Source organism: Alnus glutinosa, chromosome 6 (assembly GCF_958979055.1).
Source record: "Alnus glutinosa chromosome 6, dhAlnGlut1.1, whole genome shotgun sequence".
Lineage (NCBI taxonomy): Eukaryota > Viridiplantae > Streptophyta > Magnoliopsida > Fagales > Betulaceae > Alnus > Alnus glutinosa.
In genome coordinates, this window is record NC_084891.1 from 24,178,800 (window position 1) to 24,309,866 (window position 131,067).

Here is a 131,067-nt window from a genome sequence, read left to right on the forward strand (position 1 = left end):
GCATGTCTGCTGCGGATTGTGATTGTTTGATCACCAAGGTCTCCTCCAGAATTGACCCCTGGTTGGTTAGAAAGCTTTCTTTTGCTGGAAGGTTACAGCTTCTTTCTTCGGTTTTGTTTAGCTTGCAGAATTTCTGGACTCGGGTGTTTATTCTTCCTAAAAGGATTATTTACCTTTTAGAGCAGAAATTTAACCCTTTGGAGTGGTAGTGATGTACAAGCCAAAGCAAAGGTTTCTTGGGAAAGGCTTTGTGTTCCTAAGAAGGAAGGTGGCTTAGGGATTAGGAGGCTTGATCTTTGGAATCAAGTCTCAATGTTAAATCACATTTGGAACCTGTTTGCCAAGGCTGGTTCTCTTTGGGTAGCTTGGATTGAATCTAATTGGCTGAAGGGTAGGAGTTTGTGGCAACTTCCTATCCCTAAAACTTGTTCTTGGAGCTGGAAAAAGCTTCTACAGCTTAGTGATGTTGCCAAGACTTTCATCCGGTTTCAAGTTGGTGATGGGAGAAAAATTTTCCTTTGACATGATCATTGGCACCCTGCTGGATATTTGTGTGATCAATTTGGCTTTAGGGTGATTTATGATTCGGGTTTCCATACTAATGTTAAGCTCTCCTCCATTATTCTTAATGGAGACTGGTTTTGGCAGGGGGTTAGATCAGAGGCTTTGGTGGAAATTCAAAGCAAGCTTCCAGGGATTCAGATTGGGGGTGAAGATACTCCTCTTTGGTTATCAAAGAAGGGAACTTTTTCTTGTACTGAAACCTGGGATAGGTTGAGGGTAAAGCTCCCCGGAAGTTTCTTGGTGGAAGTTGGTGTGGTTTTCCTTAGCCATTCCAAAGCATTCCTTTCTTTGTTGGCTGGCTTGCAGGGATGCTTTAGTCACTAAACAGAAGATGGTCTGCTGGGGGTATACGGGTGATGTTAATTGCTTATTCTGCCATGGTGGGATGGAGTCTCGGGATCACCTCTTTTTTAGTTGTAGTTTTAGCAGGAGGATATGGAGGTCAGTGATGGTTGACTGTCTCTTTGAGAATAGTCCTGTTTTTTGGGAGGATGTTGTTTATTGGGGCATTGTTATGCTAAAGGGAAAGAATCTTAAGGCTTGCTTGGGGAAGCTATGTTTTGGGGCTGTGATTTATCATCTTTGGAGACAGAAATGATCTCCAACATGGGAATACCCCAAAATCTGAAGAGATTATTGTGGCTAGTATTTTGTGGGAGGTTAGGTCTCGAATCTTGGCCAAAGGAAGGTTTAAAAATCTGTCCAACCACATACCTCTTGTGCATAGGTGGAATTTACATATGCTGTTGCCTTCAAGTGGGGTTGGAACCGGTTAGTTGCTGTCAATTGAGGCTGGGTTGCTGACTTTGGTGATACGGATCTGATCTAGTGTTGAGGAGTAGAGGAATGCTAGTCCAAGTCCCTTCGTGTTGTTTTTTCGCCAACAGTCTTTAGCTGAAATGCTTGTATGTTGAAGCATTAGTTTTTGTTGCTTGTTTTTCTGTTGAAAGTTCTGCTGGTTTGTAGCAGTTCTTGTGTTTTGGATGTGTTCCAGTTTTTACAGGAGGGATGTTTTCTTTTTGGTTTGGTTATAAAAGCTTTAATTCATCCAAAAAAAAAAAAAATCTTATAGTGTGATTTATGTTCAAAAAATATTTATGTTCAATTCTTTATAATTGTTTTACACATGGTCGAACAGATATACTTCAGACAAACAGTAATAGTTTCAGTTCATGATTTCCAAAAACTTCACACATTGCCACCTATGGAGACACAAAAGTGAAAATACAATATACATGTTTGTTATGACTATATATGCATTGAACATCCTTTTACGATACAGTCATACCATAAGAGAAAAATTGCACTATAATCAAGAAAATTCTTCCACACTTTACAGCTGAGATGGCAGAATTTAATAAAAGATCGACACTAGATTACTTCAAATTTTATATCCTGAATTCTAAGCACACATCAAGAAAACTTTCTTTCACAAAAAGTTCATAGCCATGGCAGGGAGAAGCAGAAAACTGACTAATTAAAGTTATTTTTTTATTGTCTACTGAGGTATAACATTCAGGTGAAAAAATAAATCAATAACTACTGTATTTTAGCAACAGAATTATCTGTTGATACAAAACCAAAAATATGCTATCAAGAAGTTCATAAATCTAAGTAACCAAACCAACCTGCTACATTGGTACTTGTTTTCACCATCCAAGATCTCAGTACGCGTAAATTGATGAAGGGCCTCTTCCAAGGTTCCTATATCTCCTTCTATCTCAACAGTAAGATCCATCATCCTTTCTTGCCGCTCAGACTTTCCAAGGCACTTTGTGCACTTAATCTGCAAGCAACAGTATCAAAATTATCTGCATTACTGACATTCCAGAAGAAATCTTATCACAGCTTGTCAGTAGGATTGGATTTGGGACAGTTATAATATTCTAGTTTTGAGACAGATCAATAGTGCATTTGTTGAATGTATAGCTTTTTGGATATCGTTAATCTCATAAAGAATGTATATTACCTTTGAACGGAGGTAGCCTCCAAATGTAAGGCCTATTAGAGTGGTTTCTTCTTCCAAAGAGCCAGATACGCCAGCTTCCTTAAGGCAAACAGATTGCATTGTATCAATGGCATACCTGTTATTTAAATTTTTTTAATTAGCTCATACAATTACTCTTTAAAAGTTGATCCATAGAGAAATATGTAAGGCATAAAATTACTTATGGTCCAGAAAATTAGAAAGCACACCTCAGGAACTCATGGGCATCCTCTTCTCTCCCATTACCAAGCTGACTGCCAACATTTTTTAGTTGTGAAAGTATCCCAATAGGAGAGAGCGGAGATTTCCCTTCCTTTGCCTTCAATATTAAACTTTCAAACTCACAGATGAAACACGCTTCTTTATTTACACCTGAAAATAGAAAATAATTAAATAAAGAATAAATAAACTTCATCTTGTACAAGAGTCACCATGGATATTATTTAAATAGCCAACATTTAATAAATCCACGAAGGAGACTGTGATCATAAACATACACGCTCTTGAATGAATCCCTTGAAGAAAATAAGCATTCAAAGGAGGAGTAAATGCCAAGCACTGGAGCACAGCATTAGCATAGCAGCTGCAGAGAAAAAAAAAGGGGGGAAAATATAAGTTCAAGCAGCATGAGAAAATTTCTTGTAGGAGAGGCAACTCAAGCAAAAGAAAAAGCAGAAGGCAAGATTTCAAAATCAGCAAAGTCCTTATTCGGCTATGGAAAATGGCAAAACTAAATACCTTACACATTTTTTTTTTTTGATAAGTAAAATTTATTGAAAAGGCGCAAAGGGGCGCAACCCAAAGTACACAGGATGTATACAAGGAACCCCTAAGGAACAGGGGAAAGAGAACAACTGTCTAAGAAATCAAAATAGGAACAATCATGTATTTAGATATATATATATATATATATAACTAAATACCTTACACATAATAGTAAGATCTCATCATAAGACATGGAGATAAATTCTCCATACATGGATGATATCTATTTAGACAAAAAGTAAACCATCAAGCAAGTTGCAATTCAATTAACAACTCACTAGCCAGCACATCAAATTTATAAGACGCTTACATACAGGCACATGCTTCAAGTGCTAACACGGGAAGATATAGGAATGCCCATGCATAGACAGTTACAAAAGCATACCCAGCAAAAAGTAGTTTATCTGTATGTGCACATGCAAAAATATTTATGCATAGAACCAGAGCAATTTAGCAAATAATATGATCATCCTTATACCCACGCATTAACTAAGAAAATGGCATAAAATAAAAAATGATCTGGATTCACCCTGTTTGGTGCAGAAAACCTATGGATGTTACTTGTTAAACAGGTATGCACATCTATATATACATCTGTGTGTGTAAAACAAATTAGAGCATACAAAATTGACAACAGTACAACTGATCATTGACCCATACAAGTTACAACTGAGTATTAAATCAATCAGCCAGTGCTGCTGCTATATCCTGCATCCTGCTATTAATGAAGTTGAAGCAGACAGCTACGAGATTACATGAAGAACATACAACCACTCATAACCAAGCACCAATTAACTTCAAGTACACAGTTCCCATAAACAACAACCATTCTACATTACCTGTTCCCACTATTAATAAGACCACAAGGGCGCAACTCCACCTTGTTCCAATTATAGAGCTTTACAAACACTTCATATGGAGGAAATAGCCCCTGCAAACACAAACACAGTCAACAATAATGTCCTATTGCATCCAAGAGTTAAATTTTATGGATGCAAAGAGCACAAGTTGAAGGAAAACCTTGTCAGTGTATCTTCCAGCAACCTCACACCCATCACCTAAAGGGTAGTGTTTTGTCAATTTAGATCCTCTGAACTGATAAACAACCTTCCGTACAGATGTTCTCAAGCCAGTCCTAGCATTTGGACAGCTAGCAGCCTGAGAAGATATAGCAGCAATAGCCTGAACACCATCAACCTTTCCAGATTTAACCACAGGAACCGAATGCTCTTCAGCACTTGAAGCTGTACGAGCATCAGAAGCATTAGATGATAAACATCTGACTTCTCTAGACTTCAGATGATGTGAAGTACTGCCAGGGTCACCAGCAACGTGCTTTGAACTTTCAAAGCTCAACGATGACAAGTTACTGACATTGGGAGCATCTGTACTTCTTGAATCCCGTGGAGTATTTGAAGATAGATGAACATATGAAGAGGAAGATGCCATTGATTTAACTTCTCTGGGTTTTAACATATGTGAATCACTAGTGTCACTATCAGCACAACTAGAGCCGTCATGGTTCAAGGATGCAGAGTTCTTGGCCTTTGGAGCACCAAAACTAATATTTTCTGATAAATCTGCTCCATCAACCGGCTTCGTGATCTTCGAAGAACCTAGAAGAGCATCATCTGATATTGTGCCTTTTACTTCAGCACCTTGCGCGTGCAAAGGAGAAGTACTTTCAGAAAGGTTGAATGAGAAACATAAGACAGATCTAGAATCAGAAAATTTTCTGTTCTTAGCTCCATTAGAATTGGACAGTGCAGAATTATTGGGGGCATCACTTGTGGACCCATTGGGGTCAAGAGCTGACCTCCTGAAATTAGATCCTTGTGCAATCGAATCCTCGTGCAAGCGACTAATGCCCAAACCTGAAGAACTAGTTGATGCACACTGACCCACTACATCACTACAATCAGGTTTAGTCGGATTATGTTTACTTGAATTAGCAAGATGATCTACAGAATCGACTAAACTAGCGAATTTTGGCAATAATGGCTTCCCTTGATTTATGTTCTTAACACTGAAACCGGTCTCAAGGATGTCAAGGGGATTATCAACAGACAGATGTACATCTGATCCCCCAGACTCATTTGAACTAATGCTCTCACAAACAGAAACGTCATCAGATACTTCACCCCTAGCAGTGGAAGCAGAAAACCCAGAGAATGACGTACCAGATGATTCATAAGCAGAATTAGTCCCTTCACTATCTTCAAGAAACTCATCTTTAATACCATCAGCCTTCTCACATGGAAACTCAGGACAATGGCCAGAATTGGACAATACAGGTTCTCCAGGCAATGTTTTTATTGGATATGCACGCTGCCTTCCTTCCGTCTCAGAACTGTCACCATTACTTTCATGGTTGTCTCGCTCTGTCACCTTGCTTCTCACATCACGAATCCGATGAGTGTCACTAGAAGGATGACAGTCCACCCTGTGACCTTGTCGCCAGTGGATTATCTGGCATTTTCCGGAACTGCAAAATTCAAATTCTTATGTCACAAACTTGAATTATATCCGTCTAACTATTTATTATTAAGTATGCATATAAACAGAAAATGCCCAGCAATTTAAACTTTCTCAGCCACCACTTAAAAAAAAAAAAAGGAGGCCATCAATGCATGATACTTAGTAGCAAAATTTTATTTTATTTTTTTAAAAAAATAATAATAATCTTTTTCTCTAACGAGTATCTCCAAGAATCACATTGTGCGATTAGAAAATAGAGTGTATTTTGTCTATCAGCAAAATAGCATCTATTAACGAAAAAGGTGGAAACCTTCAATTCCATATTTACTAATATAGGCACCGGGGTTCACAGTACCCAAGTCTTCCAATCGCAAAGTCTACATTCGATATCCGGTCAAAATTCAGAAACCCATAGTTGTGAAACACGGCATTGGTTCAAAAATACAACCGTGTCACTATCTCATACAGCTCATAGAAGATTATCTCCCTAGTTGTCCAATCATGTGCTATTCGTAATCCCCAAATGCAAGTTCGTGCCCAGTACGGAATTTCATCAGATACCCAACAATTCCTCTTAAATTTTATTTGCTTAAATTTCATGAAAATATGTAACACTACACAAAATATCCCAAATTAGACAATTAAATCAATTCTAAGACCAAATTAACATGCCAATAATATTAATAATAAATTTTAAAGAAAAATACCAGTATCGGACGGCCTTGCATTGGGAACAGCGGGTGGTGGTAGGGGAATAACACACGGCGCACTGATGATAAGCCGTTGAAATCGGAACCACAGAAGAGGCACTGGAGGCACCGGAGGCACCGTACCCAGCCGACGCCTCGAGCTCGGCTCTAGCGGCCTCCTCGGCAGCAAACGCCACGAGCCGCTTGATCTCCTCCTTCCTCGTCACGGAGAGCCGCCATTTACGCCGGATTAGGAGGCCGATCACCGGGGCGACCACGCACGCGAACAAAAGCACCAGGCTACGAAACCCTAAATAATACCCGGCGTCACGCATTTACCCTGCACCCAATTCACATCCAGAAAAGGAAATCACCGAAACCCCAAGATCGCCACCACTCATAGATTCTCTGGTGGCGGTGGTTTAGGGCCCTGTGGATCCGGTGGCCGCGCATGCAGAATCAGAACCGATCAGAGCCTGATCGACGGTGGGGATTGTGGAAATTAACGAATATGGGCAAGAGAATGAACGTTGGAAAGAAAGCACTTCGATTATTGGTGAGAATTTGGGAGAGAAGCGAGTGAGTGATAGTGAGCAGAGAAAGCCCGTATCGGATTCGGAAATCGGACACGGAAAATAGATCGAGAATATAGGGCGAGACGGGAAATAAAAGAAAGCGACTAAAATTGTGGTTTATATAATATTTTATTGTTTCTCTTCGTACGTTAGCGAAAATAAGAAATGTGATGGTCGGAGGAAAGGAATTTTGTTTTTAGGCCTGGGGGAAGCGTGAGTGCTTCGCTCACAAAATATTCGGTCCACAAGGCCCATATCCCGGTCTGAACCGGAATAAACCCGGTTCCGTTGATTTTAGTCCCTCCTTTCCTTTTTCTTTGGATTTTGGTGCGTGTTTCCAATTTAGTTTAATGGGAAAATTGGGATGAAAGTTAGGGGCTTTAAAAAAAAACCGCCTGATGTGAGCATATAAGATTGAGGGGACGGGTGATGGCGTTGGGATTGGAAGGACGCGAGATCGGACGGTGGAGATTGGTTGTAAGTGCTTGATTGGGTGGGGGGGGAACACTCGTGATTACGATGGGTCACTCACCATTTCATTTATTGGTAAAGTGGGGTTGCATGTGCATGGAATTTCCACAAGTCATTGCCTTCCTGGGCAAGTAGAACTAGAAGCCATATATAAAAAGTTTATAGCCGTTGACGCTAGTGAGAAGCCATGAGGTTTGTACCGTTAGCAAAACAAAAACATATATATAAATAATAAATATGGAAATAATTAATAGCTAATTTGATGGTTCTTTCTCGGTCGGTAATTACTAATTTTAATGACTGATTAATTACTTTATTAAGATTAGGTAGGATTTAACGAAGAATCATGCTAAATTTAGCTCTGATTCACTGTTGGGAGCAGCTTTTACGTGGGAAACGGCCAATCACGACATTGAATTTTTTACCTAAAAGTAAAAGGGTAAAGCGGGGGCCGGGGGCCGGGGGCGACCAATCCCTAATGAGTCACCCTTTGAATATGCTTTGCTTATTTTCTCCTATGGCTGGTTTTTCTTTTGACGTACAATGTGAGTTGGAAAAAAAAAAAAACGAGGAATAACTACAGGATCAAGCAAGTCTACGAGAAATTCAGTTGTTTTGAGAAATTGAGAGGTAAATCTAAGGAAGGTTCGTATCTTGTCGGTATATTAAGATAATTAAATAATATAAATAGATTTCAATTGCAATTAGGCGATAAATTTTAATTGTAACTATATTATAGTCTTCAACTGTGACTAACTGATAATCTTCAAATGTAGTTAGACTATAATCTTCAACTATAGGTAGGTAATAATCTTAAACTATAACATAAATTTTTGATCTCCTGACATAAACAAAGTCATGTGGTAAATATTGAATTCATGTCTAAGATTTACTTTAGGCCGATCCCAAAAGTTATTTGTAACGTATAATGTAATCGACTACAATACACATTTTTCTTTTATTAGGTCTATTTGTTTCGCACGTAAAATGTTTATGGAAAATACCTTCTTCTTTTCTTATTCTTTTTTATTATTATTATTTTAGTGTTTGGTGTTAAATAATATTTGTCAAACCTGAAAAATGTTATCAGTTAAATAAAAAAATATATATATATTTATGAGACGTAAAATGGCTTACGCTTCTCCTTTGTGTAAGCCATTTTTCGCCAATCTCTCACACTCTCCGGCATACAATTGCACTAGATTTCAATGACACTCTCGAATACCTTTTTATTATCACAAACCCCATTCAATTCATTCGCAACCCCTTTCATTGTCTTTTTTTTTCAACGTAACTCCTCATATTATGTCAAAATATAAAAAATATTTCAAATTACTTTCAGAGTTTCAAACAATTAGTGAAAAATAACTACTTGTTTTAGCCAAAAAAAAAAAAATGTATATGTATTTTACTCCAAAACAAAACGGGACCAAAAGTACATTTGAAAGGATCCGACTTAGGTGCTGTAGTTTAAAACTACAGCACCGTGCTATAAAAATATGAGTGGCTGAGATTTAATCTAAAGTATTGAAAAACATTTGCTTAACGTTTCTTTTTAACGTCGTTGAAGCAGTCTGGGCAAGAAAAACAAGGTTGTTGGGAAACAACATTTCATATGAAGTATCAATCAACGCGATTTTCTTTACACCCAAAATAATCACTCCAAAAGAAAACACCATGGCTATAGTCTAACTGTGACGTCCCACATCGCTTGGGAATGAGGATGTGCTTATATGTATAAATGCACCATTTATGACACAACGCGTTTGGAGCCCAAATGGTTGGGTGTAAGGAACAAAACCTTGAGGTTGAGGGTTCGAGTAGTCCCAAGATACCAAAGAGGACAATATTGTGGGTGGGGTCACCATGGCTGCGGCGTGCTCTGATATCACAACAACGCGTTTTAAAGCCGTAATGACAATGAACCTATCAGAACTCCACAGTTAAGCGAGCCGCTGCGAGAGCAATCCCAGGATGGGTGACCTCCCGGGAAGTCTGATATGGGGAGCCAAAAGCGGACAGTATTGTGTCATTGGAGATGGATCGTTACACTAACTCTCTCTTCAGCTCTCATTGGTTATAAAGCACAGTGGGTGCACCACTCCCCTCCGAACAAAAAGATCGCACCCTTGGCCCTACTTCCTCGGCCTCACACACACGCACAAAGACACCTCTCTCTTTCTGTGTGACTTAATTCAAAGTTCAAACCTCAATTTGGACTCAAATTATGACCCGGGCCGAGCCACGTTGGATGAGTTCGGGTCCGAGACAATGGATCCACCACTGATCAACGAGTCTTTGTTTTCGATGGCCAACCCGTCCGCGTACAACTTGGAGGAGATTTGACCGTTCGGTGCGAAGCCAGGTAACACAGGGCTGGGGTTGCAGATGGGTAGCTTGGGTCTAAACCTGGGCGAGGTCGGCGAGAGCTCCACGAATCGTGATGGGTCGGCCGAAGAATCAACGGTGACGGTGCAGAGTGGCGGTGATGGGAAGAAGAAGAAATAAGTGAGCTAAGAGGACGAGTCCACTTATGGTTTCCACAAGTAGTGCGAATGACTTGGTTGGTCTCTTGCTTTGAGTGTTCGGGTTGATTTTCTTGGTTCAGTTCTTTGTTTGGTTGCTAGAAAAATGGAGGAAAGTGAAAGTAATTAAGACAGAGAAACACTCAGTCAGGAAAATGGTCTCTTAAGACAGTGAAAGTAATTACGTTCACAGATAGGAAAATGGTCTCTTACATTTTATGTTGTTTTGGTTTGGATAAATGAAAAGCTTGATGGAAAGTTTAAGCTTAATTGAGCGAGTGGGTTATCTTTTTGTTTTTTGGGAACTAAAGTAATGAAACAAGAGTCCTCTGTTTGGTATCTGCTTCAACGACGTAAAAAATAAACATTAAGCAAACATTAAACAAATGTTTTTCAATACCTTAGATTAAATATCAGCCATTCATATTTGTACAGCACGGTGCTGTAGTTTTAAAATAAAGCACCGGTGCTATAGTTTTAAAATAAAGCACCTAAGCTGGATCCCATTTGAAATAGTCTCACCAGAAAGGATCTTAGATTTGCAAGTGTGACAATTAGCAATATTGTGATTAATGCAAATTGCAAGACGTGCTTTAAATTATTTGCAAAAATCAAGCATTTAGTACTTAATATGGTCATAAATGTATATATATTGTGGTGTAGTTACTGAGACTTTAGCTGCATATCAGCGAGTAGATCGAATTCCAAATGCCATGTAATCTAAAGCTTTTGAGAAATCTTTTCATTGCACACATCATCCCCGATAAACGATCGAGGAATTTAATTTTACAATTGTTAAAAGTTTTTTTTTCCTTTATTTCATAATAAATGAAACCTTACAAATTCACATGTATATTAACAAACCAAAATAACAATAATAATATTTTGAAATTTTCGGATGATACTTGTTCGGTATTATTTTGTTGGGAAAAGTACATATATACATGTATTGTTAATATCCCCTCCAAACTACTAATTATGTCAATGTCCCTCCTCAACTACTAAAAAATATTAATGTCTCTCTTAATACAAACAAAAATATAAAAATAACCCTAAATTTTGTTTAATAAGACAAAAATGTCTTACAAATTAAAATAAATAAAACGAAAAATTAAGAAAAAAAATGAAAAAATAACTTAAAATTATAAAAAACAGTTTATTTTTTTTTTTGTATAGATTTTTTGTTATTTTATATATATTTTTAATTTCTTTTAAATTTTAATAATTTTATGAAGAGTATTTTTATCATTAGGGGGCCGGGACATTGGCATTTGTTGGTAGTTTAAGGGATAAATATTAACACAATTAATAGTTTGGGAAACATTAACAATAAAGTGGTAGTTTAAAGGGGTTATATATGTATATTTTTCCCTATTTTGTTTCATTCGAAGTGTATTCTTTACAAATCCCAAATATTAAATCGTTTATCTCCCATTTCATCCCTTGGTTGGAATATATTGTTCTTGTAAATTTAATTTATAAAGAGATATAGGAAGTAATGTTTCAATATCGAATATCAAGACTTCTCATATTTCGGTTAAAAGTATTTCTATCATTTCACAACTGAGGATGTATTTGTCAATTTTGAAAATTTTCTTACTTTCACTCTCCACATTGTTCTTCCCTTTTTATTTAAATCATTAATTATCTAAAAAGTTTAAATTAATATTTTAACACCATTTTTATTATGTGAAGTCAGAAAACATGCTGATTATTTTAATTAAAATGAGGTTCCAACTAGTATCATATTTAATCATTGTTTATTTAAAAAACTTCTAAGAGCTCTGGCAATAAAGTTAATAAACTGGCATGCATCAAAAGATTCAAAATTGTGGGGGCATCAAAGACTAATCATGTTAAAAAAATAAAAAATCCTAATATCTCAAAATATTATCTATGAAAATATATGCTAATCTTTTCATACGGTATGTATGTGACCCATGATGATATTGTAAGTTAGGTAAAAGTACACATATTCCCCTCAAACTGAAACAATTTGACTTTAGAAGAAAATTGTATGAAATTTCACACTTGTGTTAGTGACGATACATAGGTATTTATACAGAGTTGCCTATACTATGACTAGCGAATACAGCTGCAGTAATACAGAAATGGAATTGCATGATTACAGGGAATTGCTTGATTACAGGGATTGAATATTTTCTATTTATGTTGCACGCAGATTTAGGATCATAGCAGCACTACTTTCCTTGTGCTGCTGTGATGCTTTCCTTTCTTGTAGGGTGTAGACAGCTGTGATGAGCGTGATGCAAGGTTGACATTTTTGCTGCTGTGATGGAATGATGTGCGGCTTCATGGGAGGCTGCACAGGTAAGACTTGCCTTGTTGGGAGGTGCTGCATGGGGAAGCCTTTCCATATGAAGCTCGGATGATGTGTGTACACTAACACAAACTACTACTTTATCATCAATGTCTTATTTATAACCAAAAAAAAAAAACCTTCATAAAATTTAAAGATTCTTAAAATTATATAAAAAAAAAAAACCTAAAAACTAACCTTTTTATTTAAAAAAAAAAAGAAAAAAAAAGAAAACCAAAAAGTTGACCGATCGAGCCACCCCTTTTGACCAAATAGGGGTGGCAGAACTACTCTTAATGGCCATGGGGGTAGTTCGACCACCCCATATATGGCCTTTGGCCATTTATTGGTGGTTTCGGCCAACCCATGACCATTTATACGTGGTTTCGGTTACTTCTATTTGACTACCTTTGCTAGTAATATTATTATTTTTAAAGTTATTTTTATCTTTTTACTATTTTGAAAGATACATTAACTAATTTTAATAATTTAAGAGATACATTAACTCAATCAACAATTTAACAGCATTAACAATGAAATGATGGTCCAAAGAAAAAGGAGACAGTTTGGTGCATTTCTTCAGCAAGTCTATTGGAGAATGCAAACAAATATCACCAACTCTTTTTTGTCTGTTTTCTACAAATGGTCACTTATGATCGCGATAATACCAAGTAGACAAATTCTAACACGTAACCAAACATTTGTCCTCACAGGGAAAAAATATGGTTTTCGTTGCATTCGAAATTATCATCCACCCAACCGCTAACAGTCAACCAAAATTCATTTCCCAAATCGTCCCGGACATCCAAATTCATTTCCAATTAGTGTTCAATTTCGTGTGAAACTGTGAATTGTAATCCTCTCCGCACATATATCGTTATCGGATCACAGATCACATCTACGCTTTCCCACCACGTCATTATCGTTGGGTCCCTTGCAGCGTATATATATATATATATATATTTTTCAGATATCAACAATTAAAAATTAATTTTACGACTATCGACAGATATAGTCGGTCCATTTTACAAAATAATGATTTAAAAATACAGTTCATAAAACCTTTTTTATTTAAAAAAAAAAATATAAAATTTTAAACACATTATTAAATAAATTTAAAAACACAGTTATGACCTCCCGCCCACGAGTTGCGTACGGGCACGGCACGCTCAAAGCGCGGGTGTCGATTGGCGTGCCTGAAAGGAGGTCACCTTCGGAGAGATCGAACAGCCCCTCCCACGTCATACACACACACACACACACAAACAGGGAGTAGTACACTCGCCAGCGAAGCTAGAGTCAACGATGTCCGGGAACTTGAGGTGTGTGATCGTGGCCGTCGATGGCAGTGAGGAGAGCATGAACGCCTTGACATGGGCGCTCGACAACCTCAAGCTCCGATCCCCTGTGGACGATTACACCCCCGGCGGCTCCTTCGTCGTACTCCACGTCCAATCCCCGCCGTCCATCGCCGCGGGCCTCAATCCCGGTTCCATTCCCTTCGGCGGGCCCAGTTAGGTATCCTTAACCCTACTGATTAAGCACGCACTTGCGCTGTTTTATGGTCAGAAGCTTGTATTAATAACAGTGAAATTGATAAGTAAAATTTTATTAAACGAATAATTAGGTGGTTTGGAGGTGCCTGCCTTCACTGCGGCTATTGAGGCGCACCAGGGGCGAATCACGGAGGCGATACTGGATCACTCTCTCCGGATTTGCTCTGAAAAGAATGTAGGGTTTATCTCGGGTTTTTTTTTTTCCCCTCTTCCTGTTCCACACACGCTATTATACATTGGTGTTTAAGTTTTGCCGATTCAATGAGCTCTGGCATCCATTCAAATATTGGCGTGTAAGCTCTGGAATAACATGTTCACGAATCGTCATCTCATATTGTTAAATCGATCAAACGTGGCTCGCTTAGATGTTTTAATCACGTCAATATGTCTTATCACTACCGAGTAATAGTTTCCTATTTGCAAAATGTTTTGTTTGGTGTAATGAATTCATGTAGATCTTGAATTTTACGCTTTTATGTTTGACTTGTAGGTAGGATAAGAGAGTTTACCATATAGGTGCATGGCATAGTTGTATTTTTATGCTAACATTATGTTGTCATGCAGTGTGCTATGCGCCTATGCCTAATTTAATTGGAGGAATTTTATTTTACGGGCAGGTGAAAGTTGAAACCAAAGTAATTCTTGGTGATCCAAAAGAGAAGATTTGTGAATTTGTTGAGAATTTGCAGGCCGATTTACTTGTGGTGGGGTCCCGTGCTTTCAGTCCTATTAAAAGGTATAGATTCAGAACTCGTTAATAATAGTCTACGGTGGCAGGCTAATGAATGAGTTATTTTAATTGGTAATCCAATTGGGAAGTTAGTAGCTGTTTCTGTACAATTTAGAGCAAACTGGTGGCACCTAATCAATTCTTTGCCATGAAATTTAGTTGTAATTGAGTGCATGGTGCGCACGTCGATGGTATATCATTAAAATGAAAATTGTTAGATATTAATCTTGCAAGTCATGATCAGACGTAATAATCCTGTCCTATAGTAATTGTAACAGAATGAGTTTAGTTTGAGGGCATTAGCTGGTTTATAGTGCTAGTATGGTACAGATTTCATGTTGTGTAAACTTTTTTGTTTTAGAGAGGGAGGGAGGGAGGGAGGGAGGGAGAGAGAGAGAGAGAGAGAGAGAGAGAGAGTTGGATTTCCATCTTTCGTCTGCAGTCTTATCGTGCCTTAAAAAATGTACATGCCACTAGTTCTCTGTTTTGTTCTTCAGTTTTCTCCTTTATAGATGCTATGTAATTGATATTAACGAATATCATGTGGGATCATTCTAAGATGCCACTGAATTGAATTGGGTATATGAATCTAAGAAATAGTGAGAATTCTTACGAGTTAAGGCTAATCAAGACGGCATGATTATGTAGGCAAAGTGTCTTGAGGGCTAAACAGTATTCCTTGGAAGCTTTTGCCCTCATCACCGCTGACATGCGCTGCACTTTGGCTGTGCTGGAAAAAAGGTCTCCAGTATTTTCCAGTATCATAGGCAATATGGGCCCAGTAGGGATGGCATAGTTCATAGGTGTCAGGTCTGAGTTTTTCTCTCTTGAAAAAGCTTGACACTTGTTTGGTTCGAAGGAAGTGTAGTGGATGATGAACTTTACACTTTTTTTGGGAGGAAGTGGGCGGGAAAGAAAGGGAAGGATGAGAACATAGGAAGAAACAGTACACCCTCATTCGGTTGGATGGAACTGGAAGGAGGAATGACCATGGAAGGTTTTCCTTTCCTTCCTTCCCCTCCTGGAAGGAAGTGGAAACAAAGGATTGTGAGAGAAATGTTTTTTCATATTTTATTATCTTTGGGACCACCATTTGTTTTCTCTTCTCTCTTTCATGTTTCACCTAAATACATGGGTTGAAGGTAGTTCTCATCCCTCCTCTTCTGCTTCTCTCCCACCATCTAAACTGGGTTAGATTGCATAGAGGGAGAACATAAAGGAAGTAGAAGGGAGGAAAGGGAAGGGAATGTAAGGAGAACTAGGCTTGGTAAAATTTTAAAAATTGTTTTTGCTTCTCAAAAACTGAAAACTCTTCTCAAATATCAGTTGTCTAAATGGATTTTCAGATGTGGCTCCTACCACTAAGACTTTCAGAGAAACCGCAAAACTCTATTTTTTTAAAAAAAAAAAACGTTTCTCAAAAAGTAAAACATAAAATACTTTTCAAAGTATTATTAAACACAGACTCATTTTTTCATGTGTAGATGTTGCTTGTTTCATATAAAAAAGTTAAAACAAATTAAAAAAAAGTGGCGACTGGTGTGGGCAGGCAGCCATCGTGGTGGCCATAGAACCGTTTTGCAGTCCTGCGGTGGTGGTCACTGTGGCTGCTGCCAGGCAGCTACCATTGGTGGACCAGCTCCAGCAGCCCTTTTTTCACTTTTTTTTTTTCTTTTATTTTTTAGAACACTTATTAGTTTTGTTTTTCCGAAAAGACTTCTCAAAACTTTACTAAACGAATTTTCTTTTATAGACCCCACATATAACACTTTCAAATGTGGCCCCCACCAAAACAATTCTCAAGTTTTGTCTTTTTCAAAACCCTGAATCCAAAACACTTCTCAAAACTTTACCAAACCAATCACTAGTTTCCCTCCAAGTATTTGGTTGCATGTGGGAAAACAATTATGGAAAGAAAGTCATATAGTGTGCTCATGCCAGTAACAAAAATTTTCAAATAAACTTCTCTTTCGCAAGTCCTTTCCCTCCCCTTTCCTACCATATTGGAAGGATATGGTATGATAGGCCTCAAGCATAAACATTGTAAAACCCCCACTCACATTCATTATCCTTATGAGAGTTGAATAATACATGGAAGTTCTCTAATGATTTTTATACTATATTATATGAAAGGCACATCACTGAAGGAAATTCAATATAAAAACCCAAAGCAAATTAATACCAATCTACCTGCTGCATTTTCTTTCCCACAAGAGTTGTATGTATTTCTCTCCTTTGCTAGCAAACATCAATTGAGGGATTGAGGGTTTTTCCGTTCTTTAGTGGTTTTGTGTTAACTCTTCCAGTTTCTACAGTTATTATGTAAGATGTTTTTTGGGCTATGAAACTTGTGAAAAAAAAAAAGTTTCATAGCGGAATAGAGGACAAGTTTTTGGCCAATAATTTGGTAATTTATATTGAAAAAGAACTTGCTAAAAGTTTTACCGAATTGATGATGATGGATGAGTTTTATGACTTAAACAACAATCATTGAGCATAACTTTGATGAAAGATGCTGAAGTTCCTTCTTCTTCTTCTTTTTTTCTTTTTCTAGATTTGTTCCTATATGACTGCATCAAACTAGATAATTTTTGTATATACATTAGAATTTCGACAAGAACGAATAGAATTCCTTTCATTCTCCCCATTTTCTCTTCACACTTGTCCTTTCCCTCTGTCTTCCTTCAACCAAATATGGCCTCCCTTAGTTCCTCCTCTGCAACCCATCAGAGTGTAGAACTTTTTGCACATATGTGCATGCACCTGACTGGTGAGACCCTTTGCCCTAGCAATCACAACAAGGCTTTGTTTACCCTTGCAGTTATACTTGTTCATTTATAATCTGGTTGTTGCTTTGGAGCATTGAGCTCCATTAGAACCTTATAGATTTATACTAATCCACGCTTAAGCACCTGGCATATTAGTAAAAAAAAAAACTAGGATGCTTGTGTGCTTTGTGCCGAGAATTGCTATGTGGGTGCACATGTATGAGGCATCAAATAGGCTAGAGGGAGGCATGTAGTATGTGGTGATGTATGAGAAACATTTCTCCTGTAATTGGCTTATTGCTGCCCTTTACTCAATGGATCTTCTTGGAAACATAAGGCCCATAGTGGTTGTTTTGGTAAGTAGCCACATGCAGTCTCTGAAGTAGCCATACTGCTGCGCTGATATTGTTTATGTAGATTTTTTTTTCTCCAACGTTGCCAAGATATTTATCTTGGACATTAAAAAATAATGTCCTCATTGTCAGCAGTTCCAGGTGCTTTTCCAGTTGGTCCGTCTTCTTCTGGGTTCTCTCTGGTTCGTCCTCCTCCTAGGGGTTTGGAGGCTGTTTTGTCGGGGAAGGGTATAGCAGTTCCAGGGGCGTCTTTTGCCTTTCTGGCGCCGTCTCTTCGGTCGGAGACCTCGTCACCGGCAGTTCCAGGGGCTTTTCCAGTTCGGTCTTCCTCTTCATGGGGAGGGTCTAGCAGCTTGAAGGTGGATCCTAGCCAGGTCATTGCCTCTAAGCCTTTCGGTGCTTCTCTGGCAGTCTCCCAACTCACGGCCTCTCCATCTGCTGGAGCGACTGAGTTGGGCGAGAAGCTGCGCTCTTCTCCTCCCGTAGTTTCTAAACCTTTTCAGAGTTATATTAGGAAGGCAAGGGTACGTAGGGAAGGGGTTTTGTTGAAGTGGAATGATGTGCTACTTTCAAATTCCCTGAAAGCCTCGGAGATGGTCGCCGACTTAGCTGCTAATAAGGCTTTGGTTGCAGAGCCTCTAGCGAAAAAGGTTGCTGAGCCTCCAGTGAAGAAGGACTTTCTTAGAAAGGGGTTTCTCAACCCTCGCCCGGTTTTGCCAACCACTTCCTCTTCGCCTCGAAAGGTCTTTGATGGGGGATAGCCGAGCCTTTCCTCCCCTCCTAGAGGCTGCTCCAGTTCTTCACCTGTTGAGGGTAATGGTTTCTCCCAATCTCGGAATTGGCAGATCGGTTTTGATCATAACGGGGAGATGTTTGGGAGGAGGACGTTGATTTTTGGGATGTTTTGCCTTTGGATTGGGCGATAGAGGGTGCTTTTGGGGAGGAGGCGTTGGCAATTCGGGATGCCATGAAAGAAGAATTTCAGCGTGATAAGATGATATCACGCCAAAAGTCCAAAGGCAAGAGGGAGCTTCTAAATCTGCATAACTCTATCAACTATGGCGACACTAAGCCTTCCGCTAGGAGTAGGAAAGGAAAGAACCTTATGTTGTAGAGTTGTATGCTTGGGTTGGTTTGTGGGTCGTTCCTCAGGCTTTTGGTTTTTGCTTGGGATCTTTTGAGGGTTGTTGTTCTTGGGTTTTTCCCTCTGTATTTTGGGTTTGGTTGTATTTCGGGTTTAAGGTTTTGGGGGTGTTTTCATGTATTTTGGGTGGGGTTTTTTTTGTAGTTTGGGCTTTATGCGAGTATCTTCTGGATTTTGGATTTTTGGGGGCTTTGGGTATTGTGTGTGCGTAGGTCCTTGTGGGTTTTCTTCTGTGGGCTAGTTGGGTTGTTCCTGTGTACTTAGGGGTGCTTTTCGCTTTTTTAATAAAGTTTTCTTACTTATCAAAATAAATAAATAAATAATGGTTCTCATGTTTATTATGTTTTCTCCCAAATTTGCTGTTAGATGTGCTAGACACAAGAAGTTGAAGCTTCCATTTGCTTATTAGTTCTCAATTCATTTTGTCTTCTAATATTATGTTTATTACAGGAGATTTGATCAAATACTGGATGCTTTAAATATAGATTTTTCATTGTGTCGTATGTCATGGGTTTGAGGGGTTTGGTAAGATGAAAAGATGGTTGACATCCTAATTTGTTCACTAGTACGCTAAATATGGTAATTGCAATTTATGTTCACAGGATGTTTTTGGGAAGTGTAAGTAACTATTGCACCAACCATGTGCAATGCCCAGTGATCGTAGTCAAGGGCAAGGGGACTGCCTGATTAGCTAAGATAGGTATGCATCTCAGTCCTATATTATGAGAAGCTGTGGTGGCATTTTGTATTGTCATTTCCTTATCTGTTATTGTATTAATTATTATTTTAATTTTTGTCTAAATTTACTATGATTTGTGGGTCAATTTTTTTTGTAAAATTGTCTTTGCCCTCACAATGCTTTTCTATATGTATCTTGTCTTACCAAATTTTACTTTGATCATAATATTTTGTTTCAGTTAGGTTGTGATCTCTTAAGTTTAAAGTTTAATTGTTGCTTTAAGATCCCACAAAAATCCTGGTTATTTTTCACTTTTGGCCAAAGTTTCATGCTACTAATTTGACAAGTGTTGTACTCAAATTGTCACTTTGTTTAGTTAACCAAGCTTAATTGTATTTCTGTATAACTTGATCCATTTTAGATATTAGTTTGTGTTAAGGAGATTGATATTGGGGAGTCTTTCTTAGTGAGACCATAATATAATATATTGAAACACGACTCAACCCAAAAGCTTGAAGTTATGAGTTTTAGCCCATTGATATTGTATTTACCATTCATGCTTATAACGTCTATCCAATGTAGGATTTAACATTTATATACTCATATATGTGTACTCAACAATCTCTCATTCACGTGTGATTCTATCACCACTCACTATGCTCTCCCTTGAATAGAAGCTTTATCAATCTTATGAGCATAGGATAACTTGTGTGGACTATGTGGGTTTTATCCATGCCATGCACCAATTACGAAATGGACCCATAATTGATGCATCCACTCCGTCCTTGCTCCAACTGCAAAATGAACACTATCATCCATCATTCTGCACACCACCATAGGCTTTATACCAATGTGGAACTTAACCTTTTCATACTTACATGTGTATAATTAACAGTTTGAATAATTTATTATTATCTGCTGGCTTACCAATCAAAATGAATTGTGTGTGCTAATATAGTACATGGTGGCTTACCTACCTGAGATTAGTTGCGACAGATAAGTTTCAGAGACCAATGTATTTCAGATGAAGAGGCTTTCGAAAGCTAGTGTTCTCATGTTAAGTAAATGTTTCCTTTGAAGCAAAAAGGTTAATGGGTTCATACAGTTTAGAACTTGTAAATTAAGATCTCAAAGGTGTTGACTTGGTCAGTCTGTTATATGTTAACTCATTAGATATAATTGGATCTCTGTTGCAGCTTAGCCTTTTGCACCTGTTGTCGTCTTGTGCTGATGCTAATAGGGCTCCAAGATCATGTTGTAATTTGGGTGTGCATTTCAGATTTGTGACCAAGTTTTAGGTGCCAAGTTGTTGTATTCAGGGCTGCTGCTTGACCAGCTATGCTGTTTTATCACTCTCCCGCATCCTTTTCAAGCTGTTTTGAAGTAGAAATTTGCGTATGGTGCATTATCTTATGTTTTATGTTGTTGTAAATCGATGTTGTACTTGTGTTCTTATTGTTCTTATTGTTTTCTGTGGTGGGTGTTGTAATGATATTTGTCCTAAAGATGAATTGATTTCTTTGGCTGTTATTTTCTCTTCTGACTCCTGCTTATGGTTTATTTATAATTGCGCCTTCTAAAACAAATGTTTGTTGGCATCAAATACTGATCGGACAGAAATTTCCTACGAACAAACTGGCCTCTAAAGCTAAATGTGCCCTTCAAGCTATTAAAAACATATAAGAAGCATATGCTATTAAAAAATGTGTATTTCTTACATGTTAAGGGACACGTCACTTTTAAAAGCTGGTTTGTTTGTAAGAAATTTTCTATAAACCAATTTTTGTTTGGACTAAAATGTTGAGTTGTAGCTCATTTTAGGAGTTCCTCCCTTTTTTTCTTCGAGCTTAAAGTCTACGTTTATTTGCTTGCTCCTTTTTGGTTTTCACATTTTGGTGAACCTATGTTGAAATTCTAAGGAGCTGTTTTATCTGGTTTTGCTTTGACCCGCTATGGTTTGAAGTGAAATTCTAGTTTGGTGGGCTGAAATGCAGACAACTAGAACTGCTCATCTTAATTAGATGTACCAAGGCATTTTCATATTATATTATTATACGTTAAAAATGTAATGTGTTGTATAGAAATTGTTGGTATTTGAGGTGGTTAAATCTTGCTGCTGTTGACAGCTGCATTGGTAAGGTATAACACCAAGCAATATCCTTGTAGATGAAATATCCATGGGAAATTCGCTTTATAATTAGAGTAAGAACAAAAATCAAATAGTTCTAATGTGCTTTTCTTAGAGCCTCTGGTCCATTGTTGGGTGGATTATATGGGTTTGGCCATTTTGTGCTTTTGGCAGACTAGCCGACAGCCCCCACCAGGTTCACGAGGTTTCACTGTTTTTTTTTTTTTTTTAATTACAAAAAAAAAAAGAAAAAAAAAAAGTTAAACCTCGTGAACCTGGTGGGGCTGCAATTTTAAATAATTGAGGAGTTGAGTGGTAGAGTTTGGCTTTCAGTTATGTCCATTGTCCATTAGTATCTTTTCATTTTACAAGGTTGTTGCCTTGAAGGATTTGGACTGTTTCTGGCGGATGAAACATAAAATGAAACAGAGGAGGAATCTTTTGTATCCTTTATGAATGCAGGAGTCTCCTAATCTGTTTTCAGATAATATAAGCTTATTCATTATAAAAAAAAAAAATAATGAAAAAAAAAAAGAGAGAAAAAAGGAAAAAGAAGAAGAAGAGTGTGATAGATCACATGCTATTATTCCCTGCAACACCCTAATAAAAAAAAGAGAAGAAAAGAAAGAGTGATAGATCACATTATGAACCATTGGAAGAGGAAATGGCACAAGCTGTGTACTTTTATAAACAAGGAGCTTAACATCTGGGTGTCCCATGCAAGTCGATAAACAGTAAGAAAGACAGCTGCGTCACACTCAGAAATGCAGATGGTGGACCAGGGCTGGAAGCCCAGTCTTTTTGTAAGCCCGTGACCGACCGCATCTTGCTTCCACGTACGGACAAGAATATTGCGCTGTCATTTTAAGGCCATAAAGATTAAAGACTAAAGAGAAGGCAGTCACGAGCTGGCTTCCTGTCCAACTCATCTTATCAGAATTAGAATCAGAATCGCCTTCAATTATATCCAATTATTACACCAATAACACTGCCCCTAAGTAACCCCACGCTGTGTCTAGGCGTTTTTGTGATTCACGGAGATCAAGAGGGCAAATATGAAATATTCTATGATCTATCTTTCGATCGAGATTCTGCCTTTGTAAGCATTACAGCTAGAGCTTCACAGTTTCAAAATTGGAACTCAGTTGTGTTGCCTCATCTGCATGCATCAAATAAGAGCGTAGGGGCGTAGGGCTTTGTCTTTTGCAACCGTTCCTTCCAACTTGGGGCCTTCCTTTATCACGAGCCACGACACATGGATCCCGTTTTGCGGCCTCTTTTTAGCATCTTAATTGGCCCACCATTTTGTCTGCATGCCTAATGTTGCATGATTGAACCTCCAATATAATTAGTCTGGATTAACATTACATGGGCATTTAGGTAATTACACCCCCTCCCTGAACTTCATATATATTTGTATGGTGCTCCCTCCCACCATGCACACTCACCACGATCTTTCTAGTCATGGAGGACTTGAGAACCACCACCACATTGTTCTTCTTCTTTGCCCTTCTTATCTCAGCAGCCAAAGCTGCTGATCCTTGTGCGTCCCAATCCGACGGCTCAGGCGTCTCCGTCATTCCCATCTACGGCAAATGCTCTCCCTTCGACAAGCCCAAGACCGGCTCGTTGGTGGACACCGTCGTGAACATGGCCTCAAAGGACTCGGAAAGGGTCAGATACTTGGCAAGCCTAGGGGCCCAGAAAAAGGTAACCTCGGCCCCAATTGCATCGGCCCAGCAACTCTTCAATATTGCCAACTATGTTGTCCGAGTCACACTCGGTACACCGGGTCAGCTCATGTTCATGGTCCTCGACACCAGCTACGACGCTGCGTGGGCCCCATGTTCCGGGTGCGCCGGGTGCTCCAACGCCACGTTCTCACCCAACACTTCCTCCACTTACGGGTCGCTGGATTGCTCGGTGTCCCAATGCTCTCAGGCCCGTGGACTCACGTGCCCGGCCACGGGGTCCAGTCCGTGCCTATTTAACCAATCCTACGGTGGAGATTCGTCTTTCTCAGGTACCCTTGTGCAAGATTCTCTAGGATTAGGCAATGATGTGGTTCCAAATTACGTTTTCGGGTGCGTCAGCGCCATAAGTGGCGGGTCAACACCGCCCCAAGGGTTATTGGGTCTGGGTCGTGGGCCCTTGTCACTGCTGTCACAATCCGGGTCACTCTACTCGGGCGTGTTCTCATACTGTCTACCCAGCTTCAAATCCTACTACTTCTCTGGGTCACTCAAGCTGGGCCCATCCGGCCAACCCAAGATCATCCGGACCACCCCACTTCTCCGCAACCCGCACCGCCCATCCTTGTACTACGTGAACCTCACAGGAGTCAGCATTGGCCGTGTTCTCGTCCCCATTGCTCCAGAGCTTCTAGCGTTCGATCCCAACACCGGAGCCGGAACCATCATAGACTCGGGCACGGTCGTGACCCGGTTCGTCCAACCCGTTTACACGGCCATACGGGACGAGTTCAGAAATCAAGTGAAAGGAACATTTTCGTCGCTGGGAGTGTTCGACACGTGCTTTGCTGCCAGCAGTGAAGCTGTGGCACCACCGGTGAAGTTGCATTTCACCGGCTTGGACTTGACGCTGCCAATGGAGAACAGCTTGATCCACAGCAGCTCAGGGCCTCTGGCGTGCTTGGCTATGGCTGCGGCGCCTAATAACGTGAACTCGGTGTTGAATATTATAGCCACGCTGCAGCAGCAGAACCATCGGATTTTGTTTGATGTTACCAACTCTCTCGTGGGAATTGCACGTGAGCTCTGTAACTAGCTTTAGCTGGCTTGTGTGATTATATATTTTCTGTCTTGATGCCATGCAAAATACGTACGCGGTGAGAAAAATAATTACGATAAGCCGTAATGTTTCATTGTTTTGGATAAGCTGATTGTCGCTTAGGGTAATTAACCTTAGTTGTGATCGGTGCTGATACGACACGTTAATATTAATTAGAGATTAACGGTTATTTCAAATTAATCAATTCCACGAATATCAAACCCTGGCCTAAAAAGTAAAATCAAGCACCAAACTCGATCAATCTAAAAATTAAATTAAAGAGTTAAAGCCAATGCTATAGGATTTTAAATACAAGCTAAGGAATGAAAAAACAGAAGCAAAAGCAGATATTAGAATTTAGCCAGGGGGATCCATATACGTACACATGCATCGGCAATTGGATCCCTTTACTTAAATGTAACGAAATGGGATAATATTTTAGGATTTTCAAGAATTCTAATTAAAGACTACTCCCAACCAAACGGCTTGTAATTTACATGTGACATATAGGCCACACTTTAATTTATTAAAACATTTATTGCATTTATCACTTGGCTCATATATATGATCGACACAGAATTTCCTCATTACTAAAAAAATCAGTGCTTGCTGGAATTTCTGTTCTCGACGTTAATTGTAAACGTAAAATTACATGTGGCGTACGTTAATAATTTAGATACGTCTAATTACGTACAGTGATCAGCATTTAACAACAACGTCAATCAATAATTAGATCACTTCAAATCCTTTAGATATATATGTACCTGAAAAACTCCATGATCAGTATGACATAAAGAATCAAAAGTCCAACAGAGGTGCACGAAAAAAAAATTCAAAACCCAAAAAGAATTGAATATGATAAAAATGATTTATTTTTCTATAGGAGTTAAAGTATTAGAATACATATGAGTACCAAATATATATATAAGGAAATATGAAAGGAAAGAAATAGGGAAGAAAGGAATGGATCAACCAAATTTTCTCTAATATATAACAAATTCTAACACCCCTCCCCTCCACCTCTTGGAACATCGATCCCTCCGTACGTAGTGTCAGCATCGATCTCTTCAATATTACCCAAACACTTCTTCATGACCAGCACACTCAATTAATAGATCAATCAAAAGCCCAAAACAAACAAATAATTCAAACACACAATATTGTATAAACAAACAAGGAAAAACTCTCTCTCTCTCTGAGAATTATTTGTTCTGTTAAGTATTAACCCCACCACTGGTGCACCGCAACACCTTCATCCCTCAGCCGTCCGTACAGTGCCAAGCACTCCCAGTAAGCCCTCCTTCCCCCATTGATCTCCTTTCTTCCATTGTGCCTCTGTGGCTTGCACTCCAAGAAAAGCTCGTCCACCAACCTTATCGCCTTGCTCTTCACCATCTCCTCCACCACCTCCGCCTCCGCCTTCATCACTACGTACTCCTCGTCTCTCACGTTATTCCTCAACCAATCTGACATGCCGATTTGTGGGACCTCCTTGCCCGAGGACCCTCCGGTCACGGTCTCAATCTTGTACATCTCGAAGTCCTTGTTCCTCGTCGGGTAATGCCTCGCGAACCAGCCAGTTCCGCTGCCGCCTTCCTTCTCTGGCAAGCCAACGTGTATGAACACCCGGCGAGGGTAGCTCTCGAGGGAGTCGCCCATCAAATCAGGAAGGTACTTGGTTCGTTTCAAATAGCGGCTTGATTTCCCTGAACCGGCCCTTGGCGGTTCAAGCAACACGTCTTCGAGGTTCTTAAGCGCCGCCTTCTTTGCTTCCGGAGCATACCCACATAGCCTTCTTTGTGTGGCCGAATTGAGTTTCTTCATGGCCATGACGGTCGAGCGGAACCTCTTGATGTACACGATTTTGTAGTTGGATGGCTTGTGGAATGCAACGGATGGGTTTTCATGACTGAGCTCAACTATGACAATGCCGCCAATCTTGAGAGTTCTGTCGATGAAATCCGCGGCAACAGGGAAGTTAGATGCCATGGCAAAGTCGAAAGTTTCATTTGGAATCAAGCTCTGTCGCTCCGAATCTGTGACGGAGATGACGTCCATTTCTATTGGACTGTGAATGGCTTCCTCGTTTCCATTGCTAAGGAAAACAGCTTTCTCTTTCTCCCCCACTTTCAGGATTCCTTCGTTCATCAAATCACGGAAGAGCAATGGCAAAAGTTCATTAGCACCAACTTTAGCCTGATCAGGAATAATGGGTGGTGAAGAGGTTGAGGATTCTCTAACGATGGACCCTATCCAAGGGAGCGAAACAATAAACAATGTCAAAAGCATGGAGCGAATGAGAAGCCTCAAAACCCTGGAGTTTGGGAGCCTAATTATCAAATATTGAGCATAAGGGTACAATCCAAGCATTTTGTTATCGTAGCGTTTGGTGTATGCGCGGACACCTTGAGCCATGTCAATGCCCACCATTTTCGCAAATTCTAGAATATGGTGGTGTTCTTGTTTTTATGAGAAGGGTACGTACTAAAAAAATGGGAACGATAACAAAAGTAGTGATCAGAAATTTTTTTTGTCGCTGGTGGAAGAGAGCTAGCTAGGTAGGAGAGGGAGCGGGAGAGAGCCAAAAGAAGTTAGCGAGTGCAAAACCTGGCGGCGGTGTGATTTCCACCCACGAGGGCCACACGTGTGCTTTGCACTGTAGACCACAACGACATCAATTGCCTCATCCGCTGCACCTCCATTTCTTGTTTTCCCGACCCTAGATCGATCGGTGATATATATCTCCAACGTTGCCCTTGTTAGCGACACATTTGAGATTAGGCGGGAGACATGCACCGATAGGAGACAGAGGTTTCGATTTTTTTTTTTTTTTTTTTTGTTTCTTTCTTTTTATGGTTGTGGCCGGAGGGACACAGAAATGGTTGGATGGTGGTCTTGGGAGAGATGAGATTGAGGAGATCGAGAGGAGTATATAGGAGGGAGAAGGCTTCAAAGGAAATGGCTAAATTTGGCAGGGAAAACGTATGCGGATGGTGCAACGACGAGAAATAAGTTTGGCCATTGCTGGATGTTTGTTATTAGGTACGTTCTATCTTTATCTCTCTTCTTCAATTCATGCATGCAGTGAGATTCTCCTATGAAAGCGCTGAGCATATTCTCGATCAGAAATGCTATAATTCTTTTTTAGTGTTTTTATTGTGTCCTTTTGAATAATATAGATTTAATAATAATAATAATAATAAAATATTATTTCAAAAGGTGACTAACAAAATGTAATTTTTTAAACAAAAAAATTAAATCTACGTCATTCAAAAGGACACCAAAAAGACACTAGAATAAAATCTAACATTTCTCATTCTCAATTGCCTCACCAGATTTTACTATCCAAAATAGTTAAAATTCAAAATTTTTTATTTTAACTATCTATTTTTTTAAAGCAACCAAGCAACCTCGTCATTTTAGTTATCCACTTTTACTATTCTATTTAAATATTCGTTATCAAATATTTCTTTATTATTTCTCTATCTAGCATATATTTATATCTTTGAATGTTTGTCTTTTCTTATCGGTCATGTTTCTGAATATATTTTATTTTAACGGACAAATTTTTTCTCCTAGTTCTCGTTCAATGCCTCAGAGAAATGAACATTTGCTTTTAGTGGGAAAAATAAATAAAAAATGAAAAGAGAAATTTTATTATTTTTTATTATTTTGGTAAGTGAACAATACTCAATAACCTTAGTGTTTTACCTTCACTTGCCGACAAGTGGGGCATTACATTACTCGACCTACTTAGCAAGTATGTATAGGGAACGATGAACCTCGTTCACTCACCAAATAAAAATTACCATTTTGTTAAGGTTTTTGTAGAGTTTATTTTTTTAATAGTAATTTAACTCTCCAAAATAGTTTCTTTTTTCAGATATTTTGGTGAATCTACACGCGAGTTTGGGGTGGCATTGCTTGACAAAAGAGATAAGGCTTGAATAGGGTTTAGATGATCCTTTTTTTTTTTTTTCTTTTTTTGGTCATGTGGATTATAAAGTTTGGTTTACTCACTAACAAAGACATGTGACTAATCATCAGTTCTGGTGGTTTAATGGCGTCAATTAGGAAAATTCTTCAAATGGCTGAATACGTATTAGGATGAGAGCATTACAAAAAAAAAAAAACTAAATTTAGTGCTGCTTTTTCAATGCTGTTTTAGGCTATATAAAGTTTGTGCAGCTTAATTAATGTCGCTTCTCAACTGGTATTAAAGTGGCGGTTTTAAATTATTTTTGTGCCGCGTAGGACGCAAACGGCGTTAGAGGAGAAGCTAGCGGCATAATTTTTTTTAATGCCGCTTATTGTTTAAAACGGCATTAAATACATATAAAAAAAAAAATTTTAAAAAAAAAACAAATTAAGACTGGTATAAAACCAAATTAAGAATATTTCCTTAAAACAATTCTTTTTTTGGCCAAACTCAAGAGACTTTTGAACTACGTAGGATTGTGGCTTTAATTATCTTAATTTGCTAGTCCGGGGAAGACATTAATGATCGACTACAGAAAATGCAAGGATCTTGTAACCAGGTAGAATCAAAATGGAGCTCTCCTTTTGTTGAAAGAGAAACACAAGAAGGAATAGGTAACATTTTTTTTCGTGCTAGACATGTAATAATTTTATTTTATTTTTTTAAACGGTAGGAAATGGTAGAAAGACCATTAAGTTCAGTATTACCTCTCTAACAGCATCATTGATTGTATAAGCACTAATTAACAGTTAATTATTAAAGCATTAGCACGCAAAAACAAATAATATTGAACACGTACATATCGGAGAAAAATATACCTGACTAGAAAATGTGATTTTAAAAGCAAATACTCGTAACTTAATTAATTGGATTCTATATATATGAAACTATAGCATTTGAATTTATTCAAGACCATGGCATGCATCAGACACAACCTGCTCACACTTTACAACCATTTCCTTGTCAACTGCATAATTCTGAAACACAAACATAATCAACAAGACATTATCATTTAGTAACCAGCACGAAGTTAGTTACCTGCAATTAAACCAGATACAACATATGTTTGCAAGAGAGAGAGAGAGAGAGAGAGAGAGCATCAAAACCCACACAGCTTAACACAAAATCCAACCATAATTTCAACAACTAAAATACAGCCATAAACACCTTTAAAAATTAAAATCAAACTTGAGAGGGCGCCTGCTTGAAATAAGAATCTTTAATTATAATAGTATTAGCCACCTTGAGTCCCATTGATGCGCTGATGGGGCTAGGTTAAGCTTTGGCTTAGCCAGACTTGAGAGAGCGCTTGCAGTTCCTACTGTCTAGGCCCTTCTATAGAGCTTCCAGTGGATAGGTGCTACTATGGTCACGCCTAACTAAAATAGTTAGAGTTGGTCTCCCATACCTACCTTCTTAATTAGATCAAAAAAATGACACCTGAATAAACAAACGGTCTATTTATGTAAATAAAAATACTAAGTGTAGTAACTTAATAATATTTCACCTTCTGTGTGTATTGGATTTGGCCTTGTGTAATCCCCTATGGGGTTAATTTGATTCTCTGCAATGAAGCTAAGGTTGAAGGTTTTTGTTCAAAAAAACCTATGGGATTATTTTGCTGCAGTTTTTTCTCTTTAACTCAGTGACGAAGTGGATTATTTAAAAGGCTTCTAAGGAGTTTTGACTGGTTCTAGTTTTTTTTTTTTTTTTTTTTTTTAGTTGTTTAAGTTTGATATTTAGGACTTTAATTATGGAATTTATCTCTAAAATCTTAGTGTTTCTCATTAATTTTCTCTAATTCTATTTTTATTCATTTAGTTTACCATCATTCCATTACTCCACTTTATTGCAGGAAAACAACTCAATTTGCTTGTTTACACTTGGTTTAAACTCCTTTTGACGTAACAATTTGAATACAATCAAATTTGATTATAATCTCGTGTAATCAAATGGGAAACTCCCGAAAAGATTGGTGCACTGGTCTCAACGTAAGAAATTCCTCCCTCGGTTCCCACTTCCCCTGCCAACTTTCTCCCCTACATCCCTGAAGCCGACGGGTCAAATTCGGAGCCTTAATAAATGTGCGAAAACTAAGATCATAAATAAATAGTACTTGAACAAATAAATAGTTTTTATGTTTCCAAAACAGTAAAATACATTTTTTTTTTCCTGTTTGTGTGTTTGGCAAACCGGTTTAAAAATCAAAACAACTGAAAACAAAAACACAAAAATAAAAAATTTGGAAACAATTTATACATCTGTCTGAAAACAGTTTTCAGTATTTTCATTTAGTTTTATTTCTTTTTCTTCCTTCGTCGAGAGAATTATTATACATATAATTATATATATTATATATTATATACTTATACACATATATAATATATTATATTTAATTATTTACATACTTAAATAAATATTAGTATACTTCTGACAAATAATAATATTATATAATATATCAATTGTCTAAACGGAATTAAACCAGTTTTTTGTTTTCAAAAACTGTTTTTAAAAACAGTTTACCAAACGTTTCTTTAGCCAAAAAAACAATAGAAAATTGATTTATATTTTTGTTCTAAAAAACAAAAACAAAAACCGATTTGCCAAAAAATAAATTACATTCGAACTTGTATAAGTTCTTATATATTGTATAATTTCATTTTATTATTTTTTTTTAGCATTTTTTTGAATTTAGTAACGAGAACATTTTAAATATTTAAAAGGATTAAAAAATAAATCTTCGTAAAGTAATAGACATAACTTATTTATTGTAATTGTGAATTTTAATATAAATATATATGTATGTGTATATATGAGTTGGTTTGTGGGTATTTATATGTGTGTGTAATGAATGTAAATACATACCATAAGACAAACATAGGGACTCAAAATTAGATTGTTTAAGATTCAAATGAATTTATCTAATTAATTTAAATAATAAAATCTTAATAATAATTAGTACAGATTTACAAAAAATATTAAACAATCACAACATTTATTTATACATACAATGAATAGGTTAATTAGTAGCTCATGAACACACTCGAATTCATTCTCTAGATGGAGGCAACAATAGCCTTGGTAGTCTAGTGGTATCTCCTTGTAGGGTCGAATCTCACAGATATGGGATTTGTGGGATAGAAGGTTCTTAATTCAATCGTTTGTCAAGAACAAAAAAAGGTCTAGATAGCAGGCACAGCAGACTTGCAAAATAGGGTGGCCCCTCAAACAATGTGGTTAATGACAACATGAGACAAAACATAACAAAAGATGCTATCTTTGTTGAGTTCTACACCCAATGTACAAAATACACCATCATTTTTGCAATTTGATAGTAAATAATTACCACAATGAAATAAAATATTACCTACAAGTAAAGAATGATAAGAAAAGGGACACAAAAATTTGGTAGGAAACCCCTGTCAATTAACTCCAAGGATCAAGAATCCAGAACGGCAACAAACAGCAAAATAGTAAAAATACAGATGGTCTGTTCACTTTGTTTGTAAAGCGATGCCAACAGAAGACTGAGGCCCCAACCATCAGTGCATGGCTCTAAAAGTCATACCAAAGCATATGGTAGCAGAAACAGAATGTAAGGGTAAAACTACCACAAGTATGATATAATTATTAAAGCATCCACCAATGCAGATAAATTGTACATGTTTGATGAGACTATGTACAAGCAAGCACTTGATGCGTCTCCTCCGTGCTCCAAACAACGTGAAGTAAAAGTTAATGATGAGAAAGCTTATAAGACAGAATAAAGATGATAGCAACAATAAGAACTCCGACTACTGAGCCGACGATCCATTTGTTCCTGGACATCCTACGTGACATGGCAGTTAAAACTTTTTTACTCTTGTCGATGGCATCATCTACTCCATAGAGCTGCGAAAGAAATATATTCATCAGCCAACAAATTTACTTGCTGCTGCTGCATCATGCACATGTTTTGGGGTACTTGGCACTCCAACAAGAATGATTACAAATAAACCCATGCTTTGGTCCTTTGGAGCAGGTGAATTGTATACAAGAGAGGCTTGCTAATCGAGTCCAATTGGTATACACGTAAACCAGGAGAAATCAAGTTTGAGACATAATGAACCACAATTAGAAACAAAACATCAAGAAAAACAACATACCTTTTTATGGGAATGTAGGAGAGTCTCACGCTGTTGTTGCAAATCTTGGAGGATTGAGACACCAAGCTCTTCAGTCTCTAGCACGGTTCTTCTACTCTCCATAATTTTGTCACTTGACTGATTCAATCTCTCCATTGACATTGCCATTCTCTCTCCTTGATCAGCAGAAGCCTATATATCATCCATAAATGACTAAAAAAATTTTTTTACCAAAGATACGGAATATAAACCATCTGCGTCACATCTGATGGGTAAATTATTTAATAATTGGGACAACAATAAAATCCAAATATTTGTAAGATATCCTATATTATTCTAGAAAATCAGGAGGGAGAGAGAGAGAGAGAGAAGGGGGGGGGGGGGGGGGGGGGGGGGAGAGAGATTAAACCTAAAAGAATTCAAATTGTAACATTAGAAATCTAGGGAAGACACTTTCACACTAGTAAAGCCATGTTATCTTCTGAGGTTCGATAAAGTAAGGGTGTACCTTCCACAGCCCTATTGGGGAATAGGACCAAGCATTGTAAACAAGGATTCAAAACGGAAATCTCTTCAAACCAATAGTATGAAAAACATAAACAAGCTCATAGTCATGGATCCAATAAAAGCATTCTGTTCTATCAAAACAAACATGTCTACTCCATTATCTAAAAAAAAAAAAGGAAAAGATTCCGCCCCAGAAATACTTCCATTAAAAACCTAAACTCAATTTTATCTTAAACATTTGTAAATGAAATAACTTTTTGGCACTGAAATAAATTACAATTATACAGCAAATTATTAAGAAAAGACACAACAGTACATAGAGTTCTACAAGGTTACATCAAGAGATCATCATCTTCGATGAGCTCCAATTAAAGTCATGACTCTCTAACAAAGAGAACACAATTTTCTTAAAATAAGAAATAGTTTGTGAAAATTTAGAACGGAGGAGTGAGAGAACTGTATGATCCAAACATACCGGATGCACATTTGCCATTCCAGACTCCAACAACTCTTCACGGGAAGCCTGATCAGCATTAGGTGATGATATTCTTTTAAATTCCCTTTTCAACTTATTTAGATCAGATTTATATTCCCTTAACTTTGCAAGCATCATAGCCTTTGCACTTGGCTGCAGACTTCTTGCCTCAAGGTCCATTTTTCGAATCTGACCCAAAGAAAAAAAAGAAGTTACATGCATAAATCTGGGAAATCCAGCAAAGGAAATAAAACAGATATTTTCTACACAGTACCAAAACATCAGCATCATCCAGTGCAGCTTTAATCTCAGAGACCTTCTGCTGCTTCTGCTCTGCACACATAGTAACACAAAAATGGCTCCAGGTCATAAAATCGTAAGCAACAGAAAATGGATAATTTACATTTCCCAAACCTAAAAATGCATACAAGCCCCATTCCACCACCTCAGCCTAAATGATTTTACTAAGAAGTAAGAGCATTCCTAGTGAACTAGCTCAAATAGCTTTTAGCCAAATTTCCACTAGTCCCCTTAAAATACCCTCTCTAATGAACTTGCTTATACCCTCTCTAAAATAGCTTTGTTTGTCATACTCACTACCTTTAGCGATGTAAAGTAGCTACACCAAATTCTTTGTTCCTCATTTTATATTCCTCTGTGCGCACTCTCACTCTCTCTCCCGCATCCATCTCGAACAGCCGCTGTCGCTGCATTTTGTTCCGCGACAGCCCCTGCGCTTCTGGTCGAAGGAGGTCATCAACCGCTACACTTCGCCGGGGATCGACAATGGTTTTCATGGATCTGAAGAAGGTGATCAGGACAAACGGTGAGACAAGGTAATGTCGATTTTGTGTCAATATTGTATCGATTTTGTGGATCTCATGTTGAAAGAGCACAGTTTCTGCAAGTCTCTCTCTCTCTTATGCCTTTCTGTCTTGGGCTCAATTCTATCATAATTTCTAATTAGAGGAATTTTCTTGGACATATCCAATCTACAAATTGCTTACAATCTCCAATTTGATTTCAATTAGGGCCCATGCTTGTGTCAAGGTTAACATTTGAGCACTGAGGTCTGAGGGTCAGTTATTTATGAGATGGCTTGAGGAAATTTTCATCTCCTTGGATGTGGTTTATGTCTCTTCTGTTTCTATGGTTACTTATATTTTTCTTTTTCCAAATGTTTCTATTAACCGATTGGAATCACAAACTATAACAGAAAACAACAAAAGCAGTTTGGAAACTGGGAGAGATGTGTAATTTATGAAGCTTAATCTCTCTCTCTCTCTCCCTCCTAATAGCTAACTAGAAATTAAGGTCTATTATTTCAACTTCCAGAATCCTTGATCAAGTACTGAACCAAACAAGATTTTTAGGACTGCCATTAGCTTGACATAATTGAAACTATTCCATGTTCTTGTTCTCTTATGTCCATATGAAATTCCACACAGTTTTGCATCTTATCTGGTTTCTGATTGAGCAGAATTGTTGCTTGTTTAACTACTGACTCAAATCATTCTTGTTTTGGCAGAGATCACGTGCATTGTCAACACTCAAGGATTACAGTGGTTATGGAGCTGAGCAGGGTGAAAAGGTATGTGTTATTCTTGATTCCTATTTGACTATTTCATGGAGTTGAGCTTTTCTGTTAATTGTAGATACTTCATTTGCAAATTGGGTTCTGATGTTTATGAGTTTGTCTCCAATCTCAACATATACTCACGTTATTGGTGATGAATAACTACTACTTATGTATCAAAATTATGTAATGAAGATGCAGAGTTGCCCTTGCATGTTCATATGGCAACATTCAGCCTGAAATGGGATCTCGAAACATGCATGGGCACTATGCATAATACAAGCAATTGATCTAGAATTCAAGTGTATAGTTGAAAACTTAAGTCGTTTCTTTAGAAAGTTATTGCGAATGGTCATACAACCATTTTCTTATGGTAAGGTCTTTTTTTTTTTGTTCTTACTGTTAATGTATACAATTTTATTTTATTTTTTATTTTTTGTTGTTGTTGCCATTCACCTCTCAAAATATCTGGATTCATGCTGATTAAGGTTTGGATGAAGTTTCTACGCTGGCTGTTGACCTTCCTCTAGGTTCATAACTGATTTGATCAAGCTTAGAATCGAAACACAACTAAGAGCAGATTAGCAAAGCCAAAGAATATAAGCCTCCCAGTTTTTATGGGCCCTTCTGATTTGAGATTTCCATTTCCTTTTGATGATAAACTTCATGATTGTTGAAGGCTAACATTGTTGCTGATCTGTACAGGCTTTGAGAGCTGCAATTGCTTCAACATTTATAGAAACCTTGGTATAGAGGAAGATGATATATTTGTTTCAGATGGTGCATAATGTGATTTATCCCACATTCAGGTTTATTCACTTTTTTTCACGTGGTTTTGAATTCCTTACTTTAGTCCTTTCCTTCAGAAACTTAAAGATAATATGGCTCATTATTAACAGTTTTTCAGTTTAATGCTATTTGAATTTGCTTTCTTTCTACTCTTGGCAGGTTGTTTTGCTATTAACCATTGGAAAAATATGTCCGTTGGAATAAAGAGTAAAGTAAGAATAAAGAAGAATATTTAAATGGAGTAGAGAAAGATTTAGAGAGTTTGATGTTGGGTGCTTTTGGAAAGTGGCTAGCTACTAAAAAAAAGTGAGATTTCTAGCCAAATTTTAGCTAAAGAGTAGCTAGTTCGAATCACTAGGAATGCTCTAAGCAAACTAGTAAAGCCTGATGACAAGCAAATTTTTCATCCTCAATCATCCAAATAAATACACTATCTGACATAGCTATACCAGATCAAATGATAATAGCACCTGCTAAATATTGTCTGGTGCGATTGCATCTCTATAACTCATTATTAGTCAGTGAAGCACCACTTTATTAGTTTAACACCGATTGAAATGCCATATATTAGTGAGGCTGATATTTAGGAGTAATGCAACATATTACCCTTGTGCTCTCTTTTGTCCTTCCAAAATTGATGTGGCTCTTAAAATCGTTAGTGAATTTTGAAGAGCCACATCAATTTTAGGGGGACACAAGGGTGGTATGTAGCATTACTCAATATTTAGAGCATTCACAGCAATTACCCTAAATTTGATTTTGTTCCCTATATGTAGGGAAAATGTCAAAAATAAAAAATAAAAATAAAGAAATAAAAATTATAAAAAGGGGCCTACATCAACTTCCCTACATGTTCCTTAAACACTAGGAATGCTACAGTTCTACTCGATGCATTGGGTAGAACTGTAGCATACCCAATGCATATTAAAATAATAAAAAAAGACACTATCTCTCCTATCACAACTCCCCATACATGTTTATCATCTTCTACACGCAACATTCCTCTCCTTTCTGCTCTTCTTCCAAAAATGACCAAGAATAAACGTTGCACATGGGATAGAATCTAGCAGTTTCGGGTGGTAGATTTATTCGCTTGCTGGTGGACGGGTGGTCGTTCTCAGAGTGCAGCTGTGTGGAAGATGGTCCCTTGTTGCCTTTTGTGGTGCTTGTGGAGGGAACGCAATGATAGGCAGTTTGAGGACAAAGAAAGATTTATTGAGGAACTCATTTCCTTTTTCTTTCATTCTTTGTACTCTTGGGCGGAGGCGTTCCTCGCACCTTTATCGTTTAGTTTTAATGATTTCCTTGTATTGTTTTCTTTTTCTTCCTAGATGCCTTTCTTGTATACTTCCTGTGTACTTGATTGCGCTTTGCGCTTTTTAATGATATTTCTCTTACTTATCAAAAAAAAAAAAGAATCTAGCAGTTGAAAAGTATTGATAAAATAATAAAGAAAAAAAAGTATAAAAAAAAAAAAAAAAAAAAAAGTAAAGAAATAATATTTAATTGATATAGGGAAAGGTAAAGTGAAGCTATTATGGGGTGTATTTTGATAGGGAAGCAAAAAGTAGTTTTGTTTCCTATATTTAGGGAAAATGGTTGGGGTAACTGCTGGGAATACTCTTAGGGACGGACTCATGTATAGACCCACGGCCCCCCTTGGTTTTTAAATTTTCTTTTAATTTTTTTTATTAAGTTAAATATATATGTATTTTTAGGCTTAAAAATTAGGTTTGGCCCCTACTAAAAATAATTTTGACCCCTCATTCATACTTTGGCCCCTCCATATGAAAAATCTTGGTTCCATCCCTGCTGATATTCATATACATAGGGGTTTATCAATTATCAAATCCCATGTTCTTGGTGTGAGTGCTTTATGCCAAAAATCAAGAATGATTAGGCATCTTATACTGGAAATGCTCAGTGGGTTCATTAGAAACCCACAATATAGTATCAACTATAACCATAGATAATAATACAAAAAAGTTTTGGAAAGCAAAAAATTTAAAAGAACAAAAATCATATAAATGGTTAAGTTAAAAGAGGTTGTTCTCCTTTCCCACAACATTTTAGCAATCAATTGGTCCATATAAGAGCCAAAAGTAGAGCAAACACAATGATTCACTCTAAAAGAACCTACTTCGGCAAACATTGAATTAGTAAATAACATGAAAATTGGCATAGTTGATTTAAAGAGGGAAGTTGGGTATTACCTCCAGCAGGAAGAGGACTAGCCGAGCTACATTTTCGGGAGAGATTCACAGAGAGCTCGCAGTACTGGCGCTCGTACCCTTCGAATACCTGACTCATCTCTTTCTCAAAGCCTCTTATGCAACCCCCTTCATATATAGAAGATCAAAACCCAAGTTCTACCTCAACCGAATAAATTTAGAAGAAAAATCGTCAAAATTGAAGATGTGGGAAAACAATAGATCTACCTTTGATTGAAGATCGATCGGTCCCTTGACCATATGAAGAGGAATCGTTCGTTTCACTGTAATTTAGTTGCAAGTATTGTTTGCTTTCATAGGAAGGGATCTGGACATAAAAAATTCATGAAAAGGATGAGAGTTGCATCTAATTGGGACAGCCCAGATTATCTCTCATTTGTTTTGCGGACTAAGAGCATTTCTAGTGAACTCCTCAAAGTTTAGTCAAATTTTGGTTAAAAAATATACTTTTGTTATTTTAACTATCCACTTTTTTAAAAGCATCAAATATTAAACTCTCTAAATATTCTCTACTTTAAATAAATACTATTTTTTATTGGTTTTAAAGCAACCACTTCCAACTGTCATGAAACCAAAATTGAATATCAAACATCAACCATTTATAACACGAAACATCTACAGCAATGATCCCCACCTCAAGTAGTTCGGCTTAAAGTTAACACATGTTTGTGTATATTATAAGTGTTCAAAGTTTAGAAGATGCTTCAGTTTACTGAGAAATACATAAAGAGGAAAAATACAGTAGCTGCTGGTCCAGCGTGAAATGACCGGGAGGAGAAGCTTGATTATTCCCAAAAAAATTATAAAAATAATAGGAAAGCCAATTAGAAAATCTACCCTAGTTGATGCATTCCCCAAGTCCAACTCCAGTCAAATGTTATCAAATAAAGTTTTCTTTTTATTTAAAAAAACAAAAAAAAAACAGATAATTACCTAAATCAGCGCGCACACAAAAAAAAAAAAAAAGAATAAAAGAAAAAGAAAAAAGAATAAAATCAGCCTGTCCGATCTGTTTAACTGATGAGTTCATTTTAGATATATTCTGCCAAAAGATACACAACCTGTACTACAAAAAGGAAGAATAAACAAACAATTTCTTTCACATTCCTTCCCAAAAGTGTGCAACAGTTCTTTCTTAGCAGATAACATTTTGCTAGTATGCATACCTAGGGTTGCGCCCCTCTGCGCTTTTTAATAAAATCTTACTTATCAAAAAAAATAAACAGACATAAAAAAACAAACAGATTTTATTATACTGTAAACTGTGTTTTTAGAAGATCTTTTATATATCATTATGGAAAGACATACATACAGCACACTGAACTATTTAATTTGGTCATAGTTAACAAAGCAACTTAACACAGAACTTCAAACTACCATTACTCTCCAAAGCAACTTATCAAAGCCTTAAAAAGTGTGGGTAGCCCAAACGAGTTATTTCATTTCCATTTCAATCTAAGCTACATATTTGTATTTCATTTTCAGAAAACATACTCTGAACCCATGTACTACCATATTTCATGGCTACCACAACTTTACACCCAAATCAAGACAACCGCTGTAGGCATATCCTTTATTAAATCACTGGACACCATGTCTTTATTCACCACATCGACCCCCAACTCCTTTGATTTAATATAAAGAGAACAGTCTACATAACCTCTCTCTCCACAAAAAAAAACAAAAACAAAACAAAAATATAAAGCCTCAAGCCAGCCCTTTAAAAACCAAATTTTGGGTGAGATATATACAAGCATGAATTGTGCAACCTTACAGTTCAAAATATAATAGAAATTAATCAAAGACAAACAATTATAAACAATGACAAAATCAATCACAAATTAAAAAATTAAAAATTAAAGAGAAACAAAGAAAAGATAAGCACTTATTCATGAAGCAAGAACATAAATCAAACCCCATATAAAATTTCACACCTAAGACAATAAATCATCTCCGAGCACCATACAAAGAAAGAGAACAATAGAGTTAGTCCAAACTCAGGCTTTAAACAATTCTCAAATCCACCCATCCCAAATTTCAAGCATCCAAATCCACAACCTAGAACAAATTTAACACAACCCAACAGAAAAAATACACCTAAACAACAACCAAAATCTCTAATCATTCACAATACAATAATTCAACACTGAAGCATAGTGAAACTGTAAGGTATCAGAGTAAAAAACTCACCCTAATGAATCACCTTAGATTGGGTACCAAAACAATCAACAAAACCCTAAGCTTTGGTCACAAAATGGGTTAAAAATAAGGGCTTCACTAGGCTTTGCACTATATATGGAAGCTATGAATGCAAATGACAACGATGCAGCACTGAGAAAAAATGAGGATGAAAATCGAAAATGGCGCACTTCAGACCCTTTATATACAGTTTCCACGACGTTAAATGTCGAGCAGGTTTATGTAACAAAAAAAAACAAATTGTCGAGCAGGTTTTCCCATAGAGGGTTCAGATTTTCTTGGAATGGATGTAATCTGGCGGTGATTTAATCCACAACCTCCATTAGATGGAATAACACGGGTCATGAACAGTTTGAAGAGGCAGATCGCTTTGCGGCTGCTGAACAGAGGGGATTCAAACCCACTACTCAAATTTCACACATTTCACACTACCCACCATCACAGTGCAAATATTGGCTTCGATGGAGACAAGACAAACAAAACAAACAAGCTCAACAATGAAAACGAATTGAAAGGAAAGCAACCCACCTTCAACCGAGCAAGCGAGAGGGAGGAATCGTGATTTCAATGGAGACCCCAAACACCACCTTCAATCAATCGAGCCAGAGAGAATAGGAAGAGAGTGTTTTGAGAGACAAAGAGGAATGAGCTTGCGACAAAACATGTGCATGATAACATCGCCTTAATAACCTTTAACCCTCAACTAAATATATTAAAATTAGGCAACACAGAGTTCACAGAAAACAATTAGCTCCTTTTTTTATTTTTCAAATAGATATCAGCAGGTAATTAATTAAGCAAAGGGGTGTCGAACCTTTTTTTTTTTGTTTGATAAGTAAGAGAAATATCATTAAAAAGTGCAAAGCGCAATCAAGTACACATAAAGTATACAAGAAAGGCATCTAAGAGGAATAGGAGTTGGGGGGGAGTTTTCTAGCATACTAGATATAAGGTCGGTGATGGCTCCAGAATTGATATCTGATGAGTGGCAACATATTAACATTTCATCATAGACCCAAGAAGGTTTCCTTCCCTGAGTGAGTTCTTCTGATTAGTTAATTTTATTAAGGATCTTTAGAGTAGATTAGGAATGGAGAGGTGGTGCTGTGTGGAATCCAAGACGTTTGTCTTCTCGGTGTTAGAAGGTGCCTCGGTGGTAAGAGTGGAGGAAAGGAGGAGGAGTTGTTCAGGGCTCGTTCTGCTTGGTGCCCAGAGCTGTGGATGGTTGCTCTCGACCCTGGAGAGTGTGCTGAGGTTTACAGGGAAGGATTTTGTAAGGTCTTTTAGGGAGGGGTCCAAGGTCTTCATTGTAAGGCGAGGAGGCAACAAAGCTGGAAGTTTTATTGAAGTAGCAGCCTATGCCGTGGGAGGTTTGAAAGGGATTATTTACATTCCTGAAGGACGGAATGGGTGGGGATGGAGCAGTTTCTTGGCTGAGCTGGGTAAGACCAGGGACTTCCTCTCAGACTCAGCAGGGAAAGTGCCGGCACGGACTGGACCTCAGCCTGCGATGGAGCGGGTTCACGATAATGGAGCCGGCACTGATGCTGCTACTGGTTCAACCACAGACAAAGCACCATCTTTCGCTGAAGTGCTATGCACAGGTCCTCGCCGACCGAAGGAGGAAGGGTTGAAGAAGGTTCAGCCGGAGCACCTCTTGGGTAAAGACCATCATGACCGTTATGCCTTCGACACTGTGCAGGGGGACAGGAGTTTTCCTATATCGGAAGCAAAGTCCCATGCTGTTTTCCAAGGCAAGTCAGACTACTCCTTTGGTGATAAAAGCGACGGATTTCAGAAGTTTGGAGGGAAAGACACGCTACCTTCTCTGCTGCTCTGGCAGAGCCAGCTGGAGAAGTTGAAAAATGAGGTGGACCGAGCATTGAGTAGTGTGCGTGATGGGCTGCTGTTGATTGGGCCGGGCTTCAAGCCCAATGGTGACAGGCGGAAGAGAAAAAAGAACAGAAAGAAGAAACAGCAGAGGACAGTTTGGGTTCCGAAATCTAAGCCCAACCCAAGTGTTTCAACGGCTGATCGGGCTACGCCTATAGTAGCGCCTACAGTAACAGAACCGATGGCAGTGTCGGGTTCCGATGGTCAAGAGGTTCTGGAAGGAGCGTCGACTTCTGGCGGGTTTTGTCTTCCTCCTACGACAATCACGTCTTTGGAGATCACATGCGTCGAGTCTGCCTCCAGGCCAGAGAGGGGGTCTCGTTCTGTTATCATAGATGCGGATACAAGGGAAGAAAAGGAAGAAAAGGGTATAGCCAGGAGTGCGGTTCAGTCTGAGGGATACACAGAGACTGACGATGGTGTTTCTGCTCCTCTCGATATCCAAACTCCAGCATGCTACTCCAAGCTGTTGGAGTTAGGTCCCGGGCCTCTCATCAACGTGGTGGACACCGGCATATGCCCACCACTGCTCTGTACCGGAGGGCTGACTGTTGTCCCTGCCTTGGAAAGTGTAACATCCCAGCTGGTTCTTAATAACGGGTCTGAGCTACCCGGTTCTAGGTTGGAGGTTGTACCTAAAATTCCGGAAGTCCCTGCCATAGCTCGGATGGGTTCAGACTCAGTGATGGTTGTCTGGGCTGGTCGGAGTTCGTTGGATCCTTTGATGCCTTCGGGCTTTTATCCCTCGGAGTTAGAAGTTGAAGATGCCTCTATTACTCTCTTCTCCCCTTCCGGTTTGGGGTCCTCGAATGGAATGAAGCTTATTGAGCCCCCGGAGGAAGAGCCGGCTCCTTTGTGCTGCTGTCCGGGTGATAATTTCAGGGGTTCCTCCGGTAAAAAATCTCCAATGGACTTCTTGAAGGCGATTCTGGAGTATAGCCAGTCGGTGGGGGTCACGTGTGATGGCTATGAAGGTCAGCTTTCAGCCGTGTTTGAGGCTATCCTTGCTGAAAATGACAAAAAGGAGACGGGTTCTTCTCTGAAAGCGGGCAACAAGTTCAATAGAGAACTTAATAGATTATCCTGTTCTATTAATTATGATGCGAGAAGCGGAAGCAGCTCTCAGAGTAGGTGTAAAGGGAGGGCGATTGGAGGTATTTTATGAAGCCAAAAATTCTATCGTGGAATGTCAGGGGCTTAAATGAGGGTAGCAAGCGGTTGAAAGTTAAAAACCTAATTAGACAATGGAAGGCAGACATTATTTGCTTGCAAGAAACCAAACTGGAGTTCATCTCCAACAGCTTAGTGAGGCGTCTTTGGGGATGTCACTTCGTTGATTGGTGTTACTTACCCTCATGCGGGGCCTCTGGTGGTATTCTTATCATGTGGGATAGAAGGGTTGTTGAGAAATTGGATGTGTATGTGGGGGAGTTTGTTGTTGCTTGTGCTTTTAGGAGCGTTGCCGATGACTTTACTTGGGCCTTCGCGGGGGTATACGGTCCTAACCTTGACTCTGTCAGAAGACTGCTCTGGGACGAGCTGGCTGGCCTTGCTTCTTGGTGGGAGATGCCTTGGTGTATTGGGGGTGATTTCAATGTCATTCGTTTTCCTGCTGAAAGGTCTAGGGAAGGTCGCCTTAACGCTGCTATGATGGAGTTCTCTGACTTTATTTTCGAGCAGGGCCTCATGGACTTTCCTCTCGCTGGAGGGACTTTCACGTGGTCCAATAATCAGGTGAACCCCTCCTGGTCTCGTATTGACAGATTTCTTGTCTCTCCAGGCTGGGAGGTCAAGTTTCCAGGGTCTATTCAGAAAAGGCTTCCTAGATTGTGTTCTGATCATTTCCCTATCCTACTGGATTGTAGTGGCATTCAATGGGGTTCCAGACCGTTCAAGTTTGAGAATATGTGGTTGAAGGCGGAAGGGTTTGTGGATAGGGTTCGGCTTTGGTGGGAGTCTTATCGCTTCCAGGGTTCTCCTAGCTTCATCTTCACTCAAAAGCTTAAGGCCTTAAAGGTTGATCTCAAGAGATGGAATGAACAGGAGTTTGGCAATGTGGAGCTTCGCAAAAAATTGCACATGGAAGAGTTATGTACTCTTGATAGGTTGGAGGAACAACAAGGTTTATCTTCTGAAGAAAAGGAGAGGAAATGTGCGGTCATCAGAGATCTGGAGAACTCTACCTTGCAGGAAGAGATTAGTTGGAGACAGAAGTCTAGGGTTCTGTGGCTGAAAGAGGGTGATAAATGTACTAAATTCTTCCACCGGATTGCTAACTCGAACAGGAGGTCTAATTCCATAGAGTCGCTCTCCATCAATGGCTCTGTTTCATCCGACCAGCAGGTTATCAGAGAACATGTGACTCAATTCTATGAGTCTCTCTTTACAGAACCCTTCCCATGGAGACCTAGAATGGATAATATTGCTTTCGACACCTTGGATGCAGCTGAGGCCTCTTCTTTAGAACTTCCTTTCGAGGAGGTGGAGGTCTTTGAGGTGGTGAAAAGCATGAATCGAGATAAGGCACCTGGTCCAGATGGGTTTTCTCTTGCGTTTTTCCAAGATTGCTGGGATGTGATCAAGACAGATCTTATGAGGGTTTTCTGGGACTTTCATTCTCAAAGCAAGTTTGTTAAAAGTGTTAACGCCACTTTTATTGCCTTAATTCCGAAGAAGTCTGGGGCTGTGGATCTTAAGGACTTTCGTCCTATCAGTCTTGTTAGTGGTGTGTACAAGATCATTGCAAAAGTCCTTGCAAATAGACTTAAAAAGGTGGTGGAGAAGATTATATCATCCCCTCAAAATGCTTTTGTGAAAGGCAGGCAAATTCTTGATTCAGTTCTTGTTGCCAATGAGTGCTTGGATAGTCGAATCAAATCCGGCGAACCAGGGTTACTTTGTAAGTTGGATGTTGAGAAGGCCTACGACCACGTTAACTGGGATTTTTTATTGTATATGTTGAGAAGATGTGGCTTTGGGGAGAGATGGTGCTCTTGGATAGCGCACTGTATATCTACGGTGCGATTCTCTGTGCTGGTGAATGGCTCCCCAACCGGCTTTTTCAGTAGCTCTCGTGGCCTTAGACAGGGTGATCCTCTGTCACCTCTATTGTTCGTTATTGTGATGGAGGCTCTTAGTAAGTTCTTCTTCGCTACTGTTCAAAAGGGCTACCTTTCAGGGTTCTCTGTGGGTTCTGGCAACAGCGAAGCTATTAACATTTCTCACCTATTGTTCGCAGACGATACTTTAGTCTTTTGTGGGGCTAATTCTGATCAACTCCATTATCTTCGTATGCTTCTTATTTCTTTTGAAGCTGTGTCAGGATTGAAGATTAATCTGGCCAAATCTGTGATGGTTCCTGTGGGTGAGGTGGATAATATGGACGGTCTGGCTAACATATTGGGTTGTGGAGTGTCCTCTCTTCCTATAAAGTATCTTGGTCTTCCGTTGGGAGCTCCTTTCAAGGCTAAGTCCTGTTGGGACGAAGTTGTTGGGAAGATTGAGAGGCGGTTGGCTAGCTGGAAGCGGTTGTATTTGTCGAAGGGGGGTAGGGTTACCCTTATAAAGAGTACTCTCTCCAACCTTCCTACATATTTTCTCTCTCTATTCCCTATTCCCTTCAGTGTTGCTAGTCGCATTGAGAAGCTGCATCGTGACTTTTTGTGGGGGGGCATAGGCGACGAATTCAAATACCACTTGGTCAGTTGGTCCAAGGTTTGTCTTCCTATTTCTGAAGGTGGTTTGGGCATTAGAAACTTGAGAATTTTCAACAAGGCGCTGTTAGGGAAGTGGTTGTGGCGTTATGCTTATGAGAGAGAAGCTCTGTGGAAATCCGTGGTGGATGCGAAGTATGGCTCTACTAGGGCTGGTTGGTGTTCCTTAATTCCCCTTGGGTCTCACGGTGTGGGGAGTTGGAAGAACATTAGGAAGGGGTGGAGCTTGTTTTGTAGATATACCAGACTTATCTTGGGCAATGGGTCGAGGATTCGTTTTTGGGATGATGTTTGGTGTGGAGAGATGTCCCTCAAGGAAGCCTTTCCAGTTCTATATGATATAGCTTGTGTCAAGGATTCTTTGGTAGAAGACCATTTGGTAGTGGTAAGTGGCACCTATCAGTGGGATGTCAGATTTTTCCGTGATGTTCACGATTGGGAGGTGGACGTTATGGCTTCCTTTTTCTCCTTACTGTATTCATCCAAGGTGGCTCAAGATAGGGGGGACAGGCTTTGGTGGACCCCCTCTCGCAAAGGGCTTTTTGATGTTAGATCATTCTATAAGGCTCTTGCCTGCAAAGAAGCTTCTTTTTTCCCCTGGAAAAGTATTTGGCGGACCAAGGCCCCATTGAAAGTGGCCTTCTTCGCTTGGACGGCAGCGTTAGGGAAAATCCTCACCTTGGACAACCTCAGGAAGAAGCGTGTCATTGTGATTGATAGATGCTGCATGTGTAAAATGACCGGGGAGACTGTGGATCATCTTCTTCTTCATTGCGAGGTTGCACGCGCTCTTTGGTATGTCATCCTTAGCCGGTTCGGTCTGTATTGGGTGATGCCTTCTCGGGTGTTAGACTTATTTGCATGTTGGTGGTCGGGGGGACGGTCCCGTAGTGCGGTCGTGTGGAAGATGGCTCCTTGTTGTCTTATGTGGTGCTTGTGGACGGAACGCAACGATAGACAGTTTGAGGACAGAGAAAGAACCATAGAGGAGCTCACTTCCTTTTTTCTTCATTCTTTGTACTCCTGGACGGCTGCGTATTTAGCACCTCTAGAGATTAGTTATAACGATTTCCTTGTATTGCTTTCTTCTTCTTCTTCTTAATTGTCTCTCTTGTATACCCCCTGTATACTTGATTGCGTTTTTCGCTTTTCTAATAAAATTTTCTTCTTACTTATCAAAAAAAAATTAATTAAGCAATTGTCACATTGTGCAGCATATAGACATAATAGACTAATCGAATGCCTTTTGCCATGAAAATCCAAAAGCCTATCAAAGTGCACAGGTAATGAAGTAACCAACAATAAACACTAGGACAAGTTCAGAATACTGTTTAATCAGACTAACACTAACAATGGTCAACAGAAAAATTGAGAGGGGGAAAGCTTGGAGCTCGAGAAATCAAGAAAGCCAGATTCAGTTGAGCTTTATACAACAACTTGGCTTGGTTAGGTTAGTTGAAATCTCATATTCCACAACAACAAAAAATAAACACGAAAGCTTAAAAGTTAATCTCCACCCAATCCCCATCTTGTACTCCTTTTCTAAGGACCCAAACATCAAAAAATTCAATGCTTTCCATGAATTGACATAGAACCACCTTAATTACTCGAACAAACACGAAAGTGGAGAGCAAAGAGTGGAAGAAGTACCTGAGATTCAACGAGGTCAGGCTCAGATCAATCGCGCTGAGCTTCCGAGTACGAGTGAAAGATTCAACAGTGAAGGTTTCAGAGGGACGTGACTCGTGAGGGTGAAAGCCTGAAAGGCGAGAGGGGAACGAAAATGAAGAAAGAAGTTTGGGTATTGAGGGATTAGGATCTTTACAATAATAATTATTTGCCTGAATTTGAAGAATTCGGGCAAATAATCCAAACCGTTTGTATCTTGAACGGTCTTAAATATGCCACGTGTACAAAATTGGAACCCAGCCCTTGTGAATTTCAGACCAAAAAATCCCCACCTGCTAGGTTTCTCTTATTACACGTGTCATGTTCGAGGGGCTCAATATCACGAACAGCTTGGATTATCAAATTGGGATCCGGCCGTGGATCTTGATCAGAGTGGCACAGGGAGGGAGGGACTCAGTAGTTTAGGATTTTTTTTTAGAAAAATGTTAGATTTACAACACTAATACAACAACTGTACAACAATCCCTCACATGAGGGTGGGTCTTACATACTGGGGCCCACTCTCATGTGAGGGATTGTTGTACAGTTGTTGTATTGATGTTGTACAAGAATCAAATCCCTTTTTTTTAAGAAGAATTTTGTAGGTATTATAGTTTTGGAAAATGATAGATTTACAACATTACCACAACAACTGCACAACACTCCCTCACATGGGGTGGGGCCTAGTGTGTGGGAGCCCACTCCTATGTGAGGGAGTATTGTGCAGTTGTTGTGGTGGTGTTGTGTAGGAATCAAATCCCGTTTTGTTTTAGACGAGGAGGAACAGGTATTCGGGATTTTAAAATGTTTACCCCTACGACCCGCCACGCTCCACAGGAGTAGTTCGATTTTGTACTCGAATCCATGATTTTAAATATGAAATCCGGTCTTTACGAAGTGGGGCGGAACGAACCGGATTAGATATCGTGGGTTTGGGCGAGTTTTTGCTCACTCCTACATTTACGGGTATGCAAAACTCGCAATCCCCACCCCGCCCCGTAGTACCTGTCCCATCCCATCCAGCAGAGGATTGGGTTTTTAGGTTTTTTTGCGGGTTAGGGTCTTAATTTGAGAAATTTATGCGGAGCGAGGCGGGTTGCGGGTTTAGCCTTTTAAAAAATGCGGGCCTCTGCCCGCCCCGCACAAAGAAGAAAAAAAAGAAAAAAGAAATAAAAAAAAAATCATGTTTTTTATAATTTTATTTTATAATTAATAGGGCTTTTAGTTTAGTTTACAAGGCTAATTCCATAAAAAAATGTTCTTGTATAGAAATAGGAACGATTGAAAGATATGTGTCAACATGTTGAATGACTAAATTTAAGGAGCTTTGAAATTATAATTTTTTTTTCTTTAATGAAACAGAGTGGATTCCCTAAAAATCTAACTTTGCATTCAAAAGATTCTGTGAAAAAATAATATGAATTTAATTTTTTTAGTAAGGGTGCGTTTGGGATTGCGATTTCGTAGACAATAAGTGCGATTTTAAACCAAATCGCAGAACATAAATTGTTTGAGAACTGCGTTTTTAAAAATTGCGATTTGAAAACGGAGAAAATCTGTTTTTTCAAATCGCAGATAAGATGATGCTTTTTTGAAAACGCAGAATTTTAAAGGCTAATTTGCGATTTTAAATGCTAAACTGCGATTTTGCCAAACGCTTAACTGCGTTTTTAAAAATCACTTTTTTCTAATCGCATATTTTAAAATCGTGATTTTAAATCGCACTTTTTGAAATCGCAAACCCAAACGAACCCTAAATGCCATTCAAAATACCCGCCCCGCACGGGTTGTCTTTATTAAATGTGGTTTACAGGTTGAAAAAAGGCGAAAAATCGCCCCGCCCCGCCTGCCCCGCACATGTACACCCTACATCTAACATTATGAGGTTGACCACAAACTATGAGATTCTTTTAATGCTCGACCGAGAAAAATAAAATAAAATTACATATCTCCGAATAATAATAAATTTTATTCAGAAAACAAAAATAACTTTGATAATTAGTGTGTAAGTGTGTATTTATTTTAATTACAAGTGGGAACAATTATGAAAAGCTAGAACATAAGATAAGCTTAAATTGGTCAAATTTCTGGGTTCTTTTCTTGATTTCCCACCTAATGGTGCGTGCTCTCTCCTACACAAATTCATGTGCCACTGGGATGGAAGATGCTCCAGCTCCACTCATTTTTCCTCCCCTGATTTCTAACATTGATTTCCCATTACAGGAACATCCCATTGCGTAGAGTTAAAACATCCCCCTAGCTCATTATTTGACGCTTGACTTCAATTGAGTAAATTGATACGACTTTAACAAGCTCTATTTGTTCCTATTATTAAATATTAATTTGAAAAAGTAGGCGGTGATCTCCATCCATCTTTACAATATTTCAAATATCCCTTTCCTTTTATAAATTATACTGAGTGGCGTGTGTGCTTGAAGGGTTAAATATTAATTTCTCATATTTTGGTTTTTTTTATTATTATTAAAAATGAAAATAAGCTTTATTGAATTTTTGTATTAGTTTATTTTGGGGCGCCGGTCTTTGTTCGTTTCTGTCAGACTAGCTCCTAGAGTATGGGAATGAATGAGTCCATGAGAGTCAAAGTCAGGCCACTTCGCAACAACTAGGGCATCAAACTCTGGGGGCCCACCACCAACCGCGTATGCTTCGCTTCCAAGAACCAGCTTGCGCCGCGCGCGTTCTCCCACAGTCCCACTGTCCCCAGGCTTTCTGGTCGCTAATCGCTATATATATACTCTCCAATTCTGAAGAGCCTCCCAGGCCAAAACCCTTTCTTCACTCACACTAGAAAACGCACGTTATATGGCTCACAGGCTTTCCGTCCCCCACTCCTCCTCCATAGCCTTCGACCTCCACTCTCATCTACTCGTTTCCAGATACTGGTCCTAACCTTCTCTCTTGCCCCCTTTTCGTCTTTCTTTCTCACCAAAAAGAAAATTTTGTGTGCAAGTCTTTTAAGGAAGAAAAAAGAAAAGATGGGTCTCAAGGGTTTCGTCGAAGGCGGCATTGCTTCCATCGTTGCGGGCTGTTCCACTCACCCTCTGGATCTCATCAAAGTCCGCATGCAACTCCAGGGCGAGAAAGTCCAAGCGCCCACCCCACAGCCCATCCACAATCTCCGCCCAGCTTTTGCCACCGTAGGGACTACCGCCACCACCCTCCACGTCCCGGCCCCACAGCTTCGTCTGGGGGGACCCATCTCCGTCGGCGCGCGCATCGTCCAGACCGATGGCGTAGCCGCATTGTTCTCCGGAGTCTCCGCCACCGTGCTCCGCCAGACGCTCTATTCCACCACACGCATGGGGCTCTACGACGTGCTCAAGCACAAGTGGACCGACCCGGACACGACCCACATTCCCCTCGCGAAGAAGATAGCCGCCGGCTTGATAGCCGGCGCGGTGGGGGCGGCCGTGGGAAACCCCGCCGACGTGGCCATGGTACGAATGCAAGCCGACGGGCGGCTCCCGGCGGCCCAGCGGCGCAACTACAAGAGCGTGGTCGATGCGATCACGCGCATGGCGAGGCAGGAGGGCGTGGCGAGCCTGTGGCGCGGCTCAGCTCTGACGGTGAACCGAGCCATGATCGTCACGGCGTCACAGCTGGCGTCGTACGACCAGTTCAAGGAGATGATCCTGGAGAGGCACGTGATGAGCGACGGCCTCGGGACCCACGTGACCGCGAGTTTCGCGGCGGGGTTCGTGGCGGCCGTTGCGTCGAACCCTGTGGACGTGATAAAGACGAGGGTGATGACGATGAAGTTGGAGGCGGGGCGTGCGGCGCCGTACAGCGGGGCCCTGGACTGTGCTATAAAGACGGTGAGGGCCGAGGGCCCCATGGCTCTGTACAAGGGCTTCATTCCTACCGTGTCTAGGCAGGGGCCTTTCACTGTGGTTCTGTTCGTGACGCTTGAGCAAGTCAAGAAGATTCTTAAGGACTTTTGAAGTTTCAGATTTTGACGACGATTACTACTCTACTCTACTACCATCACTTCCTTTTTTTTAAAAAAAAAAAAAAATCACTGGTTATTATTCTCACAATTTTGTAGCAGCAGATGATCTTAGAAGAATACTATGAAATTGATTATTCTATATTTTCTCCATCAGATTTAACCAGATTAAGCCAAGCAACTCCAATAAGATTAATTATTAAATATTGTATTTAACAATACAACAGATGCTGTTGATATATAATTCAGAAATCAAGATTACAAATACTTTAGAATACAACAAGGAGATGGATGATCTGTACATTGTAAGGCTTGGGGGGGGGGGGGGGGGGCCTTTGAGCTTGATATTGTAATCAAACTAAACCTTGAGCCAACTCAATCTAGCAAGTTTCATCATCTTTCAAAGCTCTATGAACCGTATTGCCGATGATTAAAGCAACATCATCAAATGCACAAAACAATCACTCAAGTGATCATATAAGGCCTGATATCATCTAGAATTTGTCTTTGGAGGTAGAAAATATTGGCTTTGAGACAGATGGCTTTCTGATCTTCCCCTCTTCAGGCTAATGATATTGGCCTTTTTGCAGTGGTTGACGATCTCATTTTCTGAACTTTTCTGGATTTCCAAATGATTGGCCTTTAGTCCCCGCCCCAAAGTTCACAGGTAATGTGCAATAATCCAATTTTTCAACCATGTCAGGGTTTTGGACAGGTTGAGCTGATCCTGGGCCTTTATCCATATTTTGGAGTTCATTTGCTAGCTGGCTGCGCCTTTCTTTCAGAAAGTTCAGTCGGGTTGTCAGCTTTGACAATGCAAAAGTCGTCGAATATCCTCCCTGATGTGCACACATGTAAAATAAAAGAGAGGGTGTAATCATCAGTTCATGAAGTCCTGAAGCTGCTAAGCCATGGGTTAACAGTTCATGAAGCTGTTAAGCCAATTTGGCAATTGAAGAGCATAAGCAATTAACCTCTCACGAGTTTGAGAAGACATTTGTTAAGTTCATATCACATATAATTTCAAAAGCTATGATGCATATAGTAATGCCCCCCACACATCCGCCATGATCAAAAAGTCATCGTTATCATCATCTCATTATGATAACAACAGCAAAAACCACAAAATTGTAATTATATCACATTATCATTAACTTTAAGGACTTGAGAAATGATCGTAATCATGCATCCAATTAGAATAGTATATATATATATATATATATATATATATATATATATATATATATATATATATATATATATATATATATATATATATCGCACATGCTGTTAAAAGAAAAAAAGGAACAAACTGATCAGGTATGAAGAACATGTGACAGTAACTTCAATCCAGTGTGGTACTCCTAAGCTCCAAAAAGATGGGATCTTGTTCATTTTAAATTTTAGAAAGCACAAGGAAATCAACAAAACTGATGTGGTGAAATATATGTAACCTACATCACCCCTTGTACCAGATCTCTTGGAATTGGTAGGAGCCATTGACCTGCCTAGCATTGGCTCCACAGCTGAAGAATTGGTAGACACTCTTGTGTACCCAAGAATAATCCCCCAAGTAATGGGCCCCAGGCCCGAGGTTGACCTAATAAGGTCCATCTCACAAGCAACACTACATGCAATTTAGGCCCAATCAGGCACTAGACAACCGGGGTACCAGCCCCGATAAAACATCTGCAGAAGGTCAAAACCAGGCCACGTGTACCCTAACGCCCCCGATATTCTCGGGGCATGGAGGGAGCAATTGCCTAACGAAGTGGCATTTGGTCTGAGAGCAAAGCTTGATTCACCAAGTTGGACCTACCTCTCAGTTCTTTTGTTTTCCCATAAAATTAAAAATTGACCTTAAGGTGCTTACATGGCCATAGTTTTACTTTAAGACTGAATTTACAAGAGATAAATTGTGGAGAAACTCCACCAGTCAGACCTATCAATAACTAATCAGAGGAAATTCTAGCATTCAGCTTGTCAAGAATAAGAGATTCATAAAAGAGGCACAATATCTTTATTTTTCTGGTCCTCACAATCCATTGATATATGTGGGAACAAATACAATATTAGGAATATCGACACCACACCATAGGACAACTCATAGGAACACCTCATCACCTTCATAATAGGGACACTTATCCCCTTATTTCTAACGCAGCTAATGTAATTTTACATACAGAAAACTGAGAATAATGCTCAAGAAATTATCTCAAATGCTAAATGAATTTACCTTACTTCTTGACGTTTCAAGAAGTGAAGTGGCTGTGGCTTCAGTATCCTTTTGTTTATCTTTCCTGTACCCAAATTTCCGAGGAATGAAAAGAATGAGCAATCAAACTAACTATTTAAAGCTGACTACCGTGCCCACATTTTATTTTCTTCAAAGCACCAACAGGGCTTGTACACACATGGGTGAACAGTGGTAGAGTCATGTTAATATCAGGGGGTGAAAATTTTCGATACCCACTGATGAACTAAAGATACTCTCTAGTGACCCTAAGAAAAATAATATTTACACATGCAAGCAAACTAAGTCATAGCCCGTAAGCTATATACCTAGTGATGATATAAATTTTCTTTACAGAAGATAGAAAGATTTTCATAGATAGAAATTTTGAAAACAAGTGTTTTTTTTTTTTTTTTTTTTTTTTTTCCTTTCTTTCTTCTTTTTTCTTCTTCTACTTTTTCTTTTTTTTTTTTTTTTTTTTTTTTTTTTTTTTTTTGAGATTACAACCATACATTATAAGGTAAAAAAAGGTAATAATATTTTGAAAAGAATAAGCATTTGATTGTGTTAGAGATTAAGCGGAACAGAATTGACTGGGAATTTTGTTAAGGATAAGCCTAAAATTTTCAGCAAAGCAATACATCATACTATTCAATATAGTTGTCTTGTAGGCTAGTCATGTATTTCCTTCTATTTGATGTAGAGGTATGAGATTAAATCCATAATGGATATATATCTGTGGAATTAAGAAGATTAACGATAACCTCCCCCCTCCCAAGTAAAGTTTATGCCTTCGCCATTCTGGGTGAGAAGATTGTTATAATACAACTTGGTATGTATGTTATTTCATAAAATTTGCAAGCATTGAAAGTAACACCTAAACTTTGGTAACATTCTTTAACAAACATCAAACAGAAGGTGATGCAACAAGAGATGAGCCACTATTAAAAGAAAATCTTACAGTTTTGCTTGATTATAAGGAGTTTGTTGGGTATGATTGTGTGAAGCATGCATAGGACCATAGTTTTGTTCACATTGTTGATTAAGCTGCGTTTCAAGATCATCAACATTCTTCTTCAAATTGATGACATATGCCTCTGCCTGAGCTATTTCCTCAAGCTCTGCCCTTGTCTTTGGCACATTTTCAAGTTAAAAGTTAATCAAGACTAATTGTGTCATACCAATTAAAAATGAGGTAGACTAACCTTTTCATCTATAGTGGCTAAAACAAGTACCGGCACCTGAGAAGTCTGCATTCCTGCTTCAAGTGCTGTCCTCAAGTCTCTTTCCTTTTGCAACTGTTCCTGTAGTCTTGCAACCTATAGGTACAATTAAAAACACTATCACAGTTAGGCCTTCCTCATCAAGGTTGGTGGACTACCAAAGACATAAATGAGTGCAACTAATTGATGAATGATACTCAATTGAAAGTGACACATCAAAAAGAGCGAGTAAAGAAGCATTGAAAACATTTAGATTGAATGCCACACAATATATACGCTCTTTTGGGGGGGGGGGAATGAAGAGAGAAAGTATTCCAAATATAGAGAGAGTACATCTTGCTCAAGAGCTAGACGACGCTCACGCAAGGCCTTCTTTCGTCTTTGCAGACTGGCTTGCAGAACTGCATTCCCTTTACCCTGCAAAGGGAAAAATTTAATCCACATGAAAATTTCCCCAAACAATACAAGGATATCTTAAAAGAGAAATATTTGAAGTCTCTACCTCTTCTGAAATTCTGCTTTCCAATTCAGTTTTAGTTGTCTCAAGCCTCTGGATTTCAACTCTACAAATGAATCAAATGCAAAAGGAAATTAGATGTGTATAATTCAAGTAAATTATGAACCACCTTCACTATAAGAATACAAGTTCCTACACAGAATCAAAATTTTCTATTGATTATTTAAGATTATATGCAATAATCATTCCATCCTAAATGCCAAAGGCAAATGGTCACAATCTTATAGTAATCATTAAAAGCCTTCAGAAAGATACATAAACTTGATATTGAAATTATGTAACATCTTGATCAAAATACATTATGAAAAATTTTGTAAAGACGGATGTAACTATTTACAATGTGCTAATATATAAGGAAAGACAGAGACGTCTCATTGAGACAAGGAAAATGCAGTCTTTATCAAATAATACCAGCCCAACAGAACTGAAGAAAAAAATTACTTCAATAAATAGAAAAAGAGAAAGATAAATTGAAAGCAGGGAAATGTTATGACCTAATATCCAACACTTCGCAGAACAACTCCTCTTCAATAAACCATGGAGATAAACTAATATTATTATTATTATACCAAGACACTGTCAATATTTATTGATTATCTTAGAAACATGGTGGTTTTCCTCTTTCCTTTTTCTATTTATTAAAAAAGAAAGCAGATAATTAAAATTTTCCTAAATGAAACTTCTTCAGTCTTCATATTTGTTCTACATCACATCTCTCTCATGTAAATTTAGGTTCTCCTTCATATGAGAGGGAGAAACACTGCTTCATGGATACTTGATACTTCAACCTCTCTCTCAGTCCATTTGGCGCTGCGATTTCATGGGCCGAAAGTGTGTTTTTAAACCAAATTGCTGAAAGTGTTTCGTTTGGAAGTGCATATTTAAAAAATGGCGATTTGAAAGCGTGAAAAAATCCACGTTTTTTAAAATTACAGGCAAAGGGATGTGTTTTTAAATGTGCAATTTTAAAGGCCGAACCGCAATTTTAAAGGCTAAACCTCGATTTTGCCAAACACTTGACTGCATTTTAATTAACTGTGTTTTGAAATCGCTATTTTTTAAATTGCACATTTTGAAACTGCTAAACCAAAAGGACCATCTCTCTTTCTCTCCACACACATACATACAAAACAGCGATCCTGAATTTAGCCTGCCTACAGGCTACAGTGGTTCAAACTCACAATTCATTTATCCATTGAACAAACAAGTACTAGAAAAGATTGAACCTCAACTGCAGTTATAGTGTCAAGCCCATGGTACAACGCATCAATGACACTAAAAAGAATCCAAGAACAACTATGGAAATATATATTTATGGAAATTTGCACAAGAAAGCAATTGCTTTGCACAGCTGATAGATGCATCACTTACTCTTCTTTTATGGAATAATCAATGGATTCCATGGAAAGGTTCTTCCTTGCCTGCACTCATGCCAAAAATAAATAAATCAATCAATAAATAAACTAAAAACACCCTCGTTACAATCGTTACCAGGTTTGAAACATAGACAATCAATTGAGCAATTCAAAATTGATGAATGTCAAGACTAAAAGCCACTCTTGCATATTCTAGACTAAATATAATTTTAAAACATCTAGCTGGAGAAACATGACTAAGAAAAAAAAAAGGCCTCAAAGCAAAAAGGTGCATCATAAATCCAGAAAACATATACTCACAGAGTTACGTCCCAACATGGTGCGACACCTAGCACTATGTGCAGGTCCATTGGGTATGATTATAGATTTTCTGATCAATGAGATTGGACTAGTAGGAACCAAACTTGGTTCTTCTGAAGCATCTCCTAGTAGTTCAGCAGATTTAGTGACCTGCATTACTGAACTATTTTTGCTTTGATTTGGAAGACTCCGACCGATTTGTAGAATGTCATGTTGAGGCAATGAAGTTTCAAATGAATTTAATGGCAACTTCTGACTGGCTATGGAAGCATCATCTACTTCAGGGGACTGGTAACCCAAGTTTGAACCATCAGAATCCTGCACCTTTCAACTAGTTAGCTTAAGTTTGAACCACTGGAGTCCAGCACCTTTCAAGTAGTTAGTATAACTAGTGTAGCCTCTCTCTCTCTATATAGAAAAAAAGATATCAATCTTTTTTTTTTATTCCTTTTCTTTTTGTAAGTGAAAAAAAGATATAAATTAAAATAAAGAAAATAGTCCAGAATGTTACCAGACTAACCATATAACATGACACACATAGGTATATGACGAGAAATTGGTGAGCAATTAATTTACATGAGAAGGAGAAGAAGCACAGCAACTAAGATCGCACTCAGTGGGTGGTCTTAGGATGAAATCATAAGACTTGCATGAGTAAGAGAGATAGGTGTGATTTTGTGCTATTCAGGTTCTTTTACCAACACCCCCCACCAAAAGGACAAAAAAATTAAAAAGAAGAGGGGGGGGGGGGAGAGTGAAACAGAAAGAACTAAGATTAGAAATGAGGTTATGTGATGTCAGTAGCACAAAGGTTCTTCAACAATAAGATGACAAAAAGCTCCTCAAATAGGTTCAAAACCTTGTGCTAAAATTATAGATATTAAATAAAAGAAGAAAGAAAACATGACTACGAAAGAAAACAGGAAAAAAAAAAAAAAAAAAAAAAAAAAAAAACCAAGTGCCTAGTAAAAGAGTCTATACTGGGGATTTACAGTTCACCTAAGGTGGAGGCTAGCAGCTTCAAACCCCAAGGCTCTAGTCCTAGGGAATAAACAAGAGGAGAAAAAACAAGATGGACACGAGTAAAAAAATTAAGCAATAAGCATATTAAAAAAAATTGAGGTGAACCTATGAGAGTTGATTGACAACACCAGAAAAACCAAAAGAAAAGTAACAGAAGCAATTAATAGTGATAAATGAAGTGATTAGGTCTTTTGCAAAGCACAACGGAAACACATTAAGCATCCAACAAAGGCCATAATGAAATTCAGTGAAATCAACAAATATATTGTACAATATCCCACCAATACACAGCCATGCGGACCATTATCAAATAAAACATGATTGATCTGAAAAATTGCAGAAACGATGTTTAAAAAAGGGTGAAAGAATCTAGCTTGTAAAACTGGTTATCTTTTTAAATTTGAAACTCAATATGAAGGTCTGGATATAACTTCAAGAGAGAACTTAAAAACAATGAAAACTGATTATAGACTCTAAAAATGATATGAAGGAACCAGAAATGGAGAAAATATAAGGCTAAACACGTAGCAGAAGACATAAGCTACAAAGTCGCCTAGATGAAGGAATGCAGAACCACCATTTTTTAATCTAACCTAAAGCACAAAATACTCATTCTCAGGTCTGTCACTAGGAATACACAAGAATATATTATCGGTTTACTCCCATCAGTGTATATGTAGATGCTTATGTAAGAAAGTGCAGAGACAAACCTTATTATCACACGGATCATCGTCTCTAGAGTCACCACTCTCGCTGCAGGTTCCACTTGATGCATTTTCAAAATCCTCATCTGCATCTGCATCAGATTCCTGAGTTGCATCACCATGTTCATCATCTTCATAGGATTCATCAGTTGGCTCCTCACTCTCACTTCCACTCTCTTCTGAGTCAGTGTATAGCTCAAGGGACATGGACCCTTCCTGCAAACACAATACTAATTCATGGGGCTCAAAAGCACAAAGAAAAAAAGTACAAATTGATTACAATGAGATCTGATTGAGCCATAGCCAATCTGGCCTTTCACTACTCTGGCACTGTAAAATCCCAAGGTTTAAAGTTTTTTACTAGTAGATGAGATCAAACTCGAAGGAGTTAATAGTAAAGAGAAAGAAGAAAAAAATTCCCAGTTCCCAGTTCTAAAAGGAAAATAAGAGAGTGCATTTTCATCAGTGGAGTACCTGAAATAGTATGAAAAAAAAAAAAAACAAAAAGAAAGAAAGAGAGAAAGAAAGAAAGAAAGAAGAAGAAGAAGAAGAAGAAAAGGATTTCTGTTAAAATGACGTGTCATCTTCACAAAATGGCAGTAATTTGCTCCTTGTCCTTTTCCTCCAATCTTTTGAAAAAGAGTTCATAGGGGATTCATTACAGCCTCAAATAAAATTTGAAAGAACTATAATCAAGAAAAAGAACATTAATGAAATTCATAAATCATTAGGACAATTCACAGGTAAAAACCAGATTATGAAAGAAATGCCATATAGCCTATACCATCACAAAAATCTGATATGAAAGAAAGCCATATAGCCTATAATAGCACAACATATGAATAAGTTTCTGGGTGTGTGAAGTGTGTGACGGAATGACAAAAGGAAACCATATCACATGCAATTGTGAATGAGGAATATATTAGAACTTACCTTGAATATCTTATCATACTCCTCTAATAAAGTTATAACAATGGCTTGAGCATGGTTAGCTGCAGCAGCTGCTTGCAAAAGTTGTGCAGAACCATCACCACCAACATCAAAATCATTTTCGATCTCGCAGTCACCAGCTAAAAGGGGACGCAAAAGTAAGGGTGCCATGCAAGCAGCAACAGCCGAGGAGCTCATTCGATTCTCAGCTTTGTGAGAAGCTACAGTTTGCATCATCACAAGTACTCTAAATGGGGGGGAAATCAACAAATTAAAATAGAAAGAAATGAAAGTAAATGCCTAAAACAAGAATGCAAGGGAGAGCAAATGAGAGCATAATTTTTCAGATGGGGAAAGAACAAGAAAATATTTTATATACAAGTATGTCAATATCTGCTTGTGTGATGGTGTATGCAGAACCATGCAGGCGTGCGTGAGGGTGAGGATTTTGTCCTCATTAAAAAAAAAAAAAAAGAAAAAAAAAAAAAAAGAAAAAGAAAAAAGAAAAAAAGAAAAAGGAAATATAAATGAATATGCCATTAAAAAAAGAAGAAGAAGAAGAAGTTTATCAAGAAATATGGAAATAACAATAAATATAATGTATCAACTACCTTTGCAATAAGAGGCGATTTGGTTCTGGGAACGTATCAAATATTGATGTACGGAGAGCATTGACTCTAACACCACGTTCAGTTCCTAGTCATCATAAAGTAATCCAATGTTGCAAGATAAGAAAATCAAAATTTAAAGAGAATACCAGACATATGGTAGAACATCCAAATGTATTGTGATAAAACAAATGGTATATGAGATTTTTCCTTATCATTTTCACTGTAACCAAGCAGAAGCCTAAATTAAATTGTTTGAAAAAGTACAACCTAACATCCACATCATATCTTTTTATGTTAAAATGTTAATTAAATAATTAAATTTTCCTCTTCCTATAAGTTTATGCTTTTGGATAAGTGGTGATTTAACATGATATCAGAGTAAAAATCATGAGTTCAAATCTTGACTCCAACAGTTTATCCCTTATTTCAATTGAAATATTTCACATGTTGTCTAGTTCCACACATGAGGGGGAGTGTTAAAATGTTAATTAAATAATTAAATTCACATTTTTTTATGAACTAAGCTTTTGAGATAAGTAGTAATTTAACATAAAACTGGGCTATATCAGCAAACTTTTTCAGCACTTCACTTTCAGTTACCTTGTCATCTCTCCCTTTAGAAATCCCTATCAACGTACACAATCAAAACAGGAAAGACTCTCCTACCTTTATTGTTTTCTACATTTCATTAGCTCGCTTTCATGCCAAGAATGGCATCTATTATAACTTATGGCTTGGTCTTAAACTTGATCAAATTATTCAAGGCAGAAGTTATAGATCAACCTACGGCTGATTTCAATTTTCTGATAGCCCACTGCCATGTGACATTTTTGCTTTTCATTTGACACTCTTCCTTTTGGAACTTCAAAGCATCACAATCCAATTGTAAAGAAGCATAACCAGGTTGTTTGACTAATGTAAGGTAATAGAACTAAATCCATGCTCGAAATGAGCATTGTGAACATGTGCATATTGGGATAAATGGAAAAAGAACGAAGAATGTAATCAAGAACTTAATAATTACAATAATAATAGCAATAATAATGATGATGATGATGATGATGATAGTAATAAATCATGATAACGTAATCCTAATAAAAGAGAGGTAAAGTTAGGTAGAAGACATGGCAATCTATGACCCAAATAGTTGAAATAAGGTTATATTTAATTGATTCTAAAATTTTAATTCATGGTTTTAACAAGCAATGGCAACCAAAGCTGCTCATAGCATATCCTTTTTTATCCCTCTCATTATGGAAGAGGAAAAAATGACAGGAAATATAAGTCGACTTCTTATTGGTTTTACTGCATATAATGCGTTAAAATCTAACTAAATTATATATGTTTGGATAAATCCCTCTCAACTAATAAAAATACTTCACTGCTCCTTTTCATCTAGTTCTTCTAGAACCATGCTACCCAGAACTTCAAGTCGATCATAAACCTTCCTAAAAATTGTTAAACTTTGCCAAACGGCCTTCGTGCAGTTCATGTGAAATAATGCTATAAGCTGCAGAAACATGTTCACAAGAGTATCCTTATATATATTTACAAGTTCTTGTCCTGGAAAAGGGAGAGAGAAAGAGATATTACTTAATAAGCTTTATGAGTGTGAAATAAAAGTTCATCTTAAAGTGTGCAACAAAATCTTAAAAATAAATTGACAAGGCATGACACAAATTCTTTCCTAAATAGTAAACGGAATACATGAAAGTCAAGTTTTCTTCAGTAAGAATACTTGAGGTGAAAAGGAAAGAATATATCTATTACTATATCAAATGCCTATATAATCTTCAGACATCAGAGAGTTGCACTTATTTCCTGATTCGTTCTTTGGCAATCTTCAACATCGAAGCTATTACATTAATTCACATTCTACTGCAAACCAGTTTCTTGAGAGAGAGAGTGATCACAAACCACAAACAAAAAAGGATTAATATTCAATTTTATCTGAGATTGGTTTGAGTTCAATGACCTTTTATGTTATCTTCCTTTTCTTTCCAACAATATGTATTTCACATATATAAATATGTGCTCCTTAAGCATTCAATCAAATTTTGGCATAAAGACAATAAGCATTGATTTTCAAGGGGCATTGGATTTCCCTATCCCCACTCCCCCTTTCTTTCTTTGGTAGCTTTAAGTGGAGAAGGAGCTTAACTCAGAGCTCGTGATTCACCTAATGGTATACATTGCTCTCTTCTGGTAGAAAAAGAACTTATTTTTCTCCCAAAAAAAGAAAAAAATAATCCCACGAAGCTTGTCAGTAATTAGCTGAAAATGTTTTATATAAGCCGATCTTGTACACAAGAAATTTTTTCTCCCTATATTAATTGTTTTATCATAAAAATGACAACGAAAATTGTACAAGTATTTATGAAAAATCATGAGAGAAAGATCCAAATATATTACGAATTCCATTTTTCAAATTGTTCTTTTTCTAAGCAATAGCTGAGAATATTTGCTCCTAATGTAATAAAAAAGTGAAGTTACCTACTCCTGCACAATTCTTATTAATGCTCAATCAAATTTGTGGTGTCACAAAGGTAGTTCTCCTCACCACCATCCCATTCAATGCTTACGATTTACGTTCACTAAATACATTCGTAGATAATCTTCTCTCCAACGTTTTAGCATCATATGTATATGAATTATAAATAGGCCAGCAGGCAATGAATAAACAAAAGATGGTAAACAAACAGTTGATTAACAGACTTACGGCATGCTTCTAATAGTGCATTGCAGCAAGATGCAGGGACAGGAGATGATGGCAATTCCCGGAGGACATACTGGAGAATTGCATGGAAGAAAACAGAGAAAAAAAAAAGTTTAGCTTTCATTTGTGCTGTAACATACATGAAGAATTAATATTTTGCTGCAACTATAGAGAGAAACCTTGACACAATCGGCAACAACGTGTGGATCCTCCTCTGGAGAAAACTCAATTTTTCCTAAAGAAAGCATAACCCAAAAACTGTTCAGACAAAGGAATAACATTGAAACCAAAAAGAAAAAGACTAATGTGAAACTCATGCAACTTTTTGGTTGATTCAATTCTAATGCTCCACAAGCAAAGGTGATTTTAAGACTTGACTACTAGTTTTTTCTCTTTTTCTTTCTTTTTTTTTTCTTTTTTTTTTTCTTTTCGATCATGACTACTGCCATTTCAATATTTATTTTTCGCAAAACAGCCCTTGTATCCATATAACATGTGGTAGTTATTCCCTAAGGGTAAATTCAAATAAAGATTACAAATTAAGTGTTTGTTTCGATGTAAAACTTTTCCTTAACAAAAACATTTTCAATAGAATTCTTTTAAGAAAACATGATTTGGTTTTAATTGCTTGGTTGAGATCCTGAAAATCAAATCATATGTGTTTGTTTTCACTGAAAGTCTTCACGTAAAAACACAGAAATCCAAAAACCCATGGCTACTAGATACCCTCATTATCTTGTCCATATTGTGGCGCCACCAATACCCCCATGAACATACCCATTATGCAGCAATTTACTTTAGAAATTCAGAGAACCAAATCTACTCTCCACACAGCAAACCACAAGACAATTCACCACCAAAAGTACCAACATATAAACCAAACAAGACATATGTTTAGGAGACAACAGTGAACCAAGAGACCTGTTTTTTCTTTAGGGGTAGTGGGAGAGGTGGACTGAGGTGGTGAGGCAGAAGAGGTGAAGTATTGGATTGGGTTTAGAAAACTAGCCATTTGGTGAGAAACTAGATTCAGGCGTGGGATCGCCTAGAAAGAACTGGGATAGGATCAATTAAGGGCAGAAAGGGTCAATCTAACTTCGGCAAGCTTCCAATCAATTGGGAAGGGTTCATGTTTCAGGATCCAACTCAATTCGGTTGAAGCCCTTGAGTTTGATCACTTTGCAGCAAGATTCACCACTAGTAAGGCTGACCCAGGCGTCTATGTCAAGAAGTGGTGCTTTCTGGCAATAATGGGAGATAAAGGAGAGAGAGAGGAGGGTGCTGCCTTTGCTAAGTCCATGCATAAGGCACTTTCCCCCAGTTTTGGGTATGTTTTTTGAAGACGTTTTCAGTTAATTTTTAGTTATAATAAACATATAAAATGTAGAAAATACTTTTTTGTAAAATATTCCCACATCTCTTGCCATAGCTAATTTCCAATTCACTTGCACGGTTTATCCATTATGCATCCCAAAAGAATAACAGATATCAGATAGACTCATGATCTCAATTGTGAGAATCACCTTGCATGAAGGACATAAAGATAAAAATACACAATCTATACAATGTAATTTAATTACGGCCATAAGATTAAAGTTAGTCAAGAACACTCATATATCCAAACAAACTCACCCTGCTCATATTCTCGAACTCGATGTTCAACATCATCAACGTAGGCGGCTTGACGCAAGATCCCTTCTACTTTGATGCCTGTTGTATCTTTTATCAGATTCATATAAAACAAAGTGACAAACAAGCATTCTATCTGTATCCAAACCAATAACGAAAGGGTCCGACAGAATTGCAATTGGTAAATTGGAAAAAGACCCAAAAATGAGAGCTTAATGAGGGTAAATGTGGCAAGTGAAAATATAGTGTGATGTATTAGTTATTAGATCTTGCAAGCCATTGTTAGCTCAATAAGGAAAAAAGAAGCACTTTACTCTTCTATAATCATATCACATGTGCATGATTTCTGCACAAGAAGCTCAGAATTAAACAAGAGAAGGAAATTATTTAGAAACTAAGCCAACATAAATTTCTATAGGGTTTAGGGTTTAGGGGTACTTACATTTTTTTTTTCTTTGGTAAGTAACACAGTCCTGACATTGATTAGAAGTTGCCCAAAGATAAAAATGCTCACTACAGCAACAGGTTTTAGAGGGTAATACAACACTAAAAATATATCAGCACTTCCACAATCCACCAATTAGCCTTGGATAGACCTTTTAAACCCATCTATATGTTTTTCCTACCAATTTCTCCCACAACGATTATAGTAACTTAACTAAGTGAATGATGTTTGAAAATCTGACATACCTAAAACTATAAATCAGAATATTCACGTGTTGCAAAAAGTTTGTAAAAAATTATACACTCTTTTTATCCTTGTATCCCATCTTCCTTTAAAATTGGGGAAGGTTTGGAACCGCATTATATCTGTAACACCTCATTCCCATATTGGGAAGAGATAAATAACTTACATAGAGTGAGTGGTTTATAAAGATACTCATAAGTGCTAAGTTCCACATTGCCTAGTTACTAGGTGAAACTAGGCTTTATAAGGAATTCTAGGAAAGCTCCAAATTGACTAGTCATTTTGGGGTGATAGCGCAGATGTGGCTAGCGCTTTTTCCTGGGTCATTACAAATAGTATCAGAGTCGCCTAGTAACGCTACGTCATGTGGTACTGGAGTATTGCATGACATAGCCTTGACGAAGAAGTCAAGGGTTTAAGGGGGGGAGTTTGTAACACTCGGTTCCATATTAGAAAGAGATAAATAACTCACATAGAGTGAGTGGTTTATAAAGATACCCATGGGTGCAAAGTCCAACATTGCCTAGTTACTAGGTAAAACTGGGTTTTATAAGGGATTCTAGAAAAGTTCCAAATTGACTAGTCATTTTAGGGTAATAGCGCAGATGTGGCTAGCGCTTTTTCCTGGGTCGTTACAATATCTATCCTGCACTGCAAAACTAAAGATTTAAAACTACAATAAAGTACTAAAATCAGCAGTGACACATCCATAGGCAGTGGAGCAGCAAAAAGACTCCCAATTAAGGTGGCTCTGACAATGCAAGCACGCTAAAGATTTTCTCCAGCATATGATAAAAATTCAACTAAAAGAGTCAAGAACATAATTTATAATATTCAGAAGAGATCAGAAAGTAATTTACTTCACAGAAGACACATTTTAGAGTACTACTGAAATAGGATCCTAAACAATAATGAAAAAAGCAAGACCCACCATACTCTTCTATAAACCTGAGGGCTTTTTCCAAGAAAGATGGAGCTCCATCAACATCTTCCAAGGCAACTAAAACTGGCCTTCCAATAACTGAAGATTTGAAAGGTTGTCTATCCTTCACTACAAAAGAAGTAAAGCAAACATCAAATATATCAATGAAGTGATAAGCGAAGAATAGCAAGCAAGACATCCAAGTTCAAACCAGTATGTCCTGTCATAGAAGGACCAATGACCCAGATGCTAGTCATGAAATATTTTCAAAAACTATCATGCTCACTAAATCAACCCTTGGCAAACACAACCCAAGAAAAAAAAAATTACATTAAACAGAGAATTGAATAAAGAACTAATAACATTGAAAGAAAAAAAAATAGCATAATGTAGAAATAACACAAGGCATTTTCTGTATTAATGGTTACAGCAGATATGATCCACTGCCCAAAGAAGTTCAGGTATCATAACCATATGCTTCCCATATTTAGCCCTTCTTACCATATTGTCAAATATATCTGCAAATTCACATCATAACCATATAGAGAACACAAAGACACATTAGGCTCAATGAAGGCAAAGGAAGGCAAAGGTAATGATTACATTTTGATGATGCTCATACCAAAAACTGCTTCTTTTAAAACTATGTTACCAGTTTAGAAAATGCACGGCATAGGCGCACACACACAAAAAAAAAAAAAAGAACATGTGAAGTCAAATAGATATACAGCATAACAACAAGAAGGGCATACACTGATCCAAAGAATTATCAACTGAATCAGTCTGATCGTTCCTGAAGATACCATTTTGCCCCATTACATGAGCGGCACTTGGTGCTTGTACCAAAGCATTCTCAAGGGCAGCCTTCCACTCATATAAATCCTCCATAGTTTCAGCCTGTAAAACCAATAAAAAAGTCGTATGTCAGCATGCATCAGGAGTATATTCTTACTTCTGCCCCATATTTTTTGGACTTGGTCAAGTTTTCCAAAAGTCTTCTCTCTGTCTTTCCCACTCAAATATGATCCAAAATCCATCAAGCTAACACTAAGATGCATGATTCATGTTTTTCCCTCTGTATTTGTAGTTTTGGCCCTAAAAGCTTCCCCGAGGAAGATTCCATTCATGAAATTTGTGAAGCCAACATGATTTCCACCAAAGATTCCACATGATAAGCAGCTTATTTGGTGAGCTATTTTGAACCAAAATGGTCTCAACTTCCTTGATTATGGACCTTATAATAAAGGCCTTTAGTAATTACTTGAAGAGTTGTAATCAGATTTTGCACTCAATTTATTACAAGTTTCCATTAATTAGTACATACATAGTTAAACGCCCAGGAGAACTTAGTGAGATTCCAAGTTTTATCTCCTCTATCATCTCTTTTCTTCTGTTTCTTTGTCTTACTGTATACTTTATACTCCACTATGCAACCCACAGCCAGCCATTTTTTTACCCTTAAAACCCCATCCATTAATCACAGACCTTCCTCAACTTGACTAAAATCCAACTTTTTCCATATCTGAGATATCCCATACGTTTAAAGAGGAAAAAAAAAAAAATACATACCTACACCATACCTGCTAGCCTGTGCCCTTAACTCATTTTATTATCCCTCTCCCTTTATGTATCTAATCATCAATTTGTTTGTGTCCAGTTAGTGATTAATTGATAAGAGAAATTTGTAGACTGTGCTTTTATTGTATTAGTTCAATATAGACATTTATCCAAGGAGAGTTTCCCACAAAAACACATCCATCCAAGTATTAGTTATATGTGCATATAAAGAAGCCAAATCAAGCAATCCCAAACCCTTGTTTGCTTGGCTTAAATAGCAAGTTTTGGCTTCCGCACATTGTGAGTGCAAAGATGCTAAAGCACAAACTCATGACATAAACAAACTCTTAGGTTTTGCTAGGCCACAATCATCATGTAACTGCCATTTGAAGTCTATACCTACTAAATATTTCATCTCTACCATATCATCATATGGAAGTACTATACCCACTCTAAGCCAAGCAGGTAGACCTGACCCTTTACAATCCTTGAGCAAATTTTGAAAAGAAATCTACTAAGCTGAATCACAACTTAAAGCTCTCCAATTTCCAGCTAGTTGAGGCCAGCAGCATTGCCAGAGTTTCTTCATTCCAGCTACCAAGTGCAAAATCTGATTTTCTGATTTTCAATTTCCATTCTTAAAAGCATCTAATATTGTTTCAAAAGTCAACATAAGGGCTCCGATTTGTTTGATGTACATTGGAAAGCCAATAAAATGTAGGAATGCATCAAGTATAATATGACAATGAAAGAATGCTACATCATAATTTAGATAAGACATTATTTGACAAAGTTTTGAGCAGTTCTACACGAGCCAAGCAAAGAAAACGTGAAGAGAGAAGCACCTTTAGTGTGAAAGCTCGTCCATCACGACCATCAGGAAAGAGCACAGTCAGGAGTTTTTTATCTGCTTTGACCTCCACGCTATAAATTGTTGAAAGGAAGTACGACAAGGTTAGTAAACTTCTCCATTTCCATAATGGGTAACAGCTATGAGAATTCCATAAAACTGAATAGAATCTAACTAGGAATTGAAAAGGCCAACCTGCCTGAATTGTTGAGGTCAATACCACCAAGGGTCAAATTCACTTCACTCCCCTTTTGGGGAACAGCACTCTGAAAGTAAAACAATAGTAGATGAAAAATTCTACAGCCTTTATGAAGTACATACAAACCGACACATAAATATATACCAATAGACACATATATAAAGGTCCATTTCATTCGGATACTGCTTTGTATACCTGATTTAATATAAAACTTAAGCTTAAAATTAGGCAATTGAGTTGAATATGCTATGGTAAATCCCAAGTCCAAACACCAAGATTTTCTACTATACCACATCATGGTCAACAAATGAGTATGTCAAATTATCAAACATATATGTTTGCCATTATTACATATGAACTTGCAATTTATTTAACAGTTATTTTGCATTTGCCATCCTACAACTGAAAGGATATTTGAAACATTGCGATATTGTGAAACAGAAAACTACGTGCCTACAAAGAACAGAAAGAAGATCACCATTACAGTGTCAAACCAACACCTATCAAATTAGATACATAATCTAAAAGAACAACTCCTGCAACATGGAATAGCGAGAGGGGGATAGAAAAAGGTAATGGATTACAGCTATGAAAAAAAGTGCTCAGCTGTCTATGACACCAACTTTTGCTTTCAGGTAGACATTAACCCCATTCCTTCCAACACAATAAAAAAAGTTGCATTGATTCAGTGAACAAAATGTAATTAAGTTTACTAGGCTGGAGAAAGGAGTTTTGATTCAAGTTTTCATACCCAGTCTGCTAAACTTGTGGTTTCTCCAATTCAACAGTCTATGCAACTATGGGCTAAAAATATGGCAGACCAAAACCACCTATTATCTCAGTATAAATTGGACTCGGGGAAGGCGTAAGATCATGGTAATTGGGAGTTCTTGTTATATTTGCTGAAGTGATGTGGATTTGGGAAGAAATTGACGGATTGGATAGCGCATTGTATTTCTACGGTGCAGCTTTCCATTCTTATTAATGGTCACCGTTTGGTTTCTTTAGTAGTTCTCGTGGATTAAGACAGGGAGACCCGTTATCGCCATTATTGTTTGTGGTTATTATGAAGGTGCTGAGTAGGATGATGACTGCTATAGTGGATAGGGGACTTTTGTCTGGTTTTTCTGTGGGATCGAAGAATAATGAAGAACTATTGTGTCCCACTTATTGTTTGCAGATGATATTGACTTTTTGTGAGGCAATTTCTGAACAATTCCAACATTTGTGATGCCTTTTCTTATGTTTTAAAGCTGTATCGAGATTGAAGATTAATTTGGCGAAGTCAGAGATAGTTCTTGTTGGCAATGTGTGATATGTAGAAGGTTTGGCTCACATTGGTGGCTGTAGAGTATCATCTTTGTCGATGAAGTACTTGGGTTTTCCATTGGGTACGTCTTACAAGGTTACATCTATTTGGAATGGCATAATTAAAAAAAAAAACGGAACATTGGTTGATGGATGGAAAAGGCTTTTTTTTATTTTATTTTATTTTATATAACGAGGAACCCCTCCAAGACAGGGTCACTTCGTGTACCCATCCTTATAAGATAAACCTCGGACCCATGTAAAGTACCCCTTCTACACGGATCGGGTAATAGTCCAGCTTCATTGGTAAATGCTTTATTTATCTAAGGGAGATAGATTGACTTTGATAAAAAAAAAAAGAAAAAAAAAAGGCTTTATTTATCTAAGGGAGGTAGATTGACTTTGATAAAAAAAAAGCACCATTTCTAATTTGCCTACTTACTACTCGTCTTTTTCCCCTTTTCCAATGAGAGTGGATAATAGGCTTGAAAAATTTCAAAGAGACTTTTTATGGGATGTAATTGGTGATGATCCATTTAGTGAACTGGTCGAAATTTGTACCCCGATGAATTCAGGTTGGTCAGTGTAGCACTTCTGTCCTACATTGGGAAGATGAGAAATAACTCACATAGAGTGGGTAGTCTATAAAGATAGTGATGAGTGCTAAGTCCTACATAACCTATTTACTAGGTGAAACTGGACTTTAGGATTCTACAGAAGCTGCAAATTGACTTGTCATTTTGGGGTAATAGCGAAATGTGGCTAGCACTTTTTCCTGATTCTTTACAAATGGTATCAAAGCCACCTAGTAATACCAAATCATGTGGTACTAAAGCACCGCATGACGTGACCCTAATGAGGACGTCAGGGGTTTTAGAGGGAGGAGTTTGTAAGTTCGTAACACCTCTGTCCCACATTGGGTAGATGAGTAGCCTACATAGAGTGGATGGTTTATAAAGATAGTATTAAGTGTTAAGTCCTACATTGCCTAGTTACTAAATGAAACTAGGCTTTATAAATGATTATGAGGAAGCTCCAAATTAACTAGTCATTTTGGGGTGATAGCTCAGATGTGGCTAGCACTTTTTCCTGGATCGTTGTAGTTGGGGGGTTAGAAACTTGATTCAGTTTAATCGAGCGATATTGTAGGGGTGTAAACCGCACTATATGAGCGGATAATACCCTTATTTTGCATCCGCACTTTGCGGATAGTGAATTTTAGTAACTGCATCCGCATTCATACTTTGTGAAATCCCCCCATAACCGCACACTTGCGGGCATTTTTTTATACTAACCGCACGTGACATCCGCTTTGCATTTTGAGCTCTTTCTTGGACTTCGTTTGGGCTTTTTAGGTTTTTTTTTTCTTCTTTTTTTTTTTTTTTTTTACTATGAACTTAATTTATATGGCCTTTTTATTTTAAAGGGGCTTAATCCTTTTTTTTTTTTTAACTAAATTCACTTGTTAATTGTAATATGAAAATACAAATTAAATTGTAATCATTAGGCAATACAAATATTTATAAATTGAATTATAATCTGACAATTATTCTCTCTCTCTCTCTCTCTCTCTCTCTCTCTCTCTCTCTCTCTCTCTCTCTATATATATATATATATATATATATATATAGATATATTGTGTGAGTGTGTGTGGGTATGCATATGTGGATATTATCCACCTTCGCTTACCCATATTTTGCTATCCGCCCGCATATGTGTGTACAACAAATATGAATCCGCCTGCTCAGAGTTAAGGGTATATGAATCCGCCCGCTCAGAGTTAAGGGTTGAAGATCCACTCGCAACCCATGCGGACGGGCAGATAGCTGATGTGGAGCGGTTTTTAACCGCCCACTTGAACACCCCTAGGGTAAATGGCTATGGTGTTATGCTACAGAGAGTGAGGCTTTGTGGAGATTAGTGGTAAAGACTAAATATGACAATTTAAGGAGAGGTTGGTGTTCCAAGGAGGTAATATGGCCATTTGGAGTGAGTGTGGAAATATATAAGGAGGGGGTGGGAAAAAATTTCAAAATTTTCCAGATTTGAGATAGGTGATGGCTCAAATGTCAGTTTTTGACATGATGTATGGTGTGGGGAACAACAATCGAAGTTATCTTATTCGGATTTGTTTAGTATCGCAAGGTATAATGACGCATGGGTGGCAGATCTCCTGACGTTCCAAAATGGAAGTGTTCATTGGAATATAAGTTTTACTAGACATGTATAGGATTGGGAGGTGGAGTTGGTTTCCTTTTTTCTTTCAGATGCTGTATTCTCTCAGAGTAAGGCAAGGAGATGTGGATAGAATGTGTTGGATCCCTTCCAAGAGGCACAAGTTTGAAGTGAAGTCGTTTTATCATGTGTTAACCATATTTACGGGTTTCCCGCTAACTTGGAAGAGTATTTGGAGAGTTAAGGCTTCTTCAAGAGTAGCATTCTTTGTATTGACGGAGGCATTAGGAAAAATATTGACGTTGGATAACCTGAGGAAAAGGGACATTATTATGGCAGATTGATGTTGTATGTGCAAAAAGAGTGGGGAGTCTATCAATCACCTTCTTGTTCATTGTGAGATAGCAAGAGATTGATGGAGCTTGCTATTTAACTAGTTTGGCATTGATTGGGTTATGCGTAGAAGGGTGAGATGTTAGGTGGGGTGTCATAACATTTTCGAAATTTGGAGGTTGGGTCCTTTATATTTAATGTGGTGTTTTTGGAGAAAGCGGAATGCACTGAACTTTGAAGACAAAGAGGACTTTGATGGTAGAGCTGAAAAAGATTATATTCAACTCCATTTACACATGGATAACAGCGCATAATAGTTTTTTTTTTCTAGTTTTCCCATCTTTTTAAACTTTTGTTCTTCTTTTTCTAATGAATAGGAGATTCTCTTGTATACTTCATGTGTACTAGAATTGCACCCCTCTACGCTTTTCAATGAGATGAAAATTACTTATATAAAAAAATATCTTTTTTGCTATTACTTGCAAGTCCATCCATTCATAAACATTTAAAATTGGCTCCTTTTATTATGGTTAGTATTGACTGACTGATTAAGGTATTATATTACAGGCCATCCATAAGAGCCAATCAATACTATCATCAGAAGCAATGCCAGCAGCAACATGTTTCTGCATGCAAGGACAATCTACAAACTCCATAGCCAGTGGCTCATAGTGCTGCTTAAAGTAAACATGTTTACTCCCCATTAGGGTTCCAATAGAAAGATTCTATACACTACATACTAGTGAAGGAAAAGGTGATGAGATTTGAAACTAAACAATTTTGGCTTAAAATGAAAGGGTGCAAATAAATGATCATCATTGAATGTAAGTGTTAGCTTCAAGAATCTTCAAAGTTTTAGAAAAGAAACCCAAATACCAGCCCCTATGGTGCTTAGTCAGTTGACTATTTCCTTTGTCATTATTCATCAACTTAAGACTAACTGCTATAACAGATTTCACAAGATTACAGTGTACAAGAAACTAAACAACTACTTACCGGATCACTTCGGAAGAAAACCAGAGAAGTACGTGTTAAAATAAACCACCTTTTCTTCCAGGATGTCCATCCAATTCCTACAAAAAAGAATTATACAATAACAACTTCAGAAAAGTTCAAAATCCTTACAACAATACTGCTTTGGAGTTAGAACACTAGTGTTAGACGCACACTAAATTAGAAATACATGTCAAGTAAAAACAAGATCAAAACATAACTGAACTGCCATGATAAGTGAAATGTTATCACTTGAAAAGAGAGAGAGAGAGAGAGAGAGAGAGAGAGAGAGAGAGACAGCTGCTAATAAGTTCAGAAAATTTTTCTGGCATATTAGGGGGGAAAAACAAGGGCACAGACAAAACAAATCTGTGCAGTTTAAGGTAGATCAGCTGCGCAATAACGTCAAATAGAGAGCTGAAACTTCCCAGAACCTTGATAGTTTATTCCAGTAGTCACCCTGTTCTGGAAGTTGCAAACCTTATCCTCAGCCAAGAAAAAACCCTCTCTTTTTTGAGTAAGTTAAAAAAAAAAAAAAAAAAATGGAAGAAGAAGAAGAAAGAAAGAAAAAGGTAAGACAAAATCATCTTGATAAAATAACAATAATTGAAGTCTGAACATGTTCATTTGAAATGAATTTCTGCTCCATCAAAGCTTTGGCAATATGTGCAACACCGAGATATTCTAAATTAGCAAACCCTTGTATAAAAATAAAAGCAAAAGGGCAAATCCTATGATTCAAGTAACATATGCATGCAACGGAGACATTGTAACTAACTTGGCACAAAAGGGCAGTTGTAGCTAAATAGAAACTCCACCCCCCCCCCCCCCCCCCCTCGACAAAAAAAAAAAAAAAGATGAAAGGAAGGAAAATGGCAGAGTTAAAAACCATAAAAGGAACAAGGAAAGCCAGACATGCAGCTGCTGGTTCTGTGGGTGGGGGGAAAAAACCAACATCAGCAATCATGAATCGTAGCACCTTAGAAAAATTCATTGTAAGACCACCTAAGGTGTTTACAGTCCATGTCTTGCTACTAGTTAATTTAGTATCAGTACCCATGTAAACTAGTGAAGTAAAACACACCTTTGGATGATATAAAAAGTGGCCCGCTCTTGAAAACCTGCAAGACAGTTATACTTCAGAACACATAAGTTTCAGGACTTCTGATGAACCCCATTCAACATAAAAGAAAAGTTCAATGAACCAGGGAGAATAAACAACGGGCTCCCTGAAGTAAAAATTTGAAATGGGAACCCACCATATTTCGAAAAAAAAACAAAATATTGTCCATCCTCTTGCATCTCAGTTCATCATGACCAGCAAAAAAGTCTTGAACGTTTCAGTTAATGTGGTGAATAATAATTCTTAGATTATGCAACCAAAAAGAAATATAAAAATTCTACACCTTTCCTATTCAGTTTTTTTATTCATCATATTTGAACTGAATCTCAGACATTGTTCTCTTAGACGTATTGTAAAAGCAACAGTGACAAATTCACTACACAGACGGAAAGGATTATCGGGAGTGGACTTTGGTGCAAAACCTTCACTCAAACCCATATTAACATATAAATCCCAAAGAGTCAAAGACAAGCAAGGGACTATCAGGCACCAAAGGTCAAAGGCCCATAGATTACGGTAAAAATAATGATGGTAAATTACTATGATAAGTTCCACCAACATGCTCATAGCGGCCAAGTACAAAACAAGAAAACAAATCAAAATGTTGATTACCGTATTGCCACTACGAGAACGCAGATCACTAGGCGGAGGCGGCGGAGGAGGAGGAGGAACACCGCCATGTCCCTATAACACAACAACCAAATAATTTTTTTACCACTAAATTCCTCAAAAAAAAAACGCACCCACATCCCTCATCCCTCGTTCACGCAAAATTCACAATGCTCATTCAAATTTCAATTCTATGTGCGCGTATATATGTATGTGTATGCGTTTGTCTGAAAATGGGAAAGACGTTGCTATCTCTGAGTCGCATTGTAGAGAAACCGAAGCATACGTACCTGAGACGATTCCGCGTTTCGGGTAGTCATCCTCTGATCCCAAATCACCGAATCACATCCCAGAAAACCAGCAAGCTAGATCAAACACCACCACCCCTGCACGCACATTGATCAAACTCGTAACGAAAATTCAAAGATCAAGCATAAAACACACAAACAAAACAAACCAAGCAAACATCCAATAGTAAACACAAAAGAAAGAACTCGTAAACAGAAATTTGACATTCATTTTTTATTATCCAAAGACGTGCATTGCGAACGTACCTTAAATTCAAACCCCCGAAAAAAAAAAAAAAAAACAAAAAACAAAAAAGATGTACGATATATATTGTTGACAAAGAGAATAATAATGAAATAGAGCGTGTTTTGGATGGGTTGGAGAAACGGAAGGAAAGGAAGCGCAAAAGTGAAAACAGACTTTCCTCTTTGTGTTTCCCAATGGCTACGTTGAGCCAGAATTGTTCCCCAACGGAAAGCCGGACGGTCAAGCAAAAGCCCGTTGAGAGCGGGGCCCTCCTAAATATGCGGCAGTTGTACACGTCATCCGTAATTCGCAGTCTTCCGCTAAACCAAACGTGTTGGAGGGAAAACGTGGACAGGGGCATTCTCGGTATTCTCTTCAGCCGCGTTTGAGGTACTGTCTCCTGTGTCTGGTCCTAGGTTACTACCACCCGGACATGTCTACACGTCGTACTAGCGCGCACAAGAGTTGTGGGTCCCATGTCGTCTGGACCGTAGGTACAATTCACGAATCAACGGTGGCCGTGGATATATTGAATCAGTATCGATATGGTGACCGAAATCGCTCCCAAACGGTCAAACTAATTACCTACCTTTGACATTGTGCGGCCTGCTTTTTGACATGATTAATAGCCTGTTTCAGATTTTGTGGTTAAAAATAGAATTTTTGTTATTAAAGGGGAATTTTGAAAAAACTTATTTTCAAACTTATCATAAGTTATTGACTTTTTTAAAGCAAAAAAAATACCAAATTAAGAGCATGTTTAAAATTAGGTTAAAAAGCTTAAAAGTGTTTTTAGCATTTAAAAAGCTATTTAAAGCAACAAAAAAAAAATTTAAAATCCGTTGAGGATTGCATTGGAAAATAAAAATTTTTTCTATAAAAAAAATGAAGATGATTATTATCAAAGTTAACTATCGATCCTAAATTGATTTTAATCTATTTTAAAGCAAAATAATAACAATAAATAATAAATAATAAAAAAGCTCATATCTTTGAAACGAGAATGATTAAAATGAACAAGGACTTGGAAACTTGAGCGATTTGACAGAGGTTGCTACGCAACTTTAAAGGGAGACATCATTGGCCCCGTTGATTTTGGTAAACATGGCGGCCACCATATTGAAGTGGAGGGTGGTCAAGCTCTCAAGCCACGCTCATTTGTGTGTCCTTTTCTTTTTCTACCCGGCCCCTCGAGTCGCAACCATCAGTGCCCTAATTGATGGCTAAAACCAATGGTCATTTATCATTTTTCTTTATAATTAATAATCTCGTCACTCGAATGCATATTCAAATTCATTTTATATAGTTAGGATTTAAAATCGATGAATTTAACGGTGCACATGATGGATTAGGATTTAGGATTCTTTACAATTTCAAATAAATTTTAGATTCTCAAATTACGTAAATTCAAGCAATTTTTTTTACCCCGAATAGCGGAAAAAAATTCTACATATTAAAGATATGACATGTTACCGAGACAACAAAAAAAAAAAATTTAAAAAAATAAAAATCATTCCAAAATATTTTTTTCTTCACTTTTGAAGAAACGATTCTTCTTTATTAAACTAAAAGACAGTTTTTTGCTTAAAGTTTTTGTACGGCATAAAATGCAAGAACTTAATAAAATTATACTCAATTCTCGTTAGTAACAATGTCACATTTTTAATATGTAACATTTTTCATGCATTTCAATGCATAAAACGACTTAAATTCATATAATTTGTGAATTTAAAATTTTAAAAAAATTGTAGGAATCCTGATTCACATATAATGTTGATATTGACACATTTTTAACAAAATTAAATAATATAACATTTAACCAACATCTTAGTTTGGGGGCTATTGTCCCCCTCTAAATTTTAAAAAATTCTTCAATAATTTAAAAAAAAAAAAAAAAATCCCCTGAAAAGTTTTTGTTTTAGTTACTCCTATATACATTAAACTTTAACAAGGTATATATATCCATAATCACGATTTTAGTCAAGATGTAACAGAGTGAGACTAAACTCCAAGGAATTACTAATGACAAAGGTATTTTAAACCCATTAAATTAAATTACACAATTATCAAAATCAATTACAATAAGAAGCCCATCATGACTGGGAAAAAGATATATCTTCATGGGCATATTATAAGTTATAAAGACCAGGAATTTAATACATGCAAACAACTTTAAAAAAAATTTCACTTATTCTAGCATCCAAAACAAAGGCATACTTCTCTTTGCTTACTGAAATTTTTTCAGCCTTATTTTTTAGTTTATATTTGCTCTCCTACTCTAACGGGAAAGCTTCAAAAGTTTTTTATTTAGCTAATTTTTAAGCACATAATTTAGTTAGACGGGCCGCTTTTCATTTGGAAGTATTCTCAACTCATCACCCATTCTTTTTTTTTTCTTTTTTTTTTTTCATTCGGATCAAGAGTCGGAAGAGCCCTATCTGGTAGGCCTTTTCTTTATCAATTAGGAAAGAAATAAGAATTTTAATTTTTTTTTTTTAAAAAAAAGGTGTAAACTTTTGACACGTTGAGTAAGTGTACTATACTCATTTCAAAGGAAAAATGTCATTTGGGCCTACTCAATTCAGGTATTGGGCTATGTGTGTAAATTTTTAGCCCAAAGTAGGATACGTACCACCAAGTCAGCCCCAAAACTGTCACATCGGGCATGGACTTTTCCACGTGCATGAAAAAGTACTGTGTAATACTATTATTTAATATATAGTTATATGACTGGCATATAATTTGATGATATGACAATAAAATTTAGTATTTGAATAAGCTCTTATAAAAAAAAATAATCGATGATTAATTTTCACTATTATATTAATTGTATAGAAACAACTTACTAAATATCATTATTCAAAAGTATTTATTCACTTAATTTGATTTGATTTGTTAGTCTTCTCATGTATGCTAAGTGAATGACTTCCATTATTAATTTATGGGGGAAATGAAATTTAGTTATTAGTTTTTATGTGATTTTAATTTAATTTTTGTTTTTAATTTTAAATAGTTTTCTATCTAATTAACTGGATTAGGATTCTCTCTATTTCAAGTGAAACGAAAATGATCCATTCTATAGTATAAATTTTATTTAAATATTTAATAATATATATATATATATATATATATATATATATATTGTCAAATGATAAATATATTTTCAGTCCATAAGTGATAAATCTAATGTGGACTATAAAATGGTTCTATCCATTTCAAGTGAAATAAAAATGGAGATGAAAAGAATCATATTCCATAAATAAATCTTGAATTGTCGTTGGTTTTGCAACTGTCCCCCATAAACTTAAAAAAAATTTAATTTAATATATTCATCTTTAATTTTTTTTATTTATTTTTTTTCAATTTCTCAAATCCGTTAAAATTTTTTGTTAAATCATGTTAAAATTTCAAAAAATACTCCTGTTGTTTTATTAGGTTCTTGCCCATCAACTAGCAAAAATGGCCTTAGTGCACTCTTTGGATTCTATTTGGAAGGAGGCTTGTCCACCTTTTGTTTTAAATACTGTATTGGAATTTGGAGGAGAAACTCTCCGTCTGATGATGAATGAAAAAAGGCTACTTATTATTAAAAAAAAAAAAAAAAAAAAAAAAAAAAAAAAAAAAAAAAAAAAAGTCTTCTTAAATTTATTAGCATCAACAGTAAGTAATCAAAATTCCTCGCCCCAAGTACGACTAAAATTCAAAAACCATGGGCGCTACCTGATAATTACGCTGCTTCCCCTCATCTTTATTGCTTTTCTTTCTTTCCTTCCTCTCTTTTTTATTTTTATTTTATTTTTTTATTGAAAAGATAATAATCTTTATTGAATAGAATTTAAACACCTTGGGAGCAAAAGCTCTCTAAATACAATACCACATACAAAATAGCCTATTTAACTATAGTATAAACGGCCTTTTTCGCATTCCGCTTCACATAATTGATTCTGTAAGATTGCAATTAACTCAACCCCATTTTGATATATTCAGCTATAGTTAGGTCCGTTGTTTTAACCGCCTTAACAATTTGTAAAACATCTCCCTCCAAAATTATATCATTAAAGCTGTCAAAACTTTAGTCACCACAAGTTCAACCAGACAATTTCTAATAGTATTTCATGCGGCCAAAACAACCCCCCGCATAATCCCGAACAACGATACTCATACCAATTCATTCATGTTTTTTATCCACAGCGACATCCCAATTAACTTCATCCCAATTAACTTTATAAGTAGCTGTAGCTGTAGGGATAACTGACGCAATGAAGGGAATTCTCCATGGCTAGTACTCTGTACAGTCAAATTAATCGGAGTAGCCCGTTGAAAGTCCTAAAGGGGATACGGGGATATAATTAAGATTAATCAAATTTACTGTTTCAGGGTTACGAAACCTACACAAACACAAAAAGAAGACCTCAAAACCAGCACGTTTCGGGAAGAAGACAAAAGGCAAAACAAATAAAAAGACGCACATGTCGCAGGCCAATAATTTTCCGAACCCAAACGTAAATCTCCACGACAGGACGATCCCAAGGGTTCCCGAATTCATGGACCAGAAGAGGGTTCCTAGGGATTGAAAAAAGACGAAAGCTTAGGGGCTCAATTGTGTTTTCGGTCAGGGCACATGGAAGTGGAGGTGTTGGAATCGAAATCGACGGCGATCGGGACTATCCGAAGGGAGAATTCGGAGAAGGATCGGGTGCGCGTGAAGAAGAAGACCTTGCAGACCGTGCTCGAGCAGTGCCAGAGAGCTCTCGAATTGCTCAACACCACGGGCGGTGGCGACGATGACGAAGACGACGATAGCGATGACGCCGGCAGTCCGACCGTTGATGACGAGCAACGTGGCGAGAGCTCGGGGTCTCTGCGAGGTGACCGAGAGGCCGATGAGGTATGGAACTTTGTTTTTGGGTGGGATTTGATGGTTTTCTAGGGTTCGAGGTGTTGTACGGACAATCGGTTATTGTAGTTTAGGTCTCCTTTTTGTTTGATGAATGAGAGTTGGGAAATTTTGAAGTATGTGATTTATATATTTGTTGTGGCCAATCGGATTTGATTTGGTGTGGATTCTGGTTCTCTATAAAGTTGTTTTTTTTTTTTTTTTTTTGGCCCTGATAAACGTAAGCAAAAGCTTGTGGGAATTAAACTTTGAATTTTATGTGTTTGTTTTTGGGTTTGATCGGCGATTAGGCCTTGAATCAGGACCGATTTATTTTGCAGGCCATAAGCGTCTCTAGATATGCTCTTGCTCATATTGGGTGCCTGTATTGCAAACCAATATCTGATTTTTCTACAATTGGTAGATATTCTCGAGGAATCCATTCTTTGGACATCAATTTTCTAGCCGAGCTTCTTCTTCCTCTTCCCCCCATCTCCTTTCCCTCTCTCTCTGCGCCATGTATGCGTGGGTGGATCTAGTGGCTTAACACTAGGAATGCTTTACAAAGAATGCTTGGGAATTGGGATGGGACTTCGCGAATACCGACTTATAATTTGGACTATATGCTAAGCCGATTTTAAGTTTAAGCCAAGGTTAAGCAGGGTTGATGTTGTTCTAAGGAGAATGACTGTGCTTGTTCTGCTGTTTTTTCATTGATTAAGAGGTTATATAGGTTGAGACCGGATTGCCCTCAGCTTGTTTTCCTGTTGGAGAGTGGAAGTCTTGAGTTTGGATGTTGGGTTTAAAAGCCTTCTTGTTGAAATAGGAAAATGGGATTTTCTTTACTTTAGTATGACATTGATTTAAGTAGACATATTTTTGGCAACGTGGTACTATGTACCGTCTATTGTGTCCTCTGCATCAACTGTTTATATAACTTAATAAATTGGTGAATTAGACAAGCATCTGGTGAGTTTTGAGCTCAGACCTCACTCTTCACATTGATCTTTAAGAGGAATAAGTGCCATTTGGGCGACGTCATGGCCTCAGCAGTTTATATACTTAAAGATCAGTATATGTATTTTTGCCTTCAACTCACTTCCTCCCTCGTGCCTTTTGTAGTTCCTATAGAGAGAAATGAATGATAGAAGTTTTGAGGACTTTGAGACTTTCAAGGAGATAAATCTTTATTTTTCAACACCTTGTATGTCTGGACAGTTGCTTTAGTTTCTTCGTTAATGATTAGTTATCATGATTTTCTTATTCTTTTTGCTCCTACTTGTTAGGTGGCTTCTCTTGTATACTCCACATGTACTTGGGGTGCCTTACGCTTTTAATGAAATCTCGACATAAATGTCGAGATTTATGTCCAGAACCTTTTAATGCCCAGAACCTTGTGTGATCTGTTTGGAAATCGTTTTACTTGAAAGTTAAATAAATGTGTCAGTTTATAGCGGACATAATGAAAATTTTATTTCTTTTCTTTTTTTGAACAACATTTATCTATTGTAATAGAAGTAAGCTGCTCTTGTCATCCCCTGATCTTGTCGTCTGGTTCAATGAAGCTATTATATTCTTAATCATGAACGTGTTATACAATTTTGCGACTCAGTAAGAGGATAATATATTCTTACTTCCATATTGTAACTCCATATCCTCTACATCTTAGTGCAGCTGTGCGATCTTCTCAAGTCAAGGCTTGAATGCCCTGACTTCCTTGAAAAGCTAGAGTGCGCACAGGCATCAGTTCCACAAAATATGGCTGGTATGCTTACTGATAGCGCCCTTTTTCTGCCTTGTTGTCAAATACACACGACATATTTCTTCTTCATTTTACTTATCAAAAAAAATATTTCTTCTTCATTTTGAAGTTCAGGCATTAGCAACTTTTTACTTAGATTAAGATAGCCATATTTTTCTCTTGATGGCTTGGATGCTAAAAAGCTCTTGTTCTGTAGCAGAAGAAGGTAGTTCTTGGGATATGGTTAGTGAGAATGATTTATGGGAAGATGAAGAACTTGATTTGGAACAGGAGGATTACGTTCTTGTTAGGCAAGAAGATATAGTAGAGGGTATTGCCTGCTTCATGGCTGCATATTTGTTGTCCCTAAAACAGACTAAGGTATGCTACATTTCCGCTCTCTTTGAATGGAAAGAAGCAAGTTGTTGCATTTACTCGTTGTGCAAAATGGAAAGAGGCATAATTAAATCAAGGTTAATATGCATGTTAGTGTGTGATTTTTTTAATGAATTTAATTTCTCGGATGTATAGGTTTTTTAGAAATACTCACAATTGGTGTCTTGTTGGATTGCAATGATGGTTTGTTGACTGCAGATATTTATTTAGTAAGCAATGTTGGAACACAGTCATTAAGGTCATCACACTGCATTTTAGGGTCTCCGCAGTGCACTTTTAGAGAATATCATGTCAATTATGCCTTTAGCTTTGAATACAAATTGAGATTCATTAGAATTTCTTTGTTGTGTATGTGGTCACCTTAACATGTTCTTACTTCCTACTGGGTTTTACTATTTTACTGCCGAGACCATTTAAATTGACAAACTGGGTAGGGAAAAACTTCTACTTGACCTGCAAAATATTATTGATTTGCACTTGGAATCTTAAAATCTTTTCAATTTAAGACCCATAAATATTTAAATGTCACTAAGCAAAAGTCATATCAGAGAATGAGCCTTAAGGATCTGTTGTGGGTTTCATGTTAAATATTTGCAATCCCTTCTGAGTAGTATATTAGAGTTGCTATGCCTATATGAAGATGCAACTGTGGTACAAGTCATGCTATTGTATTTCCTATTGTGCCGCATGAAAGGAATGGAGATCATGCAATTATATATCTGACTTCTTAAAGATCAATATGTGTCACAATGGTGCTTTCTGTGCATTTACTGGTGAACCCAGGCTAATGCTTTTGACAAGTTTTTGTCTGGTCTTGGCTGTGTCACAATTTGAATAAAATGGTCTATGCATGTAAACGATGGGGTTATAAAAGGAGGCTACAAAGAAAAAAGATGATGTTATACTGTATTTGAAGAATCTAATGTTTTTTAAATAATTGACGTTTATTTTGCAGGATTTGACCCCTAACCAACTCCAGGATGGTAGGTTTGCTTGCCTTCCTTCTTGATCTGTGCCTTTATCTTTCATCCAATATCCAATGAGAAATTGAATGAAAAAATTTCTTTAGTTATCCTTCATTTGTTCATTCCAAATACAATTTGTGCGCTACTTTTAACAGTTTTTGTTGTTGGAGCTGTGGAAATGGAGTTCTGACATTCTCTGAATTCTCTTTTAGCACTCAGCAAGACATTCTCTGTGAAAAAGAGAAAGGGAAAGCTTCGGAAGGCTTGGGATGGAAGCAAAGTTCTTTACAATGTGGCATCTTGGGGTGCAACTGCTATAGGGTAGGTTTAGTGAAATCCCACCTAATCCAATGATTTATTTACAGCCTGCCTCCATTATGTGGTGTCTCTTGGTTAGAGTGTGGGCTCCTAGTGTGAAGCGTACTCTATTGTCTGATGGGTTCCTTACCAAGTTCCAACAATCTTACTTTGCTTTTCTGCATATTCGTTTGATTTATCAATCAGTGCTACTATATATTTTTATATTCTCTTTTATAGAATTTCCTATCTGCCGATCTTCATCTTTTTCTTTTTCCTTTCTCCAACAGGATATACCAAAACCCTGTAATTCTAAGGGTTGCAACGAAAGCCTTCTGGACTTCATGTCATGTAATATCAAAGCTTCTATGATTTGCCTGTGCTGTATGGAGAAAAGGTTCTGGTGTTGGGATTCTCGGTTGTATTTGCGGGGGTGCTCGCGTGGTGTTCCACAAGTTGTATGACATTAATGGGACGTGTTTCATAACCACTGATTGATTAATTTCTCGCCATAATTTTTAATCTTGTAAATATTTCTCTCCTTTGTAGCATTTTCAGGGTGCAATTCAAATTCATTTGGAAAAATCTCGTGGCAATGGCTGTAATCTTTATTCTAGCAACTTTGGTTTGACTAGGCTGTCTTGTTATCGCATTGAGTCCAATTTAGTGTGCAGTTGTTAGACTTTAACATCAGGTTGTGGACAATGTATCTCATTCAGACGTTTCCTTACGCCATGAGAAAGCTTTCTGCCAGACTGTCGGCCATCATGGGACCGTCCTGGTAGTGCGATCATAACAACGATGGACCTTTGCAAACATGTGGACAAAACATGTGGACTCTATGACTATGAGCAACTTGCACCTATTGTGAGGTGGCTCCAGTGCCTATTTCCTGGTCTTCTGCCGCTTTGGAGGCAGTGATGCTGTTGGAATCAATGTTAAACTGGTCGTTGGTCTATACAAGTATTGTTTTGACCTGGATTATTTGTCGATCAGATTCATTAATTTCATTGAAGTGAAATATCAGCATTAAATTGGATATTGGATATTGAATATTGAATATACTGATCTTATGTGTAAAGAGAGATGTTCTCGAACTTACTGGATCAACTCCTGATGTCCGATCTTAGCAATCCTTCATTATACAACTAATTAAGTTAAAAACTGATGTGCGAATGAGGTACCAAAAAAAAGATAAAAACTTTCAGGTGGCTTTTGGACTTTGTGTCATTTGAAGCTGTTGATATAGGCTCGCATGCCGTTCACCATAGGAAGGATTTCCAAGAGAAGAGGTTAAAGGGGTTCATTAGGACTGGTTCCGGCAAGACGATTCCAATTCTCAAGTCAGTTGGTGAGGATGGAGATGAAATTTTAGCAAAGTCAATTAGGCGTACTTGAGTGAGTGTCCTCTCTTTTATATAGGCCACTGTCACTGTTTATTCATGCCAATAATTTGTTATTGGCTTGAATATTCCTTCCCTAAATTTGTTGAATTTACGTAAGAGACACATGGTCTAGCTGAGCTAGCGAAAAGAAGAATCAACTCTACGGCATTACATCTTGGCAAGAGTGCGCTCAGATCCTTGCTGGTTGTTTGGGCAATGGGGCGTCGAGCCTTTCAGTGAGTGATCATTAAAAGTCTGTCGGTAGTTAGACCCTCCAGTAGTCTCCCAATTCCCTTGAACGATTGGACTAACAGTCATTTATGAAAATTTTGTCTACATGCTCGTTAGTAACCGTGCCGTCTAGAAACAGTTGCAGGGAAAATTTGTTTATTTTATCTTGTTTTTCACTTCCTTTATTTTTTTTTTTCTATTTACAGATCGTTTCTTTGAAAGTCCATTTATATTCTGATATTTATTCCTTGTCCTACTTGTTTAGATAAAAGACTCAACATGATTTCCTCCCGTGCGCAGAGGTGCAAGATGGAAGCTTTGCCCTAAAGGGAGGGTCCAAATAATCTTCTTTAAGGGGATCACGTTTCTTCAATTCGGAGATGCCTTATAGAATGGGTGGTTTAATTTATTCAAATGTATAGTAGGTGTTTCGTTTGTTTTGGACGACAAGCGGTTGAGTGCCTTCAGCTGTCTCATAACCACCATGTACATCTACTACATGTGCATTGTCGTGTCGTATGCGCAAGTTTATTCTTTTACTTACAAAATATTGGAAGTTGCTCGGGAAAAAACTTAACCCAGAATTGAAACAATCTCATTTCAATTGTTTACTGCCACGTACTTTCTTTTTTCGTTTATTTATTTATTTATTTTATTTTTTATAATTGTCATAATCTCCTATGGAAAGATGAGCTCAAATAAAACATGGTTAAACAAAATTGATAAAGGTAAAGCCACTGAAGAATTATGGAGAGATTACATAAAAGAAAGTGAGGATAAGATATGGATAAATTAAGTAGAAAAACAAAAACAAAAACAAAAAGGGAACCCTCTGAAGAGAGCAGACTCATGGTTCTGGAGCAGCCGAGTTGCTTGCTTCCTATACAAAAAAAATAGCAGCCCCAGCAGTTATGGAAACTACGTATGCTTCTTGATGACCAAAATGACCCATCATCTATGTTTCAGCTGGCCAATGAGATCATATCATCATCTTGTATGTATCTTCAATGTTATTCGAGCCCCTGTTTTTGCTAAGATATATGCCTCCCCTCTCCCCCTCCCTCCTATGTACAAAAATGGGCTTAGTAGTAGTACGTGTTGTCCTTGTGATTGGGAGCAGCATCCTTACAGAGAATTGAACGGACTTCCATCACAGATCTAGGCGGCTCCAGGTCCTTCTCTTGAACTGTATTTCCAAGCAGCTGCTGCATCTGTGAGGCAAAGGTATCATCCAGAATCTGCAAAGTATGCAAAACGCCAGATATCAGAAGGGGCAAGTACAGAAAGAACATAAAATGAAACGGGAAAAATGTGTGAGAGAGAAAGAGAGAGGAAGAAAAACTTGCCAAATTCACAAAATGACCGAAATCGTTTACTGGATCACTTTTTTTTTTTTTTTGGAACAGACAGCTAAAATAATATATAATCTGATCAACTTTTAAATTTAGCTGTAATTGGAAGGAACCAACTATATCATTGGTTTGGGCATAGCTTATATATATAGGGCATAGCGCTATGGTGCCCATATTCATGGGAACTGCAATCTGTTCTAACTGATATTCGTATCTAGATTACAACTAAATAACTGGTAAAGCTTTAACGCTACTACTCATCAAAAAGGAAAAAGAAGTTGTACTTACAGTTACTGCAATTCGTGAACCTTTATACCATGACCTATTCTCTTTCCTGTTCTCCAAGAAACTTAGAACATCCTGCGACAGAAGAAATATAAATAATTGTGAAAAACATTGACCTTGAGTCTGAATCTGGAATCCGACATTAATAAGACAGATGCAATTAGCTTACCTGCCCCAGCCGGTCCCAGTAACCTCGACAGATTGCAATGAAAACATGAGTCTCAAAGACCGTATGAACGTGACTTATTGTATTTGTCAGCTGCTCTTTCAGTGGTTGCATTTTACCCCGTACATCAGATTCCACCACAGTTTCCTTTGAATCTTGAAGAATCTTTTTCAATTTTGTAGCATTCTGCAATTTTGTCTGGAACAACAAAAAGAAAGGAAGCAAATCAAGGACAAAACAGTAATCCGGGCCTAATTTAGATTTTCAGACACGAAAAATTACTCTGAACAAAAGGGGAAAACATGGCTGCTGCACACATATGCAGAAGAGCAGTTATTAAAGTCTATATATTTATTTGGACTATAATCGTAGGAATGCCCGAGTGTCTGGGGTCACTTCTAACTCCAACATGAACATTACACATTGACTATACAACCCATGATGCCGTTAGTCATGTATCATCTTGCTGGCGTTGTTATGGTAGATAAGCTGCAGGAGGATCCAGAGTCTCCAAGTTTGAGGATACACTTAGCATTACTACTCTATCTGCAACCGTACTTTAACAGAAAATCATCTTTGCACGTTGCCAAAGATCTTTCATTTATCATTATGAAAAAAAAAAAAAAAAACTTCTTCCATTTAGGTTATAGTTTCATTTACTGTTCCAAAATATTTATCGTATCTCGATTCATAATCAGTTATTGAATCATATAAAATCCAAGCAAATAATGTGTGATTTGAGGATGATACCCACATTCTCTGCAAGTTTCTCCACAACTGCTTGCAGATAATTTCTGAACTTGGCTCTCAACATCACTGTTACTTCACTGAGACGCTCTCCAGGAACTGTGTTTCCACCATTAGGGATGCAAGAACCCCATGACTTGAACTGAGCTTCTATTTTGGGGCGCAAGATGTCAAGCATCCTCTTCATGGAATTCAGTAGAATTCCCAGCTGGAAAACAACAGAAGATTTTCAAACCAAAATAATATACCTATTAAAGGAAACTTAAAAATTTGAGAAGTTACAACTGACCTCATCGGGAACTACATAGGGGCATGCAGAACGTTTGGCAAGTTTCTGGACATACTTGAGGCCAAATTTCTTGGGCGCCATATTTTCCTTCACCGGTGACAAGACATCTGCATATTGCTTGTCTAAAGCTTCCACAGTTGCCTTTTCAACATCAGCAATAGCCTTTTGTGGAAAACATAATCCAAAAAATAACAAGTTTAGTATATATAAATTTTTTAATTCCAATTAAAATATTGAGCAAAACTTGAATCTTGTCTTTCAAGTTCTAGTGCTACATAAAGGCATTGGATATTTGGTAAAAGATAAATTCTGTGCATATCATGAATAAGACCAGAAAAGGTTAAAATACTTTGGAAGTTATGAGAATTATCAAATCTGCTTTGTTATATATAATATATATTAATCTTATTGGAAGGTGCAACCCAGATACACAGAGTATACAAGAGGTACACCCAATTGGGAAGAAAAAGGAAGAACACAAATCTAAAAATTCTTGAAAACTAGAAAAATGAGAACGGTTGAGGGTAACTATCCACCCATAGAGAGTTTTGAACACCAAAGCTTTTAACTCCATCACTGTTCTCTCACAATCTTCAAACTCCTAGCATTGCATTCTCTCCAAATGAAAGATGAAAATGTGAGAAGGATTTTTCTCCAAGCCCAGGAGCAGTCACCCAGTATTTTCATCTCCCAGAAATTCTGGTTCTGGATCAAGTGTGTGCACACCCAACATGACCGGACTGATTGGTCTCCATCAGTACAGATGTGCCACAAGGCGAGGACATGACATTTAGTCATAAGCTTTTTCCATATCTATCTTAATTTCCATTAGTACCCCTGCCTTGCAAAGAGCAGTGTTGTAAGATGATAATGAAGACTATATATACATATTCCTTCACTTTTTTACATTTCTTCCTCTTATTTATATGCGACAAACAGTCGTATGGGACAGTGCAGTCCTTCCCTTGATATGCAGGAATAACTATCTCTATCTTTAAGCCCTAAATCTTGTTTTTGGCACCCAACCTCACTAGTCACTTCAAATTAAGCCTACGGATTTTGTAAGTCCATGACCAAGTGATTGTAACTAGTGTTAGACAATGGACAGAAATATATAAAACATATAAAAACAAAAGTGATTGTAACTCAACCAGCCGTGTATGCTATATGGAGAGAGAAACGCAAGATTCCATCATGTTTTGTTTCCGGGCTAGAATCAACTCCCTCCAGGGTCTCAATCCATCTCAGGAAAATGGATGGCTTCAAAGATCAGGGGGAGTCTCGAAGAGGATATTTAGGAAAAAAATAGAGCAGTCTATGTTGGCTTATTGAGTTGAGATGGGGTCCTTGTGATCCCCAGATCTTAATAATATTAGAGAAAACCCCACACAAAGTCAAATAAAGAAAAAGATAGTGATATCAGCAGACAGCAACCAAATAAGAAAATAAAGATCGAGAGATAAGGAAACCATCTGGACATACATTCTCCAAGCCAAAAATATATTCTGGCCATCGGCAAATGATAACCTCATAGTCGCTCAAAGTTTCCTTCAATCGGTCATACATGTCATCAACAAAAGGAGTAGTAGAATGTTGTGTCCTAGCTCCCGACCATTTTACCTGCAAGTACATAACTTTCAGATGACCCTTGCATGCAGAGATTATAAAGTACAAATTGCGATTGGCAAAAAATTGAAGATTCGAGAATTTTCAAAGAATCAACTGTCATCATAGTCCTCCACAATTTGTAAACCCCAACCCCCCGCGAAAAAAAAAAAAAAAAAGTCTGAAAATTAATCTAGTACTTTCCATCCAAGCAGTTGTGCAAAAATGCCAAATTTTGCAAAAGATAAGGAGTGAATAGCAATTAGCATATATTAATACTGGTGTTTAACATGTGTACCTTATCTAATTTGCATGACTCGAGCAAAGAGAGACGCTTATCTTGTATCCATACCATAATATACAAGTGGAACAATTCTTTCGCATCAACTCCACCTTTGATAGGGCTGTGAAAGAACATAAAATTCGGTTAGAACCAAGCAAAGTAATAAAAACTATGATAGTAGTTCACTCTTTCTGGTACGAAAATATACTGCAGAAGAAGTAGCATTACCTGATATTCCAGCTGGAAAGATCCCTTTGAAAATCTGCAGTAGTGATAACAAGTTCTGCAACAGGAGGTGAAGGGCCTGTGGGGGGGCAAGCAATGAGGAAAGCACGCAATCTGTTGCAAAGCTCTGTGCTGTAGATGGATGTAGACAGATTTGGGAGATCTATAAAACTGCACAATAGATATTCAAAACATTAGAATCCTACTTGTTTGGCATGAGATTGCCAGACAAACAACCAAGTAAGAAACCATGTAGATAAGCAACAAGAAAAGTGGGAACAAGTATGCAACAGTGTGAACTTAAGGATGATCCCCTAGCCAAGACTGTATTAGCCAATCAAATCAATCAAAATATCTAAGTGAGTTCAACTTAAAAATAAAAGGAAATTAAGGAGCTACTGTGTGTGTGTGAGAGTTCAACTTAAAAATAAAAGGAAATTAAGGAGCTACTGTGTGTGTGTGAGAGTTCAACTTAAAAATAAAAGGAAATTAAGGAGCTACTCTGTATGTGTGTGCGAGCGCGCGTGAGTTCAACTAAAAAATAAAAGGAAATTAAGGAGCTACTCTATGTTCCATTTAAATTTCAGCAACATTGCATAAAAGCCAAAATTTGCAGGCATGCACTGTCAAATGTGAAATTTTACATTTGGAAGCTGAAAATTGGACTTTGCAACTTTTTTATTAAAAAAAAAAAAAAAATCAATTCATTACACACCATAATTCATAGTCATAAATATTGTTGCACAACAACATAATTTCTCCCATGGTGAAAAGGAGGAATTTGTATGACATTCCATGACATTATATTTTTGTAGAATTAATGAATCGATTAGTTGAAAACGTATATGGTTTCTGTATAAACTTTTATTATTAATATTACTTGTGATGGACAGTTCTCTGAATCTAATGCATATGTTCAATACATACTACAGATCTTACAGATAGAAAAGTAGACACTGCTAAGTATTCAGATGACAACTTGAGGAACATACCTCGGAAGTATATGTTGATTATGGATCTCAATATCAGTAAAGACTTCATTCTTAATGTTCATGCACAGGGATATCATCTTCCGGTAAGCAGTAGACATAGTAACAGTATCCACCAAACTGCCTTCATTATTATTGGTAACATATTCATCTGTCTCAGTCAAGTGCCTTCTTGATCTCTTCTTTGCAGCAACCTGAGGAGACAGCAACTCTAATTAAAACAGATAAATGTAACCCATGCAAGCATCATAACGAAAAATGTCTGTCAGTCTCTCAGACCTGAAAATAATGGCATAAAGTAGTCTGAGCCTCGGGAGACAAGATGTCATGAAGAAGCGTATATAATTTGACAGCAGGTTCCAGCGCAGGTGCTGCTAGCCCAGTTGCAGGCTTGAAAACCTCCATGATACCCGAGGGCAAGGATTCATCAAGTGACTTGTAGTTCTCAAAAACTAAGGCGAGCATCTGTTCAATTTGATCCTTAGTTTCTCCCAAAATCCGATTCTGATGAGGCAACCAGAATTTATGCAAATTTGTGTTAGAAGAGGTATCAAGATCTGGAAAAGTACAATAAACCAAAAAAATACCAATATAACAAAAAAGCAAGTTGGAAAATGAGAAAGATATAAAACAATAACATCAAGAACCATATAACAATAAGAAACGCTTCAAAATTGGAAAGTTTCATCCATACCTCTTGATGACTCAATGTGTTCTTGCTGTGGCCTTTCATAACAACAGGCATTAACAAGTCATACACCAAGGTGAGGCAGTCAGCTGTTGGGGTTGCCACATCCATGACATATGAAAGATATCTATTGACATTGCACATTGACACATCAATTCAGAGTAAACAGCAAAAGAACAAAAACTGGTTTTCATAACCTACTATATCACAGGGCCTAATGATGGTCTCAATAGAAAGACGCAATGAACATTAACCCCCAATTACCTCAGCTTGGTGTATACATCAGAAACCCCGTAGTATGAGGCAAACTCCGTTAAGAGCCACTTCCAAGGACCATGCAACAATAGGTTTCTTTGTTGAAAATGCTGAACTTTCATAGCAACCTCCAAAACTAGATCATATGCAACTGTTTCTGCGACAGAGCCACACTAGAACCAAAAGGAATAGCATATAATACCATCAAGATATTCAGTAAGCCATGGCATAAAACGAAGAATCCATGTTCCCACTTTCAAACAATGAATAATTGTTCTTCATAGAAAACCCCAGGTTCAAAAGACGAGGAAAGGTACAACTTCTTTTTTCATTTTTTTTTTGTTTGGGATATGGTGTGGAAGACTGTATCCTTAATTAAGAAAAATCTTAAAGGTTAAATAAAAATAAAGAATAAAGAATAAACCCTTTCCTTGGAAATCTCTCACTATCTTATTAGAGGGTATGCATTTGATTGTCTAGAAGATGTGATAGAAACATTGAGACAAATAATACGGCTACTTGCCACTCTGATTAAAGAGTTGAGTGATAATGATAATTATTAGAGCATATTTCACCATACCAGAAGATACACTATATCTCTATATGTTCAAATAAGTTAAATTCTACAGATATTAACCATCAATTGCAAAATTAACTCCTCTCTCCATTCCATAATGAATGGCTTAGTTGCCAAATGCGCAGATGGTAAGGAAATGCAAACATTTTTCAAACTTTTAACAGAACTATCAAAATTGCCCTTTTAAAAGTAGTCAACATGCAAATTTTGGAGGCACATATATTTTTTATTAAAAAAAAGGTAGCATGGGAAAGTAATGCCTTGATGATGAGGGAGTAAAAAGTAAATATATACTATCACCATATGCATAAAATGATAAAAATATGGACTAGTTACCTTTTGCCCCCCCCCCCCTACCACTCATTTACAGGTTGCCCTCATCAACTATCACATGCCACACTCAACCTCTTTGAACTACAATTTTCTTAAAAAAAAAAAAACCCCCCGCGATTAGTCAGAATTGTTAAATCAGATGGAATATGCGTTTTTTTTATACGTAAAAGGACAGAAATACCCTCACATAAAAATACAAAATAAAAATTTAAATTTGTTTAAAAAAAAAAACTAAAACAAAAAATAGGGTTAGTTATCGAACCAGCCCCCATGGCCACGCCCTTGGACATCATGGGTCTTCTGCGACCCACAGCCATGGATATGGAGGCCGTGGTTTTTTTTTCAAAAATTATTATTTCCTTTTATATATATATTTGAATTTCTTTATTTTTTTTTGTGTTTTTTCTTTTCTTTTCTTTTCTTTTTTTTAATTCTTTTTACTTTTTTTGTATTTTTAAATTCTAAGGGTATTTAAGTAAATTTAGTTTCTAAACTTCAGGTATTTTCGTCGTTTCATGTTCTTATAACGATTTAAACTAACGGAGGGCTTTTTTGTTAACGAATGACAGTTTAAGGCGGTTGAGTGTGACATATAGTAGTTTGTAAGGACAACGTGTAAATGAGTGATAGTTGAGAGGGGGGGAAGGTAATTAACCCAAAAAATTTATATACTAACACCACCAATTTGGTGCAATAAGGAACCACAAGGTCATATCTAACTACAGAAGTAGCATGTCTCACAGCCCATAAGAAAAAAAAAAAACAAAACAAAACAAAAAAGGTAGCATGTCTCAATCCTGATCTTTCAATGGGTCACTTATATTAGCAACCTTCTGCTACATTAGAATAAGATTTGCTAGTGCTTCAGATAAACAAATATCTTCTCATGATTCAGTTATAGAAACAACAGCTTACAAGCAACTCTTTATATACCTAATACATTGGAAGACTATTCCAGTATAGTCACTCACCTTGGGATTACCATGATCATCTGAACTAGTTGAATAATTTATATATAGCTGTATCTTGCCCACAAGCTCATGTTCTGGTTCACGGTATATTGACCACCAGCGTAGCTTGTCAGCCTGCATTCAACTTTAATATCAGCATCCTATCTGAACAATTTACGCAATTTATACTTAAAGCACACGTCAGGACCAAGAAATATTACTGGGTCATCAGCGACAGTAGCCACTTGAACAAGGACACGGCCAAACTGCTTCCCCTTGGAATCGTGTACTTCAACTAGTAGATCATCTCCTATACTATCTGGAAAGCTGTAGAGTTGTCAGTCTTTTTCTCAAGCAAATTTAGAAATACTAGAATAAACACAGGAAGAGAACATACAAGACATGGGTATCACCAGATCCAGGTTGCATTCGGATTGCGTCATCTTCAGGTGAACTTTTCAGCCTCAACAGACAAGAGTATGTTTCTGATGACATTTGCAGGTGAAAAGGCAATATTGAGAACAAAAAGAACTAGAATGAACCAGGTAAAATATTACACGGTACTATGAATGTAATCTCTGAACATCACATCAATGCAAATACATCATTCACAGCTTCAATCACAGGGGCAACTCACAGCAATTTTGAGATGGAGAGCAGATTTGTCATTTATCATGTATAGTCTAGGCAGAAAAGGGGAAATTAGAGCACGCAATTCATTTGGTATGGTCCCACATTCTTACATTGTGCTTCCTTAGCATTGATATGCCAATATGGTTCTTTTCTTTCAATGAAATATGACTCGTTCGAAAGAAGAGTCTAAATGAGCAGCTAATTCAACTTGGATGACAAATCGATAAAGCACAGAGTATGCAATTTTTGATACCTTGCACAGCTTCATATGATGATGAGCTGTTGCGTAGAGTGGTTACACCAGTTTTCAGGAGTCCAGACACCTGTTTTATATACCGTGTACCAGCATGCACATAGGCCAAGCTCTGACGTGAAAAAGAACCATTTGCAGGTAGACGTGGTACAGCACGAATCCTTCTTAAAGCTTGCCATCCAGAAGAAAGTGTTGACTGCAAATTGGAGAAGCGATATCGAATGGATTCCAATTTAATTACTGGAGGCCTAAAAGACGAGATACTACAGCCAGTAGGTGGGTCCAGGGCCATTTTCACTTTGCGCACTGCACGATCAACAAGATTTTAGGAAGTCCCCTTACTAAGCACTTGAACAATAAGAAAGCCAGAGCTGAGATTAATAACCTACCTTGCACCCTCATCTTGCCAATGATTTTCTTAGGCTTTGGAGCAACCCCCTCACTGGCAAGCTCTGAAGTATGCTTCACCAATAACTCATCTTCTGATTGTAATAGCACTTGCCGCAACCTACAAATATATTATGTTAAGAAGAGTATGCATAAAACATTAGAAAAAATACCAAGAAAATATTATATGTTATGCAGTATCAACTCATTGAGAAAGCTTCCACAATTTGCGTAACAAGCAGAATCTTTCAATGGAAAATAGTTGAATTTCACATATCAGCACTAAACATGTGGCTAAATGTGGCAGAAATATTAGCTTTATTGAATCCAATGAACCTTGAAGCCCGAAAAAAAAAAATAATAAATAAAATAAATAAATAAAAAATAAAAATCCCATAAACCTGGAAGTTCCAATTTTAACTTCTGTAAGTTATAGATCTTAATTTGAAAACCATACTAATCTTTTGGTTATAAAATCCAAAGATTTCTATAGACTATTATTGGGTCAATTTACTTTTAGAGTGGCTTAAATTTCAAATGCAGAGAGTGATCCAAAAAGCTAAATTGCACAATTGCAATTCTGATTAAATATAGACCATTACTTTGCAAACCTAGATAAAGCAAGACATTGGCAAAGTAGGGTAGGACAGCACCCCGTTACAACATAAGTGCTTGTATGGATTCTAATCCCAGATAGGGCAGGCACAATGCAAGAATTTAGCCAGGAGAGTCGGATTCATTACAACACTTATGAAATTGAAATTTCAACAGGATAGATGCAGCAGTGAGATGCAACAAAGGAATTAGAGGAATATGCCTAACAAGAGTATGGAAAGCAGATATTACTAATAAGAATGTAAATATGAAAAGCCGTCAGGAGCAACTCTAAGTCAAGATGAATAAACTAACTCGAGAACGGGGCTATTAATCAAAATATCTATAATGAAAATTTGTGGGAAAGGAAAGCAGGGGAAACATGGGGCACAGTTGGAGCATTAAAACCCGACATGAGAGGGAAATAGAGTTCACTTTGATCCAGTGATTTAAATACATACTTTCTGGTAAAGGACAAAGTACTGACTAGTTAAATAAGAAATCTAGATGGGCTTTGCATTGCTAAGGAGAAAATAAACAAACGTGGGGGTGTCAATATTCCTGATTAATCATATTAAGAACTATTTTAGATATTAATGGAACTATGCAAACCTAACAATAGTAGCTAGCCACAAGCAAGTAATGCTTTAGATGTTGGGATATGTTTAGTAGTAATTGCTAATATAGAAATAAGAAAATGCCATTAACTTGGTGCAATAAGATGCAAGAAGAGCCAGACTGCTAAGGCAGGCTAGAATATATAGATCAATAAGAACATATAGAAATTCAAATTATCATTTCTTACATTACAAAACCACAAAGCAAGATTCTTGTTGTTGGCCACAAACATATAAGATATGGCTTATTGTAGATACTGAGGATGTAATTTTTTCCTCCCCACCCACCACTTTCAAATTATAGAAAGTGAAAATTTTAAAATATTTTTCTTTACACCAAATCCCTCCTCCATCTATACCTTCTGGTTTCACAGTTTCAGCTTAACAAAGCTAACATTCCTTATTTCCAGTTCCAGAAAATCATTAAAAAGAACAACCAAAAATTAAAAAACCATCCTGAATTAATGACATTAAAAATGAACAATAAGGAGAGACTAAACCCACCCAAAAGCATCCCGTAATAGAGCACATTCATTTTCCAAGAACATTGGAGCTTCCATGCATTCCATTGCCCAAGCATGAAGACAAAGTCGCACGCATGCATCATATGCAATCACACCATGCCATGGCCCTAGAGCACTGAATTTAATTTACAAATCAAATATGAACAGTTAATGAACACAATTGATAAAGGATATAGATTTATCATCAGCACCATCTACAATTGTTGGTTACAAATACCTCGCATGAAATGTTGGGAGGCGAGCTGGATATGAACCTGAACATGCACCTGCTTCTGAACTGGCTGTAGTTCTGTCAACGGATAATACAACAAACCCACTTATATTTTCCAAAATTTATGATAAAAACTAGAAAATTCATCTTTAAAGCACACAAACAAAGTATAATGTGCATCAAGTGAATATGTGTTTGTGAGATTCCAAGTTTAATGTGCATTCCAAAAACATGTTTGCTTATGGCTTTAGCCAAAAAACAACCATCAGAGAATGATACAAACCTTACTAACTCGTCTGGATTCCTATTTCCAATAACATGCTCCGGCTTAACATTGGATGTGGTTTCTAATGTATTTCGTTCCTTTTTGGTTGAAACTTCACATGAACCTGCCGCATGTGGTGTACTACATACTTTAGATGCTGGACTTCTCTCAGCCCCTTGTTTAATTTCATGAACGGAACCGCAAATAGGAGGGGCACTGGGAACATCATCATCTTCATCAGATAACTTTCCGTTCTGCAGGTTTCTCGAATGCAAATCCTGCAAGATAGACCAATTTAGCAAAGACAGTAAATAAGATTCAATTGACAGAAAGAATGCAAATGCTGAACATGCAAAGAATACGGTGGGGATACTATTCTTAAATCTAAACACACAACATCGACAAAGTCATGTATTATCCAACAAACAACAAAAATGAAAAGTAAACTTGATGATCACAACCTTTTCAGCAGCACTTTCCATATTCACCCGTGATGGCACACTTGAAGCATATCCCTCTGAAACATAAGCTCTAGCCCGGGGCACGGCACCATTAATGCTTCCCACTTGCGTAGTAGAAAATTCCGAGCTAGCAGCAGAATCTGAAGACTCGTCCTCCGTGTAACCATACTGCCCAACTGGGTACCTCCCATTTCCCTTCACCAACCTCTCCGCCACATGCCCTTGTCTCCCTACCACCGTTTCCATTGACGAACTGACATCAGAGTACATATCACTAGCATAATGCGGCCGCCTCTGCCTCAGGTTCCCATGTCTATGAGCAGTAGTACCATTGGGAATTCTATCGTCTGGTGGCGACGAATCCAGCGAATATCTACCTCCATACACCTCCTCCTCTGAATCAGTGCTCATATCATTTTCAGAATTCGACCCACTCTCATCTACATCACCCGGTATCGTTCGAGATACGGGTATGGCAGTCGACGGCAAATGCCCGCTTCTGAATTTTGAAGGAGGGGGCAATCCGAATCCCCTGCCACCACCGTTGCGAATGCCGGTAATGGGATCGATTCGAGGTCTCAGACTCGAATTCGAAAATGCACCATCCTTCTGGTTAGAAACAAAACCCAGAAAATTATTTTTTATTTTTTATTTTGATTTTGAAGAGGAAAAAAAAAAAAGTAACAGCAATTAAACGCACACACCCAGATCCTAATACACTATGAACAAGCAAAACTCACTGAGGAAAAAATAATACACAGAAAATCGAAAATAGCAAATAATTTTTTTTTAAAAAAAAAAAAAAAAAGGAATTGAGTTAGTGGAGCTCACCTCTCTAACCCATCGAAGCGCATTTCGATCAAGACCTTCCGTGAACATGATTCCTATGGCTCTGCCTCCTTCACCTGCACCCAAAATCAAATCTCAGCCACTTTTCATACCCCACCCCACCCCCCCCCCCCCCCCCCCCCAAAAAAAAAAAAAAGAAAAAGAAAAAAAGAACAAGAACAAGAGGAACCCACATATGAATCGAACTTCAGGGTTTCACTGCTGCAGCAGCTGAACAAGAGCAATGCCAAAAGCGACAGAGAGATTTGGAGAGAAAGTTGAGAGGAGATCAACTTAGAATATTTAAGAATACGGAGCAAGACTTGAGACCCGAAAGGTTTCTCAGCTCAGCTGTGAGAGACTGAAGAGACTATGGTCTTTAGTGGGCTTCGGTACTCTCTTTCTGAGGTTTTTTTTTTTTTTTATTTGAAGTAATAAATCTTTTTGGTAGATTCCCTCATTCAAATTAAAAAAAAATCTTGCAAACGACGTCGTAATAGATTATTAAATGAAACGGAAACTCCTAAAGAGTCGGGAAAATAAAGCCCACGTCCCACGTAGGTGTGAGCAAAAGTAACGGGTAGTCGACGTGGCAAAGGACCTCCGTTCTGTTCTGTTTCGTGTGTTTTTTAAAAACATTAAAAACAGTCGAACGTTGTAGTGGGGACGCGTTTACTGCTCTACTCGAATTCCCGCTACACTTCACATGGAGTGATGGGTCCCACGTGGCCCATACTTTTAGCTGTGTGTGCCGTGTTGCTCGTCGGTTGTGTAACAAACAGTCCCAAGTTTTTTTTTTTTTTTTTTGTACGCAACATCAACGGCTGAAAGAGCATCAGTGAATTTGTGATGGAATTGGAAGGGGACTTTAATTTGAAAATATTCGAAAGAAAGATGCCACAGCTGTGTTCTTTTGATTGTTTATTTCTTCTTATGCCCCTACGTACGTTGAGCTGGTGCATAGGCATAGGATGGGGGCCACACACTAGCCACCTAAGTACTTACCTGCCAAACTGCCGACCAAGTCAAATGAAAGGCGAAAGAGATTGACAATAAATCAATAATCCTTCATATTTCAATTCGGTCTGTCTCAATAATATGCCCTCTTCAAGAGTCCCCAGATTGGCAGATTGATAGACTGTTGGCTAAATTTTATAGTGATTCATTTTAAATTTAATTTGAATTTTAAAAGTTATATTAATTTTTTAAAAAAATAATAATAATTGATTATTTCATTTTTCAATTTGAATTTGCTGGTGAAGTGAAGCCAACAAACACTCGTCCAAGACATGACAATGATCGGTGCAAGTTTGGTGGTTTTGGCAATCCCACAAGCTATATACAAAGAAAGTCCAATTCTTAATTTTAAAATATCCTGTTTTTCAAGTTTCTTCATTACCAGCTTATCACGGTTAACAATGAAGTTGCATATTCACATCATCCCCAATGATGTGACACTGCTCAAAACCCAAAGTCTTTAATATAATATAATTGCCACGTATGGGGTTTCGTGATTTGGAAGTGTTCAATTTGGCAATGCTTGCAAAGCAAGGATGGAGACTGCTGTCCAACCCGGATTCCTTAGTTGCTCGTGTTATGAGAGAGAAGTATCATGCACAAGGGAGCTTTTTGGAGGCTAAGTTGGGGAGTCGCCCTTCCTTTGTGTGGCGTAGCATCCTAAAAGCTAAGAATATTCTGCATAACGGAATGGGATGGAGGGTGGGAAATGGGGAAGACATAAAGATCTGGAAGGATGCTTGGTTGAACCCTCCCAAAAATCGATTACTATTGCCCAACAACACAAATTGGCACCCTGAGTCTCGGGTAAGCAGTCTCATTGACCAAGCGTCAAGATGGTGGAATTTAGATCTTATTCAAAGGTTGTTTGATCCTGGGGAAGCAGCGGATATTGGAAGTGTACTCATTAGTCCTCTGTTGAAGAAAGACACAATGATTTGGAGGGGCTCTCCTTCGGGTATCTTCACTGTGAGAAGTGCTTACCATATGGAGATGAGGAGGAGATCTCAAGAACAAGGTGAAAGTTCAGGAGCTTTTAGTAACGAACATCTTTGGCAGTTTATTTGGAAAATGCCAACCACCCCTGCGGTGCAAAACTTCTGTTGGAGACTGTGCCAGGACTTACTTCCCACAAAACTCAATCTGTTCTCCCGAAAAGTGGTTACTGATCCAAATTGTCCCATATGCAACGGAGAACCGGAAACAATTTTTCATTGCCTCTGGAGCTGTCCTATGGCAGTAGCGGTTTGGCAGGAAGGGAGAAGGAGGCATCAGAAGCTGGCTTGCGGTGAAACTGACGGTAGAGGATTGCTGTTGTTTTTAAAAGAAAAACTAGAGATAGAAGAGTTTATAGAAGCAGTGTTGATCCTCAGGTCGATCTGGCATAAAAGAAATTCCTTCGTTTTTGAGGGCAAGCTCACTCCCCCTTCACAAGTTATGGCAGCCGTCCATCTTTCTTTGGAAGAGTTCTCACAAGCCTTGAAGTTGGAAGATACCCCCGTCAGAGCTTTGGCGAATCCCCCTTCTCTATGGACCAAACCTCCCCCAGATGTCTGGAAAATAATCTGGGATGCTGCAATATCAAAGGAGTTGAATAGAATGGGAGTGGGGGTGGTTATTAGGGATGCTACTGGCCGCGTTTTGGCAGCCAGAACGAAAATTATTCCCCACATCACTGACCCCGCCTCTGCCGAAGCTCTAGCGGCGTGGGAGGCTGTGGTTCTCGCCCAAGAGGCGGGGGGAAGTCGGATTATCCTGGAGGGAGATTCCTCAGATACAGTGTCTGCTCTGGGTGCCAGGGAGCCCAGCCTCCGAGTTTATGGCCAAATTTTAAATGACACTAAAAGTATGTTCTCTCATTTCTTGTCGGTGGTGGTGCATCATGTTCGCAGGAGTGCAAATCGGGTAGCTCATGTATTGGCTAAGAATGCTATTTCTCAACTGCTAAACAACACCTGGATAGATGAATGTCCCAACTTTATCCATAGTGCTGTTGTAGCAGATTTTGATTGTACAACCTGACTTGGTTCATTTATAAAATGACTTTCAAAAAAAAAAAAAAAAAAAAAAACTAAATAAGAATTCAGTACGTAAGGTTAGTGTTAGGGGAGTGATTGTTGTACACCACAATCATACAACACCCCTTCATAAGGGGTGGGCCCCATACACTGTGGGACTCACCCCTTGTGAAGGGGTGTTGTATGATTGTTGTACACTTGGTGTACAACTATCATTATTCTATTATTATTATCCTATTAAGATTGGAAATTTTGGCAATTTCGCTCGTAGTTTCATTTGAAAGAGTAATGTTATAAATTATATTTTTATCTCACAATGTTAGTGTGACCGTTACAATCAATCATTCGATTAATCATTATTAAAAAAAATGATTAATTAGGAGAGCCGTATTAATATTATGAAATAATTGTAGAATAAAAACGTGGTATATAATATTACGCTATTTCAAAAAATTATTATTATTATCGTATTAAGGTTAGAAATTATGATAATTTCGCTTGTAGTTTCATTTGAAAGAGCAATGTTATAAATTATATTTTTATCTCACAATATTGACGTGGCAGTTATAATCAATCATTCGATTAGTCATTGTTTAAAAAAAAATGATTAATTAAGAGAGCCGTATTAGTATTATGAAATAATTATGGAATAAAAACGTGGTATATAACATTACGCTATTTCAAAAAATAGGGCTATGTTTGTAAATGTATTTTGGAGGATTTTTTTTAAAAAAAAAAAAAAAAAATTGATGTGACCTAAAAGTCAAAACTATTTTTTTGTGTTTGGATTATTTATTAATATTTTTGTATTTTTAAAATTATGGTTAGAGAGTGTCCAAGAGTCCCCAGATTGATAAGAGTGTTGGGCATAATTTTCTCGGGGCCAAAGGGATCATGCAACGACAAAAATGATGGAATTCGAATTTGCTGGTGAAGTGAAGCCAGACAAACATTCCTCCAGTACATGACACTTGGTGCAAGTTGGGTGGATTTGGTAATACCACAACTCTTCAAAGTCCAATAAAATAGCCTAATTCTTGACTTTTAAAATATCCTGGTAATTCAAGTATCCTGGTAATTCAAGTAGAGAAATGATCCCTACACTCATTTTTCACAATTCCACAATAAGTTGATGTAGCTGGTAATATTTTATTATTTTTTTACAAAAAAAAAAAAAACAATAATAAAATATTACTAGCCACGTTAGCTTGTTGAGGGACTGTTGTAAAAAATAAGTGTAGAAATCACTTCTCATTCAAGTTTGTTCATTATCACTATTATCCTCATGTTGTGGCCGGGAATTTTGACAATTTTGCTAGTAAATTTCAAACGACAAACTTTGTATGTTAATGTATTTTGAAAAGTGTTTTTTAAAAAATAAAAAAATTTGAAAAAGTATTATGATGTGACATAAAAATAAAAATTATTTTTGTATTTTTAAAAGTATTTCTACGTTTAATGTTTTTTTTTGAAAAGAGAAAATCTCATTAATCATTCCATAGGGTAACAAATTACAATCAAACTGAGACAAAGCTCAGAAAAGCCATCGGAAACCATCAAACTGAGCCATAGCTCAGAACATTACAGGGACTCACATTAGGGCCCCGTTACAGTTTCGGCTACCCTACAGTCACAGATTATACCAACAATTGCTACAAATAATCCTAACCAACAGAAAGGTGCCTCTGCGTTAACATCGAAACTGCTACTTGCGCTATGGAGTCGGTCGAAACTTTCTGTGCACAAAGCAATGACTAGGATACATTGACACAGAGCAAAAGTTAAGTACAATCAGAAAAACAACAGAACCACCCAAACAGAAGCATCCGGCGGAGGAGCTGCCGTCGGCGTCGGCGCGTGTGGCACACGCGCCACCGTCGAGCCTCACCCTCCCCACATCTGAAACACCCAAACACATCGGAAACCACCCGAACACGGCCAACGGGACGGAGCGTCGCTCTCACGCGAGGCCGAGGAGAGAAGACCCCCGGGCACGTGAGAACCACGCGCCGGGCTCCGGCGAGCATTCCGGCCGTTACGATGCGGCGGCAGGACCAGATGGCGGCGGAGAGCTGGGCTGGAGGGCGCGTGTCGACCTGAGACCGGCAAGACTTCGTAGATCTGGATCCAAAACTTGGGATGATATCCTGTCAACCAACCAAAAAGAAACAGAAAAACCACTGCACAAACCTCCCAAATCCGCAAGGACTTGGAGGACCAAAACAACCACCCCGGATCTGAGTTCGAGGGGACAAAAAACCACCACCGGAACGATGCCGGAAGGAACCAAAAAACTCCCCAGTCAAAGAGACTGGGAACCCCAAACCTCCATTGAGAACTCAAGGAGGACCAATAGATCCCTTATACCAGGGAGGCCAAGGGTACTAAAAACTATGCCGGGGGGGAGAGAGAGGTTCTCTCCCCCCGGCACCACTGACTTTGAAGGGGGAACCTTTCTGCAGGAAGGAAGAGGAAGACGAAGCAGGAGAGAGAAGAGGGGAACCTCTTGTAAATATATTATTGGAGTTATGTTAGCCACGTTTAATGTTTTTATTTTAGAAAACAAGAGACAAAAAAAAACAAAGATTTTAACAAACGGAAAAGACTCGAGATGGAGCATTATTTCTAAATTATTTCAACAAAAATCCCCACTTTCAATGAAGTGGCGATGCAACAGAGTCAGAGACAGGAACAAAATCAATTTATTGTGGTTCTCGTGTAAACTCGAAAACAACAAAAACATGCAACAAGACCTTTTGTTGCTAACTTAAACAAACAACTCATCAACATTACACTCCCCAAGGAAAACTTTGATGCTCCGCGGTGAACCGCAGCTGCCTTCAGCAAGAAGAGCTCTATCATTGGCAGCCATGTGAGCGACGATCTTGTAAATCATTTCGATCTGAGAAATATAAATTAAACAAAAAAAGTGTTAGCGAGGCCTTCACTAGACAGTTCCTAAAAGGGGAACAGAAAATATTGCATTTACATCTTCAGGAGCATGGCAACGATCAGCTACTTCATCGAGGCTCAACGGTTCTACAGGCTCTTTACAACTGAAAAGAGAGACACGTTGGTAGTTATCAGTGACAAATATACTTCCAACTAAGCAAAATGAGAACATTCAACCTCAAGGGAGATCTAAAATCACGTATTTTGGCATAAAAAAAAAAAAAAGAAAAAAAGAAAAGAAAACCTGATTTTAGATCAAGCTTTCTCATTTGAAGAACAATTAATGCTCCATAACTATATATGGGGCTATCAATATTTTATTATTTTGCTGAGACCCTAAATTCAGGATTTATATAGGGCTTCCTTTTTCAAAATTTATATCAAAACAGTAAAAAAAATAAAAGGGTTCAATGGAACTAACAATAAAGACCAAGACTGCTAAAGATTTGACATTGTACCTGGCCTCATTGAGTACTGACAAAACGCGCTTCTGAAGAGCTAATACTTCTCCTGCTGCTTTTTTCCCAGCTTCCACACCTGAGTTTACAATTAAAAGCAGGAAGATACAAAGAGAGATAAGAAAATGAGGAACACCAGTCGGATTCATTTGATCAGATGTCCATAAATTAACATTCAGATAACAAATATTAGTGCCAAGAGCATGATGCAGCCACAAGAACCTCCTAATTCTCACTTCAGGACCAAAAGTTTATACAATGGGCAAAAGAAAGTAAATATTTACCAGGTTGATGGTAAGCATTAATGTTGACAAGTGCAGCATATATCCCAACGGCTCGCTCGTAAAGTGCAATAAGTGCACCCACGGTTCTGGGTGTAACTTCTTGTACAGTGACTGTAATGGACTCGCGGTCATTAGAATACAAAGCTGACCTTGTTCCCTGTGTGAAATGGAATCAGTATGTGCATATTACAAGGAAGATAAAAGTAACAAGCCTTTCTCAGCTAAAACTCAAAACCAAAATCTTATCTTTCAATTCAGAGCCATCAGAGAACGTTCAATAACCGGCTGCTGTAATAAATCTAACCTGTAGCATGCCAAAGAGATAGTCACCACATGTGACACCTGGTTCAAGCTCCCAATCATGACCAGGGGGTCTATCACGAAGCACCTCAATGAATGTCACAAAGAAATTGTGCACACCGTCTCTCAGTTGTTGAATGTAACTACAAAAAACAACAGGTGCATCAGGACTAAGTATAGCTTACATCACAAGATATATCATATAAAGCCCAAAACCAAAAACTCACGCATGCTGATCTGTGCTCCCTTTGTTCCCATAGACAGTAAGTCCTTGATTTACCTGTGACATTAAAAGTCAAAATTTACAACCACACTAGTATTTAAACACCTTGACAAGACGAAAAAATCTTTGAGTATTTCCAAGTATCTGACTCAGAGCAAGACCATATTTTAGGGTAAAGAGGTCCTCTATGCTAGGTCACCAAAAATGTGGGGACCCCTCAAGAACTCATGTTAAATTTGATGGAAATCAACTCATCAAGTCTCACATGATTCGATATGTATAAGACATACATAGCCAAGAGATCAAGGACTCATACAGAAATACATTGAATTTGAAGCTAAAGCTTTCTACTATGATACTTTTGAATACTTTTTTTTTATTTAGTTAATACTTCCAAAAACTTCTAATTTGTGTATATGTTTACACTTTTATACATCAAGATCACATAAATAAGATATTTTTACACCACCTAGTCTAGGTGATAAGGCATCATTGTCCAGGTACAGAAGCTTAGGTTCAAAGTTTGAACCCATCTACATTCAGTAACACGTCAAGAAACAAATAAATACATAAACACAACGTTAATCTTTTAGCAATTTGAATGCTTGATCCAACAGTCAAACTAGTGAATATGCTTGACCCAATTATGATAGCCATGCTGAAGACCATACAAAAACAAAGATTGAGTGATTAAATGGCTCCAGAAACACAAGAGTAGACACATGGTAGCAAAGGGAGACTCTAGATAGAATCATACTCACCCTTGGAAGCCCTCACCAAGAAGCTAACAGTACCATTTCAATCTAACCAACTATTATGGCAAATGAACTGGAACTAATCTTCTAGAATTTCAACTTTTACCCCACTGAAAAGTTAAGTTACACAAAAATAGAGCTAGGTACTCAAATTTGTTGTACATACACGATTACCGTCCAGGTCAAACTCCTTCCCAATAGATTCCATGACCAGCTGCTGCAAATACCGACTAAATAACAATAGGCTGTCCTTGTAAGGAAGAACAACCATATCCTGAGAAAAATAAAGAGATAAGAGCAAAACCAATATAAGAGAAGCTGAAATTTACCACAATCCAGACATTATGAAAATCTTAATAGAGTATAAGTACCTTTGATCCTATTCCATCAGAAGCCCAATACCAGCTTAAAGCTAGTAATGCTGCAGGATTATTCCGGACCTGAAGCCAAAAAAAAAAAAAAGAACACCAAAGGGGTTATCATTTTTCCTGTCTTTTCTTTTGGGTTTTTCTTCTTTTTTTTTGGAAAGGGGGCGGGGGGGTTGAAGGAACAAATATCACAAATGAAAATAAAACTGACAATAAATCTTACCATCATTTCACATGCGATTTTGTCTAAAGAAAAAACAAGAGTTCAACTAATGCAGAACGTGGCAAGAGTTAATTGGGTCCTTTAGTTTTATTTTGGTTTTATTAGTTGATTTGGTTCTTTTAATTTATGTCGTATTTAATTTTCAAGAGTCAAAAGGTATTTTTGTAATTCAATAAAGGGGCGTTGACCTAGATTATTGTAGGTAATTCAATAAATGGCATTGCCCTAAATTATGTTAGGTAAGTCAATAAATAGGCGTTATCCTAGGGTTTAGTCAATGAGACTAATTAAGTGTCTTTTGTACTCCAATGAGAGCATACTTTGATGGAATTAAAAAACTGAACAATTGATTCTTCTCTCTCCTATACTTCACATTTGAGTTCACATTCCCCTCAAGATTAAGAGTCAATGTGTTATAAGCAGTCGTGAGCTCAAGTCATTCAATTGACAGTAGTTTATAGAATAACAACTCATGAATAACAACTCATGTGATCCAATTTAGTATATTCCAACCACGCCAACTTATCAATAAGAAGTCTTTGCTTTCATGATCAAGATAAATTATTATTATTGATATACTGTAGTCTTATCAGATAATGCCCAATCTCCGTCACTTACTATGAACTAGAGGTTATAAGTCCCAAAGTATTATGGTTTATATCTTCTGTGTGATAATCTCATTAACATACCTTTTTTTTATATAAGTAAAAATTCATTAAAAAGCGCAGAGGGGCGCAACCCTAGTACACAGGAAGTAATATACCTAAACCATATTCAATGTAACTTAATAACTACATATACATAAATGTTACGCAAAAATAATATATAGAGAAAAATAAAATAAAAACAATGGCATGCATGTATGCAATTTCTTATCTATAACATTGAAGAGGTTTAGTAAGAATAACACACCATTTCAGGTTAATGACTTATGTTGAACAAACCTAATCCTGGAGAAAAGTGCCTTGCCAAGGATTGTCTCTTACAAAAGGCACCTCTTACCCTTTCCAAAGCAAAGCCTAATGTTCAACCTATGGGACAAATGGGACTGAGGAGTGACGGGGGTTAACCACCCCTCCTTTCTTGTGCAACTATATTTTCCCCTCAAGTTCAAAACAACTAACAGAAATCTGAAGCCATAAGGAAAAAAAATGATGAAACTCGAAAAGCATCAGCCATACTTAAGTAAAAGGTTCTTCGTTTGGTGCAATCTGGTAATGTAATGATCTATGTTTTCACTATGTTGAATCAATTCGGCTTAGTTTTTTCATTAATAATGGGAACCAAACTGACATCCTTTGATATGCTATAACCAAATTTAATTTAATTTTTTTTTTTATAAGTGCAAATTTATTTATAAAAACAGTGTAAGGCGCCCCTAGTACACACGAAGCATACAAGAAGCAACAGCCTCACCGCCGACCCTACAAAAACAGCCCACAAAACAACTCAGCCCTAAGCTCCTAAAGCTCACACCCCTCAGTCTTATCCCACTTCCTATGTTCCTCATCAAGGGCAGATAGGAAAACCACAGTTTTATCCTCTTCCCCCTTGTCCTCGGACCCTATCGAAGACCAAAACAAGGACCACTCCATAGTAGTAATAGCTTGGGAACCACCCGTAGAGTTGAGAGGACTAGCTCTACTAGAACCCCCTCCAGAGAAACCACAATCTGCCGGAGGAAGAGAGGACGAGCTCGATTTAAGAAACCCCCGCCTGAGAAAGCCCACATCTTCGAGTTCCCCTTGACCCACCGCCGACTTCGGCTTCCTCCCTTTACGCTTGTATTGAATCAATGGCTTCAACGTGGGCTCTTTCAAGGGAGAGAAAGGAAGAACCCTCCCTACTGGCGAGCCCACCTCATAACCCGCACCCGGCACAGCCGCCTCAGAAGAAACCGGATGAAAATCCCCCACCGAAGCCAGCCCAGTCTCAACCGATAAAGAGCCAATCACTAACACCGGACCACCAAATTTAATTTCTATGACATCCTTGAATATCTCCAATAATCCCTAGTTCATCTATAGATCATATAAAATTTGAGCAGAACAACAGAATTCTCTCTTCACATATACCAACCATTTTATTTTTATGACGGATTGGTTCCAGAACACTCTACAGTCGTGAACCATAACTAGATCATGAAAAGATTTAAGCAACCAAGCAGCCTCATCTTTGCCTATGAGAATGGACCTTGTCACTCCTTTACGTTTTTCATGGATCCTAATGCCTGTGAAACCACCCACCACCGACAAAGCAAACTCCTTTGACTCGACTGACCACCAACCGGACGACCTCACCATTGTCAAACTCATTCCTTCAAGAGTTAGTCCTAAAGGAACCAAATTTATAGAAGAAATAAGTAGGGTAGCATCTCATCCTGCTAGCTTACTCAAGCTCCTATACCTATTCATTTCAAATTGGACAAACCATATCCAATTTGAGGAACAAAGGAACTCTTTCCAGTAAATTAAGAGCTCTTGCCATTAACTTCTTTGGCCATTTGGAAACATGTAAAGTTGATTTCTGCCTGAACTCTATAAGATGAACAGTAACTGATACAGACTAAACAAACAAGAGCAGTATCAGATTACAAGAATGAATAAAAAGAAAGATTTAACTTACAAAAAAAAAAAAAAAGAGAAGGATTTAAGGCAAATTCTTACCACAGTGCTTCTATTCGCCTCATCCATTAATGATGCACCAGCAAGCATCTCTCTTATGTCAATTCCCTGTAGATTGGATATAAATAACCATAAAACATAAAGGATAACGACATCAAATTCTGAATTAACACTAACCTGAAGTGCTGCTGGAAGCAGACCAACAGCGGACATTTCAGACGTTCTACCACCCACCCAGTCAAACATAGGGAATCTAGCTAACCAACCCTCGATTCTTGCAGTGTTGTCTAACAATGAATTTTCTTGGGTTATAGCGACACCCTGAACAAATACATTTTAAGCAAGCATATCACACATTTGCAGTCAAATTAACAAGGAGAAAAAAATCAGGCATAAATGTCAGGTCTCCATCAAAGTAAGAGCCAATCAGGCCTCGAAAGGCAAAAACCATTGCTATAAAATCTTTCCAATAGTTTAAAAAAAAATTCATGACCAATCAATTATAAAATCTGCAAATAACCACCACTTAACCAGACACTATAAACAAACCCTGGCGGGGGGAGACAGACAAGGCCAATTGCCTTTACTTCATTTGTATTGAGACACCTGCTAAGTGGTTCATGCACTGTGGCAGCAGATTTGCAAGTGACACAAGCTTAAAAGAGTCTGAAAACAACTAAAGGTTAAAAAAGGCAACAAGTTTTGGCTAGGTTTTACTACAGACTTCTAGTATAAACAATGTACAATCAAGGGTATCTACACCTCTGATCATCTACCATATTAGTGTTGGAAGCAAACGGGTGAAACTTCCTCATGCATAACATTGGTCAGTTTAAAACAAGGCAAATGACAAAAATTGAAGAATAATAGAAGTTCACATGGTAATGGCCAAAATTAGATACAAGTATGACTATTTCCACCCACATACATGTAAACTAATCTACATCTGGCTAGTGCTAATGCCTTGCAATATCTTATTTTGTGACACTGTATCTAAATTATCACCGAAAAATTATTTTGATTTGTACTATGAAGCAGGGTATATTAATTAAAGCAGAAAGAAAAACCTGAGATCAAAACCTGTTTTGCAAATTCCAGGCCAGCTTCACGAAAAGCCTTTTGTACTTCCAATAAACCATTTCTAGTTTCAGGTGTGCCTCCACTCTAAGAAAAATTGAATTTGACATTGTATAAGTAACAAAGCTTACAACATAATCCAGAACAGCAGTAATTAAGAATGCAAAACACATTTTAAGGAAGGATAATTTCCATGCAGACCTTTGAAATCACTATTACAAGTGTAGATGCCAGCTCAGGGCCAAGCTGTGCAATCTGATGATCAATTCCTGCTGGATCCGTATTGTCAATGAATCTTATCTGTCAATAAGAGAAGAAAATATCATCTGCACATTCAAAAGAATCAAAATAGGACAGAATAGAATCAATTAGGATTAACAGCATTGTATAGGTAGGTTAGAACATTGAAAAATGGAGTATTCGCCATTCCTTCAACGTGTAGATATTGTAAACCAGCCCTTACTCAGCATGAGGAATAGAAACAAGCCAATGGGTAGCTAGGTTATATGATATCATTCAAAAACAGACAGACCGTTAGGGCATTCCTTCATGTGGGGTGTATTATATCTACCAGGTGAGCCCTAACCATAATATATTGCACTACTCATGACAAATACTTCTCAACCAAATATGGAACTTCTTGAAGTCCTCTATTTTACTTCAAATGGATTTCATTAAAAAAAATTGTTCAATCTGCAAAGTAAGCAACATTGAAAGAGATTTGTTCTTTTTTTCTTTTCCTTTTTTTTTTGGTGGGGGGGCACAAAGTAGGAGAGAGATAATCACGATTCAAGGCAAAGCAGGCAAAAATCTTCTTCAACATGCATATGTCATATCCTGAACATGGGGTATGAAATAATGGAAGATATAAAATGACAAAACAATGCATGGAGGAAAATGTCTGGCTAGAAACTGAATTGCATAGTCAAAGAAAAATTCATCACAATTACACATTATATTTCCAAAGTGGGCAATAAAAGAAGAAGCAAAATCATCACCATTAAAGATCCAAGTACAAGGGCCTCACATACCTTTAGAGGAGGATTGTCAGGAGCCAATGCCTCTGCAACAAACTGTGGTCCAAGAGCTGAACCTCCAATCCCAACAGAAAGTATTTGAGTAAAGCGACCTTCTGGAGAAGATGGGGGCTTAATCTGCAATTTTGAATTCAATCAAACAACACATCAGACAAACTGCCAAAGGGACCACCATTGACACCATAAAGCAGAAAGTATTGAGGTGCCATCCCAAAGATCAGAAGTTTAGCGCCATTTTAAAACCCATTCATGCAATAGATATCTTAAACCTAGAGAGCAAATAATAGAAATGGGAGCCCAATTCCATTCAACATATCCAGCCTATCATTCAGCCTTCTCAACCCACCAAGTGATGTACCATTTTTTTATTACTAATAGAATATGATAAACACGATGAAAACGCTATCAAGTTTCTCATCACTTGGAAGAGGAAAATAACAGTGTTAACTCCGAATCTCGAGTTTGTGTACAGGTTTTTCTCTCCTCGGCTCCCAAACAACAAAATCTTTGATATTTGCTAATTTAATTTGTATTGCTTTTCTCCATCCTGCCTCAGCGACCAAATAGACCCCAATGCATACATAACATCATTGAATGGATTGGCAACGGATTAAATCACACTACATCAGTTGAAATTTTTTGTCAAAGTAAAAAATGCAATGCTTTATAACAATAGCTACTCTTTCTATTCATACAAAGCCGACCTTGCTTCAAAAATTGACAACAAGAAAAGAACAACAGAAGAGAAATTCAAAGACGAACTGACCTTACCGCTGACGACGTCGTCTGCGAACTTGCAAAGAGCGTCAAGAGTCTTCTCAATCTGCAAACTCAAGATGGATTTGGGCGCGAGCTTGGGGTTCCTGAGCCAGTAGTGGCCGACCATGCGGGCCTCGTCCGGGTTCGCAATCGCACCCTTTTCCAGCTCCTCCATGGCACGGAATGCGGCCTGAAACCGGGGCTCCATCTCCGCGACGAACTCGTCAGTGAAACCGACCCGGCTCACGTCCAGGTACAACCCCAGATCCTTGTGCTGGTACAGCCAGTCCACGTACCTCCTCCACAGCGCACGAGGGTCTTTCTCCAACAAACCCTTCTTCGTCACATTCGCAACCGCGTCGTCGGTCTTCGACAGCTCGGTCGGGACCTCCCGAGCCACGGACTGAGGCAAGGAGAGACTCAGGCTCCGATCGGCGATCCTGGAGCGAGCCGGGAATGCGACCGAGTCTCTACGGAGCGAGTTCGCGGGTTTGAGGAGGTGCGTCCGGGGCTTGAGAGATGGGGAAGAGGAGCAAATGCCTGAGATTGAAGCCATTAGATTAGAGCGAGCGATGATCACGATGTTGAGATGTCTCTGTGATCGCTACTACCACTCACTAGTCACTCCCACATGCCTGCCTTAATTCGTTCGATTTTTCTATTCTTTCCTTTTTTGTTTCTGGATTTTCTCAGCTGAAATGGTTTTTGTGTGCTTGTTTGTCTTCTGGTTCAGGGTGACATGGTTCACACATTGATTGGTAGGTGTTTTCTAATTTCTATCAAGTTGACGGGAATGGGCCTCTACGGATTTCTATTTTACAATAGTGCCCGAATATTCCTGCTACTACTCTGCTTTTTTTATTTCATTGTAATCCGTGCCTCGTTGTCGATTTCACGTTGCTAACTTGCTACCATGTGCTTCTTCTTTCCAGTTTGGGCTACAGTACTCCTCGCCGGCGGACGTAGCAAACGGTCTTTAATTTACTCCGGACTGCGGGTAAGTGTAACAAACTTTAAGAGCGTGAACTCGGATCAGTTTTCCGATATCGGCCAATAATTGAGAATCAGTTTCAGAGTTTTCGGTTATTGAATTTCATTAATCTGTTTCGGAATTGGGTATCCTGATTACTCGGGTAAAACTGGTTATTCGAACTAAATAGTGAAATTTTTTTAAAAAAAGAAAAAACATTTTTTTGCCTATTTTAAGTATTGGGCCTGTTTTTTTGGCTTCATTTAAAATTTTTTAGGCTTTATTTAAATGATTTTAGCTATTTTTTAAAGTATTGGGCCCAATTCAATCAATAAATTAAATTATGATGTAAAAATCTTAAATCTCAAAGAAACATATTTTTTATTCATATCCAAGCATGGTCCGGTTTCTGGCTTTCTGCAGCTCTACTCTCAATCATTTATAACTACAATAGAAGGAAACAAACAAACAAACAAAAAAAATGAATAAATAACTAAAATGAATTAATAATAATGAAAAATAAAATGAATTTATAACCATTTTTCATTTACCATGCTCATCAAAAATTTCAATAATCTTCTCATTCTTCAAGTCTTGGTTGCTCTTTAATCAGTCTTGTGTGCAAATCAAGGCATCAACTGTCAATGGAGATAATGAACTCCTAAATTGATCCAATATACATCCTTCATTGCTGAATGCGGACTCATATGCAACTATGAAAATAGGAATAGCCAATATCAGAGACAGAGGGAGGGGGGGCTGGCAGGGGCCATGGCCCCCCCAATTTCCTAAAAAAAAAAAAAATTATTAGGTGGAAAAACTTTTTTTTCTAAAAAATTAAAAAATATAAGGTAAAAATAAAAATTTAGTTTATTTGGCCCCTACCAAAAAAATTTTTTTCATTGGCCCCTACCCATAAGAACTTCTAGTTCTGTCCCTGGCCAATATATCACGGGCTATCTCTGCACTGATAGGATATTTGGGTGCATTAACCTTCCACTAAAGTAAGATGTCAACATCTTTTGTTGTTGCTTCACACCCATCCAAAAAATAACGATCAAACTCTATTATACACTCAAAGTTGTTCACTTCCTCAATGTGTTGGGTAAATTGGATCCAATATTCCATATCTGTAAGTGTATCCTCAATGTTATCACCACTAACATCTATAGAAGTAACAGTTAAACTTTTCACACCCGCATCCGAGTGAGACAAAGGCCCCTCACATAACTTATTGTATTGCTCCCACCAACAGTTCAAGAGGTCTTTCACATTTGTCTCGATTTGTTTCGTTCACTCAGGGCCATTGCATTTTACCAAGTAATATTGTAACGCCTTTAACTTTGTACAAGGTCAAGAACATGAGTGACATACAACGGTAAGTTAATCTTATCCATAGCTCACCCAATAATTTTACTAAGGATATGATTAAAACTCATACATCCATCAATCAATGTCTTTTGAATAATACAAAGTTGAATAAAATATGAGTTGGCGGTGACATGAGTTGAACTATAAAACTTCAATGTGGCTTCATAAAAATGTTTCAAAAACTTCACAAATTCCCTAACATTTTCCCACTCAATATCGCTAGGAACAACAAAATGATTACCATCTTCCTTCCTAAGTCAAGTAAAAGCTTTTTTGTACTTCTCAGCCGTACTCAACATTAAGTACGTAGAATTCCATCTTATTTGAACATCTAGACACACAGTCTTCATACATTGAATTTTTTCACACTTTATACATTATTTAAACCTTGTCATTATCTGCGGTGAAAACCTCACAAATTTCACTGCATTCCTAATATTAGAAATACAATCACCCAATCCTTTCAAACCATCATTTACAACAAGATTTAATAGATGAGCGCCACACCGCATGCGAAGGAATTCACCTTCCAAAATAGTATCTCTCTTATCTTTCAACTTCCTTCTCATAAAGTCAATCGTCACATCATTGACTGTAGCATTATTAGCTGCAATAGTGAATATTGATTCAATCTCTCATTATATCAATGTATTCTCCAACACTCTTCTAATATTTTCACCTCTATGACTTGAAATTAAGTTAAACTTGATTATTTTCTTATGCATTCTCCAATCAGAATTTATGCAACTAGCGGTAACAACCATGTAGTTCAAATTTTGAAGAGATGTTCATGTATCAGTAGTAATGCAAATTCTTTTACTCCTAAAAAAAGCCTTCAAATTAAGTTTTTATTCCTCATATAGTTTCATGCAATATTTTTGTAGAGTTATGCGACATGGTAAATTGAACATTGGTTCAATTTCATTCATCAATTCTTTAAACCCACTACTCTCCACATGCCTAAAAGGCAACTCCTCCTTCATAAAATATTGAACAACCAACTTCCTTACTTTAATTGAATCATACTTCACAAATCTCAGTTAGTTGGGATTGCTACTAGCGCCCTCAGACATTTTATTAAATGATTGTTGCAACAAAGTTTTGACCTTTGGATATATTGGATTTTTCCGATTTTCTAAGTGGAGAGGTTGGACAGTTAGAGGTAATGTGGGTCATCAAAGCTGAAGTGTCATTTTTCCAGTGACACCCTAAAATCCTATTGTAATAATTGCATGTTCCCTTAGGGTTTTCCTTGTCAATTGGTTTCACTTTTATATAGTGCAACCATACAACTGACTGATTCACAGCTTTTGTTTTTTTTTTTTTTTTTTTGGATCCAATTATGTTTGCAAGGAGGGCGAGTGGGTTTCAACATTTGTAGATGGTGTTGTAGGCTTGTCATGTGACTCATTGACATTTTGCATAATAGGCTTAGTTGTGACTCATCCCTGTAATATAACACACTAATTGTTCAAATCCAGAAAAAAAAAAAAAAATCAAGCAAGAAAAAATCAAACAGAACAATGCACTTGCAGCACCACAAACAAGAATGTGACACATGTAATGCCATTTGACAACAGCTTTATTTGAATAAGAGCTTCTGATCTTGTACTAAAATCAAATGCTTAATCACTGTGAAACACATTTGAAAATAAACATTTGTGTAACAATGTGCTTTCTTTTTTTTTGTAATTTTTTTTTAAAAAAAAATTATTGTGGTTTTCTTGTAACATGTAGTTGCTAGAAGTGAGGATTCAAAAAATCAAATGTCTACTTCTATGATTTTACTAGGCCCCGACATACATGTGTAAACAAGCTGCAGGTTCGTCCTATTTGCTAATCAGGTCCGTCATATTTATTTACATATGTATATATTTTGCTCTCAATTTTTCGTATTGTTGGAGCGTTTAAAATTTGAACCAAATCATTACAGCAAAATGAATTTGGAATTATGTAAGTTTATATGTCATAAAGTATTCATAACAGATCTACAAATACTCAAGCACCATATCAAAACAGAAAGCATTCAAAGTACTCAAGCACCAAAACTGTAGCAGCAAAAAACAGATCTAAAAATGAACCAGATTTAAAGAACAAAAAATGAACCAGATCTAAAAAGATAAACCAGATCTAACCTAACCATCTGCTTCTTTTGCTCCTTCAGCTTTAAAAATCACCAGATCTATAAAGAAACGGAGAAAGACGAAGTTAGTAACGGTGATTCGGCCGAAGGAAAAGAAGAACTGAAGGGGTGTATAGTATATACTGTATACTGTGTAAACTGCAAAGCCGAAGAAGAAGATGTGTGATAGTGGAGAGCGTCAAAAGAAGAAGAAGAAGCAGTTGACGAATATGGTAGTTTCGGGTAAAGGGTAAGGGGTGGTGATACCTAATAGGAGAAAAGAAAAGAAAAATGCGGAAAGGCCGAAAGGGTTAAGGGTAGCATTAGGGTAAAAGGTAGGGGTAATTTTTTATTTATTTTTTAATATATTATACACCCGGAGCCGGTTACCCGGTTATAACTGGGTGTCTAGAAAATTAATACTCGGCTCCAGCTCTAGGTACCCGGTTATAAATAATCGGATACTAAACTAGTTTTTTGGTTTTCTAGAGCCGGATAGTGCCTAGAGTCAGTTTTCCGGCCGATTATAACCGGTCCGAAACTACACCCCTAAACCAACCCCTGTCCTAATTTAAGGTAATTATTTGGGAGTTTGTAATGCTATAAATTATATAAAACTTCAAAAAATTATTTTTTAAAAAAAAATTAAAAAAAGAAAAAGGGTGGCTTGCAACTCACCTCCAAAGGAATATAGAGGTGGCACGCAACCAGCCAGGGGCCGGGGATAGCCCATAGGCCACTTCCAAAGCCAAAGGAATGTAGAGGTGGCTCAAGGCTACCCCAGAGGCTGAGGGTGACGTGCGGCCACCCGCAAAAGAATTTAGGAGTGGCGCGTGGCCACCCCAAGATGCCGAAGGTGGCGTGCGGCCACCATCAAATGGATCTAGGGGTGGCACGCGGCCACCTATAGGGGCTGAAGGGTGGCGCGTGGCCACCCCCATTGGCTGGGGGTGGTATGCCCTTTCATTTTCTAAAATTTCTTATTAAAATAATAATAATAATAATTTTTAAATTTTAAATTTTTAAATTTTTTTATTAATGGTGACATGTGTCACCATCTTATTGGCGCTGACACGGTGCCTAATAGAATCTATCAACATTTTTAACGGAATTTGACTTTATAGAGCGATTTGTAAATTAGGTCAGTCATAGGGATCTCTGAATTCATTTTGATACTACAAGAACGATTTGTCATTTAGGCCAACGAGAGGGATCAATGATGCAATTTTTTCTAAATTATATTTTTATTTCATAATGTTAATGCGACAGTTTTAACTAATTCTTAGATCAATTATTATTAAAAAAAAAACAATAAAAATAATTTATGATTAGTTGAGACTGAGCATTGTGAGATATATATAAGAAAAAATGTGGTATATAGAATTTATCTTAGTTAAATGGATCAAAACATCTTTAAAGCATACAAAAAAAAAAAAAATTAATCTTAAAGTATTATATTGAATAAAATGATAGTTTAATGGATTAATTAGCAACATTAATGCTAAAGAGGACATAAATTCCTTCAACCTATTGTATAAAATTACCATGTTATCCTTGGCATATGAGAATCATATTATTTTTAAATTAGTAAATGAAAATCACACGTTTTTTTTTTAATATAATCATTAAAAAAGTATGTGTTTCTCACATGCTTAGGGGACACGTGGCAGTTTTATAGGCTTGGTTGAAGGAAATTTCTTCAAATCAATTTGCACGAAGAGTAATGCTAAAAACTACATTTTTATCTCATAATGCTGATGTGACAGTTCAAACCAACCATTAGGTAAGCCATTTCTTTAAAATAAAAAATAATAACAATAATAATTAAGGGTTGAATGAGACTGTCACGTCATCATTATGGGATAGTTATAGGATTAAAACGTGGCATATAACGTTTCTCTTTGAGGAAATTTATATCCATTTGTACACATGGTTATGTTCATAGGCTAAAATAGTGTCATTTTGTTTGCTACAAAACAACGTTGTTTTGATCAAATAATAATATAATAAAATACTTTTCAGTTCGAAAATCAACTTTTACAAAAGTCTCTACAGCATACCAAATCGACAATCGTCAATATTGGTTTTTCTTATTGTAACACCTTGGTAAATTAATTAACTAGTAATTAACTCCGTGGTACGCCTTCCCGTCTTACTTACCAAAAAATAAGACTAATGGATCTTAGCACCATCATCAGAGAGCCTACAATGGCAGACTTTAAAACTTGAATAATAAGATAGCCGACTATACACTTCCATGAATAAATAACAATCAGAGTAATAACAAAAAAGCTTCATAACACAATCCACGCTTAATTAGTAATATACACGAGGATAATATGTTATCATATGATGAACTCAGTTATTTCATAAAAGATTCATAACTTACAAAATATCATACTAATGCATTGTAGATATAATATATGATATTTAAAGTGAACATGTCATAGTTTCATCTTCCCCTAAAATCACCCTCTTCTTTGATCAAACTTTGATCATGGCACGAGAATAGATAGTCATACTCCATATGGTCTACCCGAGCCTTTAACCCCTTATCGACTGGGTTTGTATTGTCTCGTGGAACATGTAGTACAACATCGATGCCTATGTGATTATGCATATTGTCGTTGTTAGTGATCCGACCCCAGGTGATCCACACTACTAATGATGCTGTCTATTGTCATCACCATGTGTTCATGGTTGCATCGATCACCTATAAGTATTTGATCAAATGCCAAACAACATAAGAATAAGCCATAGATTACAGGGTCTTCCTCATACAATAGTAATCTCATTGCTACTATCTGTATATTACATACCATATCATATGATGCAATTAATCATTATCTTTTACATGCATGTATCTGTAAAACTCACACAATGCAACATTCGCTTATTTATCTCATATTTACACAATAATGGAGTTTACATCAATATAAAATGTATTCAATGTGAGAAGTAAGCATGCAAATTCGATACATAAAATAATGATATAAAAGAATCTTAATAACGAGCATCCATGTGAATTTTACTGACTGTAGTCATGAATCTCTAATTGGTACACGCCCTCAAACTCTCGAAGTCCAAAACACGTGCAAGGTTATATCATTAGTCGTTATCTAAGCTTAAAATTTTCCTAAACTCTAAATTGAACAAAATAGACTTTCTGTTAGACTTTCAATCGATCAATAATTGTATCGATTATTCAATGGTCTAGCAGAATCTCTATTTTCTAAAGAGGTCATAACTTTCCTCTTTTTAACACAATCTAAAGCCCTAGTATAACCATCAACATTGTCCTAAGTATAAAACCATACCTCCATACACATTAAAGTTATTTCGTTCTCATCAAACATCTAACCCAATAATAAATCTACCATAAAACATCATCAACACTTATCGGTCTACATATACTCTTTTAAACAATAAGATAATCACGAAGAAATAACAAGATGTCACACGTTTATCGAAAACTATAATCTACCGACTCATTAACATCATCCAATTTATAATATTCATCATAGAAACATTAATCAATAAACTAAAATCGATCAAACATGCTCATACCAATAATAGAAACTAAATTAGAGCAAAAGATTACTTCTCTTGAAGGAAAATTTAAAGAATCCACCTTTTCTCTCTCTCTCTCTCTCTCTAGGGTTCTCTTGACTTAAAGCCAATGAAAATTGGGTGAAATTATAAATTTATAGGCATACCATGCGAGTACAAAATGTTGAGATGTCTAATTTTCATTTGCATGCAGCTGTCATCGATTGATCAATCCCACGTCGATCGATCGTTAGGGTTAGGTTAGCATTGATCGTTCGATGATCCACATCGATCGATTGTCCATTGTTGAAACTCACTAAAGTCCAAAAATAAATATCATTATCTCCCACTTGGGCACTTAGAACCAACTTTAACATAGTTAGACAATAATTATATATAGTATACTTAATCCTAATTAAATAGTATGTACATATTTGGTTGCTGCTGAGTCTACGGTCACACACGAGAGGGGTGAGTAACCATAATATGACTAGTGTAACGCCCCAAATTTGAACTAGCAAATTCGTAAGTAGAAACCTCCGATTTCCACGTGACATTACTACATCAGAGATAAACTGTCGCAGCGGAATATATTTATTTCTTCTAAAGCCTTAGTAATTGATAACATAACACATTTAGAGCTGACTGAAATACCTCGATACGTTTATTTAGAAAATACTTATAACAAATACAAGGAAACCGGTGTCCATAATGACACAAAAGAATACATATAAATCATTAGCAATCTTGTCAACATAAAATGCTATAAACACAGAAGACTACAAACAAAATATAAATTATGCGTCCTTAGTTATAAAACCTCTTGAGCTATTGTCTTTGTCTATTAACCTGCATTAACATAATATATATATATATAGAAACAAAAACACAAAACAACCAAAGTGAGTCCACTGTTTCCAATAATAAGGTGAATACTGATTTATTTAATAAATCCTTCAACATGCAGATGTGACTTTATAGCCACGCGTATAATGCAAATGTATTGGTTGTATGAATATGCATCGTAGTAACCATTTAGTTTGTATTTTATGATCATCTTTCTTCAGACTCTCGTACCAGGGCCATTAAATCCCTGTTCGTTCACGTCCGTTGCCTCCCACTTAAAGTCTTACCTGTTTTTACTGGAATCCTACGGTCCCAGCATTAGTTATATATTAGGCCTTCGGATACCCCTGGGTCACTCTGAACCCCCTGGATCCACTGACTAGCCATACTTTCCCCTAGCTACTACATCAGCTTGTTGATGGCTATCTCATCAGCCGTTATATTATTTTAGACACAACATGCTATGCATGATCGGCCACATGCAATGAATAAATTAAATAAAACAATAAACACAATATTATGGAAAAATCCACCAGCTTCGTCCTCAGTAAGTATAGAAATACTTACAGTCATATCTGCAGTCTCATATTCCATCATCCTGCAATAATTATAGGTATATCCACACAAAGTGTTAACATCATCTACTGCAATTCTTAATTCTATTTATAAAACCCCTTTTACAAATTATTATTATTAGTTATAACATTTAAACCCATCTTCCGTCAAAATACTAATATTTCTAATAACACCAAAATATCAATATCCATTACTTTATTATTTGAGATGATTACTTATAACAATCTTAAATCCTTGGTTCATGATTTGGTGCCGAGGCTATATGACCAATACCACCAAATACGATTATGAAGGATTTAACATATATTATAAGAACATAAAAGTAAATACTATTAAGATTCATTATGATGCAAGGGTTAGGTAAGCAGTTGGCTGAGCCTCCTTACTTAATGCAAATGCTAAGATAAATAGGTAAATATATGTACTAACAAGAATATCTTCACTATTTTACAAAAGTTATTAAGTCAACTGAATTCATTTATTTGATTCATGGTTGAGCACTGAAACGGTTGACATAATGCTCAAACATGAATCTTAACATGAAAATACATCTTAGAAATCACTTATGAAATACTTGAACACATAGAAAACTTACCAAACAAATTCTGTAACAAAAGCCCCCCCCCCTTTAAGCCCTTAGTGACCGGTTTTGGAGTTGCTAGTGCTGTCTTGGTTTTGGATCTTGGTTCTATAATTCTAGGCCAAGAAATAGTAAGATAAGAGGTATATCTAGCTCCCCTAAGGTTGCTGGACAGAAAATCAAAAGAGAAATAGAAGGGTTTCTTCACCTAAGCCAAGTAATGAACAAAGGAAGACTAAATTGTGTAAGTATGAACTTCTCACTTGTCTTAAGGTAGAATGGGAGGTAAGGCTTGTCCCATATTTATAGGAGTCTTAGAACATCAAGGAAATGAAAGGAAATTCGTGCTTGGAGTACTAGAGGGCTGCTGAAAATTGGATAGACAAGGAGAACTTCTACCACCTACCATTCCATGCTTACCTTCCACCTTTCACTCCACCTCATCACTTGGTTTTGTTTCTTGCTAAATAAAATCCCAGCACTTGCTGAATGATAATATTTTTAATATAAGGTGGCTAGGGATGGCTGCTAAGTATATTACAAATCATTTCTGCTAACATTTCGACAGTCGGATTAATAAGGCACCGGTTTTGGCCAAAAAGTCAACTGTTACCAAATTGAATTCTGACTTCACAGGATTCAAGTATAAACTATATATATGCAATATTGAGTAATTAAAAGTCATAAAAACATATTTATCAAGTCTAAATTTAAAGGTCAAAGTTTAACCAAAAGTGCCACTTGGCACCTAAATAGTCAACTATAAACCAAAAAGTCAACCGGTGGACTTTTTACTAACTTTTGCCATATGGTAGATCTTTCTTTTGTAAGCACATCGGTCTTTGAATCAACTAAATCCGAGTCCGTCTGACCAGTTTTCAGTTCAATCAAAGTTTAAAGCTTAAATGTAATTCTTAAGTTCTCAAGGGTTTTTATGTTTGCTTATAAAAACATGTGGATATTGTTTCCTTAACAATATCAATGATTTCTTAGGAGCATGAATTTCCTGGGCGTTACAACTAGTTACTAAAACATAGTGAGAAAACTAAAAGAGTGCCTTATTTGGCTTAGTGCACTCACGAGCAAAGTGACCTTCCATTATATAGTTGAAGTAGACTATCGTGGACTTATAAGTAGGGGTGTGCATGGGGCGGGGCGGGGCGGGTTTTCGCCTTTTTTTGCCCTGCCCCGCACCTTTGCGGGTTGGAAATTTTCAACCCGCAAACCGCACTTGATAAAGACTAACCGTGCGGGGCGGATCACTGCGGGGCGGGTTCGCGGGGGGCGGGGATTGCGGGGCGGGTATTTTTGAGTGGCATTTACGTAATTTTGATTTTATTTATTAAAAAAAATAAAAATTCAAAAAAATACTGGTTTTTTAAATAAAAAATTAAATTCATATTTCCATTCAAGAACATTTTTCATAGAATTAGTCTTTTAAACTAAAAGCCCTATTAATTATAAGATAAAATTCTAAGAAACATGATTTATATTTTCTCCCATCAACAAAGTAGTATAATTGAATAAATGTAAAGAATAAAAAGTTATAATATTTCATTATTCCATGTACTCAATTTTCTTGTCTTTTTCAGAAGTAATGAAAAGATTATTTCAAATAACAATACAATAAAAATGTGTACACTTTAACATTCCATGAAATTGAACTATAAAAATTGTATTTTTCACACAATAAAATGAGTTAGTGGACCCCTTTTTTAATTTTTTTTTTCTTTTTTTCTCCTTTGTGCGGTGCGGGGCGGGGCGGGGTGGGGACCCGCATTTTTTAAAAGGCTAAACCCGCAACCCGCCCCGCATAAATTTCTCAAATTAAGACCCTAACCCGCAAAAAAACCTGAAAACCCGGTCTTTTGCGGGGCGGGGTGGGGCGGGTGCTGCGGGGCGGGGCGGAGATTGCGGTTTTTGCACACCCCTACTTATAAGTTATACCTACCAACGTGCTTATCTCTCTTGCTCTTGATAGTCCTCGTCTTCTTAGGCACGGGTTCAGGTGTTCATTGTTTATCATTATTCTTGCACTTGGGCATAGATGCCTTGCGTGAACTTGACTCAACTGTTACTCGGAACTGTTGAGTTTAGCTGCCTCTAGGCACTTGCCTTCAAGTTCTAAACAACGCATCACATCATCAAAAGTCTTATTATGTGTCAAATTTTGGCTCATAGTCTCTCAAGAGCTGGGCAGTGAAATCACCGCATGGAAATTAAGAATTTGGAGAGTTTGGACTCATCTTACCAAAAGGTGATTGGAGCTTAATTTTTAAGAGTATTCCTAGTGAGCTCTGTAATTTTTCTCTAAATTTTAGCTCAATAATTTACTTTTTTGATTTTATCTATCACTTTCAAAAGGCTTCATACATCAAACTCTCTAAATCTTTATCTATTTCAACTAAATATTAATTTTTTTTATTGGTTTTAAACAATCACTCCTAACAAACGAGGATAGAGGAAAAGTGGAAAGTGAAGTAAAATGAGAGAGAACTAATAAAATATTCAATAGCTCATAAAATTTGTGAATTAAATTTGGAGTGAAATTCTGACAAAAGTTAAAATAGAGAAAATATAGAGAGTTTGTTGGAGTGGGCTTTTTCGAGTTTTTCACCAAATTTTGGTGAAAATTTTGAAATGGATAGCTCACTAGGGATGCTCTTAACGACGCACTTGCATTTTTTTTCCTAACAAAAAATCAAAAGGTGATCGTAGGGTAGTTCTTTTGATTTATAACAAGCAAGACAACAGTTGTAAGATTTGAGAACAACATATTTATCCCCATAAATTTTATGAGATCATTTCTTTGATGTTTATAACTACAATGTAACCACACAACTTCTACTACAATTATGAATGGTTACAACCATTCACCTCCTATCTCACTTTACATTTTATAGCGTTTTGTATTTAATGTATTGGTGAGAACTGTTTGACTGTCTAGTTATTATTATTTCTAACTATGAATGAATCTTCATTATCTTCGTTGGGATGCTTGCTATTACTATTGAGTTAAATATTTAGCACATGCATTCAAAAGAAACCTACACCTATGTCTCAAGTGTTTGTCACTCATTTTTCTTCTTTACTTGGCGTGTTTGTGTACAATCTAAAGTTCTAGGGCTAATATCTCTAAAAATAAAAATAAAAAAAATAAAAATTAGTGCTAATATGATATCAGAATAAAATATGTTATATTATAATTTGCTGTATCTTCCATTTATTTTTATATATATTTTTTTCGAATCAACTATTTAATTTATAGGTATTTAAATAGTTCATTTGCATCCATGCTTGAATTTCATAGCTTCATTTGCCTGAGGAGGGAGTAAATATTTTTAGCTGGGAGATTTTTATTTTTATTTATTTATTTTTTCTTGGGGGCCGGGCTTCAGGCCTGCATCCAGAATTTTCCCAGTGTAAAGAAAAGAAATAGGAGTTTGGAGCTTGAGGAGTTGACACATACGCAGCACGCCAAGTTGCCAATACAAACGCAGGACCACCAGCCACCGACCACCGACCACCGAAGAGGATTATCCTCTCCAGAAACCTCCCCATTTCTGTGTTTTCACGGTTTCCCTTTCTGCCTGTTTAGTCGAAGAAATACACAACATGATTTGGGACGAGTGGGACGATAATGTAACCGACCACGAACATTCCGACCAAGAATCCCACCTTAATTTCGATTTCCTCTCTGCACTGTCCAAGCCCAAGGTACACTACAAGCTCATACCTTTATGTTTCTTCTTCAAAACTTTTTATCTTTTCTTTTTGTTTTCGTTTCCTTTTTTTTTTTTTAAAAAACAATTTCCGTATAATTTATCTTTATTTGATTGTAGGATTACTATAAGATATTGGAGGTGGATTATGATGCTACAGACGATGCCATTCGATGCAATTACATCCGCCTAGCGCTGGTTTGTTTTTAGTCTGTTATATTTTTATAATTAATTTAATTTAATTTATTTGTATCGCATGCGATTATAGTAACAAGTAATCCTTTAATTTGTTCCTGAACTTGCTTTGTACAGAAATGGCATCCGGATAAGCAAAAAGACGAAGGCAACGCGACTTCGAGGTTTCAAGAGATAAACGAGGCCTACCAGGGTCAGTCACAGTCTTAGACTGTTTTAAGCTCCTTTTTTTTTTTTGGGTCATTCTCATTGCTCATGCTCATTGCTGTATATTGAGGTGCATTGTGTGATGGCATAAACTTTGTCCTAAGGCTTTGGATTTGATTTTTGTTTTGAATATTTGCATTTTTAGAGAGTAAGAGACGAACAAGGTACATGTCTCTTTAGCTTTGTTCATGGTGTATTTTATCTCAGGAAGAGGGGGATTATGGACTCCACATGCCATTAAGAAGGAAATGCATAACGTTTTGAAAAATTAGGGCGATAGTGTACATTTGGCATGATTCATTGTGCTGGTAGGATATTTGATTGGGAATACAATCTCCATATAGCTGCATATTTTATCTCATAGACACTTGAAGACGAAGGATATGCACTGGCTAGATCTTAAATATAACTGGGTACGAGTCAGAAGTGACTTATTTACTAACTCCTACAGGTTTTTCAGATGGGCAGAGGATTACTTGATCTGTATTTTTTTTTTGGGGGGTGGGGGGGATGTGGGGTTGAGGGTGGGATGTTCACGGTTGGGTTTTTCTTGAGTCTATTTGTGTTAATAGGTAAGGTTTGATTTTGGTGAAGGAGGTGTGGGTTTGTTTACTCTTCGAGATCCTCGACCTGGGTCTTGCGGGTTAGATCGCTGTTCAGGGTATGTTTTAAAAGCAGTGGACCATGTTTGATGATATAGCTGACCAATATATCAACATATGTTATTTGCAAAACTTGGTGAGTGGCGGCTCTTGCATTTTGTGGTGTGTTTTGGGAAGAAAGCAACCAAATGATTTTCAGGATTTTGAGCGCTGAGTGTAGGTGTGATACTTGAATTTAAGATACATTTAGATGGGCAGAGGATTACTTGATCTGTATTTTTTTTTGGGGGGGTGGGGGGGATGTGGGGTTGAGGGTGGGATGTTCACGGTTGGGTTTTTCTTGAGTCTATTTGTGTTAATAGGTAAGGTTTGATTTTGGTGAAGGAGGTGTGGGTTTGTTTACTCTTCGAGATCCTCGACCTGGGTCTTGCGGGTTAGATCGCTGTTCAGGGTATGTTTTAAAAGCAGTGGACCATGTTTGATGATATAGCTGACCAATATATCAACATATGTTATTTGCAAAACTTGGTGAGTGGCGGCTCTTGCATTTTGTGGTGTGTTTTGGGAAGAAAGCAACCAAATGATTTTCAGGATTTTGAGCGCTGAGTGTAGGTGTGATACTTGAATTTAAGATACATTTATACATGGATGTCCACAATGGTGGAAACTGCAAAGCTTCTCTGTTTTGGGGACTCTATTGATTACTGCTTAGCTAGGGTGTAAGATTTGTAGAGTTCTCTTTTTGGTCGTGGTATTCATTCTTCTTATATGGAATTTGCTCAGTTCTTGTTGTTCGTCCCCAGAGATTTGATGAATTAAGAGGCAAGTTCATGCGTGTATATTTCCTTTGTTAATGCCATACTGGTTTATGCTTTAGAGATATTGATTGGGGTTCTGAAGTTCTGAGGATAAATAATGCTTTTGAAGATGATGAACTTATTTGACAAAACCTAGCTGTAGATTCTGTGGAAGAAGAGTTTTATTTCTGTAAATAATAGCGTTGACACAGGTGTGCTTATTTCACTTGAGCTAGGTGTGAATTGCTTCTCTGGACGGGCTCTGGGTCCAGACTGACTCTGCCAACAGTATTATTTCATGTGTTGCCCTGTTTTCTTGGGTTGTTAAGTGCAAGTTTTCTGGGAAGCAACTTTTGGAAATGGCATGTAATTCTAGAAATGAAACTCATTTGTTTTTACAAGGTGTGAAAAATGACATTTAAACGAGAAGCATTGAAGGAGAGACATGGTAAAGACAAAAAAATTGAGTGAAGAAATGGCAAGAGAACTATGCGGGGAACGTGATCTTATTGCAAAATACATATCACATATCTTTTTTGTGCAATGCCTTGTCAGTACTCGGGAGTGTTTTATGCATCTCCATGTTTCCAATGCACTTACCTATCTAAAGAGATTCACCCCCTTACCAAAAAGGTTTTCTAGGAAGCACCTTTTGGAAATGTGGTTCCTTTGAATCTTCTAGACCCCAAGAGGTAGCAGTAAGTAATGCGTAAGGTCCCAAGAGATAGCTCAATCGACTAAGAACAATGCCTTATGAAGCAGAGGTCACTAGTTCAAATTTTTTTCTCCCCCTCTCCCCTTCCATCTCCTTGGGGTAAAAAAAACAAACTTGTCAAAAAGTAATGTTTAACAATTTTCATGTCTAACTTGGTGTTTTCATTCTATTCAACAGTTTTGAGTGATCCTGTCAAAAGGAGAGAATATGACAAGAAAGGGATGCTTTATGTCTATGATTATAATATAATCGTGAGTGTTTCTCCACTCTCTCTCTGCCCTGAAAAATGTTAGTTTTTTTAATTATTGTTGTTTATTCACATTGTAATTTATCATTTGTTGGCTGCAGGAGTATCTCAACCGTCACAAAGGCCTTATATTGACATGCAATGGTCTTGGGATAAGGCATTCAATATGGTAAGCGGATATTATAACATGGAGAGATAACCTTATCAACATCTTGTAACATCTTACCCGTCCATTTTACCTCTACTGGGGAGGTCTGTTGATTATGCATCTTTCTTTCTTTTTTTTTTTTCTTTTTTTCTCTATCTATTTGGCTGAGTGGAAGGTCTTTTCTATGCCCTCCCTTGCCTGTATTGTATATCTAAGGCTGGATATAATTAAACAATGTTGTTAGTGTCGAACCAAAGTAGCCCCATGTTATTTGAAGTTGTTCTTTGCATTGTTTTGGGTGTTTTTCAAAACAATATTAATTAGAGAAAAATACTGTGTATTAGTCCATCCTGCTCATCGTTTCACAGATCAATCCATACTGCTTCTCCCACGTCACTTCACAGATCAGATTTGTTTGCTAGTCGAACTGGGAGTTTTAGCAGTCCCCGGGAACTCTTTTGGTTTAGGTTCTCTTTGTTCTGCTGCGTTTGCATCAACGGTGGTGCTCACTGGGAACTGGGAAGGTATTGGTAATTTGGGCCGGGCTCTGCGGCATGAGAAGCAATTGTTTGGACCTAGCATTAAATTTAATGGCGTTTCCATTGAAATCTTCAAATTTAGATGCTTTGGCAATTCATCGAACATGCGCCTGAAGCAACGAATAGCATTGGAGATGGAGAGGCTGCTGACTGCTGAGTTCATCCACCGATTTCATAAACTC

The 131,067-nt window shown here is 37.4% G+C and overlaps 11 protein-coding genes across 19 annotated transcripts in view; 5 read left to right on the forward strand and 6 right to left on the reverse strand.

Moving 5' to 3' along the window:
- Positions 1-7,218, reverse strand: part of LOC133870314 (ubiquitin carboxyl-terminal hydrolase 17) — a 10,460-nt gene extending 3,242 nt beyond the window's left edge. The window contains exons 1-7 of the mRNA XM_062307407.1: positions 6,502-7,218; positions 4,337-5,801; positions 4,156-4,247; positions 3,049-3,134; positions 2,761-2,923; positions 2,534-2,648; positions 2,193-2,350 (exon numbers count right to left, since the gene is read on the reverse strand). Of these exons, the coding sequence (XP_062163391.1) occupies positions 2,193-2,350; positions 2,534-2,648; positions 2,761-2,923; positions 3,049-3,134; positions 4,156-4,247; positions 4,337-5,801; positions 6,502-6,818 (2,396 nt within the window). The 5' untranslated portion in view covers positions 6,819-7,218. The remainder of the gene's footprint in view (positions 1-2,192; positions 2,351-2,533; positions 2,649-2,760; positions 2,924-3,048; positions 3,135-4,155; positions 4,248-4,336; positions 5,802-6,501) is intronic.
- A 6,291-nt stretch (positions 7,219-13,509) lies between these two features.
- LOC133871377 (universal stress protein PHOS34) lies at positions 13,510-21,134 on the forward strand. Of its 3 annotated transcripts, XR_009900850.1 has the most exons (6): positions 13,510-13,887; positions 14,002-14,105; positions 14,548-14,666; positions 19,528-19,625; positions 20,563-20,660; positions 20,801-21,134. XR_009900850.1 is itself a non-coding variant. In XM_062308820.1 (5 exons), exons 1-4 carry the CDS (start codon positions 13,680-13,682, stop codon positions 19,610-19,612), a joined length of 516 nt encoding a protein of 171 aa, XP_062164804.1. In that variant the 5' UTR covers positions 13,510-13,679; the 3' UTR covers positions 19,613-19,625; positions 20,801-21,134. The 3 variants fall into 3 exon arrangements, 2 of the variants coding, with proteins under 2 accessions (XP_062164804.1, XP_062164805.1); XM_062308820.1 differs by lacking the exon at positions 20,563-20,660; XM_062308821.1 differs by lacking the exon at positions 20,563-20,660 and having other exon boundaries at positions 20,924-21,134.
- A 2,025-nt stretch (positions 21,135-23,159) lies between these two features.
- On the forward strand, positions 23,160-24,629 carry LOC133871190 (aspartyl protease AED3). Its single transcript, XM_062308581.1, has one exon. The coding sequence runs from the start codon at positions 23,197-23,199 to the stop codon at positions 24,517-24,519; it is 1,323 nt and encodes a 440-aa protein (XP_062164565.1). The 5' UTR covers positions 23,160-23,196; the 3' UTR covers positions 24,520-24,629.
- Positions 24,630-25,743: 1,114 nt separating this feature from the next.
- On the reverse strand, positions 25,744-26,952 carry LOC133871646 (uncharacterized). The gene has a single exon (XM_062309075.1). The coding sequence runs from the start codon at positions 26,950-26,952 to the stop codon at positions 25,744-25,746; it is 1,209 nt and encodes a 402-aa protein (XP_062165059.1).
- Positions 26,953-31,905: 4,953 nt separating this feature from the next.
- Positions 31,906-47,819, reverse strand: LOC133870874 (vesicle transport v-SNARE 12-like). 3 transcript variants are annotated; one of them, XM_062308127.1, is made up of 8 exons: positions 47,659-47,819; positions 38,411-38,510; positions 38,186-38,311; positions 34,208-34,408; positions 33,882-33,940; positions 33,608-33,796; positions 32,647-32,817; positions 31,906-32,392 (listed from the first exon to the last, which is right to left on the reverse strand). In XM_062308127.1, exons 6-8 carry the CDS (start codon positions 33,785-33,787, stop codon positions 32,237-32,239), a joined length of 507 nt encoding a protein of 168 aa, XP_062164111.1. In that variant the 5' UTR covers positions 33,788-33,796; positions 33,882-33,940; positions 34,208-34,408; positions 38,186-38,311; positions 38,411-38,510; positions 47,659-47,819; the 3' UTR covers positions 31,906-32,236. The 3 variants fall into 3 exon arrangements, with proteins under 3 accessions (XP_062164111.1, XP_062164110.1, XP_062164109.1); XM_062308126.1 differs by lacking the exon at positions 34,208-34,408 and adding an exon at positions 40,931-40,989; XM_062308125.1 differs by lacking the exon at positions 34,208-34,408.
- Positions 47,820-50,440: 2,621 nt separating this feature from the next.
- Positions 50,441-51,785, forward strand: LOC133870872 (mitochondrial uncoupling protein 5). The gene has a single exon (XM_062308121.1). It carries the CDS (start codon positions 50,673-50,675, stop codon positions 51,636-51,638), a length of 966 nt encoding a protein of 321 aa, XP_062164105.1. The 5' UTR covers positions 50,441-50,672; the 3' UTR covers positions 51,639-51,785.
- Positions 51,786-51,821: 36 nt separating this feature from the next.
- LOC133870870 (rho GTPase-activating protein REN1) lies at positions 51,822-76,424 on the reverse strand. Of its 3 annotated transcripts, none has more exons than XM_062308119.1 (23): positions 76,217-76,424; positions 75,953-76,048; positions 75,666-75,737; positions 75,015-75,051; positions 73,934-74,010; positions 69,118-69,188; positions 68,918-68,996; positions 67,319-67,412; positions 66,525-66,644; positions 64,909-64,986; positions 63,456-63,511; positions 63,280-63,349; positions 60,561-60,645; positions 59,953-60,196; positions 59,026-59,235; positions 57,293-57,610; positions 56,988-57,037; positions 55,602-55,662; positions 55,433-55,516; positions 55,082-55,195; positions 54,838-55,007; positions 53,880-53,943; positions 51,822-52,482 (listed from the first exon to the last, which is right to left on the reverse strand). In XM_062308119.1, exons 2-23 carry the CDS (start codon positions 75,980-75,982, stop codon positions 52,246-52,248), a joined length of 2,421 nt encoding a protein of 806 aa, XP_062164103.1. In that variant the 5' UTR covers positions 75,983-76,048; positions 76,217-76,424; the 3' UTR covers positions 51,822-52,245. The 3 variants fall into 3 exon arrangements, with proteins under 3 accessions (XP_062164103.1, XP_062164104.1, XP_062164102.1); XM_062308120.1 differs by having other exon boundaries at positions 54,838-54,923; positions 67,268-67,412; XM_062308118.1 differs by having other exon boundaries at positions 67,268-67,412.
- A 4,184-nt stretch (positions 76,425-80,608) lies between these two features.
- Positions 80,609-85,056, forward strand: LOC133870873 (uncharacterized). 2 transcript variants are annotated; one of them, XM_062308122.1, is made up of 6 exons: positions 80,609-81,084; positions 82,747-82,837; positions 83,031-83,194; positions 84,165-84,192; positions 84,387-84,495; positions 84,762-85,056. In XM_062308122.1, exons 1-6 carry the CDS (start codon positions 80,818-80,820, stop codon positions 84,841-84,843), a joined length of 741 nt encoding a protein of 246 aa, XP_062164106.1. In that variant the 5' UTR covers positions 80,609-80,817; the 3' UTR covers positions 84,844-85,056. The 2 variants fall into 2 exon arrangements, with proteins under 2 accessions (XP_062164106.1, XP_062164108.1); XM_062308124.1 differs by having other exon boundaries at positions 80,612-81,084; positions 83,034-83,194.
- Positions 85,057-86,781: 1,725 nt separating this feature from the next.
- LOC133870869 (uncharacterized) lies at positions 86,782-99,983 on the reverse strand. 2 transcript variants are annotated; one of them, XM_062308117.1, is made up of 23 exons: positions 99,799-99,983; positions 99,608-99,681; positions 98,777-99,382; positions 98,334-98,593; positions 98,057-98,128; positions 97,820-97,954; positions 96,107-96,225; positions 95,718-96,023; positions 95,229-95,316; positions 95,053-95,158; positions 94,853-94,966; positions 92,981-93,144; positions 92,723-92,843; positions 92,308-92,532; positions 92,032-92,222; positions 91,043-91,210; positions 90,830-90,935; positions 90,409-90,546; positions 88,927-89,088; positions 88,645-88,845; positions 87,894-88,088; positions 87,728-87,799; positions 86,782-87,325 (listed from the first exon to the last, which is right to left on the reverse strand). In XM_062308117.1, exons 2-23 carry the CDS (start codon positions 99,653-99,655, stop codon positions 87,170-87,172), a joined length of 3,753 nt encoding a protein of 1,250 aa, XP_062164101.1. In that variant the 5' UTR covers positions 99,656-99,681; positions 99,799-99,983; the 3' UTR covers positions 86,782-87,169. The 2 variants fall into 2 exon arrangements, with proteins under 2 accessions (XP_062164101.1, XP_062164100.1); XM_062308116.1 differs by having other exon boundaries at positions 98,777-99,385.
- Positions 99,984-105,233: 5,250 nt separating this feature from the next.
- LOC133870788 (glucose-6-phosphate isomerase 1, chloroplastic) lies at positions 105,234-114,480 on the reverse strand. The gene is made up of 14 exons (XM_062308008.1): positions 113,707-114,480; positions 112,935-113,057; positions 112,105-112,203; positions 111,907-111,990; positions 111,004-111,147; positions 110,869-110,934; positions 107,983-108,051; positions 107,778-107,885; positions 106,861-106,913; positions 106,638-106,776; positions 106,334-106,490; positions 106,050-106,128; positions 105,629-105,695; positions 105,234-105,541 (listed from the first exon to the last, which is right to left on the reverse strand). Exons 1-14 carry the CDS (start codon positions 114,253-114,255, stop codon positions 105,407-105,409), a joined length of 1,872 nt encoding a protein of 623 aa, XP_062163992.1. The 5' UTR covers positions 114,256-114,480; the 3' UTR covers positions 105,234-105,406.
- Positions 114,481-127,059: 12,579 nt separating this feature from the next.
- Positions 127,060-130,635, forward strand: LOC133871241 (uncharacterized). Its single transcript, XM_062308640.1, has 5 exons — positions 127,060-127,430; positions 127,556-127,633; positions 127,748-127,823; positions 130,129-130,202; positions 130,300-130,635. The coding sequence occupies exons 1-5, from the start codon at positions 127,329-127,331 to the stop codon at positions 130,369-130,371; spliced, it is 402 nt and encodes a 133-aa protein (XP_062164624.1). The 5' UTR covers positions 127,060-127,328; the 3' UTR covers positions 130,372-130,635.
- Positions 130,636-131,067: the final 432 nt, after the last annotated feature.

What these genes read in the sequence shown, in the direction of transcription:
- LOC133871377 (XM_062308820.1), top strand. Translation starts at nt 13,680, where the DNA reads ATGTCCGGGAACTTGAGGTGTGTGATCGTGGCCGTCGATGGCAGTGAG. An exon ending in CATTCCCTTCGGCGGGCCCA is followed by an intron (nt 13,888 to 14,001) that starts GTTAGGTATCCT and finishes ACGAATAATTAG; the next exon opens with GTGGTTTGGAGGTGCCTGCC. An exon ending in GCTTTCAGTCCTATTAAAAG is followed by an intron (nt 14,667 to 19,527) that starts GTATAGATTCAG and finishes TTATGTTCACAG; the next exon opens with GATGTTTTTGGGAAGTGTAA.
- LOC133871190 (XM_062308581.1), top strand. Translation starts at nt 23,197, where the DNA reads ATGGAGGACTTGAGAACCACCACCACATTGTTCTTCTTCTTTGCCCTT.
- LOC133871646 (XM_062309075.1), bottom strand. Translation starts at nt 26,952, where the DNA reads ATGGTGGGCATTGACATGGCTCAAGGTGTCCGCGCATACACCAAACGC.
- LOC133870874 (XM_062308125.1), bottom strand. Translation starts at nt 38,282, where the DNA reads ATGAGTCAGGTATTCGAAGGGTACGAGCGCCAGTACTGCGAGCTCTCT. An exon ending in TGGATGATGCTGATGTTTTG is followed by an intron (nt 33,797 to 33,881) that starts GTACTGTGTAGA and finishes TCTTTGGGTCAG; the next exon opens with ATTCGAAAAATGGACCTTGA. An exon ending in TCCTACATTCCCATAAAAAG is followed by an intron (nt 32,393 to 32,646) that starts GTATGTTGTTTT and finishes TTTCTTTCGCAG; the next exon opens with CTCTATGGAGTAGATGATGC.
- LOC133870872 (XM_062308121.1), top strand. Translation starts at nt 50,673, where the DNA reads ATGGGTCTCAAGGGTTTCGTCGAAGGCGGCATTGCTTCCATCGTTGCG.
- LOC133870870 (XM_062308118.1), bottom strand. Translation starts at nt 75,982, where the DNA reads ATGACTACCCGAAACGCGGAATCGTCTCAG. An exon ending in GACGAGCTTTCACACTAAAG is followed by an intron (nt 67,413 to 68,917) that starts GTGCTTCTCTCT and finishes TTGGTTTTACAG; the next exon opens with GCTGAAACTATGGAGGATTT. An exon ending in AATCGCCTCTTATTGCAAAG is followed by an intron (nt 60,197 to 60,560) that starts GTAGTTGATACA and finishes CCCCCCATTTAG; the next exon opens with AGTACTTGTGATGATGCAAA.
- LOC133870873 (XM_062308122.1), top strand. Translation starts at nt 80,818, where the DNA reads ATGGAAGTGGAGGTGTTGGAATCGAAATCGACGGCGATCGGGACTATC. An exon ending in CCCTAACCAACTCCAGGATG is followed by an intron (nt 84,193 to 84,386) that starts GTAGGTTTGCTT and finishes ATTCTCTTTTAG; the next exon opens with CACTCAGCAAGACATTCTCT. An exon ending in TGGGGTGCAACTGCTATAGG is followed by an intron (nt 84,496 to 84,761) that starts GTAGGTTTAGTG and finishes TTTCTCCAACAG; the next exon opens with GATATACCAAAACCCTGTAA.
- LOC133870869 (XM_062308116.1), bottom strand. Translation starts at nt 99,655, where the DNA reads ATGTTCACGGAAGGTCTTGATCGAAATGCGCTTCGATGGGTTAGAGAG. An exon ending in ATCATATGAAGCTGTGCAAG is followed by an intron (nt 95,317 to 95,717) that starts GTATCAAAAATT and finishes AAATGTCATCAG; the next exon opens with AAACATACTCTTGTCTGTTG. An exon ending in TCTGGTGATACCCATGTCTT is followed by an intron (nt 95,159 to 95,228) that starts GTATGTTCTCTT and finishes ACAACTCTACAG; the next exon opens with CTTTCCAGATAGTATAGGAG.
- LOC133870788 (XM_062308008.1), bottom strand. Translation starts at nt 114,255, where the DNA reads ATGGCTTCAATCTCAGGCATTTGCTCCTCTTCCCCATCTCTCAAGCCC. An exon ending in GCCTGGAATTTGCAAAACAG is followed by an intron (nt 111,148 to 111,906) that starts GTTTTGATCTCA and finishes GTATTTGTTCAG; the next exon opens with GGTGTCGCTATAACCCAAGA. An exon ending in TAATGCTTACCATCAACCTG is followed by an intron (nt 106,129 to 106,333) that starts GTAAATATTTAC and finishes TTGTAAACTCAG; the next exon opens with GTGTGGAAGCTGGGAAAAAA.
- LOC133871241 (XM_062308640.1), top strand. Translation starts at nt 127,329, where the DNA reads ATGATTTGGGACGAGTGGGACGATAATGTAACCGACCACGAACATTCC. An exon ending in ATTACATCCGCCTAGCGCTG is followed by an intron (nt 127,634 to 127,747) that starts GTTTGTTTTTAG and finishes TGCTTTGTACAG; the next exon opens with AAATGGCATCCGGATAAGCA. An exon ending in GATAAACGAGGCCTACCAGG is followed by an intron (nt 127,824 to 130,128) that starts GTCAGTCACAGT and finishes TCTATTCAACAG; the next exon opens with TTTTGAGTGATCCTGTCAAA.